Source organism: Agelaius tricolor, unplaced genomic scaffold (genome assembly GCF_023055355.1).
Source record: "Agelaius tricolor isolate 1412-34295 unplaced genomic scaffold, bAgeTri1.0.p SCAF_51, whole genome shotgun sequence".
In the NCBI taxonomy this organism is placed as follows: Eukaryota; Metazoa; Chordata; class Aves; order Passeriformes; family Icteridae; genus Agelaius; species Agelaius tricolor.
In genome coordinates, this window is record NW_027269311.1 from 1326762 (window position 1) to 1467360 (window position 140599).

At 52.2% G+C, this 140599-nt stretch overlaps 4 protein-coding genes across 4 annotated transcripts; 2 read left to right on the forward strand and 2 right to left on the reverse strand.

Annotated features, from left to right (window-relative positions):
- Nucleotides 1-9829: 9829 nt before the first annotated feature.
- On the forward strand, nt 9830-12272 carry LOC139604482 (serine/threonine-protein kinase pim-1-like; the record flags this gene model as incomplete). The annotated part of the gene is made up of 5 exons (XM_071455636.1): nt 9830-10390; nt 10511-10561; nt 10766-11132; nt 11747-11923; nt 12166-12272. Coding segments are annotated over 5 exons (1263 nt in total), but the record flags the coding sequence as incomplete, so codon positions are not given.
- Nucleotides 12273-24256: 11984 nt separating this feature from the next.
- On the forward strand, nt 24257-25189 carry LOC139604432 (olfactory receptor 14J1-like). The gene has a single exon (XM_071455582.1). It carries the CDS (start codon nt 24257-24259, stop codon nt 25187-25189), a length of 933 nt encoding a protein of 310 aa, XP_071311683.1.
- A 13383-nt stretch (nt 25190-38572) lies between these two features.
- On the reverse strand, nt 38573-60329 carry LOC139604483 (hydrocephalus-inducing protein-like). Its single transcript, XM_071455637.1, has 16 exons — nt 60309-60329; nt 58153-58272; nt 56256-56390; nt 54618-54817; nt 51460-51578; nt 49956-50160; nt 49081-49273; nt 47911-48010; nt 46882-47000; nt 45491-45714; nt 43902-43969; nt 42708-42940; nt 41153-41253; nt 39776-39911; nt 39164-39328; nt 38573-38626 (listed from the first exon to the last, which is right to left on the reverse strand). Exons 1-16 carry the CDS (start codon nt 60327-60329, stop codon nt 38573-38575), a joined length of 2193 nt encoding a protein of 730 aa, XP_071311738.1.
- A 6323-nt stretch (nt 60330-66652) lies between these two features.
- Nucleotides 66653-108235, reverse strand: LOC139604485 (hydrocephalus-inducing protein-like). Its single transcript, XM_071455638.1, has 24 exons — nt 107867-108235; nt 98789-98908; nt 96892-97026; nt 95256-95455; nt 92096-92214; nt 87524-87642; nt 86132-86355; nt 84543-84610; nt 83363-83595; nt 81809-81909; nt 81228-81363; nt 80612-80776; nt 79585-79737; nt 77509-77747; nt 76200-76458; nt 75491-75634; nt 74014-74154; nt 73209-73525; nt 72243-72405; nt 71658-71759; nt 70750-70959; nt 69525-69735; nt 68862-68943; nt 66653-67605 (listed from the first exon to the last, which is right to left on the reverse strand). Exons 1-24 carry the CDS (start codon nt 108233-108235, stop codon nt 66831-66833), a joined length of 4785 nt encoding a protein of 1594 aa, XP_071311739.1. The 3' UTR covers nt 66653-66830.
- Between the last annotated feature and the right edge of the window lie 32364 nt (nt 108236-140599).

Below are 140599 nucleotides of genomic sequence, written 5' to 3' on the forward strand. Positions count from 1 at the left end.
ATAGATGCTGCCTTCAAACTGACTCAAATTCCAGCCCAGACCTCTCACCTTCCAGACAACTCCTTCCCCAACACCCCACTGACACCAACCCCCCAAAATCCCACAGAGAAGCCCTCAACACCTCACCAGGAGCCCCAGCTGTGCCCGTCCCTCTGCAGAGCTTTCCCAGCCTCCAGCAGACGCCCTGGTTCCCTGCACGTGCCGTGGGCTGGCACTCAGGAGGATCTGCTCCAAGGCCTTCCCTGGTGGCAGCTCAGGCTGCCAGGCCTGTGGTTCCTGGATCCCCCTTCCCAGCGAGCCTTCCTGGGCACGGCTGTTCCATGGGCACCTCTGCGCTCAGCTCGGACTGCTCCACTCAGCCAGGGCTGCTGGGAAAGGATCCAGAGCAGCCTGGCCAGCTCTTTCTCCAGCTCCCTCTTCACTCTTGGGGGAGCTAGAACATCCCACAGGAAAGCAACTGGTGCCACAAGGAGTGGGCAGCATCAGGCAGCTCTGGGGAGGCGCCTCAGCACTGCTGTATCCTGAGGGAACACTGCTGGCCATGCCCTGTGTGTATCTGCAAAAGCTTCCAATCAGCTGCCTCAGCTCCCAGGGCCTCTCTTGGCCAGCATCCTGACGTGGATGCAGGGCTGCTGCCAGGCACTGCTGGGACCAGTGGGACAGGAGCGGCTGTCTCGTGTCCACGGAGCAGCCCTGACACAGCCAGGGCCATCCCGAAAGCAGACAAACGCTCCCGGGTCAGCAGAGAGGAGCAAGGAGCACTGGGCTCCTCTCAGGGGATCTCAGCTGGGCTCACTCCACCACACGCCCCCATTTTGAGGCCTGCTGATGCCCAGCATACAGAAATGACCACCTTGTTCTCTCCAAGATGCACAGGGAGAGCCAATGAGCAGGACACCTTGGGAGGCCTTTTCTGAGTGCAGGGACACACCAAGATCAGCCAAGGCTCTGCCCGCTGCCTGGCCCACACATCCCAGCTCTGTGCTGGCCCTGGGCCACAGCAGCTCCCACCAAGCCGGAGGCAAATGCATTTTGCCAAGAGTTGAAACACAGCAGACAGGAAAGATGTGAAAAGTGTGTGTGTGTAAAGGCCTTTTAATTCACAGCTCTCACAGAGAGCTTTGGGGCTCATGGCTGGACAGAGATGCTCCTGCTCACCCTCTGTCCAAAGAGGGGGAACACAGCCTGCTGCAGGTGCTTGGCTTGGTCTCTGCAGGTCCAGGCGGATGCCAAACCTGCTCTTCACAGCCTTCTCCCTTGCCCTGCTCCTCTGACAAGTGCAACGGGCCTCAAGGACTGAAAGGAGCACAGAGAGACAAAGGGGGACACTCGCGCCTGCCTCACTGGGAGCTCCCTGGGAAGCACTTTCCTTGAGAAGCAAGCCCCTTTCCTCCAAAGGCATTTCCCCAAATGTGTGGCTTTCCTGGGCAACACCAACACACTCTTAAGAAAAGCTGGCAAGGCTGAATGACTCCAGGTCCTTTCAGGACAGGCACTCCAGCTGTAGCTCGTATTCCCCCAAGTGTGTGTCCAGGTGCAGGTTCAGAGGTGCAGCCCCAGGCCCTCTACAAACACAAGCTGCCCGCTGCCTCTTCCCCTGCCTCAGCTCCTGCCTGTGCTCACGGCACCAAAACCAGGCTGTTCCCAGCCAGAGCCCAGAGCCCTGTCCCCACAGGATGCTCTTGCCAGCACCTTCCAGGACTCTCTGCTGTGCACGCAGCGCTTTTCATGCCCCCTCCCAACAGGCTTTGGAACACAGAGCACAACCTGGCTGGCTCTGCCACCAGCACAGCCCAAACACGGGCGGAGGAAGAAGCAGCAGGGGTTGATTTGCGGCCATGCCCGGGAGAGACTGGAAGGGTGCCCTCCCTCTGCTCTCCCTTGGTTGGCTTTCTGACTGGCTCTGAGCCTGGGGCTGCCATTCCTCACTTGTGGGGACCAGAACCACAGCCGGGATCCCGGCACTGCCTGACAGCGCTCCGGGCACCGGCACGGCCGCGTGTCCGAGTCTCGGGCACCGTGCTGCTGCTTCATCTGCCCTTAGGCACACCCAGAGCTCCCTGCTAAGCCCGGATGGTCTCTGGTTCTGCCCTCTTCCTCATCCTGTGCAGGGATGGAGCACTGCTGTGCTTTCAGGAAGCTGTTCTTGAAAACTTCCAGCATTCCAAGCTCATTTTCCCTCTGTGGATGCTTGCCATAGAATCCCTCTCAGCTGGGTTCAGAGCATCCTCAGGTTGGCTCTTCCAAAATCCAGGGGCTCCGAGGTGCTCAGAAAGATCTGGAACTCCACAGTGATGTACAACTGCGCCTTCAGCACAGGGACCTTTCCAGCCTGACCTGCCCTCGTTCCTCTGTGTCTGTGCACAAAACACGGCATGGGAGAGAACAGCAGGAGGGGCCTGTGTGTCCAGGGGCTCCGGATTTTCATCGCTCCAGCTCCACAGAGATGCAGGTAAAGCAAAGAAGCCAAACTGTTTATTAATGGAAGGCGAAGCAAAGGGATGAGCTGGGAGGGAAGAAAGGGGATGGGCAGGGTCTGAGGGCTGGAGGGAGGGAGCTGTCAACAGGGAGGGAGAAGGCAGGAGCCATGGGAGCTTCCCACAGGCTCAGTTGTGCCAGTCATCAGCTGTGCCTGGAACTCCAGCTGATCCCCTCTGGTCTCCTGGTGGTCTCACCTTCCAAGGGATTGGAGGTCTTAAAGAGTCACTGGTTCTTCTGAGCCAGCAGATGAAAGTTCTGCAGCTCTTCCCTCAAACATCACCTGAACAAATGTGCTTATGCAGGAGGGGCTGTTGTCTTCACTCAGGGCTCGAAGGGCTGCAAGAGAGAGGAACAGAGCCACGGTCAGAACCTGGATGTGCAGGAATCCAAGGAGACCTTCCTGCCAGAGCCATCCCACCCAGCTCTTGCCATGGCCGCAAGAGAGGAGAGGCCAAGGGGATCAGCTGCAAAGTGCTGGCCATGAATCCCCCTGCCTGCATCCCTGAAATCTCTGTGTGCTCTGCCCACGCCACCCCTGGTCCACACAGGGAGCAAAGCCCACCGCAGCCGGGGCAGGGATTGCAGCTCCTGCCCAGGCATTGCAGCTCCCCCAGCCAGCCCCCGCTGACAGCCCACTGCCCTCATCACCCTCACGGAGGGCCTGGAGCTCTTCCTTCTGCCCCATCAGGAGCACCCAGGCAATCCCTGGGAACACAGGCTAACCAAACTAAGGCTGCCCTGGCTGTTATCCAGTTTGCTTTATGGCTTAATGAGGTGAGGAATTCATGGATCTTTAACTTCCTCTGGAAGGCAGGCACATGGATTCAGAGCTATCACACACTAAGCGTATGGTTTTGGGGTTACTTTAATAATGGTCCTTACTGTGAGGAAATGACACGGGGGCAAATTTTTTCCCAGCCCTTCCCCCAGCTCTTTGGGTCTGCCCCACCACTTTTCAAAGGGTTCAGATCCACTCTAAATGCTAATGATATCATACAGTGGCTGGTGTTGCTGATAGGCCTGTTACATTTAGCATTCAGAGATAAGGGAAGATTAACCTGGATAACCACACTGACACCTACCCCAGAGACCAGGGATGCTGCTGCCCCAGAGCCTGACCCTGCCCCACAGCCCACCTCAGAAATGAACCACCCAGGCTGGATGAGGGTTCTAATGAAAGAGATGGGCCAGGTGCTGAAGGAGTACATTCCCACAGCTGGTGAAAAGCCATCCCCCTGCCTCAAAGAGGGAGAGTCTGATGGTGCAGCAGTGGAACCCACAGATGTTACAACTGTCCAGGTTCCAGCTGAACTGCAAAGGCAGTCACAGCCAGCAGCAGTGGCCCTGGTGGAAACAAGGAGATCTAAGATGAAATCAGAGCACCCAGATGAGGATACGAAAGGAGAGCCTTCCCAACGCCCAGGAGAGGCAACAGTTGAGGTCATCACCGAGTCCCTGACGTACGAAAGTCTCCATAATCTGCACAAAGACATTGTATGACAGGGACGTGAGGCTTATACAACCTGGCTACTTTGGGTCTGGGACCTTATGGGTACAGGTGTCCAGCTGGATGGTGGTGAGGCAAGGAATTTGGGACACTTGACTCAGGACTCAGGTATGAATCTGATTTTTGTAAGGGAGCCAAGGTCCCTTTCCCTCTGGGAGTGGCTTTTAATGAGTGTCAGAGAGAGGTTTGTCCACAGGGAGAGAATGCAGGACCAGCACCATAGAATGTGCTGGAAGACTCTTGAGGAAGGGATCCAAGAGCTGAGAGAAGTGGCAGTATTGGAGGTACTCTTTGGGAGGGATGAACAGCATGATAATGACCCCAACAAGGTCAGGTGCACAGGGCAAATGTTGTGGAGTCTGGGAAATCTGGGGCCAGCTCAATACACCACCTTTATTGCAATGATTAATGCCAATAACAAACGAGAGACAGTGGGTTCTGTTGCCAACAAGCTTAGAAATTATGAGAGTGTGATCAATGGCCCAATGCAGGCTCATGTCTCTGCCGTGGTCCAAGAACTCAGAGAGGAGATGAGGGAGATGAGGGAGGAGGTGAGGAGGAACAGTTCCCACATTGCACCAGTGTGAGTCACAGGCCCCAGAGTCAGAGCCCAACGTTCCCCAGCTAGAGAGAGAGGGTACAGCCCACGGGCTGACCTGTGGTTCTTTTTGCAGGACCATGGGGCAGACATGGGAAGGTTTGATGGAAAACCCACTTCTGTCCTGGCAGCATGGGTGCATCAGCTCAAGGAGGGAAACACTAATCGAGGGAACTCAGTAAAGTGAAGGTAGCCCCAACCTTCCATGACTGAGCTGCTGAGTATGATCCGTCAGATGCCCTGGAAGGTACCTCGACCATGTATGCCCAGGAAAGAATTAATAACCAGGGCTAGGGGGGGTCCTGCCTCTAACCAGGAAGAGATACGGGAAAACCGGATTTTCTGGACAGTGTGGATCCGATGGCCTGGCACATCAGAACCACAAAAATACAATGCCTTAGTTGATACTGGTGCGCAGTGTACCCTGATACCATCGGGACATGTGGGGGCAGAACCTGTTTCCATTGCTGGGGTGACGGGGGAATCACAGCAATTGACCCTGTTGGGAGCCCAGGTGAGCCTGACTGGGAAGGAGTGGCAGAAACATCCTATTGTGACTGGCCCAGAGGCCCGTGTATTCTGGGCATAGATTTCCTCCAGAATGGCTGTTACAAAGGCCAAAAGGGACTCAGATGGGCTTTTGGCATAGCTGCTGTAGAGGCTGAGAACATCAAGCAGTTGAACACTTTGCCTGGACTATCAGAAAACCCATCTGCAGTAGCTCTCCTGAAGGTGGAAGAGCAACGAGTGCTGATTGCCACCTCGACAGTGCACCGCCGGCAATATTGAACTAATTGAGATGCCGTGATCCTCATCCACAAAATGATCCGTGAGCTGGAGAGCCAAGGGGTGGTCAGCAAAACCCACTGACCCTTCAACAGCCCCATCTGGCCTGTGTGCAAGTCTGACAGAGAATGGAGATTGACTGTGGACTATCGTGGCTTGAATGAAGTGACTCCACCACTGAGCGCTGCTGTGCCGGACATGCTGGAACTCCAGTACGAGCTGCAGTCCAAGGCAGCAAAGTGGTACCCACTGTTGACATTGCTAACGTGTTTGTCTCCATTCCTCTGGCAGCAGAATGCAGGCCTCAGTTTGCTTTCACCTGGAGGGCTGTGCAGTACACCTGGAACCGACTGCCCCAGGGGTGGAAGCACAGCCCCACCATCTGCCATGGACTGATCCAGGCTGCACTGGAAAAGGGTGAGGATCCAGAGCACTTGCAGTACATTGATGACATCATTGTGTGGGGGCACACAATAATGGAAGTGTTTGAGAAAGGAGAGATGATCATCAGGATTCTGCTATCAAGAAGAGTAAAGTCAAGGGACCTGCCCTGGAGATCCTGGGTGTGAAGTGGCAAGATGGACAGAGTCAGATTCCCACTGAGGTCATCAACAAAATCACCACGATGTCTCCACCAACTAGCAAGAAGGAAACACAAGCTGTCCTAGGTGCCATAGGTTTTTGGAGGATGCACATTCCCAAATACGGTCAGATCGTGAGGCCTCTTTACCTGATCACCGGCAAGAAGAACACTTTCCACTGGGGCCCTGAGCAGCAACAAGCCTTTGCCCAGATCAAGCAGGAGATCGCTCATGCGGTTGCCCTTGGCTCAGTCAGGATGGGACCAGAGGTGAAGAACGTGCTCTATTCTGCAGCCGGGAACCATGGCTTGTCCTGGAGCCTTTGGCAGAAGGTGCCTGGGGAGACTCGAGGCCGACCACTGGGATTTTGGAGTTGAAGCTTGTCTCGGTCCCTCTGGGTTCCTCTCAGGAACCCTGGGCCAGTCCCGAGTCGGCAGACACCGGGGGCAGCCCCGACACGGCCGACAGCAGGGAGACACTCTCTGTGCCCCGAGGGTACTGAGGGCACCTGGGCTGGTCGCCTTTGCAGCACAAGAGACACCAGAGACATCAGTAGAAGATAAAGGGCCGACTCTTAGCAGGGGTTAATCCAAGGTTTTGTTCTAGGAGTCCCGAAGGAGCCCCTACACCTCAGGGTCCTCCTGCCCACAGCCCCGGGAGATGTTCCAAGGTTACATTTTAAGGGAGGTGGAAACCCAAAGTAGATAACATTTTACCAACCAAGAAGTGACCCTAAGGGATGGGTACTGGGGGATGGACATTTAGGACAGCGTATGGGGCAAGGCTTGGGGGGCTGACCCCTGGCCTCTGGCTAATCACTCGACATCCTGGACCGAAGCTTCTGGATGGAGGGATGGGATGCTGAGTGATTGACAGAGAGCCAGGGTGGGGATTTGGGGATGATCTCAGCAAGGGAAAGGGATTACACAGGTAAAGGGAGGGGGGTACCATCTGGAACAAACCATTTGGGAAAAATACAGGGATTCAAAAACAAAACTTTTACAAAATATTACAAAGTATAAAAACAACTACAACACACCACCCAGATCTGGTGTTTGCTGCACAAGTGCCCAGATCCAGAAATTTCCCAGAGCTGGCACAGCCCAAGTCCAGCAATTTGCTGGCACAGAAAGCCAAAATCTGGCAATTTCCTGACGCCAATACAGGTGCCCAGACCTGGTGTTTGCTGCCACTGCCAGTGCTCAGATCTGGATATTTCCCTGTTCTGGCAGAGCCAAGTCCAGCAATTTTCTGACAAAGAAAGCCAAAACCTGGCAATTCCCTGCTACCGTCATTGGCAATGCCAAGATCCGGTGTTTGCTGGCACCACCAGTGCCCAGATGCGGGAATTTCCCAGTGCCGGCACAGCCCGAGTCGAGTAATTTTCTGGCAAAGAAAGCCAAAACCTTGCAAATAGCTGGTGCTGGCCCCACCCAGACCTGGTGTTTGCTGGCACTGCCAGTGCTCAGATCCAGCAGTTTCCCAGTGGCAGCACAGCCCAAGTCCAGCAGTTTGCTGGCACAGAAAGACAAAACCTGGCAATTTTCTGGTGATAGCACCAGCACCACCCAGATCTGCAGTGAGCTGGCACTGCCAGTGCCCAGATCTGGCAATTTCCCTGAGCCACCACAACCCAAATGCAGCAATTGTCTGGCAAAGAAAGCCAAAACCCGGCACTGCCCAGATCTGGTGTGTTGGGGTTGGTTTAAAAGAACAGGGAGACCTCGGCTTAAGGCCATGGGAAAACCCTCTTAAGTTGGGGTCAGCAGGAGCTCCCGCCCATAATCCTCCTGTTCAGTTATGCAGATTGTTACTAGAAACTTCTGAGTTCTCTTTGCTACCATTGGTTACTTTATACTGCAAAAATTGTAACATTCTTAATCCTTCCTTCCTCTTGGATCCTTCCCTCAGATCCCACCTTAACCCCTCCCCATAAATAAATGGATAAATATCCCTGCTAGACCCTGGACCCAGGCTTTTTTCTGCTTTGCTCTGTGTACTGTGCACGCCGTCCTGTTTGTTGTGTTTGCCTTCATTAAAGTTCTGTTTCCAGAGCACCAGATGGAAGCAGTCTCTGTCTGTAAAGTGGCCAGAGCTGGTTCTCAGGGAAACCACTGGTCAACAGTCTGGACGAGGGCCAGAAGGTTTCACTGGTGTTTGCTGGAACCATCAGTGTCCAGACCTGGAAATTTCCCTATTCTGGCACATCCCAAGTGCAGCAGCAATTTACTGGCACAGAAATCCAAAACCTGGCAACTTTCTGCTACTGGCTCTGGCACTGCCCACATCTTGTGTTTGCTGCGCCAGTGCCCAGATTGGGAAATTTCCCGGTGCCAGCAGAGCCCAAATCTGGCAGATTTCTGTCGCTGGCAACGACACCACCCAGATCTGGTGTTTGCTGGCAGCGCCAGTGCCCAGATCTGAAAACTTCCTGGTGCCAGCACAGCCCAGGTCCAGTGATTTGCTGGCACAGAAAGCCAAAATTTGGACATTTACCAGGTTCTGGCTCCAGCACCATCGAGATCTGGTGTTTGCTGGGACCGCCAGCGCCCAGATTTGGAAATTTCCCGATGCCTTCACAGCCCAAGTCTAGCTAGCCTAAATTTGGTTTTAGCTAGCTTAGGTAGAGAAGTTCCTGGGACTGTGACTTTCCTTTTTCTTGGAACTGTTTAAACCTGCTCTGGACTGAAAACCCAGAAAAACACCTGCAGCTCACACCTGTGGCCCACCGAGCTCTGGGACGCTGCATTCCAGCACCAGAGGGACTTAGAAGAGACCGAGTGTGCCAACTACACCCCACAAAAAGGACTTTCTGAATTTGCCATCTCTTTAGCACTGACAGAGGTTTTATTTAATATTATTAATTTTTCATGCTTGTGAATACTTTACTTGTTAAATAAACTGAGGTTTTTTCACTTTTCTCGAGGGAAGACTTTTCCTGAACTCATAGGGGGAGGGGCCACTTGAACTTGCTTTCTAGACGGATCCCTTCTGGAGGTTTCCTCCCAAAATTTGCCCTAAGCCAGCACAAACAGTCATCATGAAAATTTCACCAGCGGCATAATTTCCTGCTGGCAAATCTTGTGACAGAAGCTTGACTTTGTTCTCCACGAGAGATTCTTGGGAAGAGCAGACAGGAGAAGATTCCTGGAAAACTGAAACAGCTTTCCAGAAGTGAAATGAAAGAAAAAATCCAAGATGTTTTCCTCTATTTATTTCTATGCTCCCCTTTTCCATGTTGCACTACTTCTCCATCCCAGTAATTCCAGATGCACCTCACCTCTAAGATCGGTGACTTAGTGATTTTTAGACACTCTAAAATACCATGAGCCACACAGAGTTTTCCTTCCCCTGTTTTTACTGGAAGGCAACACTGGAGATGTAAGTGCACAGTGCTGGGGTCAGGTAGGAATCCTACCCCAAGGGAAGGTGGCCCGACAGTGTTTGACCCTCAGCCAGGACAATGCAGAGCAGCAAGCGAGGGCATTGCTGTGCCAGTGTGCAGGAGTCAGGGCTCTGCACCTGGGCTCAAGGCTGCAAAGTTCCCGTGTTTGGACAGACTCAGGGGCTGTGCCCGGGGCGCGCGGGGCTCGAACGTGGGGCTCGTGGGGCGAGCGGGGAACGGACACGGGGACGCCCCGGTGCTTCAGTTGCAGCGGCGGCAGCGGCGGCAGCAGCAGCGGCGGCAGCAGCAGCGACAGCGGCAGCAGCAGCGACAGCAGCAAAACAGATATTTTAGATCACTCTTTCTTTCTTTCTTTCTCTTTCTCTTTCTGTTTTTCCTTCTGTTTTTCTTTTTCTCCCTTTCCCTCGGTCGGGCACCCTTCTCTCGGGGTCCCTTGCCCGGCGTCCCTCTCCTCTCCCCGTCTCCCTCTCCCCCTGCCGGGCCGGGCCATGCCCCCGGCCCGCCCCCGGCCCCGGGCGGGGCTGCCCCGTGCCCGGCCCCGCCCGTCCCGCCGCGCTCTCGCCTCCGCCCGGCTCTGGCCGTGCTGGCGGTGGCGCTGCTGGGCGGGCGTCAGTGCCTGGTGCGGGGGCGGCATCGCCGCCCTTCGGCTCCGCCTGGCCCGAGCCCGGCCCCGGACCCGACGTGGGGTCCAGTCCCGGCCCCGGCTCGTCCCGGGGCCTGCGGAGGACACAGGCGGCGCTGCCGCTCCCGCCGCCTCCGCTGCGGCTTCCCCGGCCCGAGCTCCGCCGCTCGGCAGCGCGGCCGCCGGCCCCGAGCCGCCGGGGCCCGGGGCGGGTGGGGATGCCCGGCCCGGGCCGATCGGGGAGCGCTCGGGGGCCGTTGCTGGCCCCGGGCCGAGCGCTGACAGCCGCGTCCCGCCCGCAGGGAAGGCGCAGGAGGCCCTGCAGGAGCGGTACCGAGTGGGTTCGCTGCTGGGGCGCGGCGGCTTCGGCAGCGTCTGCTCGGGGACGCGGCTCTCGGACGGCGCCCCGGTGAGCGGCGGGGCCGGCGGCGGGCGGAGGGGGAGGAGGAAGAGGAGGAGGAGAAGGGCGGAGGATGGGGCTGGGCAGGACGGGCGGCGAGCTCAGCCCGCTGCTCTCCCTCGCTCGCAGGTGGCCATCAAACGCGTGCCGCGGGATCGCATCCGGCACTGGGGCGAGCTGGTGAGTGAGCGGGGCCAGCGGCAGCAGCCGGGCCGGGCCGGGCGGCGAGGAGCCGGGGCCCGGCAGGGTGGGAGCCGCCGGGAGCCCTGCGGGGAGAGCGGGCGTGGGCTGAGCGGGGCGTGCAGAGCGTCCCGGGCTGGCTGAGGGCTCCCAGAGCCCCGGCACGGCCTCAGCCCCACTGACGGCACCGCGCTCCTCCCGCAGCCCGACGGCAGCAGCGCGCCGCTGGAGATCGTGCTGCTGGCCAAGGTGTCCCGTGGCTGTGCCGCTGTCATTCAGCTCCTGGAGTGGCTCGAGCTCCCCGACAGCTTCCTGCTGGTGCTGGAGCATCCGGAGCGGTGCCAGGAGCTCTCGGGTTTCCTGGCGGAGCGGGGGTTCCTGCCCGAGGAGGAGGCGCGGGCGCTGTTCCGCCAGGTGCTGGAGGCCGTGCGGCACTGCACCGCCTGCGGGGTCCTGCACAGGGACATCAAGCCCGAGAACATCCTGCTCGACCTGGCCAGCGGGCAGCTGAAACTCATCGACTTTGGCTGTGGCGCCTTCCTCCAAGACACAGCCTACACCCAGTTTGCAGGTGAGCCCTCCAGGGCATGCTCCTGGGCATCTCATGGCCCAGCCTGGGTGCAGCACCGGGGCTTCCCCCTATTGCAGCCGGGATGGGATTGATGCTGCAGCCGAGTTGATTTGGGTGGGGTGTGAGGGGGGCCAGCTGCCAGCCCTGCCGACAGCCTTCAGCACCCACTGTGGCCTGGGCTGGGGCTGGAGCTGGGGCAGCCAGCCCAACACAAACCCCCATGGGAGTAGCAGAGAGCGGGGTCTGACCCCGTGCCCCGGATGGTTTGGTGTGCAGGCGAGGAAGGGCTTGGACTGCTCTGCTCCCCTTGTTTGCCTTGGCTTATTAACAGTTTTGGGGGCCATACAGGTGGGGAGGAGAGTGGGTTTTCTCCACCACTGAGTGGGTTTCTCCTTTGTGTGTCATGGTTGGGCCTTCCCAGGGTTTCTGCTGCCCTCTTCCAGCACCAGTGGCTTCTTTTCCAGCCCCGAGTTTGTACACAAGCCCCAGGTGCTGGTGAGAGGTCAGCGCTCACCCCGTGTGGCTCTGGGGCAGCCCCCGCATGGCCAGGGATGCTGGGGCCGGGCTCTGGGAGCAGCAGCATCCCCCTGCTGAGCTGTGTCTGTGTTCCACAGGAACCCTGTCCTACAGCCCACCAGAGTGGATCCAGCACCAATGCTACCACGGCGAGGCAGCGACAATCTGGTCCCTGGGCCTCCTGCTGTGCCACCTGGTCATGGGCAAGCACCCGTTCAGGAGGGGCCAGGAGATCATCCGGGGGCGGATCTTGTTCCCACGATGGCTCTCTCAAGGTGGATCCTCATCTCTGGGCATGGGGGGAATCCCAGTGCTGGGAGACAGCAGCGGGCTCGTGGGCATCCCACTCTGGCAGCTGCTGAGGAGGTGGCACAGGTCCTGCTCTCCTGCTCTCCTCCAAACAGAGCATCCATGGGGAAGTTTAGGCCCAGCTCTGGGCACACCCAGCATGGCCTGGGCACGGGAACAGGGGGACAACTTCTCCAACTGACTGGTGATTTCTGGTTTCTCTCCCCAGAGTGCCAGGATATCATTAAGAGGTGTTTGTCCATGCAACCCTCAGACAGGCCGTCCTTAGAAGAGCTTTTCTGCCATCCTTGGGTGCAGGGTGTTCCTCTGCCCTAGAAGATGGGAGAGATCCACGTGCACAGTCGGATCCAGGGCCTGGCAGGTACCAGCTCCACACATCTCTTGGCAATCAGTGGCAAAGCAAACGAGGCTGGTTTTGTGCTGCGTGTAGCTCTGAGCAGGGGTCAGCAGAAGGAAACACGCAGCTCTTGGGCTGGAGCTGAGCTGGAGACCTGGGGTGGCAAGCACTGGTGGCCACCATCCCCCCGGTTGTGTTTGTCTGGTTCATGGATGGCTGGGGCCCTGGGCAGAGCCCTGACAGCCTGGTCTGGCCCCAGGGAAGGAGAAGGAGCCCCTGGAGAAGCTGTACCAGGTGGGGCTGCTGCTGGAGACACCAAGGACAAGCTCAAGGGTGACAATCTCTTCCTCGGCCTGGCCAGCTGAAGATGATGGACTTGGATTCTGGCACCTTCTTCAAAGCCAGGCTCCAGGCCTAGTTTGCAGGTGAGTCCACAGGCAGGGGGATGCTCCCAGATCTGGGCCTGGCACGGCCTGCCCGGGCACCAAAGGTTCCCCCTTTGCTGGGGCAGATGCAATGAATTCTTCAGTCGATGCCCAGCTGCTTTTTGGCTCTGGGCAGCTGCTGAGGGCTGGATGTGCAGTGCTGGCTGCAGGCTGGGCACATGTCCTGCCCTCCTGCTCTGCTGCCAAAGGCAGCAGGGATGGGCAGCTCTGGGCACAGCTCTGGGCACAGCCAGCACGGCCTGGGCACCGCAGGCCTTGGCACAAGGGCACAGGAGCCCTCAGCTGACGGGGGGTTTCTGCTTTCTCTCCTTGCAGCCGGGCTCTGCGGCTGCTGAGGCTGCTCTGGGCTCTGCCAGGGCTCTGCTGGGCTCAGCCCTGGGCCCAGCTGGGCTGGCTCTGCCCTCACATTGCTCTGACAGCTCTGCATCAGACGAGCCCGTTGCGAGCACAGCGCCTGAGCTTTCTGCTTTGGCAGGTGAGTGAGACTCTGCTGCAGGCCCAGAGATTGCAGCTGGGGACACACATCCAATTGGCAAGGACCCAAACTCTCCACAGTCCCAGCTGAATGCCTGGATCTCCCCAGGCTGTTCTGTCTGTCCCATTCTTCCTTCTTGATTGGCTGGAATTGTGCAGTTGCACTTTCTTCCTCCTCTAGAAGTGCCACGAGTGGGCCAAAGCTGGCGAGTGGGCCATGCTCCTGAGGCAGTGCAGTCTGGAGCTGATGGATGGAGAATTGCCCTTCTGCACCTCCAAACCAGAGCAAAAAGCTGTCAGTGGGACTTTGTGTCTTCAAGAAATCCCTGACAGTTTCAAAGGGAATGTGCGGCTCATTTCCAGGCTGAGAAGGAAGGGCATCTTCTAAAGGATTTGGGGTTTGACAGAGTTTCTATTCCCAGTCCTGCTTGGAGCTGGAAGGGCACAAAGCAATTTCCTCTTGCTTCGAGCACAATTTAAAATAGCAATGTTGGAAACAAAGCCCAAAACCTTTTAAAAGGCTGCTGAGGTCAGTAAGATGGATCCATGCCATCAGCAGATTTACAATGTAAATAACTGAGTTCTCTTTTTCAAAAGATCATGTACCTCTTAATGCCAAGAATGTAACTTTGCATTTATGTTTTGTTTTTTTCACTAACATTATGTTATATTTTTTCTCTAACACTTGGATTTTATTCTTATCTTCTACAATTTACCTATTTTTTTCCCTTTTCCTTTTTTTTCCTTTAAATAGAAAACATGTCCTATCAAAGGAATGTCCTTTGCTCCTGGTTCCTGTGTGGAGCAGCTCCCTTCCTGCTGGCTGAGCTGCTCAGGCAGAGCCCGGCAGCTCCTGGCCCTGCAGGGCTGAGGCTTTTCCCCGTTGCTGGGCACAGACTGATGGAGCAGCACTGCTGAACACGGGCACACAGAGGGACCAGGAGCAGCTGCCTCTGCCCACCTGAGGCTCCAAGGCCCAAACTCTGAGCAGCCAGGGCTGGAAGAGACTGGCAGGATCTGATCCCTGACTCTGGGCCAGGGCTGCACAAATGACCCCACAGCAGCAGCAGCAGCAGCAGCAGCAGCAGATGGAGCTGACTTTCAGCACAGCCCCTGCCCCTGTTCCCTCCCGTGTGCAGCGGTGTCACAGCAGCCTGAGGCACCTGGGAGCCCCCAGTGCCAGCAGGGACTTGAGATGGCAGCCCTGGGCTCCTGGAGGCTGTGCAAGGAATGGAGCTGGGCACTCCCTGTCCATGGGGAGCTTGCAGATGGAAAAGGCTGCTGTGCCCAGGCAGCTCCAAGGGCACAGAAAGGAGGCTCTGGAGCACTGGATCTGTGCCAGTGCCACAGTCCTGGGCAGCAGCCAGCCAGCCCTGGGGAACAGGGGGCACAGCACGAGGGACAGAAGCAGGCAAGGGCAGAGACTGGAGAGAGCCAGAGCCAGGAGCAGGAACAGCTGCTCCATTGCACTCTTGGAGAAAGCTCTGGGCTGGTTCAAAGCGCTGAAAGGCGTGAAGGGCAGAGAGGAGGCCACAGCAAACAATGCTCCTGTTTGCACAGCCTCCCCTCTCCGTGTCCCAGAAGGAATTGCATGGACTGTGTTCTTCTCTCCGAGTTGTCTCGTTCAGCATGAGCAGCTCAGCACCAGGAGCTGAAGGAGCTGAAGCCTCAGGCCACAGGAGCTGGGCAAGAGGGAACTTTTGGAGCAAAGGAATGCTGCTAAAATAGCCCCAGCTGAATGCAGTGGATAGAATCATGGAATCACAGAATCCTTTCTGTTGGAAAAGCCCTCTGAGCTCACCCAGTGCAGCCGCTCACCTAGCAGTGCCAAGCCCAGCACTAAACCACGTCCCTGAAGTGCCAAGGCCTGGACACCAGCCCTGAGTGAGGCCTGAACAGCAGGCCCTGAGCCCAAGGTGGCCTCTGGATGAACCTTCCAGCCAAAGGTTATCTTTGTATCTGCTCCCTGATGAAATATGCATGGTCATTAGCACTGTGATAGATGTAGCCACTCATTAGTGAAACATGTATTGACCTTTGTGTATTTAGAAGCCGGACAAGGCCATGAAATCTGACATCTGGCCTTGTTTGAGGCTGAATGGTCAAAGTCAGCTCCCTTGGTTCCTCCTGGGGCCCTGGCCAGCCTTTGGGAGGGACCCAAGAGAGGATGAAACCAGATGTTGCCACACTAGCAGTGCTGTCAGTTTGTCCATTCAGCACTGTCAGAGCTGGGCCCTCTCCCAGCGGGGTTGGAGCCTCACCTGTGGCTGGAGGCTCCTGCAGGAATTGCCAGTGCCCAGGAGTGGCTCTGCAGCCCTTGGCTGTGACAGCTTCCCCAGCTGCTGTGTGGGTCTGGGCGATGGTAAAGGCTGAGGGTAACTGGGGCTGGATCTTTCTCAATCACTGCAGGCAATCTTTGGTGGGGATGGTTGGGTGCATTGCTGAGCTGCTCCTGTTGTGATTCTTTGCTGCTTTGAGCTGCAGGAAATGACACTGATTCCTTCAGTTGGTGTCTGTGTCTTTGGTGCTGACCCTGCCCACTGGCAAAACAAAACTGGCCCAGTCTGGCCAGATCCCAACAAAATGTCACTTGTTCAGTGTCAATGTGAGGAATCAGTGCCATCAGAAATTCCCAGATGGGAAGCCCTTCCCTGGAGTTCCCTGGCTCTGGAGTGGGCTGAGATTGGAGCCTCGTGGGAGCAGTGGGGCAGTCGGGTAAAAGAGGCCGAACCCCTGGATGGCTTCAAATGCATCCAAAAATTGCACATGGAAAAGGAAAAGAACTTGTGGGTTTGGGCAGACAAAGATGAATTTGTTAAGAGTCCATTGGAAACAGCACCTTCAGAAGGAACAATTATTGTTGGAATGTTCCCACACAGAGCAAGAGCAGGTTTTAATCCTGAGCTCAGATGCATTTGTGCAAGTGAAATATCAATATAATAAAATACTATATATGTATTTATAGGATAATAAGACCTTCATATATATTTGTTATATATTTTTATATGTATGTCTAGGTCTGTCTATCTATATCAAATGTATATCTACATATAAAATTATAATAATGTGAAATAGTGCTGACAATACTAATTTGGTAGCTTTGGCTGCTCAGGGATGTAACACTAAATACCCTACAGAACAGGATTGGCCTGGACCCTGATGTCAGTGGTCAACTTTGTGAGATTGTATGCAGTGAAAAAAGGAGGAAGGGAGGAAATTGGCTGTTTTTACAGGGTTTGCTGATACTGTGATGCAGAGTGCTTTGTCTGTTCCTGTGAAAAATTCAGTGATGAAGCCTGCAGGGTTTTTCATGTACCAGACTATGCACAAGCTGAAGGATTGGTTGCACGGGTGAAGGGGTTGTTTAAAAAGCAGTTGAAAAAATGAGGAGATGGGAACCTTTGCCCATGGAGAACCCATCTCCCAGATGTGCTCCATGCCCTTAACAATGGCCCACTGGGGAAATGGGCTTTGGGAGAAGCCAATCAGGAGAATGAAACCAGATGTTCCCACACTAGCAGTGGTGTCAGCTTGTTTGTTTAACAGTGTAAAAGCTGGGCCCTCTCACAGTGAGGTTGGAGCCTCCTTGCCTGCAAAGGTGGGTGCACCTGCAGGAATTCCCAGGGTCCAGGAGTGGCTCTCCAGTCCTTGGCTATGAAAGGGTTAAAAGCACTGTGCCCAGGCATACTTGGGCAAGAATAAGAGACACTGCACCCAATATGGAAGCTTGCAAATATTCAGCCACAAGCTCAAGACACAGGATGAAAGTTGGCAAGAAACAGGGAACAAAATTGGCAGAAATCAAGGGCAGAGCCTGCTAAAACCAGTGAGGAAATTGCTGAAACAGCCAACAAGAGACTGTGCATGCCTAGACGAGAAAGGTGCAAAGGGCACGGCGATGAAGACGTCCAGCCTTCATCAGGAGACCCCCGAGGAAGACGCGGAGCCTTCCTCAGTGCCACTTCCCCAGTGCCTTCCTCAGTGCCAGCACCAGTGCGCACTGCGCCTGCGCCTGGCTCACGCTAATGATGGTAATGAGTGCTGAGAGATCGTTTGCATAACCACACCTTTTCTAAGGAAAACCATGAATGTGCATAGAGTATAACCATCCATTGTAATCTCTGTGTGCTGTCAGGAGGAGATATCCCCGCACACCCGGCGCTGAATAAAGCAAATCCCCCTCCCTGGGCTTTGTCTGGGAAGTGTCTCTGGGCCCCGTTTGGGGCCATCCACGTCCATGGGGTTCTGTCAAGTCCCAGTGGAACCTTGGTGCCACGTTGTTCCCCAGCCTCACAATGCTCTCCTGCTTCCATGAGGTCCCTCCCTCTGTGACACCCTGCAGCCCTGGCTCCATCAGGGTCTCTGGGGTTCCTTGGTGCACGCCTTTCTCACATCTGAGCCTTGCTTCCATGGGTTCCATGGACTGACAGTGGCCCTCTGCATTCCATGGGCCCAGCTAGATCACAGCAGAGCCTGGCTTTCATCAGGTTCTGATACCTGTTCTGCCAGCTGACAGGGCTGATTTAAAGAACACAGAAACCAATGGGAAGAATGGTCTTATTTTACTGTGAGTGTTAAGGCAACACAAAATTAAAATTATACATTCAATACAACTACATGCTTGGCTTTAGCAACAAGCAAAAAGAAGCAAGGTAATGCACCTAATCATTATTACAGGAGAGAAAGGATAGGGACTGAGAAAGACACATCCCCAATTGCCTAAACACTTTACCATCATCCAGAGTCCGCAGGCACTAGGGAGCCCCATTTCACAGTGAGGACCTGGAGAACTAGTCCAAGCACTTTGGAAAATCCTACATGGTGCATCCAATAGCAGGTGAGGTCTCCAAATTTGCTCCAAAAGTGGGTTCAGCATTCATAGGCCCAAATGAGCAAGTCAAAGTGACTTGATGATACTTCTAGCACATAAACTCCTGGATCTCTTGGCACTTTTGCTGAGCAGGAGGGCCCAGGACTTGGCCAGAGTCCAGTCCCTTGGCTTGGAGGGTTTCCCCTAAAATATCCTACAAGCCTCTATTCATGTCAGTTGGGAAAATTTCTTAGAGTAATACTTTTCTTGCAGGTAACTACACAAGATTATGTGAAAGTCTCCAAAGCAGCTGGTTTGGTGTTAAACAGCTGCAGAAGCACCTTGGTCATCTATTTTTAGCTAACTAAAACTGATGGTGTTAGTCACATAATGCCCAGGGTTTGTCCTGTAAGCCAGCTCTGGCTGAGGGCTGCTACTCAGGCCTGAGCACATCAGCAGCTGAAGTGACCACGACTGGGAATGGCAAAAACACCCCCTGGGACTGGCCCAGAGGCCCTGGCATGGATCACCTCAGGAGACAGGATTTCAGGGAGCCCAAAGGACTTTGGGGAGAGCTGCTGTGGACACAGAGGGAATTGCACAGCTGGATCCCTTGCCTGGGCTCTCAGAGGACCCTTCTGCTGCGGGGCTGCTGAGGGTGGAGGAACAGCAGGTACCCATGGCCACCCCAAAGCAGGGCCCCGTTGGCAACACGGCCCCGACCGGGGCTGCGGGACCCCATCCCTGGGATGAGTCAGGAGCTGCAGAGCTGGGAGTGCTCAGCCAGAGCCACTGAGCCTTCAGCAGCCCCACACGGCCAGAGCGTGAGCCCAGTGGGGAGTGGGCACTGACGGGGACTGTGGGGCCTGAACCAAGGCCCAGCCCCACTGACAGCGGCTGTGCCGGACACGCTGCAGCTCCAGGAGCAGCTGGAGCCCCAGGCAGCCAAGGGGTGCCACCATGGATGTTCCTTTCTTCCCCCTCAGAAAGGACACTGGGAAGCTGGGGAAGTGTCAATGAAAGGAGCAGGGATGGTGGGAGCTGTGGAACATCACTAACAGGAGAAACCCAAACTCTCCTGAGAAAGGAGGGCAGAAATCCCTGGTGTCCAGCATCCTGCCAGAGAAACCCATTCCCAGAATTACCAACATAAAGCCATCCTCCAATTCTCTGGATTGTGCTGCTCCCAACCCACTAACACCTTCCCCCCAGAGTGAAGATCTGAAGTGGGATTGATGGAGGAAAGCTGAGCCCTGAGCCAGGCCAGCGTCAGTGCCAGGAGCATTCCCTGGCGCTGTTTGACAGCGGCTCTGCAGGAGCTGGGGATGCAAACAGGACAAACCTGAGCATCTCCCACCATCAGATACCTCAGAGCTCACACAGCAACATGGCCGTGGCTCTCCCAAACTGGATTTAGGAATGGCACACCTACTGCAGCCATTGGATCCTGATCAGCCCAGATCCCTTTGGGACCGTTATATAAATGAGAACTTGACTAGGCCAATATTCGAGCACAAATCGGTGCCAGCAGTGAGCGGGGCCCGTTGTTTCAGGACTGGTTCCTATGGGAAACATCCCGCTTCCCATGGCAGACACCCCGCTCCAGTCAGGCCAGCACCCCTGGGTTAGAATTTGAAGGGTCTCAGTCTCAGTCCTTGGGGAGGGCTTCAAGCTCTGTCCTTGACAGCGGTTGTGAGGCATGTTATGCATAAGAAGCTTGACTAGGCCAATATTCAAGCAGCAATCAATTTATTAATTAATATGGTAAAGTATGAGCAATACAGCGCTGGGTACAGGGGGGGAAGTTTTCCCTCCAACTGCACCCCGATAATTGAGGGTTACAGGTATTTATAGGGGTACTCATCAGCTTTTTTCAGATGTTTCTATTTCCAATTTTTACTCATCAGCAATTTTTATTCCAAATGATTACATCACAATTCTATACACTATTGTGATTTGAATTTCTCAGGATGTATTTTCAAAGGAGTATCCCCAGATGCTGATGGTCCAGTTTCCAAAAGAGGAAAGACAAATCCCATCTGGTGGAGTCCAGCTCTCCAGATGTGTCCACCTTTTAATTCCAGAGACTATCAATCTAATGACAGTGATGTCCAGCTTCCCTTTGGTGGAAACCATAAATCCTTGAGGTGATGTTCATCTTCCTTTCTCAAACTGTTTTTCTCTGCTTCAATAAGGCGTAAGATAAGCATATTTCCTATATATATATTCCAAAGCTATAGTTTCAAGGATACAAGTAATGTTCTAAAATTATACTTCAAAATGTTATTATTGCAGAGCTCTTTATGGATTAAATGCAAGCAAAATGCAAGCAACATCCTTAACACCTTAATTCCAATGCTCCTAAATCAACCAGGGTTAATTGCAAACAAAAGATAGGTTCAAAGGCCTTTTTCCATGCTTTATTTTCCTCAGTTATTATTAGAATTCGCAACTATCCCATTGTCAATGTCCACACATTTCGCATTCACAAGTACACACTTCGCCTGTTTGTACCTGACATGAAACATAGCTTTGCATCTCACATTGTATATAGTTATTAGGTTAATAAAAACTGTTAAAATTATAGGCAGAGCCTTGTCTCACAGCCTGTCTCTCTCCGGGCTCCCTGGTGCTCCTTCAGCTCCTTCCCCCCTGCTGTGGCTCTGGCCCCGGGCTGAGCAGATCGAGCCCCGGGCCGGGCCCTGAGGCCGCTGCTGCTGCCGCGGCGCCTGCGGGGCAGCCCTGAGGCTCCGGGCCGGCTGTGGGAGCGGGAGCGGCGCTGCAGAGCCCGCGGCCCTCACGGGCTGCGAAGGCACGGGCAGGTGGCCGTGGGGCCCGGCTGGCACTGCCGGCGCTGCTGCTCTGGGCTGCCGCCTGCAATCCTTACAGGCAGCCCTTAGGCCGGCTCAGGAGCCGCTCGGAGCCGTGCCCGAGGGCTGGCCCGGAGCCCCGGCCCCCAAGGGCACTTGTCCCTTCATCTCTGCACTGCCACATTCCGAGCTCATTTGTCAGCTTCCTCCTGCCCTTCCTTCCTGCGGGGCAGCGTTAGGGGCTGGCCCAGCGGCTTTCCTCCCGCACGGCTGCAGCCCCTTGCCCACAGCTCCCTGGCGGGAGCCAGAGCTGCTTTGCAGCCGGGCACCCCCGCCGTGTCCCGCAGCCCGGGCCGGCTCCTGCCCGCTGCCGGCGAGGCCCCGCGGCTGGGCCCGGCCATCCCGGGCCAGAGCAGCTCCCTGCCCAGGGAACACAGGGGGACACGGGGGGATGTGAAATACAAAGCTGTGTGTCGTGTCAGGTACACACAGGCAATGAGTGTATTTGTGATTGCGACATCTGTGGAGACCGGCAATGGGACAGTTGTGAATTCTAATAATAACTGAGGAAAGTAAAGCATGGAAGAAGTCCTTTGAACCCATCTTTTGTTTGCAATTAACCTTGGTTGATTTAGGAGCATTGGCATTAAAGCATTAAGAATGTTGCTTCTTGCTTGTAGTTAATCCTTAAAGAGTTCTGCAATAATAACCTTTTGAAGTATAATTTTAGAACATTGCTTGTATCCTTGAAACTATAGCTTTGGAATATATATAAAGGAAACATGCTGATCTCATGCCTTAATAAAGCAGAGAAAAACAGCTTGAGAAAGGAAGATGAACATCACCTCAAGGATTTCTAGTTTCAGCCAAGGGAAGCTGGACATCACTGTTGTTAGATTTATAGTCTCTGCAATTAAAAGGAGGACCCACATCTGGAAAGCTGGACCTCACCAGATGGGATTCGTCTTTCTTCTTTTGGAAACTGGACCACCACCATCTGGGGATACTCCTTTCTGGGATATATCCTGAGAAAAGCTAAATCACAATAGTACATAGAATTGTGACGTAAAAATTGGGAATAGAAACTGCTGATGAGTAAGAATTGGAATAGAAACTGCTGAGAAAGCTGGTGAGTACCCCTATAAATAGCTGTAAGCCTCAACTATCGGTGTGCAGTTGGAGGGAAAACTTCCCCCACTGTTCCCAGCGCTGTATTGCTCATACTTTACCATATTAATTAATAAATTGATTGCTGCTTGAATATTGGCCTAGTCAAGCTTCTTATTTATACCATCCATAACTGTAAAAGGAAAACTTCCTGCTGAACTCAACAAGACTAGAGGGAAATCAAGGCAGAGCCATGGTTTGTCAGGACTTGCTGCATCCTAATGAGCCCTGTGGTGCATTTGGAGCTGAGCCCTTCAACCTCAGGGCCTGAGAGGAGATTGCACAAACCTTTCCAGGAGTCAAAGTCAGAGGAAAAACTCAAAGTGTCTCAAGGCATGAATGGGTCCCTCTGAGGTCCATCCTTAACAGAGGCTCTTCATGGACTCCTTGGAGGAGAGAACTGGAGGCCAGGATGGCATGAGATCCTCTCAGAGACTCAGTGTAGAAAGGAAAATCCATAAAGTACCTCAAAAACCTTGAGTATCTCAAAGTATTAATGAGCCCCACTGAGTGTTGTTCCTGACAAAGCCTCTCCAGGGACTAATTACAGCAGATAATTGGAGGCCAGGATTGCACAAACCTCTCAGAGACTCCAAGGCAAAAGCCAAAGCCAAAGTCCTTTGAAAAACCTGCAGTCCCTGCAGGGAGCACGAAGGAGCCCCCAGGGCCATTGCTGAGCAAGGCTCCCCAGGGACTCCTTGCAGCAGATCCTTGAGGCCACTGGGATGTGGGCTAGGGGGGGATGCTGAGGGCAGCACAAGGGGCTGACAGTGCCCAGCCTGGCTGGGGCTGGGCCAGGAGGCCCCAGGGCCTCAGCACAAGGTGTCTCCTCCCAGCCCTTGGTGACACAGACCCTGCTGTGGCCCAGGGCACCAAGACTTGGCTTCTCTTTGTCCCCACCTGTCATCACTGCCTGCAGTTCTCTGCTCTGCCTGGGGCCTGGGGACACTTGCTCAGTCGTGTCCCTCACTGGGACCCATTAAAAGTCCAAGAAAGTTTGGAGTTGGATTCTGCCTTGGAGTTCTGGAGAGGTTTCTTCAGCTCCCTCTCAGGGACTGATGTCCAGGGCCTGAGCACAAAGCCCCAGAGGCTGATTAAAGTCCTTGTGCTGTGTCTGTGCTGCTGAGCTGGGCTGGGCTCCTGGCCCAGAGGCAGCTCCTGGTCACCAAGAAGAGCTTCAAAAGCACATTTCTCTTGAGGAGCAGCTCTTGTGCCAGCCCAGCAGGGCTGGGGCACTGCCTGCAGCCAGCCCGGGCACAGCACAGAGGCACAGAGAGCTTCAATCAGTCAGGGCTGGGAAGGGGCTGAGAAGTGCCTGGGGCACAATCACTGCCAGCCCTTGGCACAGGAACCTCTGGCTGCAGGACAATGCAGCTGCAGCTCCTGGAGCCATCTCCTGCAGCTGGAACATGCCAATGCCTGCAGAGCCTGTGAGTACATTCTCTGCTTGTCTCTTGTGCAGAGCAGCCAGGGGTGCCCAGGGCTGTCCTGCAGAGCAGGGTCCTGCAGCCCAGGGTGCTGTGCTGGGGCAGGGACTCTGCTGCCTGCCAGGGACAGCTCTCAGCCAGCCCTGGCAGCTGCTCCCAGCACTGGGGGACAAGATCTGGGTGGCAGGAGACAGCTGGTGAGGCTTGGGAGTGTTCTCCTTGTGTGGGGAGGATGCTGCATTGTTCAGGACTGCTCCCAGCATGGCATTGAACTGCAGAACATTTCCCAATAGATTATACAGGGAGTACAGCAAGGCAGGGGATGCATAAAAGGGAAAATCCTGCTTTTTTAATCTACTGCTGCTGGTTCCTGAGATGGGAAATTGCCCATAGATATTCATCTCTCAGTTAAGACTGAGAAAAATAAAAAGAAAATTTCTCTCAGATCTGAATAAATTCCGCAGTGACAGAAATCAGCCCTTACAGGCAGCCTCAGAGCTGCTTTTCCAGCCTCCTCAGGGTTGCTCTGACGTTGCCATCAGAGCCTGCAGAGCCAGAGCTGCCCCGGGGCAGTGCCTGAGCTGGGAGGGCTCTGCAGGGCAGAGCTGAGCCCCCAGGGCTGGGCTGGGCTCTGGCAGCACTGGCAGGGCCCAGCCCTGGGCACAGGGAAGCAGCTGCTGGCAGGGACAGCTCCAGGCAGCAGAGCCCTGGGCAGGCAGTGGGGGGAAAGTGCCCCCAGGCTGTGCTGGGATATTTCAAGTCCTCTCCAAACCCAACTATTCCATGATTACTTTTCTTACAGATCCCCATGCCAAGGCATCAGAGGAAATGTCCAACAGCAGCTCCATCAGGCAGTTCCTGCTGCTGGCATTGGCAGACACGCGGCAGCTGCAGCTCCTGCACTTCTGCCTCTTGCTGGGCATCTCCCTGGCTGCCCTCCTGGGCAACGGCCTCATCATCAGCGCCGTAGCCTGCGGCCACCACCTGCACACGCCCATGTTCTTCTTCCTGCTCAACCTGGCCCTCGCTGACCTGGGCTCCATCTGCACCACTGTCCCCAAAGCCATGCACAATTCCCTCTGGGACACCAGCAACATCTCCTACACTGGATGTGCTGCACAGGTCTTTTTTTTTGGATATTTCATCGCAGCAGAATTTTCCCTCCTGACCGTGATGTGCTATGACCGCTACGTGTCCATCTGCAAACCCCTGCACTACGGGACCCTCCTGGGCAGCAGAGCTTGTGCCCACATGGCAGCAGCTGCCTGGGCCAGTGCCTTTCTCAATGCTCTCATGCACACAGCCAATACATTTTCCCTGCCCCTGTGCCATGGCAATGCCCTGGGCCAGTTCTTCTGTGAAATCCCACAGATCCTCAAGCTCTCATGCTCCAAATCCCACCTCAGGGAACTGGGACTTCTTGCTGTTAGTGTGTCTTTGGTATTTGGTTGCTTTGTGTTCATTGTTTTCTCCTATGTGCAGATCTTCAGGGCTGTGCTGAGGATCCCCTCTGAGCAGGGACGGCACAAAGCCTTTTCCACCTGCCTCCCTCACCTGGCTGTGGTCTCCCTGTTTGTCAGCACTGTCATGTTTGCCTACCTGAAGCCCCCCTTCATCACCTCTCCATCCCTGGATCTGTCAGTGTCAGTTCTGTACTCAGTGGTGCCCCCAGCCCTGAACCCCCTCATCTACAGCCTGAGGAACCAGGAGCTCAAGGCTGCAGTGAGGAGCCTGATCACTGGAAAATTTCAGAAGCATTAAACTGCTGGTCAGTGTTTCCAAATCACTTGTAATAAAAGTCATATTTGATACTTCTTGGTTTCATTTTAGAGTTTCTTTACCTTTGTTTTAATTTTTTCTTATTGTCCACAAAGAAATGTCATTGTTCGTGCCATTTCTCATTTTGTTTCTCTCCACCTTCCCTGTGGCCACACACTCTGTCAATGAGGGGCTGCACTCTCGGTGGCTTTAAGGGAACTAAAGGATCTCCCAGCAGAGTTTTCTGCAGAGATGCCCTTGTGTTGCCCTCTCTGGAGCTGCAGCAGCAATGTCTGTGTGCAGAGCTGGGGCAGATCAGTGCTGGCCCAGCAGCAGCAGCAGCAGCACTTGGTGTTGCCAATGCTGCTGCCGTGGCCCTGCCCCGCTGCCCTGGTGGCCCTGGTGTTGCTGCAGGGCCTGAGTGCTCTCGGGGCCGGGCACAGCCCTGGGGGTGGCAGTGCCGGGGCTGCAGCAGGGACAGGCCATGGGCACTGCTGGGGCAGCGCTGACGCCTCAGGCCAGGGCCTGGGCACGCTGCTGGCTCATGTCCAGCCTGCTGTCCATCAGTCCCTGCAGGTCTTTTCTGCCTGGCTGCTCTCCAGCCACTCTGTCCCCAGGCTGTAGTACAGCAGGGGTTCTTGTGGCCAAAGTGCAGGACCCGGCACTGGGACTTGTTAAACCTCACCTTGTTGGATTTGGGCCCTGGATCCAGCCTGTCCAGGGCCCTGTGCAGAGCCCTCCTACCCTCCAGCAGATGCACACTCCCAGCCAACTTGGTGTCACCAGGGTTCCATGAGGCCCCAGAGTGTCCCAAGGGTCTCCATGATTTCAGGATGCCTCCCAGTGTCACAATGTCCCTTTGGTTCCATGGGATCACTTGGTGTCACAATGTCTCATGGATCCTTTGGCCCTGCAGTGTCACAATGACCATTGCTCCCCCCAGGCCCTGCAGTGTCACAATGGATCCTTGGTTCCATGAGGTCTGGCAGTGCAGCAATGCTCTCCTTGGTGCCACAGTGTCACAATGGCCTCTTGGTCCCAAGGGCCACCACGGTATCAAATATGATTCCTTCATTCCAGGAGTCCCTGAGGAGCAGCCCTGGCGCCTTGGTTCCATGGGGCCCTGCAGTGTCACAATGGCCCCATCATGACACCAGGTCCTGCTCTGTCACAATGCTCTGCATGGTTCCACAAGGCCCTGCAGGGTCACAGTGGCCTCTGTGGTTCCATGAGGCCTCAAAGTGCCACAATGAATTCCTTGGTGCTGCAGTGTCACAATGGAGCCCTGGTGACACAAGATACTGCAGTGTCCCCAGGGACCCTTGGTTCCATGGGGCACCACAGTGTCACAATTGTTCCCTCAGTTCCCAGAGTCCTTGTAATGGAGCAATGGCCCCTTGATTCCATTGTCCCCAGGCTCTCCCAAGGCTCTCCTTGGTTCCGCAGTGGCACAATGGACCCTTGGTTCCACAAGTCCCTGCAGGGTGACAGTGGCCTCTGTGGTTCCTGCAGGACCCAGACTGTCACCATGGACTCCTTGCTTCCATTCAGCCCCACAGTGTCACCCTGGCCCCTTGGCTCTGTGCTGCCATGTCGTACACAGTGTCACCATGGTCCTCTTGGTGCCACCAGGCCTGCAGTGTCACAATGGCCCCTTGCTTCCCCAGGCCCTGCAGTGTCACAATCATCAGAGAATCAACCAGGCTGGAAATGAACTTGGAGAGTATCGAGGCCAACCTGGCACCCAACACCACCTTGTCACCCAGACCATGGCACTGAGTGCCACATCCAGTCTTTTCTTAAACACCTCCAGGGATGGTGACTCACCCACCTCCCTGGGCAGCCCATTCCAATGCCCAATCACCCTTTGTGTGGAGAATATTTCCTAATGTCCAGCCTAAACTTTACCTGGTGCAGCAAAAGGCTGTGTCCTCTTGTCCTGTCCCTGTTCCCTGGGAAAAGAGCCTGACCCCCCACCTGGCTGCACCCTCCTGTCAAGGATTTGTAGAGAGAGATGAGGTCTCCCCTGAGCCTCCTCTTCTCCAGGATAAACAACCCCAGCTCCCTCAGACACTGCTCCTCACAAGACTTTCTTCCAGTCCTCTGACCAGCCTTGTTGCCCATCTCTGGACACGCTCCAGCTCCTCCATGTCCTTCCTAAATTGGGGGCCCAGAACTGGACACAGCACTCGAGGTGCTGCCCAACCAGTGCTGAGCACAGGGGAAGAATCCCTGCCCTGCTCCTGCTGGCCACACCATTCCTGATCCATAGGAGTGCCAGGGGCTGGATGAGGGAAATGCTGGGGAGGGGGTGGGGAAAAATTCTGATTGATTGTCAGTCATGAAGGGTCTTGATTTTCATATCTGTTCAAACTGCTTTAAAAGCTGCTGGGGATCAATATCAATTGGACATTGCTGAGATCAATCTATAAACAGGAAAATAAAACTTAACCAAACAAAACTGTATTCTTTGCATTGTTTTATACTATTGTATATTCACTTTGAGTACACTTCTGTCATCTGTCTAATTAACCACATTAAGAACTGAAAACTTGAAATGTTCCCCAGGGCCTTTTCTTGTTCAGGTATTCTGAACAAATGTTTATGAGCTCTTCTCACTGAATTCCTGAACTGAAGAGCTCAAGAAAGAAGAAGTCTCCAGGGCACTAAAATCCATCAGCAGCCTGCAAGTGGTTGAGGATCCATCCCCATGAGAGCAGCAATGAACAGAAATGGGCACAGCTTTGTGGCTGCTGTCCCAGCTTTGGCATGGGCCCTGGGCCTGGAGCAGGAGCAGCTCTTGAGGGCCCCAAGGCCGGGGCTCTTGTGCTGCCCTGGGCAGATGGGATGGCAGCAGGGGCTGCAGAGCTCTCAGCACCTCAGGCCGAGGGGAGCAGGGCAGCCAGGGAGCCTCCTTTGGCCTTGGCCAAGCCCCTTCCCCCATGGCTGGGGCTGAGTCCTGTGGCAGCTGCAGCTGCTGCTGTGCCCTTGGCAGGGGCTGAGGCCGTGGGGCCAGTGCCCAGAGCAGCCTGGCCTGAGCAGAGCTGTGGGGGCAGAGCCGGCTGGGCTGGGCTGGGCTCAGAGAGCCCCTTGGTGCTGCCCAGAGCTCAGGGCAGCTGGCAGAGCTTGCAGGGAGCTGGGCTGGGCTCCGAGAGCCTGGCCCAGAAACCATCAGTGTCCATCTCAGCCTGGCTGAGCGTGCAGGGGCAGGACTCAGGCCAGGCCTTGTGGGGCAGGGCCAGCGCCTGTGCAAGGCATTGCAAATAGGCAAGTGGCCCAGAGAGGAGGCTGCTCTGTGCCCTTGGTGGCAGGGACAGAGCAGGGAGGGGGCCCAGGACATTTGTCAGTGCCAGCCTCTGTGCCCATGTGTTGGCAGCCCTGGCTGCTGAGCCCAGCTTTGGCCTGGGCTGAGTTTGGCTGTGGCCCAGCTCCATCCTCCTGCGGGGCTCAGGGCCTGTTCCCGGCCATGGCCAGCCCTGGCTGCCTCTCTGCTGGCCCAGAGGCCGGCAGAGCCCGGGGCAGGGCTGTCTGTGCAGCCCCACAGGTGCCAGGGGCTCTGCAGGAGCTGGCAGAGGCTGCCCAGCAGGGAGGCCATGGGGCACGGAGCCCCAAGGCTGCTGTGGGCACCACGGCACAGGGGCCGTTCCCAGCCGCAATGCTCCTGGCCTGGGCTGGGCCTGCACAGGGGCTGGGCCACCATGGCTGGGCCTGCACAGGGGCTGGGCCACCATGGCTGGGCCAGCACAGGGCCACAAAGGGGCCACGCAGCCGCTGCCAGGGCTGACAGCAAGGCCAGGCCCACACAAGCAATTGCTGAGCATGGCCTGCGCTGGCCAGGCCTGACTGTGCCAAAGGCAGAGCTCAGCTGCCCTTGGCGGCTGCATCAACACTCCAGAGCCCAAAGAGCCTCCATGGCTGTGCTGGTGACCAAGGCTGCAGGAGGGAAATACAGGGCTGCTGCGGGATGGGGAGGCCATTGAATTCCAGCACACACCTCAGCTCTCTGATGATCCCGGCACCATGCTGGGCCCTGTTTCAGCCTGGAGCAGAGCAGATGTTGATGGGACAAGAGCCCTGTGGGACTGTCAGGGACCTGCAGCTTGCAAGGTGCTCTGCTCTCCCCCAGGTGCTCTCGGAGAGATCCAATCCCAGCTCAGGGCACCTCAGGGCACAAGTGGCACTGCCTCGATGATGTCTGCCTCGAAATTGGCACAGGTGTTAATACCTGTTGGTTTCATAATATACAAGCAAATCTTTATTATCTGGGTCATTAGAGTACTTTCAAGAAATGGCAATAGTTTTCCACCAGTGTCCTGGTTTGAAAAGGATGTGAGTTTTTTGGGATGCTGTTGTCAAACCAATAGGTGCTCAGATTTGAATTTTGGCACCTGGTGTGGCCACTGAGGACATGGATACTCCTCTGAGAACACAGGGGGTTAAAAGCAGGGAACTCCCAGGGGGAGCTCTCTTGGGTTCTGTCTGTGAAAGAGGTCAGAGCTGCCCTGCCCGGCTGCGGGCTGGCAGGGGAGGGGAAGCCATGCAGCCGCGTGAGGTAGGCCGGGCCTTGGACAGAGAGGGGAGGTGAAGGCCCCTGCAGGATGGAAGGGTGGAGGAACATTGGAGAGTCATCGGGCAGCCAGCCCCCCAGAGAGAAAGAGAGAAAGAGAGAGAGAAAGAGAGTGAGCCTGTGCCTGTGCTTGTGCCAGCTTGAAATTCAGTATCACATGCAGGCAGCACGGCCGGCCATAAAGGAGAAGGGGGGTGCAGCGAGAAGGTGCCTGGCAGGGCAGCCATGGGAGTTCTGGACAGGCAGAGCCTGAGATTTTTAACCCTTTTCTTGGATGATGGAAACCTTACTGATCCTCCTGGAGTTGAATGAGAAGAGAGATAGAGATGAGATAAGAGGAAATGGGCCACGAGAGAAGTTGAGAAGAATCTTCGTTGAGAGGAGGTGATGGAATGGCCTTTGGCTGGACTTCTCTTGTATAGCCATGAACAGAACCATTTTTTTCCTGTGACGCAGAGACTGCATCTAGGGGGAGGCAATGGCTTGGAGCCAAGGGAGTGCAGTGATGTTATGTGAAGGAGTGCGTGAACAGAGACAACGGGTGAGGAGGGTGGTGTTGCTCTCCATCTTCAGGGAAGAAGAAGAAGATCTCTGTTCTTGACAGAGATCCCCTCGGCCCCAGGGGCTGAATTTGGGAGGGACAGGTGTCCCAAAAGTGAGAGACTGTGCTTTTTTTGGAACTGGGCAAAGCATCCTTAAAAGGGGAACCCTAGAAGCAGCTCTGGTCCATGTGCAGTGGTGAGACCACTGGGCATGAAAGGAAGATGTCACGATGGCAAATGATCTCCAGGCAGTGCCACGTGTGACATGGAAACACAAAAGGTCTCAACTGTGTTTCCAGGGGAAGCCTATGGCACAAGAGGGACTCCTCTCTTCTTGATGAACTGAGAACTGATTATCTAAAGGCTGGTGATGGACTGAGAGTTGGTGATCTGAGGGGTGGTAACTGAATTGAGAATCCAAGGTTTTGTCTTACTGTGATGTATTGGGAATTTGGTGGGGGGAGGAGGAATGTTTGGAAGGTTTTCATCCTGAGTTCTCTGTGTTTCTTTTATATATTGTAAGTTAATAAAGTTGGTTTTTTTCCCTTTTATTCCTCAGCTGGAGCCTGCTTTGCCCTATTCCTGGTCACATCTCACAGCAGACACCAGGGAGAATGTATTTTCATGGGGGCACTGGCATTGCGCCAGCGTCAAACCGTGACACCTTTGTAGCAGATGATTGGCCCGTCTGTAACTCAGAGCTCCTCCGCACCACAGGTAAGAGACCCAACCTGGCAGATACTTGGGACAGGTGGACAAAAATGCTGCCCAATGCTCTAGAGGAACCCCAAGAATTGGACCTGTTGGGGTCCTCCAAGGCCACGTACTGTGTCAAATTTTACTTTAGATGCCTGAAAAACAATTGGCCAGAAACTGACCGGACCAAAAACACATACCAAAAAGACAAATCAGCAATTAACAAAGCCTGTAACTATCCCTATGGATAACTATCAACTCTATTGAAAAGCGGTAAATGCAACGCCTTATTGCCTATCAAATTTTAACATGGTCTGATTTCTTTAACAAGAATGCTAACAAATGTGCCATATAAAATGATGCCAGATACAGTCACAAAAAGCTGTTGGGTTGTTCAGCAATATGCTAAATTGCACGTTATTATATTTATTTTCCAGTAACCCGGCACTTCAAAAAGTCTTACTGAATTTCTGTTTCCATGGAATTTGCAGTTACCATGGGTTTTTCTCATAACTGATTTACTTATAATTCTAACATGCTTGTTACAACTTGAATCCCTCCAGTGCACCATCATGCTGTTATTTCACTTATGGCTTATTCACCTTTAAGTAGTTTTTTTGTGTTAATAACCTTGGACAAAATTACATCATGCCATTATCTGTAACTTTTAAGGATGTTCATTTTAATTCTGTTAAATTAAAGCCCAATATTGTAATGCTCAGTTACATTCTGTTAAATTAAATAAGGCAAAGGGGTTTTTTGTTAAATTTTGTAGATTTAATTTCTGTTAAGAAATTAAATTTCTAGATTTGAGTTGTTTTGACTTGGCAATTTGACTCTCTAGATATGACAGTTGAACTCTTTTTAAAGGGAGCTTAGGAATTATTATCTGGAAATAATTCTCCAAGTCCCCCCTGAATCGAGGTTTGTCAGCTGTTTGCAGACTCTGGGATGATGGTACATTATTGCGGAGATTGCTATTTACCTAATTCCACCTATGTTGTTAGCTTTGTCTGCTATTTGAAATATTCCTGATTGTTGTATCCATATTATTCCTAATTGCTCTAAGTTTCTTGTCCACTGCATGTATTATTTTGCTATGATGTTTCTTCATACTCATAACAAAAGACATGCATCTCATTCTTAAAAAACAATAAAGAAAGGGAATGAATGCCGTAAGAACGTTCAAATAATGCAATATGTACATGAGAAATTTGGACGACTAATCATTTTGAATAATGCAGTATGTACATGAGAAATTTGGAAAAAAGATCATCACATCTAAATCCCAGTTGAGTGTACCACAGTGAAGCCTGATTGATTCATTAACTTCAGGAGAAGATGTGCCTGTGTTTCATCAGCAGCAGTTCAAAGCAGTCACCTGTTCATTCCATCAGATACTGATCAGCTCTGAAAAAATGAGGCCCAGTGCAAAGAGAAATAACCTCATCACCTTGCAGCCTTTGCTTAAAAGGTTTCCTTGCAGCCTTTGTGGCCAGGGCAGGAACAGGAGGAGGACTGCCCAGACATGGCTGTGTCTGGACACTGACAGAGGCAATTTGCCAACAAAAGCCTCCTGGCATCCTCACGGTACAGAGCTCCTACGAACCTTCTCCAGTTATTCCCTGTTCCAGCACCCAGGAGGACATTCAGTGATGTCAAAGATCAACATTTCCAGCTCATAGACTTTCTCATACTTCTCAACTCATTGGAAACAATGGTCATTTCTTTCCATTTCCCTAAGAGACATTGGACATTATTCTTTTGTTTTCTCATGCTGCAAAACCCTGCGTCAATGACTTGATGGAATTTGGTAAGTTTTGTTGATTGTAATTGGTCTTTTATCTATCTTATCCCACATCTAACAGATAACCAGTGATAACCTTGATGAGATAATGCCCTCACAAGAGTGAGCTGTTTCAACATCAGAACATAGGAGCCTTTTTTAAATGAACGAAAAGGGGGAGATGTCATAGACAGGTAGAATAATGATAAAAGAAAGGCCCTATGAAATCAGGCCTTGTTCTGCCATGTTAATAGCTGGCCTGTCATCACTTCGGAGTGCAGCTAAGCAGTTACAAGTTCCCATGTGAAGCTATTGTGAGAATGAGACTTTGTGAGCAATCTGTTCTGAGGGTGAAAAACAAATGCACCTGCAACAACAAGGGATTTGTCCCATGAGAATCAGTGAAGAGAACAGGTAAACAATACAATAGAGAGATCTGATGCACAAGTAAAATCTATTTTATTAACCAATAATAGAATAACTGATAAGAAATCTCTGAACTTACTAAAGTTGCACACAAGGTTTTTCAAACTGTGTAAAATGAGTTGCATGAATAAAGAAGAAAGAGTTCTCCAGCTCAGCTGGGTCCTCTGGGATTTCAGTTCCCCCCTTCTTTGAGGCTTTGGGTTCCTCCTTCTTTGGGGCTTTGGGTTCCCTCTTCTTTGAGGCTTTGGGTTCCTTCTTCTCTGAGGTTTTGGCTGCCTTCTTCTGTGGGATTTTGCTTTCCTTCCTCTCTGGGGCTTTGGTGTCCTTCCTCTCTGATGCTTTGCTTTCCTTCTTCTCTGGGATTTTGGTTTCCTTCCTCTCTGATGCTTTGGTTTCCTTCTTCTCTGGGATTTTGGTTTCCTTCCTCTCTGATGCTTTGGTTTCCTTCTTCTCTGGGGCCTTGGTTTCTTTCTTCTCTGGGATTTTGGTTTCCTTCTTCTCTGAGATTTTGGTTTCCTTCCTCTCTGATGCTTTGCCTTTCTTCCTTTCTGATGCTTTGCTTTCCTTCTTCTCTGAGATTTTGGTTTCCTTCTCTGAGATTTTGGTTTCCTTCCTCTCTGATGCTTTGGTTTCCTTCTTCTCTGGGGCCTTGGTTTCTTTCTTCTCTGGGATTTTGGTTTCCTTCTTCTCTGGGATTTTGGTTTCTTTCTTCTCTGGGATTTTGGTTTCCTTCTTCTCTGGGATTTTGGTTTTCTTCCTCTCTGGGGATTTGGTTTCCTTTTTTGGGATTTTGGTTTCCTTCTTCTCTGGAGTCTTGGCTTTCCCCTTCTCTGGTTTTGGAGGTTGCTTTCCCACAGAGACACCCTTCTTTTCCTTCTTCTGCCTCTCTTCATCCTTCCGCCTCTCTTCCTCCTCTAAGGCTTTTGCCTCCTCCTCAAGCTTTTTAGCTGACTGCTTCAGCTCCCTTCTGCAGACAAAACAGAAACCATGGCTGAGACTCCCTACCACAAACTTGGGCTCCCTAGTCCTGGCTGGCCCTGCACTTCATTCCTTGGCCCTGAGGCCATTTCTGTGAATTCTTCTCAACCCACAGAGGCTGGGAACATCCCAAGTGAGGCCATTGGTGGAAGGGGACCTCCAGGCCCAGCCAAACCTCAGCTTTGCCATCATAAGCTCTTGACTGTGCAAGCTTCCTCTGAAGGCACAGCCAGACCCCTCCAGCCCCTGCCAAAGGCTGATCCAGCAGCTCTCTGTGCTGGTGCCTGAAAACGCCCTTTGTCTCTGGGCTTCCCAGTTTAGAGCAGAGCACAGATTGCTGACATCTGCTCATCTCTCCTACAATTCTCACTCAGCTCATTCAGCCCCCTGGGCATAGCTGAAGCATGATTTTAAAGAGTTCAGATTTCAGCTGAGGCTTAGAAGCAATTCCCATTGATCAGGATGTAAGTTAGACAGGCAGACCATAGGTTAATGATTATGAGATGCTAAAGCCGGAGCTGAATGTTCTATTGTTTACCATGAGGAGCTTCTTTCTAGAAGGAGGAAGTGAACTGTTATAAGAACATCTTGAAACCAGGAGAACAATGCTTAGGACCTGGGCTTGATGTCAATCAGTCACTAAGCAGGGGACCTTGGATCGTGCCAGAGGGTCACAGAGACCTGATGAAGACATTCCTGACTTCATCCCTTAAGACCACAGACCCAATTCGAGACCCAATTCAAGCGAGGAATTGCACAGGTGTGAAGGACCAATGAGCTCATTTGAATACAGAGAGGGGATGGGAGGTGCTGGGCTTGTGCAGATGTATTGTATGTAAGATTTGGGCAATAAAGAGAGGGCAAAGAACCTTGGACAGCGCAGTCACGCCATTTAGGGACGGCTCTGGTGCCGCCCGCCGGTGTTAATAAACACACCACTGTCTAACTTTAATTAGTTAGAGAGTCTGTGTCCGTGACCTTTGGTTTTAATGACTCCTAGCCTGCTCCTTCATGAGAACAATGCTATCAGTCAGAAAGCAAAGGCTGCAGGAACTCCTCTCCTGCAAGGCAGGCTCTTGTCAGCCAGATTTCCTGCTGGAGCCCAGCTGTGACCAAGCAAACCAGTGCTGGCTGCCATGGAAACCATTGGAAGCAGCCTCGTCCCTCTCCTCCCCATGAAACCAACTTCAGCCTGGCCTGAAGAAGTCCTGATGCACAGGCTGGCTTGAAGCAGCCTCCACTCCCAGCTCCACCCTGGGCCTGTGTGTCCTGAGCTGGGCTGCCTTGCTGGAGCTGAGCTTCTCCTGTGCTTGCCCACGGCTGCAGCTGCAGGGGAGCCTAAAGGACATGAGCTTTTCTGGCTGCTGTCCCACCATAAGGAGAACCCTGGCAGATCAGCATTGCCAGGGCTTCATCTGGGGCAGGAGCAGGACCCAAACCAAGCTTTGCTCTGTGCCTCACACCTGCCCATACCACAATCCCACTGTTTTGGTGAAGAAGGGAGATGATGAAGAAGATGCCACTCAACACCATGCACTTCAAGCCACCTCTAGAGGCAGTGCCAAGGCAAGCCCAGAGCCCAGCTCCCTGCAGGCAGCAGCTAAGCCAGGAGGGCTCAGCACTCAAATAGAGAAGAAGATGTTGTGTCTAAACAGGAGAAGGTCCTTCCTCTCTTGGCAGCCAGGGAGCTCAGAGTGGCCCTCCCTGTGTTGCTGCTGGCCCTTGCTGTGCAGCACCTCTGAGCTCAGAGTCCTTGGAGCAGGGAAGCCCTGCAGGGACAATAACCCATGGCAGAGCAGGAGCCCATGGAAGGCTGACTCACCTCTCCCTCAGAGGGGCCTGAGAGCCCCAGTTGATCTCCCGGGGGCTCAGGGAGGAGCTGACACGTGAGGCCTCCCCGGGCACCAGCCCCTCGTAGCTGGGGCCTCCCTCCACGTGGCACAGCTCCGGGACACTGCAGGTGCTGCTGAGGTGGCCAGAGAAGGTGGAGGAGACCTGCTGGCTCTCTCCTGGCTGCAGCACACCTGGCACTGGCAGGATACTGAAAGCCTGGGTGGAAGACAGGAGAGATTGAGGTGCTGAGCATGGAAATGGATGCAGAAGAGCATCTTGGAGCAAAGTGCAGCTGTAGCCAGAGGGGCCTATTCCCCAAACACTGCCAGAATCACCCTCACCTCATCCTGCATCCATGCCACTGACCAGTGCAGGGACCATGGGGAAAATCTTCTCCCATCCTCACGGGTCAATGCATTAATTAGTACATTATATGAAAGTGACCTGGGATGTCTCCTGGCAGTAGAAATTCTCTCTGATGCACAACTTGCCTTTAAAAAGTTTCAAAACTTCCTGCTTTTAGAAAAGGAGGAGACTCAGAGTGAGAGCTCTTGGAGCTGAGGGAAGGAGCCCAGCCCAGCTCATCTGACTCCTGAGGCTCTTCCCCTCTCTCTCTGATTTAAATGCTGCTTTCTCATGGTGCTACAGCAAAAGCGCCTGCAAAAACTTCCTGTGGAGCACCTGAGGAGTTCCAGGGGGAGCAGTGCCCTCCACAGGTGCTGCACAGCGTCCTTGGGCAGCCCTACAACGTGTCCTGCATGGCCTCTCCAACAAGCAGCTGCTCCAGCAGCACTTTGTGATGGGCCTGCAGGGATGGGAGGCCCCTCTGTGGCCAATGCTGAGGGCCCCCAGCGGCACTGGCAGCTCCAGCCCTGCTGGCCACACTGACAATGGGCAGTGAGACAGATTCCCTCCTGCCTTCTCTGCTTCCAGGGGAGCGTGCGCCACGTCCAGGGAGCACCTGAATCCCTCCAAGGCTCGTGGCAGGTGAGGGTTTGCAGGAGTTGGTGCTGGCACCTGGAAAACAAGCCATTTTCTGTGCTGGGAGGAAGAGACAGCCACTCTGCAAAGTCTCCCTTTGTGAGACAGCTTCAGGGCCAGCAGTGCAGCAGCAGCTCTGGGTGAAAGCAGAGCCCTGCAAACAGGGAGTCTGGCTGCCTTGGGAAGAGGCTCCATGGAGATCAGGATCATCCCAGCTGGCTCTGGGAGGGAAGCTGGAGGTCTTACCATGATGATGCAGAGAAAAGCCTCATCTTACTTTGGGAAGGAAACAAGGCAAAAAAATCCCCCACTCAGCACAGGCCTGTAGGATCTGAGTCAGCTTCTCCAAGGAAAACTCTCCTATTTCTCCCTCCCACACAGCCCATGTCCAGCCACTGGCCCTGCTGCCCAGCCCACTGTCAGCACAGCACAGCAGGGCAGCAAAAAGGGAGCTCAGCATGAGCAGGACTTGGTGCTGGCAGGCTGGGGAGGCAACACAAGCACTGGATGTAGAAGAAAATCTACCTCTGCTCCTGAAGAGTGGGTAAAATCCTGCACTTCTTTCAGGGCTCTGGCTGTATCCTCCTGTCCAGTCCTGAAGTGCCTCCATTGAGAGGCCAGGGAACCCAAACTGGTTTTCTTCTCTTTTGGTGGCTGGGGTTTGAATTTATGTGGGTAGAGCTCATCTCTGGAAAATAAGATAACAACTATGAACAGGGACCTGCAGTGGGAGGGAGGGACACCTGCACGAGCAGCTCCTGGCCAGGATGCAGCCCCTGGGTGGGTGCTGGCACGTTGACCTGAGAAATGGTTTGATCCAGCCCTTCCCAATCCAGGCTGGAGCAGGTCGGTTCTAAAGGCAGCCCAGGGATGACCCTGAGGTGCTGCAGCAGCTGCAACTGCTTGCATTGAGCAACTACAGAGGACAGGCATGAACACCTGGTGGGGATGCAGAAAGCACAGTGGGAGAGGGAAAGACAGAGAAGGCAGCAAAAAGGTGAGATCTGAGGCACCGAGGGGCAGACCCAGCCAGTGCCCAGCCAGCAGAGCCCCCCCAGTGCCCAAGGCCAGAAACTCTGCAGCTCCACCAGGGATTTATCAGGAATGTTCCCCTGACACTGCTGGGGGGTTGGTTGACATTTCCCAACACTCCCAGGTGACTCAGGTCGCATTCCCCATCCATCCATCCATCCATACATACACAGGCTGTGGTGCTGGGATCCTGCCAAGCTCTGCCAGCCTTGGGCTTGGGGAGATTTCTGCCAGCTGTCCTGAGCTCCGTAGTTGTGCTCTCTGTTCCAGGAAGCAAGCAAGAAAGATTTAAAATAAAAAAAAACACAAAACAAACCACAACAGGGAAACCTAAAAAACCTTCAACAGCTCAACCTTGCTCAAGTTATTTCTTTAGGGACAGCTACCACTCTCCAGCTGAAATGCTGGGCTTTTGGGGAAAAAGAAAATTACATGTTCACCTCCAAATCAAAAAGGATTAAGGTAAGAGAACCTTTCCAACTAAAAATTATTGGCCCAAAGCTTTTACCTTTACAAGAAATCTCTAGTTAAGACAAGGCTGACAGTTAAACAACTGGTCCTTCTGGTGGGGAGAAACCCTCCTCTTTAAGGGAAGCAGCCTGATAGTTGAAAGCAACTGTTTTGTCAAACTTCAGGCTCCCTGGCGCAGCCTGCATTGCCTGTCCTTCCTGTTCACTGATTTACAGGCAGTGCCACAATGGCCCAGGTTCCGATGTCTGGTGCCATCCAGGGAATTTGGCATTGCCATTTCCATATGTTTTAATAGAAGTTTCAATCCTTGCAACCACCCTTCAAATGCCAGCTTTCCTTTCTTTTACAGGAAGCTCAAGGTTCCCAGAAGTCTTCTGACGTCCTCTTTTGTGCTCAGAGAGATGACATTTTCAAACAGATGTTTCCAAAGTTAACAGCATTTGAAAGAAGAATGAACTCAAATGCCCCTGGATTCCAGCTCAGCCGAGCTCCATTCTGTGTCAGACCCTGAGATTGCCACCTCTAAGGCAGGAGCTGTTTGTGCCCCCCATCCCTCCTGTCCTTCTCCCCAGCAGCCTGGGCCTGTTTTCCCCAGCAGAATCCCTGTCCCTGTGCACCCTGCCAGGAGCAGCTGCACACAGGCTCACATCTCCCCTTGCCCTCACCAGTGGGTTTCTCTCATCCCCGAACACGCCGATGACAACGTTGGTGCGATGAGTGCCCAGGGCCTGCACTTCCACCACAACTGGGATCTCTGCTGTGCTCTGGGGCTGCACAATCCCACAGGGCTTGGGGCTGGAGTAGAGCACAGCAGAGTCCTCCTTGCGTTTCTGGAAGGGACAGAATGAAATGCAACTTCAGAGGCACCTCTGAAGAAACTTTAGACTCCTTAACATCCACCGCAACAGCAACTTACACACACGTTTCAAACTCCCCAGCACAAAGGTAAAAGGCACACACAAGATGCAAGAATTGTAGGCTTAGCACTCCCAGGGGAACCTGCAAGGAGGCTGCCAGCACAGGCATTGGTGTCTGTGGATGCAGCAGCTTTTCACAACCCTCTAAGATCTCCCACATGAAAACACCCTGAAGACCAGAACATCAACTGTTTCCTCAGGAGCTTCAACTGCCTCCTAAAGTTTACAGTCGGGTAGGATCCTGCTCTCAGCAGATCTATAAGACTGAATAGAAACCAGCAAGTTCTTATCCAAACCCTTTTTTCCCCTAATAATCTCCTCAGTAATATTTGACAGAAGGAGGTGGATGTGATGCCAAACCTGGGGAATGAGCCCGTAGCAGCCAGGAAGGTGGCTGGGATTCCTAATGAGGATCTTCCTCTCATACGGCACCTTCAGGTGGCACTCATCGTACAGCAGGACTGGGGAGGACACTTGGAGCTCAGGAACGAGACATCTGGGCACAGAGATGACCCCAGGGCAATCAGAGATACTGAGAGAATGGAGAACATTTACCCCCAAAGATTGTGCAATGGAGCAGAACACATTGGTCACTGTCAAATGCACATTGAACAGCCCTACAGTGATAAATTGCCTTCTACCTCTTCCCACTCCAACACGTCTTGTCAAGGAGGGGCAAACCCTGAGAGGCAGCACCCAGAGGCTGCCCAGTGCCCCAGGCAGAGCACTTTGCCCCACAGCTGCCTCAGCCCCTCCTTTACCCAAGAAGGCTTGCAAGGACTCCTGGAACAGTCCCAGTGAGCCACGAGCTCTGGGGGAGCCATCCCAACAAGGATCAGGGCTCACTAAGGCTCAAGGAACACACAACCCTAGTGTCTTATAAAAATGACTCCCTTCTCTGCCATGGTGCTGTTGCCCTGCCTGAGAACTCAGCTGCTGGCCCCAGCCTTGGAGGGCACGAGACAGCAGCTGCCCCACAGAGGGGCTGATCACCCCCTCCCAGGCCCTGCAGCTCCCTGGCTCCTTCACTGCACAGCTCCAGGCCCTGCCTGGCCCCAGCTCCACCTGCTTTACAGAATGGCAGCCCAGGCACTGCCTGCATGGCTCTGCCTGGGACAGGGAACAGCGCCAGGGAGCTGCATCCCTCTGGCATCACACTGACACCCACAGCAGCACAGCAGGGTGGAATTCTGCTGCAGCAACAACGACTTTTGGGCTCAACTCTGACAACATTAAAGCTCAAAATGGGAAGCACAGGGAAGGAGAAAAACTGGAGCTGACCTGCCACATCAAGGCTGCTTTCCCCTCATAAGACCTTGCCCTCCCCACTCTTGCTGGGAGCCACTTTCCCCTGTCATGTGCCCTCATGAACAGAACCAGACCCTGACTCTCAGCAGGCTGCCTGGTGTGTCCCAAACCAATGCAGGGTGGTCACAACCAGCACAACTCCATCTCTTGCAGGAAGAAGGAGAGGAGGCCCTCGGGAAATTTGTTCCACCTCAAGCACCAAAACCCAGGCCAATCAATGATACCATTCCTGGTCCCTTTAGAAAAGGGCCAGGACTGTGCTGGGCTGTGAGCAGGGGTGCTTTTCACCACAGGCTGCTGTCCAAGCACTGCTGTTCTCATGTCCAGCTGGCACAACATGAGGCCATTAAGCAGCTCTTCTCCTTGGCAGCTGCAGCCAGCAAAGCCTGTGCAAGGCAGTGCCTGGGGGAGGCCAGGAAGGGCTGGTACCTGGCTGTGATGACCACTGATGCCACTCCCTCACCAAAACCCTCCAGGTCCACCAGCAATCTCCTGTAGAATTCCATCACGGTGTTGGAACACAGGGTCACCTGGTAGAAAAAAGAACAGTAAATTCTTCCTTACAAAAGCTCATTACCCACATGTGACATCCTCCAGTTCTTGAGGAAGGATTTGGCTTTAATTCTTCTGCTGGTCCATGTGTAGAGCACAGTCTCAGAGTAACAAAAGCCTTCTGGCAATAGCAGATTTGTTAAACACACCTTGCTATCACAGCATCGGTCAGCTTCATTAAAACATTAGACTAAAGCTCTACACACCACTGTATTCAAATTAAGGGGCCAATTTCTCATCTGACTACAATGACATAAATGCAGTGGAAATCTGACTTGAACACAATGAGTTCAGCTTTACAGCAGAAGGCTGAGGGCAAAGTGTGGCCCAGCAGGTGCTGGGCAGTTCATGGCTGCCATGGTACCCAGAGCCCGGGCTGGCTCTTAGAACTCCGGCACCACGCCAGGAGTGGGGAGCTGCCCCAGGGTGGGCATTTACCAGAGGCAGAGCCCTCAGAGCCACTTGCTGTACAGCGCAAGAGACAAGCCACCACAGGGACCAGGCAGAGGAGAAAGGAGGAGGCTCTCTGTCTTGAAGTTCCACAAGGAAGGGTTTATTCCAAATAAAGGAATCAGAGGCACAAGAGCCCTGGACACTCCTGTGCAAGGGCTTTTGTAAAAATACAAATCAGAGGGTGGATACAAACAGCAAATCAATAGGGAATCCTCAGGGGAGGAGTGAGGGGATTACATCAAGTGTCTGGGACCACTGGGGGTAGGAGGGTAAAGAGGATGGGTCACATGGCCAATGGGGTCTCCAAGAATAGGGGAATTCCAAAGGGGTATTGCAATCAGGGATTGGCCCGAGGTTAAAGTGGCAAAGAAGGTTTGGGAACAAAAGGGGCTGGGTTGCCTAGACAGGCAGGGAAAAGAGCTGGAACAAGGGGCAGGGAACGGCATGAGGGACAGCATTGAGGGAGGGTAAAACACAGGCGTGAGCCAACTCAGGGAGAACATGGGTGTACAACAGAACAAGGAATCGATAAAATCAATTTGAACCGCAACACATGGCTGCAGAGGTTCTTGTCTACACTGGAGATCCCTGCAGTGAACACAAATTTTTCTGCTCCTCAGGAGAGGGAAAATGAGACCAAGAAGAAAAGCTAACTGCTTTATACAATGACATCTCTCTGACAGCCACCTTCTGCCTTCATCCTTGCTCTGCCCACTTGCAATCAAAGAAATTGCTCTCAAAAGCAAAAGAATGGCTTCAGCACTTGACCATATGGTATTGATCTCAGTGTAGGATTTTGGAAACAAACCAGTGCTCCTTGAGGAACATCCCGGGTAAGCCAGCTAGCAGAGGCCTCCCAGCAGTGCAGATCTCTCACTGCCACGATGCTCAAAGCTGGCACCAGAGCTAAAGCCCTCCCACACTCCAGTGAAGCTTCAGCCCTGGTGCTGAAGCATCTACGGCTGGATTCTTCCCATACCTCAATGTCCTGGTGTCCCTGGGGGAGGATGGTTCCTTGGCTGGGATTCATTGTGAACTCCCTTGGCTCCACATAGAAATGAATTCCCTTCCTCCAGGATGGGTCACCTTCTTTGCGGATTTGATCAAGGCTGTCAACAGCCGGCTGCGTGCCATCGTCCGACATGCGGAGCTTGAATGTCACGGGCACCATGGAGCAGTTGGTGAGGCGACATCTCTGGGTATAGGGAAAGCCTAGGAAAGGACACAAATATCCATTCAGGCACCCATTATGGCATGATCCTGGTGGGAATATCCTGCCAGGATAAAAGTGAGATTGGAGTTTAGCTCTTTATTTTCTGAACTACAGCTCACCGAGAAGCTGCATGAGGAATTAATCATCACTGAGTTCCCTTTGACACTGATTCCAGACTGCAGCCTTGAAAATGCCCACTCCTAGCCCTGCTGAACACTGCAAGCTTCTCTCTTTGGGAGGGGAAGGAGCTCCCTCCCCTGCCCCAAACCAGCACCAGTTATCTCTCAGTGATGAGTGTGCACCCAGACCCAGCATTTACTCTGAGAATTCAAGCTGTCAAATTCCCTGGTAAGTCTGCCAACATTCCCACTGTTTTCACGATACATAAACAGTGAGTTGTCATTGAGAAGAAGCTACAGCAAAAGGAAATGAGGATGGAATCAGGAACTAGAATGTGATGCACCTTAATGCAGTTTCTCTCTGCAGGACCCTTAAAGCATCTCTTGGTTAGGCCCAAACAGACTGAGCACATGACAGCTCAGAGTCCACTCAACTGGGGGCAAACCCCAGCCTTGGTTTGAGATTAGCAATTAGGAACCATGTCCCACCTCACCCAACAAACGGGGACATCACAGCCATGCTGCTCACTGTGATTGTACCTGCAAGGGGATCCCCACTTTGGCTCTGAGATTTGCTTTCCATCCTGCAAAGCCAGAGATACCGCCACACATGGTGGGGATCTGTCTTTTAAAGCAGGACAGAGACACTAGAAAATACTGCCTTTCTATTCCTTGGTTCTATTTGATCTCACAATGGCAAAATGCCCCCTGAGGCAGCAGCAGCAGCAGCCCTGCAGTTCACAGCCTGAAGAGGCTGCTGGGGCAGACCAGGAGTGAGGGATGCTTTTCTGTTGGAAGGCACAGATCCCTGACGCTGTGTCCCAGCCCAGGCAACACTCACCAAAGGAGATGTCCCCGAAGTCGAGCTCAGGGAGGTCGAAGTGTAAATTCGGTCCAGTGACGCTGCCCCTGGAGGCCGAGGACAGAGCAGGAAAGGGCTCGGTTAAAGGCATTGCAAAGGTCCGGCTGTCGTGGCTCGGGGCACAAAACCTGGGCTCAGGGCACCCTGGGTTTCCAACCAACACAGCACCGTGTGCTCAGCACAGGGCCCTGTGCACAGGGGGCAGCTCAAGCCAAGTGGCCAGCAGCCAACAGCCACTGATGGGCAGGCAGGAGAAGCCCCTGGGATGCTGGGGGTCCCATGAAGGACCCTGAACACACACCCAGACAGGGCTCCGTGCCTCAGTTTCCCCAGCTGCAATGGGATGGACATCAAGGTGTCCCCACAAACTTCTGTAACCAGCCTTTCCAGCCACAGGTGCCCTGCTTTGCTCCTTCTTAGCTGGAACTGCTGTTCCCGTGGAGGAGCTTTCTCAGGAGAGTTTGACCCACACAATCATTACAGACACAGTTCTGAGACATGAATCCAGGGGAGCCCCAAACATCCTCTGAAAAGAGCAGCAACAGTTCTACCCAGGGGACAGGTGAATCCTAGAGGAAAGGACTGGTGAAATGTTCCCTCTTGATTTCCAAACTAAAAAAGCAGCACTTTTCCTCCAAAAACAAAGCCAGCATAATTGTTTCTCCACTATGGGCAGACCTACTCACCACTTTTCTCTTGCCAAATAATAACTTCCTTGTTCCTTTTTATCCATCTCCCTTATCTTATTGGTACAATCAAGTGCAGATTGCTTTCATTTCTTTACTGCCTTGAGCCAGTGCCCCCCAACAGCAGGAGCCCAGCTCCAAAGCTGCAGAGCAGCCAGCATCAGCTCTCCTGCTTCCACTGCATTATCCCAGCAGCACATGGCTCAGGCTGGCAGGGACAAGGCCTCACGCTGCTGTGGTGCTGAGGACTGAGCTCTGCCTCCCCTGTGATCAGCCCTTCTCCCTTTGGCTGGGCCAGGATTGTCTCCTGCCATGGCACCAGCCCATGGGATGGTACCCCAGTCCTTGGCACAGTTCCTGCTGCACAGTTCCTGACTCCCACATCAGCCCTTTGCTGGCTGTGCAAAGGAGGCACCAGAGCACTCTGTGCACAGGAGCTGGGAGCACAGCTTGTCCCCCACAGCATGGCCATGAGAGGGGAGCTGAGGCTGCTGCTGCCCATTTGGGATGGATTATTAATGGAAGTTTTTAAAAACACTGCTGCTGGGGCAGAATCCCCCAGGCTGGCCCATCTGCAAAGCCCTGGGGGCCTTGCTGGGTGTTCAGGTGGGACATCCCAGAGCAGCTGCTGCCCAGAGCTGCTCCATCCCACTGCCTGCCATGGCCCAAGGCAGAGGGAGATCCCTGCAGGGAGGAGTCATTGCAGCTCCTGGGTACCACACAGGGCAGGAGGCATCCTGACACTAAGGCAATGCCAGGATCACAGCAGAGATTAAGACCTCAGGCATCACCTTTTTTCTCTGCTCAACCCCAAAATGAGGTAGGTGGGGGATGTCCCAGAGACAGCTACAGATGTGCCCACCAAGCTCCCAGAGTCCTTACCTGATGGTCAGGATCACAGGTGTAGGAGATCCAGCCACACTGAACTGGAATTTTTCCTCAAAGCTCCCCAGCACGGTGGTATGGAAGGAGATCTGAACAGTCTGGGTCCCACCTGGTGCAATCATGCCCTGCTCAGGCTCAACCGTGAAGCAGAAGTCCACATTTGTGGTTGAAGGGATATAGGTGAAGGGAGCATCAAGAGCTCCTTTGTTAATCAGTTCCACCTGCAGAAGCAAGAAAGCAAAATAGAAATACAGGTGGAACCTTCCCTTCTTGTGAGTTATTGTCTAATGATGCAATGAACACCCAGCAAAGGCAGAAGATGCTTTGTGCTGCTGAATGGCAGAAGTCAAAAGATACAACAGGACAAGTTCTGCCTTTGGGTTTTCATGCAGAGCAGTGGCAACTCCACAGACCTGCAGTCACCCTGGGCTTATCCCATGGACACAGAGCAGTGCACCTCTGCTCAGCATCACCAAGCTCATGGGGAGCTGGCCCTGAGAGCCCTGAGTGGGGTGATTGCAGCTGTGGAGTGAATCACCCCAGAGCTGCTGCTGCCCCAGTGAGCACAGCTCCAACAGCACCATCTACTCATTCACCTTTCCCATACCATGGAAACAATTCATTGAGAATGAGGCATCAGCATCAAAATGTACAGACAGCACCATCCTTTGGTAAGAAAACTCAGCGTGTCTTTCCCTTCCCCAGCCGCACTTTTGAAAGTGTCTGGCATGATGTAGTGCCTCATTTTCTACCTCTTTCAGTTGCTCCCTCATGAATTTTTTGCAAACTTGACACTGTTGGGGGGGAGGCAAATAGGTAGAAAAATCCTTTGCTTTATTCCCAGGAACACTTTTCTCCTTCCAGAGCCAGAGATGCACCAAGGCTGAAGTGTGGTGAGGGACTGGTCAGCAAGGGAGAGAACTCCCAAGCCCTTTGCAATGGCCAGCACTGAGCCAGGAGGCTGGATGGATTTCCTGTGACTTCAGCAATAAGCAGGGACACTTGACTGGAAGCTGTTTGCAGTGGGCTGAAGCTCAAAGGCAGCCAGTTTGTTGCAGCTGCTTCTGCAGAGCCCAGTCCAAAGGTGCCTTGTGTCTGGCACTGCCACAAAAGCCTCTGAACATGCAGCTTTTTGACCCAGTGTTGGTTTCATGTGGCAAGGGGTTGTTTTGCAGGAAGCCTCCCAGCTGATCCCTAAGGAAGGCTGCCCAAAAGCAGGGACTGGGGCTTCAGGAACAACAGACACACGTTTCTGACCCCCCAGGTTTGAGCAGTACATCAAATATTCCCTGCTCACAGCTGCCCAGGTTGGCAGCAATTCCACAGCTCCACCAGGCTTGCTGCTGCCTCAGGAGCCATCAGGATCCATCCCAAGCCCTGCTGCTCACCTCATAGACATAGGGGGTGTAGACAAAAACATTCCCAAGGTTCAGCGTAGGAGAGCTGAGTTCAACCAGGGGTCCTTGGCCTTTCCCTCTGAGGCACAGGGGCAGCCTGATCTCACGGCCTGGGGAGAGATGTCCATTGCAGTACAATCATTCCCTCTGTCACACTGGATTTTCCAGGCTGCCTCAGTGCTAGTCCCTGACTCTGAGCTGGATGTACTCATGCTTGGAGCTACCTGGTCTAGGGGGAGGTGTCCCTGCCCATGGCCTTGGCACTAGATGATCTTTAAGGTCCACCCCACTCTCATCATACTGTGATTCTGTGGTTTCCTTCCCATGCACCTAGAGGAGCTTTGAAATCCATTCAGTGCAGGCACAAAAGCTCATGATGAGTTTGGCAATTACCAAACTACCTGGGCCAGGAGCACAGGCCTTTGTTGCCCAAGTGCTCCCCTTCTGACACTCAGCACTGTGTTCTGTTTCCACAGAGTGAGAGCTGCAAGGGGACAACTCCCACACAGGCAGAGAAGCAGCTGCTGGCCAAGGGTGCTCCTTCTACAAACACCCTGTGCTCAGTGGGGCTCAGCCACCTCTGCTCTGCTGCTGTCTGGGCACTGGGAGGTGATCCAGGGCCAGGGAGCACATTTCTAACTCAGCTCCTTCCACCTGATGATGGATCCATGGCAAATGGACCCATCCTGGAGGCCGGGGGCCTGCAGGGGCTTAGTGCTTGTTCACTAAAGCTGTTCTGCTCTGGAGCTCTCTGGCCTTTGAGGAAATGCTGGCAAAGCCGTGGCATGAAAACCTCTCCCTGCACTGCCTGGGCTGTTCTGGGATCAGTAAGGCAGAGCCAGCATTCTGAGCCCTGGCCTTGCACTGGAGACTCCCTGGAGGCTGCAGGGCCAGGGGGGATGTGCCAGCACTGCCCTGCTGACCAGGGACTCTTGCCAGCACTTCCATGGGAGCCCAGTGGGCTCAGGCTTGCACCATGGCTTCACTGAGGGGGACAGGAGCAGGGCAAAGGAGCTGCACCTGAGACATGGCAGTAAGCCACACTTTGATACTCCAGTGCTTCCAGGGGTTTGAAGGTCACCGTGATTTCAGCCGAACAATTCGGCCCAATTTCTCCCTCCTACAACAGAAAGAGACAGCAAAGCATTGCTCTTCAAACTCCACATTTCTTGTTTCCAACCACAGGCCTGTAAGCCTTGATTGAGCATCAATGATGAGTGAACAACACAAGCAGCCAAGGAAAGCCTCCAAACCCAGCTCAACACAGCGCTGGAAGCTCTCAATGCTCAGCTGATCAGCTGCCACTCTCCACAATATTCCTGCTGCTCTGACACAAGCTCTTGGTCCCATCATGCTGCTGTCAGCTCCATGGGATGTAAGTGCCACTGTGCACTGGTGGCTCTTGGCCTTAGATGGGCCATAGGAGTAACCAAGAAGAGACAACTACAGATATTAGTTAAGCTATTTTGAAAGAAAGCAGAGGTTGGGATTATTCTGGGCTTTACTGCAAGATGAGAAGGGATTTTGCTCCGTGCAGACACCAGGCATTCATCATCTCTCCCAATGCCAGTACTCAGAATCAGGGCTCTGGCTGATGGGAGCACATGGCAGTTTGCTTGCATCACCAGAAAAGGAAAAGGTTTTGTGTCCCTGTGTGCAGGAGAACTCCAAAGGCCCATTTCAACCTTGCACCCTTGTGTCCAGGCTCACACAAGGATGACACTGGAAGGGACACTCAGCAATAGTGCAAGGCATGGTTACAGGAGGGGATTGGCATTTCTGTCATTAACCTTGGGCTGAATTTGGCCTCCTTTTGCCAGGGAACCATTGCAAGCTTCAGGTCAGTGTGTGAGCTGGCAGTGCTCCAACAGCCTCTGCTGAGCCCCACGTGTGGGGGGAGCCCCTGCCTACAGGAACTGCTCCCTGTGACACTGCAAGGACACGCACACAGGGCCTTGAGCTCCAGCCTGGCAGCAGAGCTGGGCTGTGTCAGGCTCCCAGCCCTGCCTTGAGCCTGCAGGGCACAAATGCTTTGAGCAGGGAGCTCTGCAGCCGCTCCAGAAACTCCACGTCCTCCCTGCCAGCACATGGGGCCAGCTGAGGATCTGCCCAGTGACTGCAGCCGGGGGAAGGGTGCTTGGGAGGAGGAAGAGGAAGAGGAAGAAAATGAGGTTCTCCGGTGTCACTTACCAATGGCTCAATGAAAAAATTGTCACTGGCGAACAGCAGGGGGTCATCTTGCACCTTTGCCTTCTTCTCCTGGACCCTGCTTCTCAGGAGGGCAGTGTGATCTTCAGAAAAGCCCTGCACCTTCTCTACTTCTTTCTCCTCCGTGAAGTTTTCCAGCCACTCCTCACCCGATGGGTGCAGCAAACGACACTGCCTGCAGCCCCAGGGAGAGACAAGGCCAGCTGATCATTTAATAAGCCACAGATTTGCAGAGAGAAGTGGGAGTGCAGGAGAGCAAAGCACTTGGGGAGGAGCAGCAGCAGCTCCCCAGCAAAGGCTGAGCCAAGCCACGAGGGTCCCACAAGGATCAGAGGATAACTTGTTGTTCACTGGCACAGCAGGGAGTTTCACCCCACATTTGCAAGCTCAGGAGAGGTTTCCAAAGCCAACATCCCTCCAGAGAAACCTCCTGGCTCAAAGCCTCTGCCAAAACTGAGGGAGAATCCACCGACCACCTCAGCTGGCTTTTCCTCCCACTGAGCTGCTTGGGGGATGCACATAAAGGTCACAGAGCACCCACTGCAGCACTTCCCTGGGAAGGGGAGATGTTGCCAGGTCATGTAGGAAGAAGATTAGAGAGACAGGAGCCCAATTAGAACCTGAGGAAATCAGTCATTGCAACCAACCTTTCCTTCCCAAAATGCCATTCCTGGTTGGAGTAGAAATGGAACTGGAATGCTGAGTGCTGAGCTCCTGAAGCCCAGGGACACACACCCCAGTGCCAGGCATGGTTTACTTGGCCTAAACCATTCAAAAGCACCAACACCCCCCTGAGGCCATAGGTTAGTTTCAGTCTTGGGCCATATATCTCACTGAAATGCATCTTCCAAACCAACCTCCTCTTCTCTTTATTCTCTTCTTCCTCAGAAGGCAAAGCCTTCCACTGGAAGTGGGCTGTGATGTTACTCCTGTTTTCCAGGAACATGGTTGTCTGGTATGCCATGGTGATGAAGGTCTTGCCAGCCTCCACGGAATTTGTGCTCAACGCAACATCAACATCTACAGCTTCTCCATGGAGCTTTGTGTGGATACTCTCTTCACCTGGAACAAAGCAAAGGGGAGTCTTTGCTCAGCTCACTGGCTGATGGAAGCACAAGGAACAGAACAAATCCCAGGGCACAAAAGAAGGTGTCACAGTTTTTATCTGAATGAGCAGTTCTGTGGATCAGTCCATTTGTCACATCCTGACAGCTCTGTGTGTAGAGTGGTGAGGATGTCCTGGGCAGCTCCTTAAACCCCTTAGTTCTGAGTGTGTTTGTAGAGCTTTGGCCCCAAGGTGACAGGATGGACAGTGGGATTGGTCAGTGTGCTCTGGTGACCCACTCAGATCACTGGGATTTCTGCATCCAAGTCCTTCAGGTGACAGGGTGAGGAGCCCTGTTCAGCCCTGCCTGGCCCAGGGTCTCCCTGGGCATCCCACGAGACTCCCATCTCTCCTGATCCCTTGGGTCCCTTGTTGCTGACCAGCAAATATGCCTGGGGGCAGGTGGGCAGCAAAAGGAGGCCCAGAGGAACAAGTGAAGTGACAGCGCACAGCAGGAGGGGACACAGGTGAGGAAACACAACCAGCCTGGCTCTGCAATATGACAAACCACTCTCAAATGAACACCATGAAAATCATCATCATCATCTCCCTGTCCAAACCCACAGCCACATCACTCTTGAAATATTTTCTATTGTTCTGATCTCAAAAACCAAGCTGGCGCATTGCACATTAAATAAAAAAGGGACAATAGAAAGATTAATAAGTACAGAGCAGCTTCTACATTAAGACTGAATGGGATTCCTCAGTCTAGAAATCAAATGGGAGATAGATGTGAGAGGTTTGTAACAACATGAACAGCCTGGGAAATGGGCACAGGGAAAAATTGGTCTTGATTTGTCACCAAACAGGAACTTGAGGGCCTGAAAATGTTATTAGACAAAAACTACATCTATGTGTAAGGGCCACATAGAAAAAGGATGTGTGACAAGCCAGTGGAGAAGCAGCATATGGGACAGAGGTGTGCAAGAAATCCATTGCATTGGAGAGAGTCTGATGGAGACCTCACATCCAGCACGGCCCAGGAATCAAATAAAACTTCACCCAGGCATAGCCACATGGTAGTGGAGAATCAGGGATCCTCCTTCCTCCACTCAGCAACTCCCAGCAAAACAGGAATCAAAAATCTTCACCCTTTAGACGGGATCCACTTTCTCAAGCCCCTGAACACCAAGGAGTTTTCAGTTTTCTTTGGGCTAAAGCTGAACAGGGAGGTACCTCTGGAGGGAATGCAGGGGGAGGGACAACAGGGAGCCATGTGGAGAACTGTCCTGTGCCCTGCAAGGGCCAGCACTCACCTGTGTTGCAGCACAGGGACCCAAAATGTTCCCCGTTGGTCAGCGCATGAAATGTCACTGTCACCTGCATGGTGTCCCCAGCACCCAGAGTTCCTGCGGTCGGCACCACGGAGAAAGGACTGCAACACAAAGAGAGGGATCAGGGCTGGGGGGACACCTGGCCAGGAGATTCCTGCTGCACTGCAGCTCCCTTGGGCAAGCAGGGAGCAAACCAAGCACAGGCAGCAGAGGACAGAACAGACAGGCTCAGAAACAGCCACTGAGCCACTGCTGAGGAGATCCAGCCCTCACAAGATCCTGGGGGTAAAATGACCTCAGCTCCCCCATACTCTGCATCCAGCTCTCTGCAATGAGGCTCAAGGGTCCCACTGCCAGCAATCCCATCAGAGAATGGTTTGTGAAGAGCACAGAGAGGCTTCAGAGCTATCTGCATGCAGAACTTGACACTGACTGCCTCAGGAATTTCTCTTTTCCTGCTGCCTATAAACCTCATCTCAGCAGATGCAGATGTTAGGGCACTACCTGTCCTGGGATATTACAGCCTAGGAATCAGACAGGGAGAAGGAACTTTTCCTTGAAGACCAAGGAATAGTTACAGTTGAATTTGCAGTGTGATTCTTTGGTTTATTTTGCCTTGAAAATATCCTGATTTAGCCTAAAAAGGGCACATTTAATCAACATTTCAATGAAAGCTGCTCTAAGAAAAGGAGCAGTCAAAACTCTGAAAGAGTGCAAATGCAGATTAGAGCAATAGAGTGACATGGAAACCCAAAAGGAGGATGCTCTTTACAGTCTGAAGGAGCCCATGCCAGCTAAATGAAGCACCATGAGCAGGAGCACATCAAGGAAGCAGAACAGGAGGTTTCTGTGTGTTTATCAACAATGCAGTCTGGGACTGTGGCTTGTTATCCAGGCTGGTAACTGTTGCTTGGCCCAGCAGAGAAACTCTGTGTGAGGTGTTGGAAATGTTAATGCAAATGTGTTGGTGCACTTTGGATTTAACAGGAGCCATCAGGATTGGTCACCAGGTAAAGAGCTCTTGCCTGACAAGCACAAGACTCTGTGCTTTGATGCTCAGGGACAGCTCAGGGGAAATGTGCTTTGTGCTCTTCTCCAGCCCCACTGAGGAAACAAAAGTTCCTGGCCTGGGTGCTTTGCTGCTGGTCAATCTGTCATTTCAAAGTCTGTTCTGGGGAGTTTGGTGATGATTACATCACACACAGAAATAAAGAGAACATCTGGCAAGCTGAGCTTGATTGATGTCACTTGCTTCAGGTTCAGCTCATTCAGGACCTCTTGCTGCAATGATGGGCTGAGCTGTTCCCATTCCCACTGGTGAGACCATCACTGCCTGATGGAGAAGCCTTGGGCCAGCAATGTTTATGTGCTGGACGTGAGACTTTGGAGGGAGGGGAGGAAAGACAAGGCCTCAGCAGCCCCAGAGCCAGATCAGTGCACGTGCTCCTGCATCTGCCCCGGGGCTGATGCCAGCACTGCTGCAGGTCCCTGCTGGGGCTCGGGGGGATCAGTGCCTGCTGGGGGCAAGGCACGGGATTTTCTTCTTATTCTTTTGCCAGAAATTCCACCAGAACAGAGAAGCTGCCATTTAAGGGAATCCCTGGCCACACTTCAGCACTACCTTCCATTCCATTCCATTCCATTCCATTCCATTCCATTCCATTCCATTCCATTCCATTCCATTCCCTTCCCACTGCTGCCCCATGTTACATGTTCCTGCCCTCAGATGGCAGGATGGGAATAACACTCCTCGGGGTGACTTCAGGGGTGACTTCTTTCTCTCTTGCCTGAGAAAGAAGGTATCTTCCTCTTTTCAAATTATCAGGAGAAGAGGATCCAGCCAAGTCCAGGACTCAGTTCCAGGACTGAAAAACTCAGTGCAAATCAGCCCCTGCATCTCCTACATCCCTGGGCTGTACCCACTAGACTCCTCTGTTCCTGCTGTAGCAGTCATCTGCATTTCAGCCAACATCACTAAGCTGTTCCCTGAGCCCACAGATAGAAGAGCTGTGAAGGAGACATCCCTGACACTGTAAGAACCAAATGAAAACCACTGCCAAGAGATGGGGCTGGCAGGCTAAATTTTGGCCTTTTTTCTGTTAATTGTGAGCTGTTCCTTAAGACAGTTCTCACCCTGTTAGAGCTGCCCTTTCAATGAATCACCATTGCACCCAACAGGCAGAAAAGAGAAGCTATGGAGGGGGTTTTAATAGGTTGTTTTCTTCTGCTTTTTAACTAGGTCCATTTGTTTGTTTGTTTTCTTGTATGGCATCTAAAGACAGGTCCAGATCTCCCAATGGCACCTTGCAATCCCCAGACACTGGTCTTGCTTTGAGCAGTGTGTCTGCTCAGATGATTTCCAGCAGAAATTATTCTGTACTTTTACCTTCTAAATCAGCCCAAGTGCTTTTCACATATTCCCTAAATATCTCCTATTTCCTATACACCTGTGCATATACCTATGGGCATGTGGTACATTGAGAGGCATTAGAGGAGCTCGACCTTCATGAAAGCTCCCAGTGAAGAGTTCATGATCTTTTGGAAAACATTTAACACAAACCAAAAAGAAAAAACAGCAGAAACACAGGAACTTCAGAGTATTCAAAAAGAAATCTCAATGAAAGGGGGCACAGCCTTATTCAGAGATTTAAATCATCTGTTTGAAATCGTAAACTGGCTTTCAAAGGTTCATCATGGAACAGAAAAGGCAGCTGATGCTCTGAGGCGACAAGGGAAATCAGAGCAGCTTTAGTAACAGGAACTGCACCAGCTGCCCACAGCACAGCTCATGTTGGGCATCTGATGCAGGGACCACTGGAGAGCCACGTGCCTGGGGCCTCCCAGAGAATGGGTCTGTTTGGCTGGCAGTGGTGAGGAAGCATTTCAGAAGCTGCTTGTGCTCAGCAAGCCAGCTACCAACGTGTTCCAGCACCCTCCAGGAAATCTGGGACAGAGAAAGCTCAAAGGCTGCATCCTGCTAAGAACACTGAAAGCAAGAGCAGATGCCATCCATCCTGCTCACTTCCAGCCAGGGCTGCAGGGCAGCAGCTCTGATGCTCTGGTTCCTTTGCTGCTCTTTCCCAACTCTGCTCTCACCCAAAGGTGATATCCTTTGCACAGGGACAGATGAGCTGCCTCACCTCTGGGTGCTCAGCTGGTAATGAGCTGTCCGGTTACCGACATTGCGAACCAGCAGAGTCTTCTGGGTGCTGTGCTTGACCGGACACTCGGAGAAGTCCACCTGGGCAGGGAAGTCCAGGATGGCTCGGGCACCGATGGCCCAAATTGGCACAACGATCTTCTCCTTTGCCATGATACAGGTGAGCTCATGGGAATAATCCTGCAGGAAAAGAAACTGGCTCAGCACAGGGCATTTAGTGCCATCCCCGTGGCAGAAGAAAAACCATTTCCTGTAACTCATCCATGGCATCAATTTACTGGGCATCAATTTATCTATTCCACCCTAAAATGAACACTGAGTTTTTCTAATATGTCACATTTTAAAGGCACCAGTGCCCTTTGCAAAAGCTATCCCAGTGGCATTAAGCTCTTGTGTCACTTGGGTCATATGGAGAACTGCCCTAGGCCACCATAATTTTCACTCACAAATTTTAATGATATTAAATAATTCCTAAGCTCCTTCTAAGGAACATGGAGCTAGGGAACACAGCACATTCCTCTTTAGGTTTCTATATTCCCACTGTCTGAGAATAGGACAAAGTGTTCAACTGACTCTAAGCAGCAAGAGGAAGATGAGAAAACAGCTGCACCCAAAGAGATCCTGCACCTCTGGCCTGGTGCAGGAACATCAGTTGGCTCAGAACTCCCCTCTAACTTTGCCTCTCCAACCAAGTCAGGAGAAGAACAGTGCTAAGAGGTTGCAGGATGCTGTTGGAAAGGGCCTCTCTTTGTTTGCCTGCAAGGCTTCCTCCCTTCCATGCCATGTCCTAAACCCTTCTGGATGAACAAGTCTCCAGATGCCAGCAGTGAGATCAGACTTGCCAGGGCCTCAGCACTGCCGTTCAAACCTCCATGCAGAAGCACCTTTGGCACGGAATGGGTGCCAGCTGACAGAGCAAGCACAGTGACAGGCATGAAGACAGAGCCCCAGCAGTGCCACTGCCACAGGCTCTGGGCCCACAGCTCTGCCTGCAGCTTGTACCTGCCCTACACGAGAGCTCCTTCAGGCAGGTGTCCAAGTCCCCTGCAGCTCAGCAACCTCCTGCTGACCAAGGGCACCCAGAGCCAAGTGTGCCTGTGCCAGGCTGGGCTCACAGGCACAGCACATCCTCTGCCCTGCCCCTGCAGCTGTGCCCTGGTCACCTGTGCTCTGGGACAGCACAGCTGCAAGGCTGCAGAACAGAGGGGGTGAAAAAGCACCGTCTTTGCTCCAGCCCAGGGGCAGGCAGGGAAGCTGTTGGCAGTCAGGAAGGAGGAAAGCTCCCTGACCTCTTTGTCCCTCGAGTGTTTTCCATAATAATGAAACCCCTTCCACTGGACCTAGAGATGGCTGAACATCTGTCAACATCTCTTTGTCATTTTCATCCTGTTCCCTGTGCATCTTCCCTTGGGAATGCTCAGGGATGTGCAGGGAGGGGAAGCAGAGCCTGTCAGGCCTGGCTGCAGTGCCTGCCAGCAGTGCCAAGGTGTGACTGGCTGCTGCAGGCTGCCTGCCCAGGGCCTGGAGCCCAGCTCACAGCATGCAATGGGCTGGAGCAGAGTGCAGGGAAAACAATGGCTGTGGAGATCATTGTGTGCTTTGGCTCCTCCAGCCTCACCTTGTTCTCGTCGGGGCTGAAGCGGATGTGCACAGGGGCGGAGGCGCCTGGTGGCACGATGTGGTACACATCACTGGGGCAGGCCAGCTGGAAGTAAGGTGAGCTCTCCATGGAGACCTTCACCATCTGAGCAATCTGCAGCAAAGACATCACATGATGATTTTGCCACTTGTGGAAACGAGAGGAGACCTGTCCGTGCCCTGCTGACATCCCTCCCTGGCCCCTTTTCCAAAGCACTTTCAGCTGTGCAGGCACAGGCACATCATTCACAAGGCTGAGCTTGAATCCCTCCTGTCTGGCTCCAGCATTGTGGCCAGGGCCAGTAAGGCAGTGCCTGGTGGGAAGGAAGGGCCAAGCAGGTCAGCACCAGCAGGATGGAGACAGAGCACCTGAACCAAGTCATCTGCATATTCAACAAGGCCAAAAAACCTGCTAGCTTCTGCCTGCACACAGCCATGAAGTTGTCATGTTCCAGGGGCGAATGTGCTACCTGAAAGCAAAGCATCAAATTGTCCTGGGGGAAGGAAAAAATTCCCTTCTAGCAGATGAGGTTTGGGTAGGGACGTTGTGGAGATAGAGTCATGCAGGCAGAGCAGCAAGAGAGGAGACCAAACCACTGTGGCCTTCCTGGGAATAAAAGTAAACCTGAAAAGCAAAAGAAGGAACACAGCAAGACAATCCCTAAAACAAGCAGATGGCAAAGAGAATTTAAACGGGCAGTAAAGCAGCAAGGAGGAATCATAAAACCATGAGAGCATTCAGCTTGCCAAAAGTGATGGAAACACAGACAGGCTGTGCCTATTGACTCTGGGCTTCAAAGGCATTTTCTGCCTGGAGAAACATGACCAGCACTGAGTGACACTGTGGTTCCAGTATGCAAAGCCAATCTTGGCTCTGCAGGGCTTCTTGCTGCCTGTGCAGGCAAGCTGGGCTGCTGGGCATTCCTGCCTGCAGCCAGCAGGCCAGGTGCTGCCCTCTGGGATTCACAGACACAGCACACATGCATTTTCTAGCACACAGATATCATCAACCCCTGAGCACCAAAATGCTCTCAGAAAGTCTAAACCAGATGATTTGGACTCCCTCCTGTCTCTTCCCACCAGCCCACTCTTGGCACAAGGCTCATTTGAGAAATGTTTCCCTGACGGAAATTCCAATGGTCTCTGTTTTCCTCTTTACACTGGAACACAACTGGTGACATTTTTCAACTTTTTCCCTCTCAACTCTCTTGGGAAACTGCAAAACAATCACAAGTGAAGGTGAAAACCTCCAGGAGCGTTGGATGTGCTGTGGTTCTTCAAAGGGAAAGCAGAGCACCGTGTTGCTTTTGGAAAAGCTGAGCAGAGCTGAATGAAACTTAGCAGGAGCCTGAAGTGGCACCTAAAGGCCTCCCACTGCTTCTGCTCCATCACTCTGATTGCAGGGCTCTTTCAGAACACATTTCCTGCAGTGCCAATGCCATGAATGAGAAGTGATTCCAGCATAAAGTGGAGAAGACTCAGCCCCTGAGCTGACTGTGAGCTGCACAAAGGGAGCCAAACAGTCTGAGAGAGGCAGAGATTCCTACCAGGAGCCAAGATTAACCAAGGAAACCCAGGATGTGGTATAGCTCAAGGCAAAGCATGAGAGCAGGTAAGAACTGTACAGGCTCAACATTCCTACCAATCCAGAGCTTTCAAGAGCAGGAAACTCCTTTGGCATAGATACCATCAATGCATGGCCAAAATCAGGGGACAGTTCCCAGCACAGGAAGATTTCCACAACTTGCAGAACAAAGGTGCTGAGACATTTTCTTCTGGATGTGCTGCAGCAGAGAACTTGCTTTGCTGTACACTGGGGGAATGACAGCACTCTCCTCTTCCAGCACAGTGTTAAAGCTCCAGGTGCCAGCACTTACCTTGTCCTTATTCATGATAGACAGCACCATTTCAGAGACCTCATGAGCAACGACGTTCTGAAATACCAGCTCTCGTGGGGAAACCCCAAACACGCTCCGTTTCGGGGGAGCTGGTGACAGCTGGAGAGGCGAGAGAGCAGGGAGAGGTTCAGCTGCTGGGAGGAAAGTTCATGAAGGATCCCTTACACTGATCCCCAGTGAAGCACAGACTCTGGGTGAGCATGTGTGCCCAGGACACACTGGGCAAACTCTGGCTCACCCACCTCTGCTCTGAGCTGATCAAGAACTGCTTGATCAGCTTAGAGCAGGCTCAAGCCAAGTTGCTCTTTTGATTTCTCCAGCTTTCCTTCTCCAGAATGCCAGGCAGCACGTTCCTTAAGCACAGCCCTGTGCCCACTGGAGCACTGACTGAGCACTCATGGAGTAAGTAAGACCCACAAATTTACATCAGATTCAATTTTGGGATGTCCTTTACTCTGAGACAGGGAAACTGAGGCCCACACAACTGCAAATACCTGTTTTGAACTAGAACTTAAGCATCAGTAAGAAGAGAACAGTACTAGAGGAGGTGTGAGAGATGAGGTGGTATTTGGCTGAAGCCAAAAGGTTTTTAAGTGAAAGAATGGAATTTGTTGGTACTATGTGTTGTTTGTAGTTTGGATTTGTTCAGGTTGGTGTGTTGGGTGTTGCTGTGAGTTGGCAGCACCAACTGGCTGAAGACCTGACCAAAAGGAAGGAGGATGAGAGGAGAGGGGACAGAAAAGTTGGTGGTCAGAGAGAATGGAAGTTCTTGAGTACCCCTCCGGGGAAAAGGGGCCAGGGACTGTCCCAGCTGGGTACAAAGGGGATACAAAGATTGCTTTTTTCTTGGAGGGTGTGTTTGCTCCTTTTCGGGGGCAGGGAGACACACGCCTCTGTGTGTGGTTGCTAATAAACAGTTTTCTTTTGCTTTGATGATTTTGTCCCCTTTCATTGCATTTAAAAGTTACTGCCTTTCTAACAGAGGGAAAGGCAAAAATAAAGTCAGGAAGTCAGGTAAAGGCAAAAATGAAGTCAGGAAAAAGACAAGTGAATGAGGATAGAAGACAAGTGAATGACAATGCTGAATGAGGATAAGGTTCAATTATTTTCTCAGCGACTTGGGTAAGAGTAGAGTTGGTATCTCCTTTTTCCATTAGCTTTAAATGGGTGCTTTCTTGTCATTATTGCCACCTTATTTAATACCATTGCAGAGGCATGTCTGGAAAGACACAACAACAGCAAATGCTTCTGGACCAGAGACATTGCTTTAAGAAGGCTCTGCCCTGCTTTGTCTGCCTTCTCCAGTCACACTGTTGTTACACCCGAGACACAAGCAGGTCTTGTGTGTGACTCCATGAGGAGACACAGTCTGCTGAAGGGAGTGGCTGCAGCACACTGTGCCTTAGTTGTGCCTTTCCCTGAGGTGTTCCCAAGGCCCCTCTCCAGGGCAATCCTTAACCTGGATTGTGTTCCGTGTCGCTTGCTGCCAATTTCCTGCTCAACAGCCCACCTCGGTCACCTACCCCTTTGGACTGTGCTTTCTACTGAGCCAGTCCTGCCAGAAAAGCAGCTTTAAACACAACTCTAAGTAGGCACTGATCCAGATAAAGCCCATCCATTCCCTTCTGCCCAGGGCCAGTCCCCTGGACATCTGGCAGCCTGCAAAATCTAACAGCCCGTCAGGGTCCCAACACATTGTTCCAGCCCAAAGCAGTAATGCAATTTGTTTTGCTAAAGCTGAAGTAATTCCTGCAGGTCCTCGGCCTCAAAGGCCAACGCTGCCACTGTGGAGGGAATGCTGTGACCCCAAGCATTTGATGGTGACCACACCAAAGCAAGAGGTGGCTCCTTCAGCAGGAGAATGGCAAATGGCAATTTGGTGCCTTTGCGTCCTCAGCCTTCCCCCCCTGGTTTTAGCAATGGCAGCTACACTCCAGCACAGCCCAGCAGCTTCAGCAGAGGTCATTTGTGTTGGCTTAGTGCAGATCAGGACTCCCAGTCCACCACTCCCAGCAGTTTGCAATGACAACAGGACCTGGACACTGAGGTCTTTTGCTGGAGGTGAGCCTGTCACAAGCACTCACCCTCTTCAAACTTCATGTTAAACAGAAAGGAAAAGAGCGGGAAAAGGCTACCTTTGGACGAGTCTCACTCATGTCGACACATGGGCCAATTCTGGGCAGAAAACTCCCCCCAGTGCTGGCCTCCTGCTTTGAGTTGACAAACTTCTCCCTCTGGAACTTAGAGGGAAGCAGCTGAAATGCAAAAACAAAAAAACAACAAAAAACCAACCAAAAACAAAAAAAAACCAAACAGCAAGAATGTCAGAGATGTGCTTGCTCAGAAAGGCTTTCCTTGAACAAGTGGCACTGATGAATAATTTGTGATCACAGCCACTAGGACAGTTCTGGAAACCCTGGAAGTTGCATGCTGAAATACTTAGCACCAATAAATTAATAATACAGAGTGCAATAGACATACTCCAGCCACATGGCTCTGTCCCATGAGTCTCTCTGTGATTTGATGGGACATGTTTGGGGATTTCTGCTCTTTGGGCATTTGTTTCCTCTTCCATTTCACTGGATTGAGGCAGTGACCTTTCCAGAGAGTGGGGAGGAGCTCTCAGAACTGCCTGAACTCCACCCCTGCACAACACTCAAAACTCCCAGGCAGGAGATAGCACTGCTGGCTGAGTCCAAGGGAAGCAAGCAAGACAAGCTGTACCAAGAGTGAGGTGCACAGGAATGTGTCCAAGTTTTAGCTCTCTCTGTTACTTAGCATTGGTTTTCTCTGTCTGGGCTGACAGAGCCCTCGAGAGAAGAAAACAGAGGGATGTCCTTGGCAGAGCCTCAGCAGTGGGGCATCTTCAGTCAAGTGAGCTGCAGACAGCAAGGGACCTTTGTGGCCCTGGCTCCAGTGCTGCCTGCAGGGCTGCATCTGTGCCCACCCAGGAGCTGGGAGAGAACAGCTGCTTTGGAAGCTCTTCCAGCTGGGACCAGCCGTGGCTCTCAAGGCTTGGGGCAGAGTTTGAGCTTTCCCCCTCACATGCCCAGGTGCCCAAGGGCAGCTTGGTCAGAGCAGCACAGGTGAGTGCCCAGCCTGACAGAAGGAATTGCTGTGGCAAAGGGGAAGGAAAGAAGCCCATGCTGAGGGCTTCAGCTGTACATTGGTTTCACTTGGCTCTGCTGGCACAGCCAGGCAAGGCGCTGGGCTGTCCCTGACACATCCCACAGTGTTCCCTACTGCACCAGGACAGCCCCAGCAACAGGAGCATGGCACAGAGGGCTGGGGAGGGGCTCTGCAGCTTCAGAGCACTGCTGGACAACAGGGGCAGGGAGAGCAGGGACACCAGGGCAGTTTCCAGCCTGAACACAGCCCCAGGGGCTACTCACAGTATTAGGCTTAAGTCCTTCCCTAAGCAAAAGTCGAGGTGTTGGTGTCCTTCCTGGGAATCCAGATGCCATTGTGAAGTGATGATGTCACAGATGAGTGACAGTCCCTCAACAGAACTGGAAGGAACAACAATGGAACTCTGAAAATCCAGAACCCAGTTCATGGCAGACTCAAGGGATATACTGGTGCTAAAGATTTTCTATGAGTTGAAAGTAGCTATGTGCTTGTTTGGCATAAGCAGCTAGTATTGTTAGGCCTCTAGTTGGACTTTATTTGAACTACATGGTTACCTTGTGCAATTCAAAGATGGATCATACTGAAACCTGGAGCTAAAATGCTCAACATTAAAAATACTTAGAACAATCAAAGCTGTAGCTTAAATATTATTTAAAAACAGCTTGAGTGGACCTCCTCTTCTTTAGGCTAAATGACCCCTGCTCTCTCAGCTGCTCCTCACAGGACTTGAGAGAGACTGGAGTGTTATGGTTAATGGCTTAAATATTGCTATAAAGAACTTTTTGCCCATTGTGACAAAATTGAATAAAGAAGCTGAGACCCCCAAGCCCACCCTTCCCTGAAAATGCCTCCTGACTGGAACTTGGCACTGTGAGTTAAGCTGCCTAAGGGAACTTGAGACAAGATAAAGCTGACACTAGCATCCCATTAGCTCAGGTCTGGGGAGAAGTGAACAAGGCTGAGGGAGAAAAATACATCCCCACTAAAGCCAGACCCAGCAGCTGTGCTGAAAACCAGCTCTGTCTGCCTTCAGGCTGGGGAAGTCATAGCCACAGACTCGTCTGCTGAGGCCAGGTTTGCACTCAAACCTTCCATCAACAGAGGGGGGAGGAGGAAATTCTGGGCGTGTGGCACAACCTCTGCTAAGGGGCAGTGGACACCCATCCTCCCTCAGGCAAACTGGCTCAGCTCTAGAAGCCCCCAGCCCCAGAAGGCCACATCCAGGGGACCTTCCCATGAGGGGCAGCTGAGGGGGTGTCATAACCCATCAAAGACCTCCAAAGTGCCCCCAGAGCCATTCCTGAGGCCTTGCACCAGACGACTGCAGGGCATGCAAAGTAACACAACAGATCTGAAAAGCCACAACCCAATTCAGGGCAGACTCAAAGGATATCCTAGTGCTAAAGATTTTATATTATTTGAGAGTAGCAAGAGACAGAGCCAAACTTGCCCCACCCCAGGGAGCTACCTGGGCAGTGCCACCTTGCCCAAATCTGCATTAATCCTTTGGAGTCTTACATTTTGTGAGGCCTCACCACAGAGAAGACCAGAAGAGGATTGAATGGGATGGGATCCATGGAATGGTGATATTTTCTACTAAATCTCTCTCTGTCGCTCTCTTTCTTCCCCCCTTCCCAGCTCCCTCCCTCCCCCCCTCCTTTTGCTATTTCTTTATCCCTCTCTCTTCCTTACATTTACTGTTCCATAAAATCCAAACTGTTGACTTTGGCACATGGTCATGTTTTGCACCTTAATCCAGGGGCATCTCCTTAATAATTTTAATAACCAGATCATAACAACCCCCTGAAACTTGAACAGAACTCATTCACCTATAAGTAGTTTAAATAAATACTATAGGAAAAAATGGATAGACTAGGATATTTAGGAAATGTTGCATTTCTTCGGTGAGACAAAAAGCACCATCAGCAGACCATATATGGTTCATCCCCTCAGCTGTACATGCCACCAAACTGAAGACTGGCATTATCCCATCCTGTATTTCCCTCTGGCATTCTCTTTCAGAGCAGAGATGTGTCAAAACCAGAAAGTACAACTTGAGTCAATATTTACCTTCAAACGAAATTCAGGACTCCCTCACAATGACCAATGCTTTGCCAGTTCAGGACTCCTTCACAGAAACCAATGTTCTGTGAATTTAGGAGTCCCTCACAAAGACCAATGCTTTGTAAGTTCAGGACTCCCTCACAGAAACCAATGTTCTGTGAATTTAGGAGTCCCTAGCAGAAACCAATGTTGTGCGAGTTTCCGAGTTGCTCACAGAGACCAATTCTCCGCGAAATCGCAGGACTCGTAGAGACCAATCTCTGCGAACCATTCGCTTGGCTAATGCCGAGTGCGAATGAGCAGCAGCGCCGGCTGCGGGCGCTGAGGCCACGGCGCCGTCACAGACGCTGAGGGCCCGGGCGCGGTTACCGGGCAACCGCGGCACCGAGCCTGGGGCCGGCCCGGGCCGGGCCGCGCTGCTTTGCAGAGGACATTGGCACTTTTGCTGCTGACTTGACTTTAGTGCTTTCTGACGAGTCTTTCTGTATTTATGAAAGATTAAAATGTGGTGATAAAGGCACCTACGGCACTGCTCTTTGTATAGCACTAGGATGCTATCCTGGCTGGAGCCCCAGCAGGGGCTGAGGGAGCTGGGCAGGGGCTGGGCCTGGAGCAAAGGAGGCTCAGGGGGGCCCTTGTGGCTCTGCACAACTCCCTGCCAGGAGGGGACAGCCGGGGGGTCGGGCTGTGCTCCCAGGGACAGGGACAGGAGCAGAGGGAACGGCCTCAGGCTGGGCTCAGGCTGGGCACCAGCAGGAATTTCCCCATGGAAAGGCTGCTCAGGCCTTGGCAGGGGCTGCCCAGGGAGCTTGGCAGTGCCCATCCCTGCAGGTGTCCCAGGAAGGGCTGGAGGTGGCACTCAGGGCTCTGGGCTGGGGACAAGGTGGGCATCGGGCACAGCTGGGACTCCGTGGTCTCAGGGAGCTTTCCCAACCTTGATGATTTCATGAGTCTGTGATTCTATGAAGGGATGATTCAAACCAGATTTTAACTCCAAATATATCATACACAAATATTACAAAGGTCAAAATTCATGGGAAAGAAATTTAAGATTATTCTTTAAGATTGAAATAATCATATGTCAATGTTGCATACAACATTGTTACATACAATATTGTAAAGCCGTATAAAAGAAGAGCTTTGTTACCCTTGTAAAATTATGGCTCAGGCCTGCTGCTTCAGCTAAGTACAGCTAACAGCTAGCCTGACAAGTTCCTGTGAGAAAGGAGAAGAAAAAAGAAGAAAGACTTCTACCCACAGCTTCTATCCAGGAGACAAGAATGTAAACCTCGTTAGGGAGGAAAGGTTTTGACTAACATGTACTTTAGCAACTACCAACCAATGAAGCGAATTGCAGTAAATTACTAACCAATTAAAATGAAAGACAATGCCTTTAGAAAACCATCTAAATGTGAGCTGTGAAGAATAAAGATGGGCTGTTGTGCATGAAGATAGCGACATGTAAGGACAGCATTACATGAACTACCCTTGGGTTTAACATCTTCAGTGAAAAGTTAAACTGGACCTGTCTATTAGGAAAGGATTATTGGTTCAAATTTTCTTGTCCTTGAAGAGAATTCAAAAGTCTTTATAGATATATTACTGCTTATGTAAATACAAACACCTTCATGTTAACATGTAGAGATACATTCTGATTAACATTATTGACAGACCAATGGAAGAGGAAAACTAATCAGATTTTATAGGCTGACTTCTTCCCTCTAATACCTGGCCTTTCTGGCTGAGATGCCAGACTCATGACCATACTGCTTAATTCTTTTTCAGTTAAAGATGATGCAGAGTTGTGAGAAAAGCTGTGCCTCCAATGAGGCCTGGCCTTGTACACATCTAGTAAAAAAGATATTTCTGTGTTTGAAGTTTCTCAAAAGGCAGATCTTTGCCGTGGAAATGCAACTCTCAGTCAGTGACTGTGTTGGCAGAAGATGAAATAAAATGCAGCTTGTGCCTTTTCTGTGTTTATCTTTTTGTGCGCGGGTTTTAGAGTTTGTTTTGTGTTGCTGCCTTTGCCCTGCTCTTTTCCCCGCGGGTGTTTTGGGGGAGCAGAGGTGCAGCGGCCCCGGGGGCGCTGTGGCGGCCGAGCCAGGCGAGCCCAGAGCGGGCCGCATTCACGGCCGCAGGGCCCTGCTGGGATCCATGGATAATGAGAGGATTGGCCCGCGCAATGAAGGGATGACTATTGTGTGACTATTAAGAGAAGCTTTATTGATGTGTAGTTATGTCATTGCACTTTAAATGTCCTCTCTTCTCCCCATAGTTTCCCTTTTTGTAGGGCTTTCCCTCTGCCCTGTGGGCGGCACAGGCCCCTGCTCTGGCGCAGAGCTGCTTGATTACTTCTGTCTGATAGGAGGCAGGAGCCTTACCTACTGTGTTTGTGCGCCTTGAAAACGTGTTGCTATAGGGTTTTTTTAAGTTTATTTCGTTTTCTGACTAAATTCTGATTCTTTTATATAGTTTTACAGTTACTGGAGAGATTGAAAAGCGGTAAATGCAACGCCTTATTACCTATCAAATTTTAACATGGTCTGATATTTTTAACAAGAATGCTAACAAATTTGCCATATAAAATGACGCCAGATACAGTCACAAAAAGCTGTTGGGTTGTTCAGCAATATGCTAAATTGCACGTTATTCTATTTATTTTTCAGTAACCCTGCACTTTAAAAAGTCGTACTGAATTTCTGTTTCCATGGAATTTGCAGTTCCCATGAGTTTTTCTCATAACTGATTTACTTAGAATTCTAATATGCTTTTTACAACTTTAATCCCTCCAGTACACCATCATGCTGTTATTTCATTTATGGCTTATTCACCTTTCAGTTGTCTAACAGATAATAACCAGTGAAAACCTTCATGAGATAATACCCTCACAAGAGTGAGCTGTTTCAACATCAGAACATAGGAGCCTTTTTTAAATGAATGAAAAGGGGGAGATGTCATAGACAGGTAGAATAATGATAAAAGAAAGGCCTTATGAAATCAGGCCTTGTTCTGCAATATTAACAGCTGGCCTGTCATCTCTTCTAAGTGCAGAGAAGCAGTTACAAGTTCCCATGTGAAGCTATTTTGAGAATGAGAGTTTGTTAACAATCTGTTCTGAGGGTGAAAAACAAATGTACCTGCAACAACAAGGATTTGTCCCATGAGAATCAGTGCAGAGAACAAGTAAACAATACAATAGAGAGATTTGATGCACAAGTAAAATATATTTTATTAACCAATAGCGTAATTAGAAAGAAATCTATTAACTAATTAAAGTTGGACACGAGGTCTGAAACTGTAGAAACTGAGTTGAGTGATTAAAGAATAATCTTTCCCTGCCTGAAAAAACTGAGTCCCAAGAAGGGGTAACCTCCCCATCAGCACAGATGATACCCAGTCATTGTGGAACATCATCATCTGACTGTCCCCTCTGTAACTTTGCTTTGCATCTCCAGCTGAGATGACTAAAGATTGCTTTGGTCTCTACATTTTTGTTCAGGTTTCTTCTTCACCTTCTCCTGAGGCTTATTGGTCTTCTGACCTTGGTTTCCAGCTGCATGCTGGAACTTGTTTCCCTTCTGGATCACAGGTATCTGCACAGTACCCTGAACTCTGTTCCAGTAGGAGAAATTCTGCTGCAATGACTCATAGATCTGAAACCTCTGGATCAAGTTCTCCATCTCAGCTGCGTCCTCTGGGATTTCAGTTTCTCCCTTCTTTGGGGCTTTGGTTCTCCCCTTCTTTTGGGCTTTGGTTCCCCCCTTCTCTGGGGCTTTGGTTTCATCCTTCTTTGAGGTTTTGGGTTCCCCCTTCTCTGGGGCTTTTGCTTCTCCCTTCTTTGGAGCTTTGGTTTCCTTCTCTGGGATTTTGGTTGCCTTTCTCTCTGGGGATTTCGTTTCCTTTTCTGGAGGTTTGTTTTTCTTCTCTGGGGGTTCGGTTGCCTTCTTTAGGATTTTCGTCTCCTTCTTCTCTGGGGGTTTGGTTTCCTTCTTTTCTGGAGGTTTGTTTTTCTTCTCTGGGATCATGGTTTCCTTCCTCTCTGGAGCCTTGGTTTCCTTCTTCTCTGGGGGTTTGGTTTTCCCCTTCTCTGCTTTTGGAGGTTGCTTCCCCACAGAGACACCCTTCTTGTCCTTCTTCCGCTTCTCTTCCTCCTTCCGCCTTTCTTCCTCCTTCCGCCTCTCTTCCTCCTCTAAGGCTTTTGCCTCTTCCTCACGCTTTTGAGCCAGCTGCTTCAGCTCCCTTCAGCAAACAAAACAGAAAAAATCGCTGAGAGTCCCCACCAGAAACTTGGGCTCAGCAGTCCTGGCCGGCCCTGCACTTCATTCCTTGACCCTGAGGCCAGGCAGAACCACGAGACCATTTCCGTGAATTTTTCTCAACCCACAGAGGTTGGGAACATCCCAAGTGATGCCATTGGTGCAAGGGGACCTCCAGGACCAGCCAAACCTGAACCTTGCCATCATAAGGTCTTGGCTGTGCAAGCTCCCTCTTAAGGCACAGCCAGACACCTCCAGCCCACTGCCAAAGGCTGATCCAGCAGCTCTCTGTGCTGATGCCTGAAAATGCTCTTTGTCTCTTGATTTCCCAGTTTAAAGCAGATCACAGATTGCTGACATCTGCTTATCTCTCCTACAATTCTCACTCAGCTCATTCAGCACCCCTCAGGGCACAGCCTGCTCCTTCATGAGAATAATCCTATCAGTCAGAAAGCAAAGGCTGCAGGAACTCCTCTCCTGCAAGACAGGCTCTTGTCAGCCAGATTTCCTGCAGGAACCCAGCTGTGAGCAAGCAAACCGGTGCTCTCTGCCATGAAAGCCATCTGAAACAGCCTCATCTGTCTCCTCCCCATGAAACCAACTTCAGCCTGGGCTGAAGGAAGTGCTGATACACAGACTTGCTTTAACCAGCCTCCACTCTCAGCTCCACACTTTGCCTGTGTGTCCTGAGCTGGGCTGCCTTGCTGGAGCTGAGCTTCTCCTGGGCTGGCCTACTGCTGCAGCTGAAGGGGAGCCTAAAGGACGTGAGCTTCTGTGGGTGGTGTCCCACCAGAAGGAGAAGCCTGGCAGATCAGCATTGCAAGGACTTGCAATGCTGTGGCAGGAGCAGGACCCAAACCAAGCTTTGCTCTGTGCCCCACACCTGCCCATACCACAATCCCACTGTTTTGGTGAAGGGAGATGATCAAGAAGGTGCAACTCAACACCATGGACCTAAAGACACCTCTAGAGGCAGTGCCAAGGCAAGCCCAGAGCCCAGCTCCCTGCAGGCAGCAGCTAAGCCAGGAGGGCTCAGCACTCCAATAGAGAAGAAGATCTTCTGTCTCAACAGAAGAAGGTCCTTCCTCTCTTGGCAGCCAGGGAGCTCAGAATGGCCATCCCTGTGCTGCTTCTGGCCTTTGCTATCCAGCACCTCTGAGCTCAGAGTCCTTGGAGCAGGGAAGCCCTCCAGGGACAATAACCCATGGAACAGCAGTAACCCATGGAAGCCTTACTCACCTTTTCCTCCGTATGAGCTTCCTTTCCAGTGCTATTTTATCCACTTCTGCTTTCCTCTGCAGAGCTTTCTCTCGCTGCAGTTCTTTAGCACAAAGAGGAGAAACCATGAGTGACTGCAAGCTGACCTGGGTGCTCTGGGTCAGCTGCAAGGATTCACAGCTTTTCCTGACCCAGCCTATCATCCCAGGAGATATTGGGGAGCTTGTATCCCCCCCCAGAATTCAGACAATCCCCCAAGCTATGGCTGGGCAGTAAAGTCCCCATGCCCTTGGATCCCAGGAAAGGAGACTCGGTGAAAGCAAGATGAGATTGTTCTTTTGTTGCTAGGAAGGTGCAAATATAAAAGAGCCAGTGATATTAGACCTGGTCCTACTGGCTGAGGAACTCATCCAGCCCTAGTCTTTGTGGCTAAGGGACACAAGGAAATATCCTGATGATTTCCCCAGTCTATGGCAGGCAGATAGGAGCTTGCTTTGGCTACACTCAGGGTTGGTAGAGGATGCCACAGCGCTTCAGCCAAGAGCTCCTCCACCAAGCTGGGGAACAGGCAGCTGCTAAAAGAATGGGCTTTCCCTGGAGAGCAAGGTGACAGAGAGAGTTCAGGGTGTATGGGCTGGACCACAGGCAAAACAGACACCACCAAACCCTCACTGTTTTTCTGACCTGCTGCTGCCTTGCCCATGGCCTTGGCCTTGGACTCAGACTCAGCCCTGGCCTTGGCTTCTGCCATGGGCTTGAGCTCTGCCTGTTGAGCCTTTGGCCTCCTGTGTGCTTCGTGGTCCTGCAGCACCTCTGGAGGCAGTGTCTCACCCATGGCACGTGGAGGCATAACAAAGCTCTTTTGGTACTCAGACCCCACTGCCATCCGCAGGATCTGTATGTGGAGGGAAGAGAAACCATACGCAAGATTCCTTTTCTTGCCTTTCATCACACAGACTCAATCAACCCATTTTCTGTCTCCTCCCTTCCTCCCAATAACACCAACTATTTAGTTTAGGTCCTCCCACAGCATGTCAGCAGAGCTGGCTTTGCCCTGGGGATTGCCTCCATCTCCCTGGCACAAGCCTGGGAATGCTGGAGTGCTGTGAAGCTTGGGCAGCGTGTCCATGGGGACCAGACCTGCCTTCTCACCTTCTCCTCCTCAAGGTACTGCTCATCAAAATCCAGTGAGTGAGACTCACAGGGTACCTGCACAGCACCAGGCAGCTCTGGCAGCACACAGAGCTGTGGTAACAACCATGTGAGGGCCAGCAATAAATGAACCAGGGCACACAGGCCCTCTGCCCTCTGAGGGGTCACCAACAGCCAGGAGAAACAGAGACAGCACTGAGGCATTCCAGGAGAAAAGGCACCTGCATACAAGTATTGGCAAGCAACATAGATGCAACAAGGGAGTCACCCAGGGCAACACAGACAGGGCCAGCAGCTGGAAATATCTGTGGGCTTTTGACTGGAAAAGAGTGAAGTGGGGATTATTCTGAGACAGTCTCTCCAACGGTAGTGACTGGAAGCCCAACTTCTTCCCTTGATTATTGTGTGGATTAAGCAAGAGCTTTAGACAAGAGCATCTCCTTGGAGGTCAGGCTTTAGGTGTGGATCAGCAGAGAGATGTCTCAGGGACACACCCCTCAGAGCACCCCCACTGGGAGCCTGCCTGCCCCAGAGGCAGTGTTAGGTACCCTGAAAAAGAGGCATTCCCAGCATTGTGGAGAGGGTTGGAGATGGCCATTTTAGAGCAGCTTGGATGCCAGATGTGTCCCTCAAAGGTTGGGCTTCCAAGCCCCAGAGCCAACAAAGGGGCTGGGAAGGGAGCCCTGGAGCGAGGTGGGCAGGAACCTGCTGGCCGTGGTGCCAAGGCAAGGAGCTGTGCCAGGGATGTGTGTGGTACCTGTAAGCCACAGTTGATCTCCTGGGGCCTCACGGAGTAGCGGACACGTGAGATCTCCCCGGTCACCAGCACCTCGTAGGTGGGGCCTCCCTCCACGTGGCACAGCGCCGTGACATCGGAGATGGTGTTGAGGTGGCCAGAGAAGGTGAAGGAGACCTGCTGGCTCTCACCTGGCTGCAGCACACCTGACATTGGCAGGATACTGAAAGCCTGGATGGAAGACAGGAGAGATTGAGCTGTTGAGCATGGCAATGGATGCAGAAGAGCATCTTGGAGCAAAGTGCAGCTGTACCTGGAGGGGCCTATTCCCCAAACACTGCCAGAATCACCCTCATCTCATCCTGCATCCATGCCACTGACCAGTGCAGGGACCATGGGGAAAATCTTCTCCCACACTCACAGATCAATGCATTAATTAGTACATTACGTGAAAGTGAACTGGGATGTCTCCTGGCAGTAGAAATTCTCTCTGATGCACAACTTGCCTTTAAAAAGCATTTCTTACTGCTTTTAGAAAAGGAGGAGGCTCAGAGTGAGAGCTCTCGGAGCTGAGCGAAGGACTCCAGCCCAGCTCATCTGACTCCTGAGGCTCTTCCCCTCTCTCTGATTTAAATGCTGCTTTCTCAAGGTGCTACAGCAAAAGCTCCTGCAAAAGCTTCCTATGGACCACCTGAGGAGTTCCAGGGGGAGCAGTGCCCTCCATAGGTGCTGCAAAGTGTCCTTGGGCAGCCCTACAACGTGTCCTGCATGGCCTCTCCAACTACCAGTTGCTTCAGCAGCACTTTGTGATGGGCCTGCAGGGATGGGAGGCCCCTCTGTGGCCAATGCTGAGGCCCACCAGTGGCACTGGGAGCTCCAGCCCTGCTGGCCACACTGACAATGTGCAAGTGAGACAGATTCCCTCCTACCTTCTCTGCTTCGAGGGAAGGCTGCGGTTCGTCCACGGAGCTGCTGATTCCCTCAAACCCTACTTGGAGGCGGGGGAATTCAGGAAGTTGATCTGATTGCACCTGAAAAAGAAGCCATTTTCTATGCTGGGAGGAAGAGACAGCCACGTTGCAAAGTCTCCGTTTGTAAGACAGCTCCAGGGCCAGCAGTGCAATAGCAGCTCTGGGTGAAAGCAGAGCCCTGCAAACAGGGAGTCTGGCTGCCTTGGGAAGAGGCTCCATGGAGATCAGGACTCATCCCAGCTTGCTCTGGGAAGGAAGCTGGAGGCCTTACCATGATGATGCAGATAAAAGCCTCATCTTTCATTGTGAAGGCAAAAAATCCCACACTCAACACAGGTCTGTAGGACCTGAGTGAGCTTCTCCAAGGAAAACTCTCCTATTTCTCCCTCCCACACAGCCCATGTCCAGCCACTGGCCCTGCTGCCCAGCCCACTGTCAGGGCACAGGACAGCAGGGCAGCAAAAAGGGAGCTCAGCACGAGCATGACTTGGTGGTGGCAGGCTGGGGAGGCAACACAAGCAGCAGATATACAAGAAAATCTACCTTGTCTCTTAAAGACTGGGTAAAATCATCCACTTCTTTCAGCATTCTGGCTGCCTGCTCCTGTCTCATCTTGAAGTGTCTCCATCGAGATGCTGGGGACTCCAAACTGGTATTCTTCCCTTTTGGTGGTTGGGGTTTGAATTTAGGTGGGCAAAGCTCATCTCTGGAAAATAAGAGAACTATTGTGAAAAATGCCAATCACTTGTTTTCAAAATTTTAAAAGTTTAATAGTAATAAAACGGTTATAAAAATAGTAATACAATTAGAGTAAAAATAATTTGGACAATTTGAATTAGGACAACAAATGGGACAACAAATACAAAGAGTTACGGACGTCCGGGTACCTTTTTCTGGGCAGCACGAGCCCGAAAAAGGACCCCCACTAACAAAGGATTAACCCTTGAGAACAATAGCCCGTTGCATATTCATACACTTCATACAGGATGCATCAATTCCATTCAAACACAGGATTCTGTCTGGTCTTCATCTACTTCTTCCTTCTAATCCTAACAGTGCCTTCGAGGCGGGAAGAAGTTCATTTCTTCTGATAAGAGAGCAATAAATTCTTTTCTCTGAAAGATTTAGCTGTCCTGTGGCTGCTATCTGGTTCGAGTGCCTCATTCCTTTCTAAAAAAAAACCCCACTGACATAGTTCTTCTTGTAACTACAAAAGTTACCTTTTAATTACAAGACTACAGGGACTAGGAGCCCTTCATCAAGGTGGACATGGTCTCAGGCCACAGAGGTCTGAGACAGCAGCTTTCACCCCAGCTTTCCTTCCCAGGGGAAACCACTGTGGGGGCTGTGCAGCACCAAAGTGGTGGAAAACCTATTCCCTGAGCATCCAGCCTGAGCACAGCTGCTCAGTGCCATTTGTCAGATGCCAGGCAAACAGCTTTGCTCTTGGCCAAGTACAAACAGGACACAGCAAGAAGAGCTTCAAGGGGAGGGCAAAGGTGCACATACCTAAACCTGGTCACCTCGCTGTCGGAACGGAATGACCAGCGGTACTGGACGGGCAGTGGGCTGCAGTTGGTCATCTCCAGGGAACGCACTTTTTTAGTGCCAGCCATGATGCAGCCAAACTCCACGGAGCTGGGCTGCATTTGGAGATTTGGGAAGTGAACTTCTCCCTGAAGGGTGATATGCTCCACAAAAGGATGGCCCCTGACCATGTCTATCTTCAGAACCTTCTCTTTTTTCCAGCTCTTCAAATCCAGTTCATAAGCTGGGTCAAACACGATGTAGAGATGACAGGTCTCCCCTACATCCACTCTCACAGGCTGCAAGGAGATGAGCAGTAATTAATCACCTGTGGGATGATGTCCCAAGGTCTGACAGCATGAAACAGTCAATGCTCCAAGTGACCCCAGCACGGGCTTCTCAGTTCATGGTTCATCTCTCTCCAGCAGGGCTCTGGCTGCAGGCACCACAGTCCAGTCCAGGATCCCTCAGGCTCCCGTTTCTGTGCTCAGCCCCAGTACAAGGGGGTGGCTGCTGGAGAGCTGGCATGGCTTTCCAGGAGACACCTTCCCTGCATGGCTTGCCCAGACCCAGCTGCCTGCTCCCCTCTCCCTGTGCCTTAAAGCCAGGATGGATCTTCTCAATTCAGATAAGATTTTGATTCCTTCAGCAGCTTTGCTGATGCAGCTCAGGCCAGCCCACTGCTGATGCTACAGAATAAACTTCTTGACTCAAGGAGCTCCCAACAGAAAGGCACCACCACATCCCTCCTCTTCAGACCCCACTGGAGGAGGCCAGGGCTGCTCACCTGGCCACCTGGGAGGGGCTGCTGCTCCTTATCACAGACCAGGAATGGCTGCTCCAAGTGCAGCATGAGGTCCAGTGGCAGCAGGCAGGTGTTTTTTAAAGACAAAGGCTGGTACTGCAGTGTCAGGACATCGCTGGGTTTCTATGGAAACAGGAGACAAGGAAAAACAGCCTCAACTAGAAACAGACCTCCTTCTGCTTCTGCTGCAGCTCACATTTTTCAGCCTCACGAGTGCATACATTTCTATTTACTCTTTCTATTTGTTTCTACCCTTCCAGGAGGTATTTCTTGACAGCAGATGCTTTTCATGTTTAGAAACCACAGCATCCTCTGGAGGACAGGGAAAACTCCCAAGTACAGATGAGGGAATAGGCCCCTGAGAGGAGGTGGCTGCTTGACCCAAGATCTAAAGCAGAAAGTGAATCCAGGCCATTTGTCTCCACTTTTGTCTCTCTATTGGGCAGAACAGCACTAGAGGATCTTCACTCACATACAGTCATTTCTCACAACCTTCCTGGCTCTAGCAGCCTCAAAAAGCACTTTGTCTGCACCACGGGTCCTGCAGCCCCTGCTACAGGGACAAGGTGTCTGTGGTCTCAAAGCTCTGATCAGCCTGGGCTCTTCCTTCCTGTCTGAGCATTGTGCTGGGCTTCCTGCATGGTTTAGAGAAACCAGAGACTTTGGGAAACGACTTCTGCATGTACTGATACCAAACAGGTGCTGTGCCATAGTATGCAATAAATCAGTTTGGGTGTGTGGCATCGAGCAGAACCCAGGCAGAATCAGGGAGAGCTGAAAAGCTTCTCAATTACATCTGAACTGCCTGTTCCAGGGATTCTGTACTTCACTGGAAGCCTGGGAACCAGAGGAGAGGCCTGAAACTACAGAAACCAAATCATTAACCATCTTCTCTTTTTCAGACAACTTGCAGGAGGCAGAAAGATGATGCTGGAGTTGGGATCCAGAGACTAAAGGGCACCTGCTCTGCCGCAGTGTTATCATCACTGCAGTTGCAGGATGCCTGGGGGTCCTTTGAAGCAGAGGAGGCTTAGGGAAATGCACAGAGCTGATCCATATAGCTGTACCATCAAGCATCCATGCCAACAGCACAGAAGGCAAAGAGACACAGGAGATGTTGGGTTTTTCCTTGTCAGCCTGAGGAATTCACAGGAATCTCCAGTTTTCCCAGCTTCCCTGCAGCATCAGTGTAGAGACATCACCGTGTCTTGGAGGGTCCTCAAAAGCCTCCCTTTACAGTGAGCACAGAAACTGGCATTTCTCTGGGGTGGCCACCATCTCCGTGGCACTGCAGCTGGAACTGCACTTTTACTTTGGGGAAGTCAAATACCAGTCTCATCTCTAAAAGCATCTTCACTCATTTACAAAGTGCCTCAGGAAGGGTAAAGAGGGGCTTTAACACAAGCACACCCCCCCCTCAGCCATGCTGTTAAAATGCCAGCATGCAATCCAGACTTACCTTCTCCACATAGAAAGAGAATTGTCTGGCTGATACTTCTATAGAGGGGTGAATGAACTGACAGGTAATGATTGTTTCTATTATCCTCTCCATCTTGGGGGATGTCCCAATGATGGCTTCACAGAACACATAATCCTGCACCTCCTGCAAGCAAGAGTCACTTGTCACCAGTGCGTAGTGGCAGGGCACCCTGCAAATGCCCTGCATTGGCTCTGCACCCACCACGGGCCCTATTCCTGCCACAGTTACAGTCCCTGCCCCCTTTTCTTCCTGTGCTCAATTGTCTGTAACACTGCACCCCAAAAGCACAAAAGGCACTTGTGAGAAACCCCCTCCCTTGACATGGCTTTTGTTTTACTCCGTGCTCACCCCAGATAAACCACTCGGCACTTGTTTAGTTCACTTTCTTTCTGGACTCCTAGTCTAAGTGTAACTTATTTCTCTGCCCTTCTTTGCTGACTCAGCATGCAACACTGCTTGCCCCAAAAGAGCAATATTTCCATCCACCCCTGCTTTGGGATCAGCACTGGGTTTTGCTAGCTGTGGAATCACAATAAAGTCTCAGCTGCTCTGATGGTGGCCAGCAAGGAAAGCAACTGGTGCTGCCACAGAAACGAGTAGCCTTAAATCAGTTTTGTGAAGGCCCCTGCTCATTTCCCCAGGCAAATGTCAAGGGCCTGTGGAACAAGCCCAGAGGAGGGGATCTCACCTGTGGCATGCGGGAGAAGCCTCGCAGCACCATGTCCTCAGACTGGCCTGGCTGCAGGTCCATTGACAGTGGCTCCAGCCCAAAGACGGGGCTGGCACGTTTGGGGCGCTGGGAATCATCCTTGGCCCTGGGGCTACTGAGGGTTGAGACACTCTGGCCCCCCTCCTCAGGTGGGCTGTAGCATTCCGCACTCCAGAAGAGCTGATGGTAACGGCGGCCCTTGTTTGTTACTTTGAACTGATGGATACAGGGCACGAGGCTGGAATAGAAGGCAGGATGGAAAAGAGTATGAGAGTAGCTATTTCCCTGGTCATCAGATTGCTCCCAGTGAGCAACCTGAGGTGTTAATTGCTTAGAGACTGTCTTCATTTCCAGCTCTTAATGTGGACCAGAAGTGGTGTCTGATAAGGTGCCCTTTGGATGTCATTATTGCAAAGAGAAATATGTTTCTAATGGTAATGTAACATTTTCCAGGTGAGGCTAACAGGACGTGGTGTTTTCCCCCAAAAGGTTTGTTCTGGGGTGATTCATACTGTTGCTGTATTTTGTATTCATCTGTGCCCAAAGCTGAAACTGAATCTTTGAGATGCTGCCCTTGGGGACCTTGTGTGTGGGGGTAGGATTGCAGGCATTCCTAAAAGCCGGCTCAGAGGCAGTTTCTGGATGATCCCAGCAAGCTGGTAAAAATCATCTGCCTGCTCCAGGAGAGGAAACCAGGGGAGCAGAGCCTCTCTCGTTCGTATCAGCCTTGGCTCTGCACTGGTAGCCATTTGAAATTTCATTTTGCAATTAGAAACTGTTTGGAAGTGAACTTTGCAAACTCTGCTGGCAACTCTGCCTCTGGAACTGCTCTGTGGGCTCCTGCCTTCCTGGTGGGGGTTGTCACCCTCCTGTCTCTTTGTTCCCAGGGCCCCTGCTTGCCTGGCAGGTGCCATTGGGAAAGGGCAAGGGCAAGAGAAAGGATCTTCCCTTGGTGCCTCAGCCACATGGAGGGACTGCCTCATCTGGGCACCATTTCAGGAACCTTTAGTTCTGGGGCAGCCTGTGAGATCATTACTCCATCAAGTGAGGACATCAATGTATTAGAATTAGAGACAGTTTGTGGCAATTTAGCAACTGGTTTCCCTTTCAGTGGCTTTTGAAGGTGTCTAACAACTCTCAAGTGCCCATCACATGTTTGTAAAGGAATCTCTGCCTTTAGGGCAGGAGTCAGGGCTTTGAACTCTGAAGAAGATCTTGCCTGAAGGACTACAGAAAAACTGCTCCTTGTTGAGACAGGAGGAGAGGTGGGAGTGGAGAGATCTCCTACCTGAATTGGTATCCCAAGTTGAGCTCTGGGGCAAATGGTTTGTCTGTGACAATTGTGGTGCCAATGCCAAAAGCCTGGAGAAAGACACTGCTCCAAAGGCTGTTCCCAATGAACAGCTGGACAGTGTCATCAAAACCCACAGTGTCATCCAGGGTTGCTGTGACAGTCACAGGAACCTCACCCCTAGCAGGGATCGCTCCTTCACTGGGTTCAATAACATAGCAGTTGGATTTGGAAGCCTGTAAGACAAGCATAATATGCATTTAGGATGGAAACCACACACCCTGGTGTCTTGTGGGATATAAGAAAAGGAAAGACTAAAGAGGGGAGGATAAAAATCCTGAAGGCCTAATCTCCCTAAAGTTAAGCTACAGTACTGGGCAACAGCAGAGCTCATACAACCTGTATTTTCCCCTCCTTTAAGGGACTCACCCAATTAACCCCGTTTTGCCCAACCCAAGGGATGCTTATCCTCAGGAGAGTGTTCCTTCCCCAGTCTTTCTCTGCACTGTGGGCCAAGGAAAGCTGCTTTCTCTCTCCTGGCCTCTCACGAAGGCTCAAGGCCAGAGGAAGGCAGGACTGCTCAAATCCCACTGCAGAAATCACATGGCTGGAGGACACTGCTGAGAGCCTGAAGAATGTCTCTGCAAAACCAGGTAAGCAAAACCCCAATACCAAACTAATCTTTCCCAAGGGGCCATCAGTGCTTCTCAACATCCCCTAAAGGACTGAAGCCCTCACTCCCCACCAATCATCAGCTGTAGAGAGGTGCCCCAGTGCCCTCTGCCTAAAGAAAAGTCACCTCCAAATGCTTATAGCAGAGCAGGAAAGCAGGAAGCAGAAAGAAAACTGGACAACATGTGCTCTGTGGGCATGGCCCACTCTTCCCAAGAACTCTTGTCATCTGCTTTCTCATGGACTTCACAGATTGGCCAAGAGAGCTGGAGGCTGCCCAAAGGAGGGAGGAAAGGCCTTGCACCAGCACAGCTGTGCAGACACTGCTCTGCAGGTCTGGCCCTGGCAGGAGCACATGAAACCCAACCTTTACACACCATGAGCACCCAGCCAAGGGGCATTGCTCCCTGCAGAGGCTGAAAGCAGAACTCCATTGTGGAGTCAGGGAAAGCTGCCCTGGAAAAAACCCCTCGCTTTAGAATAACATTTATCTCCCAAACAGCTGGAAAAGCAGCAAGAGGAAAAGTCACACCCCTCCTCCTTGGCCCAGGAGGCTGTGGCTGGACTCTCCCACATGGCCTGATGCTTTATCCACAGACACAGCCAAGTCCATGGTATCAGGTTTTAACCAGCTCCACAAGTTCAACACAGCCAGCGTGAAGTAGAAGAAACCTCAAGCCCCTCACAGATCTCCCCCTCCAGCAGACATCCCAGCCAGCCCCAGGCCCAGCCTACAAGCCCTTCCTGGCTGCACCAGCCCTGCTCCCCCTGCCAGGGGAGCAGCCCCAGCTCCTTCTGCCCTATGCAGCCCCCACATATTAAACAGCCTTTCTCTGCAGCTGCTCCCCAAAGATGCTCTTCAATAGCACAGAGATCACAGGCTGGGGGGTGCACAACCCCCACCCTTGTCTTTGTGTGCACTGCCCAGCTGGCTTGACCCCCAGGAGGTGTGAAAATTGCCTCCCCACCAGCAGTCTGAGGACACACCTCATACCCTGCTCTCTACTATTAACAGCAGTTTGGCACAAAGCAAATGTAGATGGGACAGGGAAACCACAGTGAAATCCATGCTCTGGGGAGCAAAGGACCACAGGTTTCTCTTGATCTCGGAGCTCCAAAATGGGACACACACAGCTAAAGACAAAAGATAAAATTAAGGGAGAACTTGTCAACGCAACCCAGATTAATTGCTGCTCCAACATCTCTGCACCTGACCTCACTGAGGGGTGCCCCAGCTAAAACCACTCCAGAGCCAGGTTCCTCTTGCCTCGCTCAGAGGGAATACTGGAGTATCTTGCCTCCTCTCACACAGGGCAATATGGAAATCTTGCTTTTAAAAGCCAAGTCATGGCTGCTACTGACCAGTCCATTTCCCTGGAAAACAGCCCCACAGATACTTACCATTTCCATGCTGAAGTCTACAGGGACAAGACCTTTGTTGAAGAGGGTAAAGCTTTGTGAAGCAGGCTGTAGAGCTGGGATGCTGCCAAACTCTAACACACTTGGACTTGGGTAGATTGCTGCCAGCCGTCCAGAGCTCCGTAATTCTACTCCCTGTTCCAGGAAGCAGGCAGGAAAGATTAAAAACCACTCAAAACAAACCACAACAGGGAAACCTAAAAAAGCTTCAACAGCTCAACCCTGCTCAAGTTATTGCTTTAGGGACAGCTACCACACTCCAGCTGAAATGCTGGGCTTTTGGGAAAAAAGGAAAAGAAAATTACATGTTCACCTCCAAATTTAAAAGGATTAAGGTAAGAGAACCTTTCCAACTACAAATTATTGGCCCAAAGGTAAAAGCTTTGCAAGAAATCTCTAGTTAAGACCAGGCTGACAGTTAAACAACTGGTTATTCTGGCAGGGAGAAACCCTCCTTTTTAAGGGAAGCAGCCTGATAGTTGAAAGCAACTGTTTGGTCAAACTTCAAGCTCCCTGGCACAGCCTGCATTGCCTGTCCTTGCTGTTCACTGATTTACATGCAGTGCCACAATGGCCCAGGTTCAGATGTTTGATGCCATCCAGGGAATTTGGCATCATCATTTCATTATGTTTTAATCTAAGTTTAAATCCTTGCAACCAGTCTTCAAATGCCAGCTTTCCTTTCTTTTACACAAAGCTCAAGGTTCCCAGAAGTCTTCTGACATCTTCTTTTGTGCTCAGAGGGATGACATTTGAAACCAGATGTTTCCAAAGTTAACAGCATTTTAAAGCTTAATTAACTAAAACTACCCTCAATTCCAGCTTAGATGAACTCCCTTCTGCGTCAGACACTGAGATCACCACCTATGAGGCATGGGCTGCTTGTGCCACCCATCCCTGCTGTCCTTCTCCCCAGCAGCCTGGGCCTGTTTTCCCTGGAAGAATCCCTGTCCCTGTGCACCCTGCCAGGAGCAGTTGCACACAGGCTCACATCTCCCCTTGCACTCACCCGTGGGTTTCTCTCATCCCCGAACACGCCGACGAGAGCCTTGGTGCGATGCTCGCCCAGCGTCTGCACTTCGATGATAACTGGGATCTCTGCAGTGCCGTAAGGCTGCACAATCCCACAGGGCTTGGGGCTGGAGTAGAGCACGGGAGAGTCGTCCTTGCGTTGCTGGAAGGGACAGAATGAAATGCAACTTCAGAGGGACCTCTGGAGAAACTTTAGACTCCTTAACATCCACCGCAACAGCAACTTACACACACGTTTAAAACTCCCCAGGACAAAGGTAAAGGCACAAACAAGCTGCAAGAATTGTAGGCTTAGCACTCCCAGGGGATCCTGCAAGGAGGCTGCCAGCACAGGCACTGGTGTCTGTGGATGCAGCAGCTTTTCACAACCCTCTAAGACCTCCCACAAGAAAACACCCTGAAGACTAGACTAGAACATAAACTGTTTCCTCAGGAGGTTAAACTGCATCCTAAGGTTTACATTCAGGTAGGATCCTTTTCTCAGCAGATCTTTAAGACTGAATAGAAACCAGCAAGGTCTTATCCAAACCCTTTTTTCCACTAATAGTCTCCCCAATAATATTGGACAGGAGGAGGTGGACGTGATGCCAAACCTGGGGAATAAGCCCATAGCAGCCAGGAAGGTTGCTGAGGTTCCTGATGACGAGCTTCCTCTCGTACGGCACTTTCAGGTGGCACTCGTGGTACAGAAGGATTTGGGGGTACACATGCAGCTTTGGAACAAGACATCTGGGCAAAGAGATGACCCCAAGGGAATCAGAGATACTGAGAGAATGGAGAACATTTACCCCCAAAGATTGTGAAATGGAGCAGAACACGTTGGTCACTGTCAAATGGGCATTGAACAGCCCTAACCAATGCAGGGTGGTCACAACCAGCACAACTCCATCTCTTGCAGGAAGAAGGAGAGGAGGCCCTTGGGAAATTTGTTCCACCTCAAGCACCAAAACCCAGGCCAATCAATGATACCATTCCTGGTCCCTTTAGAAAAGGGCCAGGACTGTGCTGGGCTGTGAGCAGGGGTGCTTTTCACCACAGGCTGCTGTCCAAGCACTGCTGTTCTCATGTCCAGCTGGCACAACATGAGGCCATTAAGCAGCTCTTCTCCTTGGCAGCTGCAGGCAGCAAAGCCTGTGCAAGGCAGTGCCTGGGGGAGGCCAGGAAGGGCTGGTACCTGGCTGTGATGACCACTGATGCCACTCCCTCACCAAAACCCTCCAGGTCCACCAGCAATCTCCTGTAGAATTCCATCACGGTGTTGGAACACAGGGTCACCTGGTAGAAAAAAGAACAGTAAATTCTTCCTTACAAAAGCTCATTACCCACATGTGACATCCTCCAGTTCTTGAGGAAGGATTTGGCTTTAATTCTTCTGCTGGTCCATGTGTAGAGCACAGTCTCAGAGTAACAAAAGCCTTCTGGCAATAGCAGATTTGTTAAACACACCTTGCTATCACAGCATCGGTCAGCTTCATTAAAACATTAGACTAAAGCTCTACACACCACTGTATTCAAATTAAGGGGCCAATTTCTCATCTGACTACAATGACATAAATGCAGTGGAAATCTGACTTGAACACAATGAGTTCAGCTTTACAGCAGAAGGCTGAGGGCAAAGTGTGGCCCAGCAGGTGCTGGGCAGTTCATGGCTGCCATGGTACCCAGAGCCCAGGCTGGCTCTTAGAACTCCAGCACCACGCCAGGAGTGGGGAGCTGCCCCAGGGTGGGCATTTACCAGAGGCAGAGCCCTCAGAGCCACTTGCTGTACAGCGCAAGAGACAAGCCACCACAGGGACCAGGCAGAGGAGAAAGGAGGAGGCTCTCTGTCTTGAAGTTCCACAAGGAAGGGTTTATTCCAAATAAAGGAATCAGAGGCACAAGAGCCCTGGACACTCCTGTGCAAGGGCTTTTGTAAAAATACAAATCAGAGGGTGGATACAAACAGCAAATCAATAGGGAATCCTCAGGGGAGGAGTGAGGGGATTACATCAAGTGTCTGGGACCACTGGGGGTAGGAGGGTAAAGAGGATGGGTCACATGGCCAATGGGGTCTCCAAGAATAGGGGAATTCCAAAGGGGTATTGCAATCAGGGATTGGCCCGAGGTTCAAGTGGCAAAGAAGGTTTGGGAACAAAAGGGGCTGGGTTGCCTAGACAGGCAGGGAAAAGAGCTGGAACAAGGGGCAGGGAACGGCATGAGGGACAGCATTGAGGGAGGGTAAAACACAGGCGTGAGCCAACTCAGGGAGAACATGGGTGTACAACAGAACAAGGAATCGATAAAATCAATTTGAACCGCAACACATGGCTGCAGAGGTTTTTGTCTCCACTGGAGATCCCTGCAGTGAACACAAATTTTTCTGCTCCTCAGGAGAGGGAAAATGAGACCAAGAAGAAAAGCTAACTGCTTTATACAATGACATCTCTCTAACAACCACCTTCTGCCTCATCCTTGCTCTGCCCACTTGCAATCAAAGAAATCGCTCTCAAAAGCAAAAGAATGGCTTCAGGACTTGACCATATGGTATTGATCTCAGTGTAGGATTTTGGAAACAAACCAGTGCTCCTTGAGGAACATCCCGGGTAAGCCAGCTAGCAGAGGCCTCCCAGCAGTGCAGATCTCTCACTCCCACGATGCTCAAAGCTGGCACCAGAGCTAAAGCCCTCCCACACTCCAGTGAAGCTTCAGCCCTGGTGCTGAAGCATCTACGGCTGGATTCTTCCCATACCTCAATGTCCTGGTGTCCCTGGGGGAGGATGGTTCCTTGGCTGGGATTCATTGTGAACTCCCTTGGCTCCACATAGAAATGAATTCCCTTCCTCCAGGATGGGTCACCTTCTTTGCGGATTTGATCAAGGCTGTCAACAGCCGGCTGCGTGCCATCGTCCGACATGCGGAGCTTGAATGTCACGGGCACCATGGAGCAGTTGGTGAGGCGACATCTCTGGGTATAGGGAAAGCCTAGGAAAGGACACAAATATCCATTCAGGCACCCATTATGGCATGATCCTGGTGGGAATATCCTGCCAGGATAAAAGTGAGATTGGAGTTTAGCTCTTTATTTTCTGAACTACAGCTCACCGAGAAGCTGCATGAGGAATTAATCATCACTGAGTTCCCTTTGACACTGATTCCAGACTGCAGCCTTGAAAATGCCCACTCCTAGCCCTGCTGAACACTGCAAGCTGCTCTCTTTGGGAGGGGAAGGAGCTCCCTCCCCTGCCCCAAACCAGCACCAGTTATCTCGCAGTGATGAGTGTGCACCCAGACCCAGCATTTACTCTGAGAATTCAAGCTGTCAAATTCCCTGGTAAGTCTGCCAACATTCCCACTGTTTTCACGATACATAAACAGTGAGTTGTCATTGAGAAGAAGCTACAGCAAAAGGAAATGAGGATGGAATCAGGAACTAGAATGTGATGCACCTTAATGCAGTTTCTCTCTGCAGGACCCTTAAAGCATCTCTTGGTTTGGGCCAAACAGACTGAGCACATGACAGCTCAGAGTCCACTCAACTGGGGGCAAACCCCAGCCTTGGTTTGAGATTAGCAATTAGGAACCATGTCCCACCTCACCCAACAAACAGGGACACCACAGCCATGCTGCTCACTGTGATTGTGCCTGCAAGGGGATCCCCACTTTGGCTCTGAGATTTGCTTTCCATCCTGCAAAGCCAGAGATACCGCCACACATGGTGGGGATCTGTCTTTTAAAGCAGGACAGAGACACTAGAAAATACTGCCTTTCTATTCCTTGGTTCTATTTGATCTCACAATGGCAAAATGCCCCCTGAGGCAGCAGCAGTTCAGAGCCTGAAGAGGCTGCTGGGGCAGACCAGGAGTGAGGGATGCTTTTCTGTTGGAAGGCACAGATCCCTGACGCTGTGTCCCAGCCCAGGCAACACTCACCAAAGGAGATGTCCCCGAAGTCGAGCTCAGGGAGGTCGAAGTGTAAATTCGGTGCAGTGACGCTGCCCCTGGAGGCCGAGGACAGAGCAGGAAAGGGCTCGGTTAAAGGCATTGCAAAGGTCCGGCTGTCGTGGCTCGGGGCACAAAACCTGGGCTCAGGGCACCCTGGGTTTCCAACCAACACAGCACCGTGTGCTCAGCACAGGGCCCTGTGCACAGGAGGCAGCTCAAGCCAAGTGGCCAGCAGCCAACAGCCACTGATGGGCAGGCAGGAGAAGCCCCTGGGATGCTGGGGGTCCCATGAAGGACCCTGAACACACACCCAGACAGGGCTCCGTGCCTCAGTTTCCCCAGCTGCAATGGGATGGACATCAAGGTGTCCCCACAAACTTCTGTAACCAGCCTTTCCAGCCACAGGTGCCCTGCTTTGCTCCTTCTTAGCTGGAACTGCTGTTCCCGTGGAGGAGCTTTCTCAGGAGAGTTTGACCCACACAATCATTACAGACACAGTTCTGAGACATGAATCCAGGGGAGCCCCAAACATCCTCTGAAAAGAGCAGCAACAGTTCTACCCAGGGGACAGGTGAATCCTAGAGGAAAGGACTGGTGAAATGTTCCCTCTTGATTTCCAAACTAAAAAAGCAGCACTTTTCCTCCAAAAACAAAGCCAGCATAATTGTTTCTCCACTATGGGCAGACCTACTCACCACTTTTCTCTTGCCAAATAATAACTTCCTTGTTCCTTTTTATCCATCTCCCTTATCTTATTGGTACAATCAAGTGCAGATTGCTTTCATTTCTTTACTGCCTTGAGCCAGTGCCCCCCAACAGCAGGAGCCCAGCTCCAAAGCTGCAGAGCAGCCAGCATCAGCTCTCCTGCTCACACTGCATTATCCCAGCAGCACATAGCTCAGGCTGGCAGGGACAAGGCCTCACACTGCTGTGGTGCTGAGGACTGAGCTCTGCCTCCCCTGTGATCAGCCCTTCTCCCTTTGGCTGGGCCAGGATTGTCTCCTGCCATGGCACCAGCCCATGGGATGGTACCCCAGTCCTTGGCACAGTTCCTGCTGCACAGTTCCTGACTCCCACATCAGCCCTTTGCTGGCTGTGCAAAGGAGGCACCAGAGCACTCTGTGCACAGGAGCTGGGAGCACAGCTTGTCCCCCACAGCATGGCCATGAGAGGGGAGCTGAGGCTGCTGCTGCCCATTTGGGATGGATTATTAATGGAAGTTTTTAAAAACACTGCTGCTGGGGCAGAATCCCCCAGGCTGGCCCATCTGCAAAGCCCTGGGGGCCTTGCTGGGTGTTCAGGTGGGACATCCCAGAGCAGCTGCTGCCCAGAGCTGCTCCATCCCACTGCCTGCCATGGCCCAAGGCAGAGGGAGATCCCTGCAGGGAGGAGTCATTGCAGCTCCTGGGTACCACACAGGGCAGGAGGCATCCTGACACTAAGGCAATGCCAGGATCACAGCAGAGATTAAGACCTCAGGCATCACCTTTTTTCTCTGCTCAACCCCAAAATGAGGTAGGTGGGGGATGTCCCAGAGACAGCTACAGATGTGCCCACCAAGCTCCCAGAGTCCTTACCTGATGGTCAGGATCACAGGTGTAGGAGATCCAGCCACACTGAACTGGAATTTTTCCTCAAAGCTCCCCAGCACGGTGGTATGGAAGGAGATCTGAACAGTCTGGGTCCCACCTGGTGCAATCATGCCCCGCTCGGGCTCAACCGTGAAGCAGAAGTCCACATTTGTGGTTGAAGGGATATAGGTGAAGGGAGCATCAAGAGCTCCTTGGTTAATCAGTTCCACCTGCAGAAGCAAGAAAGCAAAATGGAAATACAGGTGGAACCTTCCCTTCTTGTGAGTTATTGTCTAATGATGCAATGAACACCCAGCAAAGGCAGAAGATGCTTTGTGCTGCTGAATGGCAGAAGTCAAAAGATACAACAGGACAAGTTCTGCCTTTGGGTTTTCATGCAGAGCAGTGGCAACTCCACAGACCTGCAGTCACCCTGGGCTTATCCCATGGACACAGAGCAGTGCACCTCTGCTCAGCATCACCAAGCTCATGGGGAGCTGGCCCTGAGAGCCCTGAGTGGGGTGATTGCAGCTGCGGAGTGAATCACCCCAGAGCTGCTGCTGCCCCAGTGAGCACAGCTCCAACAGCACCATCTACTCATTCACCTTTTCCCATACCATGGAAACAATTCATTGAGAATGAGGCATCAGCATCAAAATGTACAGACAGCACCATCCTTTGGTAAGAAAACTCAGCGTGTCTTTCCCTTCCCCAGCTGCGCTTTTGAAAGTGTCTGGCATGATGTAGTGCCTCATTTTCTACCTCTTTCAGTTGCTCTCTCATGAATTTTTTGCAAACTTGACACTATTGGGGGGGAGGCAAATAGGTAGAAAAATCCTTTGCTTTATTCCCAGGAACACTTTTCTCCTTCCAGAGCCAGAGATGCACCAAGGCTGAAGTGTGGTGAGGGACTGGTCAGCAAGGGAGAGAACTCCCAAGCCCTTTGCAATGGCCAGCACTGAGCCAGGAGGCTGGATGGATTTCCTGTGACTTCAGCAATAAGCAGGGACACTTGACTGGAAGCTGTTTGCAGTGGGCTGAAGCTCAAAGGCAGCCAGTTTGTTGCAGCTGCTTCTGCAGAGCCCAGTCCAAAGGTGCCTTGTGTCTGGCACTGCCACAAAAGCCTCTGAACATGCAGCTTTTTGACCCAGTGTTGGTTTCATGTGGCAAGGGGTTGTTTTGCAGGAAGCCTCCCAGCTGATCCCTAAGGAAGGCTGCCCAAAAGCAGGGACTGGGGCTTCAGGAACAACAGACACACGTTTCTGACCCCCCAGGTTTGAGCAGTACATCAAATATTCCCTGCTCACAGCTGCCCAGGTTGGCAGCAATTCCACAGCTCCACCAGGCTTGCTGCTGCCTCAGGAGCCATCAGGATCCATCCCAAGCCCTGCTGCTCACCTCATAGACATAGGGGGTGTAGACAAAAACCTTCCCAAGGTTCAGCGTAGGAGAGCTGAGTTCAACCAGGGGTCCTTGGCCTTCCCCTCTGAGGCACAGGGGCAGCCTGATCTCACGGCCTGGGGAGAGATGTCCATTGCAGTACAATCATTCCCTCTGTCACACTGGATTTTCCAGGCTGCCTCAGTGCTAGTCCCTGACTCTGAGCTGGATGTACTCATGCTTGGAGCTACCTGGTCTAGGGGGAGGTGTCCCTGCCCATGGCCTTGGCACTAGATGATCTTTAAGGTCCACCCCACCCTCATCATACTGTGATTCTGTGGTTTCCTTCCCGTGCACCTAGAGGAGCTTTGAAATCCATTCAGTGCAGGCACAAAAGCTCATGATGAGTTTGGCAATTACCAAACTACCCGGGCCAGGAGCACAGGCCTTTGTTGCCCAAGTGCTCCCCTTCTGACACTCAGCACTGTGTTCTGTTTCCACAGAGTGAGAGCTGCAAGGGGACAACTCCCACACAGGCAGAGAAGCAGCTGCTGGCCAAGGGTGCTCCTTCTACAAACACCCTGTGCTCAGTGGGGCTCAGCCACCTCTGCTCTGCTGCTGTCTGGGCACTGGGAGGTGATCCAGGGCCAGGGAGCACATTTCTAACTCAGCTCCTTCCACCTGATGATGGATCCATGGCAAATGGACCCATCCTGGAGGCCAGGGGCCTGCAGGGGCTTAGTGCTTGTTCACTAAAGCTGTTCTGCTCTGGAGCTCTCTGGCCTTTGAGGAAATGCTGGCAAAGCCGTGGCATGAAAACCTCTCCCTGCACTGCCTGGGCTGTTCTGGGATCAGTAAGGCAGAGCCAGCATTCTGAGCCCTGGCCTTGCACAGGAGACTCCCTGGAGGCTGCAGGGCCAGGGGGGATGTGCCAGCACTGCCCTGCTGACCAGGGACTCTTCCCAGCACTTCCATGGGAGCCCAGTGGGCTCAGGCTTGCACCATGGCTTCACTGAGGGGGACAGGAGCAGGGCAAAGGAGCTGCACCTGAGACATGGCAGTAAGCCACACTTTGATACTCCAGTGCTTCCAGGGCTTTGAAGGTCACCGTGATTTCAGCCGAACAATTCGGCCCAATTTCTCCCTCCTACAACAGAAAGAGACAGCAAAGCATTGCTCTTCAAACTCCACATTTCTTGTTTCCAACCACAGGCCTGTAAGCCTTGATTGAGCATCAATGATGAGTGAACAACACAAGCAGCCAAGAAAAGCCTCCAAACCCAGCTCAACACAGCGCTGGAAGCTCTCAATGCTCAGCTGATCAGCTGCCACTCTCCACAATATTCCTGCTGCTCTGACACAAGCTCTTGGTCCCATCATGCTGCTGTCAGCTCCATGGGATGTAAGTGCCACTGTGCACTGGTGGCTCTTGGCCTTAGATGGGCCATAGGAGTAACCAAGAAGAGGCAACTACAGATATTAGTTAAGCTATTTTGAAAGAAAGCAGAGGTTGGGATTATTCTGGGCTTTACTGCAAGATGAGAAGGGATTTTGCTCCGTGCAGACACCAGGCATTCATCATCTCTCCCAATGCCAGTACTCAGAATCAGGGCTCTGGCTGATGGGAGCACGTGGCAGTTTGCTTGCATCACCAGAAAAGGAAAAGGTTTTGTGTCCCTGTGTGCAGGAGAACTCCAAAGGCCCATTTCAGCCTTGCACCCTTGTGTCCAGGCTCACACAAGGATGACACTGGAAGGGACACTCAGCAATAGTGCAAGGCCTGGTTACAGGAGGGGATTGGCATTTCTGTCATTAACCTTGGGCTGAATTTGGCCTCCTTTTGCCAGGGAACCATTGCAAGCTTCAGGTCAGTGTGTGAGCTGGCAGTGCTCCAACAGCCTCTGCTGAGCCCCACGTGTGGGGGGAGCCCCTGCCTACAGGAACTGCTCCCTGTGACACTGCAAGGACACGCACACAGGGCCTTGAGCTCCAGCCTGGCAGCAGAGCTGGGCTGTGTCAGGCTCCCAGCCCTGCCTTGAGCCTGCAGGGCACAAATGCTTTGAGCAGGGAGCTCTGCAGCCGCTCCAGAAACTCCACGTCCTCCCTGCCAGCACATGGGGCCAGCTGAGGATCTGCCCAGTGACTGCAGCCAGGGGAAGGGTGCTTGGGAGGAGGAAGAGGAAGAGGAAGAAAATGAGGTTCTCGGGTGTCACTTACCAATGGCTCAATGAAAAAATTGTCACTGGCGAACAGCAGGGGGTCATCTTGCACCTTTGCCTTCTTCTCCTGGACCCTGCTTCTCAGGAGGGCAGTGTGATCTTCAGAAAAGCCCTGCACCTTCTCTACTTCTTTCTCCTCCGTGAAGTTTTCCAGCCACTCCTCACCCGATGGGTGCAGCAAACGACACTGCCTGCAGCCCCAGGGAGAGACAAGGCCAGCTGATCATTTAATAAGCCACAGATTTGCAGAGAGAAGTGGGAGTGCAGGAGAGCAAAGCACTTGGGGAGGAGCAGCAGCAGCTCCCCAGCAAAGGCTGAGCCAAGCCACGAGGGTCCCACAAGGATCAGAGGATAACTTGTTGTTCACTGGCACAGCAGGGAGTTTCACCCCACACTTGCAAGCTCAGGAGAGGTTTCCAAAGCCAACATCCCTCCTGAGAAACCTCCTGGCTCAAAGCCTCTGCCAAAACTGAGGGAGAATCCACCGACCACCTCAGCTGGCTTTTCCTCCCACTGAGCTGCTTGGGGGATGCACATAAAGGTCACAGAGCATCCCACCTTCCCTGGGAAGGGGAGATGTTGCCAGGTCATGTAGGAAGAAGATTAGAGAGACAGGAGCCCAATTAGAACCTGAGGAAATCAGTCATTGCAACCAACCTTTCCTTCCCAAAATGCCATTCCTGGTTGGAGTAGAAATGGAACTGGAATGCTGAGTGCTGAGCTCCTGAAGCCCAGGGACACACACCCCAGTGCCAGGCATGGTTTACTTGGCCTAAACCATTCAAAAGCACCAACACCCCCCTGAGGCCATAGGTTAGTTTCAGTCTTGGGCCATATATCTCACTGAAATGCATCTTCCAAACCAACCTCCTCTTCTCTTCATAGTCATCTTCCTCAGAAGGCAAAGCCTTCCACTGGAAGTGGGCTGTGATGTTACTCCTGTTTTCCAGGAACACGGTTGTCTGGTATGCCATGGTGATGAAGGTCTTGCCAGCCTCGACAGAATTTGTGCTCAACACAACATCAACATCTACAGCATCTCCATGGAGCTTTGTGTGGATACTTTGCTCATCTGGAACAAAGCAAAGGGGAGTCTTTGCTCAGCTCACTGGCTGATGGAAGCACAAGGAACAGAACAAATCCCAGGGCACAAAAGAAGGTGTCACAGTTCTTATCTGAATGAGCAGTTCTGTGGATCAGTCCATTTGTCACATCCTGACAGCTCTGTGTGTAGAGTGGTGAGGATGTCCTGGGCAGCTCCTTAAACCCCTTGTTTCTGAGTGTGTTTGTAGAGCTTTGGCCCCAAGGTGACAGGATGGACAGTGGGATTGGTCAGTGTGCTCTGGTGACCCACTCAGATCACTGGGATTTCTGCATCCAAGTCCTTCAGGTGACAGGGTGAGGAGCCCTGTTCAGCCCTGCCTGGCCCAGGGTCTCCCTGGGCATCCCACGAGACTCCCATCTCTCCTGATCCCTTGGATCCCTTGTTGCTGACCAGCAAATATGCCTGGGGGCAGGTGGGCAGCAAAAGGAGGCCCAGAGGAACAAGTGAAGTGACAGCGCACAGCAGGAGGGGACACAGGTGAGGAAACACAACCAGCCTGGCTCTGCAATATGACAAACCACTCTCAAATGAACACCATGAAAATCATCATCATCATCTCCCTGTCCAAACCCACAGCCACATCAGTCTTGAAATATTTTCTATTGTTCTGATCTCAAAAACCAAGCTGGCGCATTGCACATTAAATAAAAAAGGGACAATAGAAAGATTAAGAAGTACAGAGCAGCTTCTACATTAAGACTGAATGGGATTCCTCAGTCTAGAAATCAAATGGGAGATAGATGTGAGAGGTTTGTACCAACATGAACAGCCTGGGAAATGGGCACAGGGAAAAATTGGTCTTGATTTGTCACCAAACAGGAACTTGAGGGCCTGAAAATGTTATTAGACAGAAACTATATATATGTGTAAGGGCCACATAGAAAAAGGATGTGTGACAAGCCAGTGGAGAAGCAGCATATGGGACAGAGGTGTGCAAGAAATCCATTGCATTGGAGAGAGTCTGATGGAGACCTCACATCCAGCACGGCCCAGGAATCAAATAAAACTTCACCCAGGCATAGCCACATGGTAGTGGAGAATCAGGGATCCTCCTTCCTCCACTCAGCAACTCCCAGCAAAACAGGAATCAAAAATCTTCACCCTTTAGACGGGATCCACTTTCTCAAGCCCCTGAACACCAAGGAGTTTTCAGTTTTCTTTGGGCTAAAGCTGAACAGGGAGGTACCTCTGGAGGGAATGCAGGGGGAGGGACAACAGGGAGCCATGTGGAGAACTGTCCTGTGCCCTGCAAGGGCCAGCACTCACCTGTGTTGCAGCACAGGGACCCAAAATGTTCCCCGTTGGTCAGCGCATGAAATGTCACTGTCACCTGCATGGTGTCCCCAGCACCCAGAGTTCCTGCGGTCGGCACCACGGAGAAAGGACTGCAACACAAAGAGAGGGATCAGGGCTGGGGGGACACCTGGCCAGGAGATTCCTGCTGCACTGCAGCTCCCTTGGGCAAGCAGGGAGCAAACCAAGCACAGGCAGCAGAGGACAGAACAGACAGGCTCAGAAACAGCCACTGAGCCACTGCTGAGGAGATCCAGCCCTCACAAGATCCTGGGGGTAAAATGACCTCAGCTCCCCCATACTCTGCATCCAGCTCTCTGCAATGAGGCTCAAGGGTCCCACTGCCAGCAATCCCATCAGAGAATGGTTTGTGAAGAGCACAGAGAGGCTTCAGAGCTATCTGCATGCAGAACTTGACACTGACTGCCTCAGGAATTTCTCTTTTCCTGCTGCCTATAAACCTCATCTCAGGAGATGCAGATGTTAGGGCACTACCTGTCCTGGGATATTACAGCCTAGGAATCAGACAGGGAGAAGGAACTTTTCCTTGAAGACCAAGGAATAGTTACAGTTGAATTTGCAGTGTGATTCTTTGGTTTATTTTGCCTTGAAAATATCCTGATTTAGCCTAAAAAGGGCACATTTAATCAACATTTCAATGAAAGCTGCTCTAAGAAAAGGAGCAGTCAAAACTCTGAAAGAGTGCAAATGCAGATTAGAGCAATAGAGTGACATGGAAACCCAAAAGGAGGATGCTATTTACAGTCTGAAGGAGCCCATGCCCATGCTAAATGAAGCACCATGAGCAGGAGCACATCAAGGAAGCAGAACAGGAGGTTTCTGTGTGTTTATCAACAATGCAGTCTGGGACTGTGGCTTGTTATCCAGGCTGGTAACTGTTGCTTGGCCCAGCAGAGAAACTCTGTGTGAGGTGTTGGAAATGTTAATGCAAATGTGTTGGTGCACTTTGGATTTAACAGGAGCCATCAGGATTGGTCACCAGGTAAAGAGCTCTTGCCTGACAAGCACAAGACTCTGTGCTTTGATGCTCAGGGACAGCTCAGGGGAAATGTGCTTTGTGCTCTTCTCCAGCCCCACTGAGGAAACAAAAGTTCCTGGCCTGGGTGCTTTGCTGCTGGTCAATCTGTCATTTCAAAGTCTGTTCTGGGGAGTTTGGTGATGATTACATCACACACAGAAATAAAGAGAACATCTGGCAAGCTGAGCTTGATTGATGTCACTTGCTTCAGGTTCAGCTCATTCAGGACCTCTTGCTGCAATGATGGGCTGAGCTGTTCCCATTCCCACTGGTGAGACCATCACTGCCTGATGGAGAAGCCTTGGGCCAGCAATGTTTATGTGCTGGACGTGAGACTTTGGAGGGAGGGGAGGAAAGACAAGGCCTCAGCAGCCCCAGAGCCAGATCAGTGCACGTGCTCCTGCATCTGCCCCGGGGCTGATGCCAGCACTGCTGCAGGTCCCTGCTGGGGCTCGGGGGGATCAGTGCCTGCTGGGGGCAAGGCACGGGATTTTCTTCTTATTCTTTTGCCAGAAATTCCACCAGAACAGAGAAGCTGCCATTTAAGGGAATCCCTGGCCACACTTCAGCACTACCTTCCATTCCATTCCATTCCATTCCATTCCATTCCATTCCATTCCATTCCATTCCATTCCATTCCCTTCCCACTGCTGCCCCATGTTACATGTTCCTGCCCTCAGATGGCAGGATGGGAATAACACTCCTCGGGGTGACTTCAGGGGTGACTTCTTTCTCTCTTGCCTGAGAAAGAAGGTATCTTCCTCTTTTCAAATTATCAGGAGAAGAGGATCCAGCCAAGTCCAGGACTCAGTTCCAGGACTGAAAAACTCAGTGCAAATCAGCCCCTGCATCTCCTACATCCCTGGGCTGTACCCACTAGACTCCTCTGTTCCTGCTGTAGCAGTCATCTGCATTTCAGCCAACATCACTAAGCTGTTCCCTGAGCCCACAGATAGAAGAGCTGTGAAGGAGACATCCCTGACACTGTAAGAACCAAATGAAAACCACTGCCAAGAGATGGGGCTGGCAGGCTAAATTTTGGCCTTTTTTCTGTTAATTGTGAGCTGTTCCTTAAGACAGTTCTCACCCTGTTAGAGCTGCCCTTTCAATGAATCACCATTGCACCCAACAGGCAGAAAAGAGAAGCTATGGAGGGGGTTTTAATAGGTTGTTTTCTTCTGCTTTTTAACTAGGTCCATTTGTTTGTTTGTTTTCTTGTATGGCATCTAAAGACAGGTCCAGATCTCCCAATGGCACCTTGCAATCCCCAGACACTGGTCTTGCTTTGAGCAGTGTGTCTGCTCAGATGATTTCCAGCAGAAATTATTCTGTACTTTTACCTTCTAAATCAGCCCAAGTGCTTTTCACATCTTCCCTAAATATCTCCTATTTCCTATACACCTGTGCATCTACCTATGGGCATGTGGTACATTGAGAGGCATTAGAGGAGCTCGACCTTCATGAAAGCTCCCAGTGAAGAGTTCATGATCTTTTGGAAAACATTTAACACAAACCAAAAAGAAAAAACAGCAGAAACACAGGAACTTCAGAGTATTCCAAAAGAAATCTCAATGAAAGGGGGCACAGCCTTATTCAGAGATTTAAATCATCTGTTTGAAATCTTAAACTGGCTTTCAAAGGTTCATCATGGAACAGAAAAGGCAGCTGATGCTCTGAGGTGACAAGGGAAATCAGAGCAGCTTTAGTAACAGGAACTGCACCAGCTGCCCACAGCACAGCTCATGTTGGGCATCTGATGCAGGGACCACTGGAGAGCCACGTGCCTGGGGCCTCCCAGAGAATGGGTCTGTTTGGCTGGCAGTGGTGAGGAAGCATTTCAGAAGCTGCTTGTGCTCAGCAAGCCAGCTACCAACGTGTTCCAGCACCCTCCAGGAAATCTGGGACAGAGAAAGCTCAAAGGCTGCATCCTGCTAAGAACACTGAAAGCAAGAGCAGATGCCATCCATCCTGCTCACTTCCAGCCAGGGCTGCAGGGCAGCAGCTCTGATGCTCTGGTTCCTTTGCTGCTCTTTCCCAACTCTGCTCTCACCCAAAGGTGATATCCTTTGCACAGGGACAGATGAGCTGCCTCACCTCTGGGTGCTCAGCTGGTAATGAGCTGTCCGGTTACCGACATTGCGAACCAGCAGAGTCTTCTGGGTGCTGTGCTTGACCGGACACTCGGAGAAGTCCACCTGGGCAGGGAAGTCCAGGATGGCTCGGGCACCGATGGCCCGAATTGGCACAACGATCTTCTCCTTTGCCATGATACAGGTGAGCTCATGGGAATAATCCTGCAGGAAAAGAAACTGGCTCAGCACAGGGCATTTAGTGCCATCCCCGTGGCAGAAGAAAAACCATTTCCTGTAACTCATCCATGGCATCAATTTACTGGGCATCAATTTATCTATTCCACCCTAAAATGAACACTGAGTTTTTCTAATATGTCACATTTTAAAGGCACCAGTGCCCTTTGCAAAAGCTATCCCAGTGGCATTAAGCTCTTGTGTCACTTGGGTCATACGGAGAACTGCCCTAGGCCACCATCATTTTCACTCACAAATTTTAATGATATTAAATAATTCCTAAGCTCCTTCTAAGGAACATGGAGCTAGGGAACACAGCACATTCCTCTTTAGGTTTCTATATTCCCACTGTCTGAGAATAGGACAAAGTGTTCAACTGACTCTAAGCAGCAAGAGGAAGATGAGAAAACAGCTGCACCCAAAGAGATCCTGCACCTCTGGCCTGGTGCAGAAACATCAGTTGGCTCAGAACTCCCCTCTAACTTTGCCTCTCCAACCAAGTCAGGAGAAGAACAGTGCTAAGAGGTTGCAGGATGCTGTTGGAAAGGGCCTCTCTTTGTTTGCCTGCAAGGCTTCCTCCCTTCCATGCCATGTCCTAAACCCTTCTGTATGAACAAGTCTCCAGATGCCAGCAGTGAGATCAGACTTGCCAGGGCCTCAGCACTGCCGTTCAAACCTCCATGCAGAAGCACCTTTGGCACGGAATGGGTGCCAGCTGACAGAGCAAGCACAGTGACAGGCATGAAGACAGAGCCCCAGCAGTGCCACTGCCACAGGCTCTGGGCCCACAGCTCTGCCTGCAGCTTGTACCTGCCCTACACGAGCTCCTTCAGGCAGGTGTCCAAGTCCCCTGCAGCTCAGCAACCTCCTGCTGACCAAGGGCACCCAGAGCCCAGTGTGCCTGTGCCAGGCTGGGCTCACGGGCACAGCACATCCTCTGCCCTGCCCCTGCAGCTGTGCCCTGGTCACCTGTGCTCTGGGACAGCACAGCTGCAAGGCTGCAGAACAGAGGGGGTGAAAAAGCACCGTCTTTGCTCCAGCCCAGGGGCAGGCAGGGAAGCTGTTGGCAGTCAGGAAGGAGGAAAGCTCTCTGACCTCTTTGTCCCTCGAGTGTTTTCCATAATAATGAAACCCCTTCCACTGGACCTAGAGATGGCTGAACATCTGTCAACATCTCTTTGTCATTTTCATCCTGTTCCCTGTGCATCTTCCCTTGGGAATGCTCAGGGATGTGCAGGGAGGGGAAGCAGAGCCTGTCAGGCCTGGCTGCAGTGCCTGCCAGCAGTGCCAAGGTGTGACTGGCTGCTGCAGGCTGCCTGCCCAGGGCCTGGAGCCCAGCTCACAGCATGCAATGGGCTGGAGCAGAGTGCAGGGAAAACAATGGCTGTGGAGATCATTGTGTGCTTTGGCTCCTCCAGCCTCACCTTGTTCTCGTCGGGGCTGAAGCGGATGCGCACAGGGGCAGAGGCGCCTGGTGGCACGATGTGGTACACATCACTGGGGCAGGCCAGCTGGAAGTAAGGTGAGCTCTCCATGCAGACCTTCACCATCTGAGCAATCTGCAGCAAAGACATCACATGATGATTTTGCCACTTGTGGAAACGAGAGGAGACCTGTCCGTGCCCTGCTGACATCCCTCCCTGGCCCCTTTCCCAAAGCACTTTCAGCTGTGCAGGCACAGGCACATCATTCACAAGGCTGAGCTTGAATCCCTCCTGTCTGGCTCCAGCATTGTGGCCAGGGCCAGTAAGGCAGTGCCTGGTGGGAAGGAAGGGCCAAGCAGGTCAGCACCAGCAGGATGGAGACAGAGCACCTGAACCAAGTCATCTGCATATTCAACAAGGCCAAAAAACCTGCTGGCTTCTGCCTGCACACAGCCATGAAGTTGTCATGTTCCAGGGGCGAATGTGCTACCTGAAAGCAAAGCATCAAATTGTCCTGGGGGAAGGAAAAAATTCCCTTCTAGCAGATGAGGTTTGGGTAGGGACATTCTGGGGATAGAGTCATGCAGGCAGAGCAGCAAGAGAGGAGACCAAACCACTGTGGCCTTCCTGGGAATAAAAGTAAACCTGAAAAGCAAAAGAAGGAACACAGCAAGACAATCCCTAAAACAAGGAGATGGCAAAGAGAATTTAAACGGGCAGTAAAGCAGCAAGGAGGAATCATAAAACCATGAGAGCATTCAGCTTGCCAAAAGTGATGGAAACACAGACAGGCTGTGCCTATTGACTCTGGGCTTCAAAGGCATTTTCTGCCTGGAGAAACATGACCAGCACTGAGTGACAGTGTGGTTCCAGTATGCAAAGCCAATCTTGGCTCTCCAGGGCTTCTTGCTGCCTGTGCAGGCAAGCTGGGCTGCTGGGCATTCCTGCCTGCAGCCAGCAGGCCAGGTGCTGCCCTCTGGGATTCACAGACACAGCACACATGCATTTTCTAGCACACAGATATCATCAACCCCTGAGCACCAAAATGCTCTCAGAAAGTCTAAACCAGATGATTTGGACTCCCTCCCGTCTCTTCCCACCAGCCCACTCTTGGCACAAGGCTCATTTGAGAAATGTTTCCCTGACAGAAATTCCAATGGTCTCTGTTTTCCTCTTTACACTGGAACACAACTGGTGACATTTTTCAACTTTTTCCCTCTCAACTCTCTTGGGAAACTGCAAAACAATCACAAGTGAAGGTGAAAACCTCCAGGAGCGTTGGATGTGCTGTGGTTCTTCAAAGGGAAAGCAGAGCACCGTGTTGCTTTTGGAAAAGCTGAGCAGAGCTGAATGAAACTTAGCAGGAGCCTGAAGTGGCACCTAAAGGCCTCCCACTGCTTCTGCTCCATCACTCTGATTGCAGGGCTCTTTCAGAACACATTTCCTGCAGTGCCAATGCCATGAATGAGAAGTGATTCCAGCATAAAGTGGAGAAGACTCAGCCCCTGAGCTGACTGTGAGCTGCACAAAGGGAGCCAAACTGGCTGAGAGAGGCAGAGATTCCTACCAGGAGCCAAGATTAACCAAGGAAACCCAGGATGTGGTCTAGCTCAAGGCAAAGCATGAGAGCAGGTAAGAACTGTACAGGCTCAACATTCCTACCAATCCAGAGCTTTCAAGAGCAGGAAACTCCTTTGGCATAGATACCATCAATGCATGGCCAAAATCAGGGGACAGTTCCCAGCACAGGAAGATTTCCACAACTTGCAGAACAAAGGTGCTGAGACATTTTCTTCTGGATGTGCTGCAGCAGATAACTTGCTTTGCTGTACACTGGGGGAATGACAGCACTCTCCTCTTCCAGCACAGTGTTAAAGCTCCAGGTGCCAGCACTTACCTTGTCCTTATTCATGATAGACAGCACCATTTCAGAGACCTCATGAGCAACGACGTTCTGAAATACCAGCTCTCGTGGGGAAACCCCAAACACGCTCCGTTTCGGGGGAGCTGGTGACAGCTGGAGAGGCGAGAGAGCAGGGAGAGGTTCAGCTGCTGGGAGGAAAGTTCATGAAGGATCCCTTACACTGATCCCCAGTGAAGCACAGACTCTGGGTGAGCATGTGTGCCCAGGACACACTGGGCAAACTCTGGCTCACCCACCTCTGCTCTGAGCTGATCAAGAACTACTTGATCAGCTTAGAGCAGGCTCAAGCCAAGTTGCTCTTTTGATTTCTCCAGCTTTCCTTCTCCAGAATGCCAGGCAGCACGTTCCTTAAGCACAGCCCTGTGCCCACTGGAGCACTGACTGAGCACTCATGGAGTAAGTAAGACCCACAAATTTACATCCGATTCAATTTTGGGATGTCCTTTACTCTGAGACAGGGAAACTGAGGCCCACACAACTGCAAATACCTGTTTTGAACTAGAACTTAAGCATCAGTAAGAAGAGAACAGTACTAGAGGAGGTGTGAGAGATGAGGTGGTATTTGGCTGAAGCCAAAAGGTTTTTAAGTGAAAGAATGGAATTTGTTGGTACTATGTGTTGTTTGTAGTTTGGATTTGTTCAGCTTGGTGTGTTGGGTGTTGCTGTGAGTTGGCAGCACCAACTGGCTGAAGACCTGACCAAAAGGAAGGAGGATGAGAGGAGAGGGGACAGAAAAGTTGGTGGTCAGAGAGAATGGAAGTTCTTGAGTACCCCTCCGGGGGAAAGGGGCCAGGGACTGTCCCAGCTGGGTACAAAGGGCATACAAAGATTGCTTTTTTCTTGGAGGGTGTGTTTGCTCCTTTTCGGGGGCAGGGAGACACACGCCCCTGTGTGTGGTTGCTAATAAACAGTTTTCTTTTGCTTGGATGATTTTGTCCCCTTTCATTGCATTTAAAAGTTACTGCCTTTCTAACAGAGGTAAAGGCAAAAATAAAGTCAGGAAGTCAGGTAAAGGCAAAAATGAAGTCAGGAAAAAGACAAGTGAATGAGGATAGAAGACAAGTGAATGACAATGCTGAATGAGGATAAGGTTCAATTATTTTCTCAGCGACTTGGGTAAGAGTAGAGTTGGTATCTCCTTTTTCCATTAGCTTTAAATGGGTGCTTTCTTGTCATTATTGCCATCTTATTTAATACCATTGCAGAGGCATGTCTGGAAAGACACAACAACAGCAAATGCTTCTGGAGCAGAGACATTGCTTTAAGAAGGCTCTGCCCTGCTTTGTCTGCCTTCTCCAGTCACACTGTTGTTACACCAGAGACACAAGCAGGTCTTGTGTGTGACTCCATGAGGAGACACAGTCTGCTGAAGGGAGTGGCTGCAGCACACTGTGCCTTAGTTGTGCCTTTCCCTGAGGTGTTCCCAAGGCCCCTCTCCAGGGCAATCCTTAACCTGGATTGTGTTCCGTGTCGCTTGCTGCCAATTTCCTGCTCAACAGCCCACCTCGGTCACCTACCCCTTTGGACTGTGCTTTCTACTGAGCCAGTCCTGCCAGAAAAGCAGCTTTAAACACAACTCTAAGTAGGCACTGATCCAGATAAAGCACATCCATTCCCTTCTGCCCAGGGCCAGTCCCCTGTACATCTGGCAGCCTGCAAAATCTAACACCCCGTCAGGTACTTTGGATGTTCCTTTCCACTCTGAATCTCTGAGAGGTGTTTTGTCCAATTTCTGCCTCCAATTCTCTCCTCCAAGGACTCCATGAGGAGCCTGTGTTGGAGATGGACCTCAGTGGGACCCATTCATGCCTTGAGACACTTTGGGGTTTTCTTTTGACTTGGACTCCTGGAAAGTTTTTTTGCAATCTCCTCTCAGGCCCTGAGGTTCCAGACTCAGCTTCAAATTCACCACGGGGCTCATTAGGATCAAGCAAGTCCTGACAAACCATGGCTCTGCCTTGATTTCCTCTGGCCTGGAGCAGTTCAGCAGGAAGATTTCCTTTTACTGTTATAGAGAAATATTTCAAAGAGCTTCTAAGTAATATGTATTCCTATCTCAAAGGGTGTCTTTTATTGCTCTTCCTATTATACAAAAGGTGATTGCAGCATTCTGTGATTGATATTGATCCAGAGTCTCTCCTAAGGAGGTCTGGCCAGGTCAGTGAAGTTGTACCTTGGAGCTGACCCCGTGTGGACAACCTTGCCCTACATTCCCCATGTGAGAAAAGGTTTTCACTTTCAAAAATATTGTAATGCCTTATTAAGACCATATCAAAATACAGCAGAAGACTGAATCAAGAAAAGGATACAGCACCAGGAGTAAAGAATTCAGTCACCATGTGCTCATCTACAAAATGGATGTTCTGTCTTTTACACCTCCAGCCCCTCCCAAAGTCTTGTCAATCGACTCCTTCTTCTCTGTCCAGTGGTGGAGATCACTGTCTCACCCCTTGATTGGAGGTCAGGTGCTGCCATAGGAACAAGCCAACCCTCCCAAATGCCCCAGCTACTGAGGCCATCCTGTGATAGCAATGCAAGGGGGAAGGGAAGCCTTCTGATCATGGAGTCAACATTCTCGTCTCTTCTTCATCCTGAAAACCCTTGTGACCACAGTCACACACATCATGCTCAGGGTATGAAGGGGGGGAACAAGGAGGAAGGGGGAATTTTGGAGGGAGGCTTTCTGCCTTCCCAGGTAACACTTAGGCAAGAGGGGGCCCTGTTTCTCCAGTGGGCAGGGTCACTACCAAAGACACAGACATCAACTTAAGGAATTGTGTCATTTATATCATGCAAGGCTGCAAAGAATTACAAAAGGATAAGCTCAGCAAAGCACATCATCATTAGCAAAGAATTACAAAAGAAGCTCAGCAATCCATCAGAACTCATCATTACATTTTGATGACTAACCCCTTGGTGAAACACTAGAGGTGTTTGTGGCAGACAAAGATTCTGGCTGACTATCAAGGTACAACCTACAGACACCTGTAGTACTTTTGTGACACCGTTCTTCATCCATTTTTCTCAATCTCATTCAAGTTAGGAACAAGAATTCCGTTGTCCATGGAGCTGGCACCATGATAATTCCAGAATAATGCCCCCAGGCCCTTTGCTGTTCAGCTTTACCATGCTGTCTGTGGCTAACACAGCCTGGGGGGGCCCTTTCCCCTCGGGCTGGAAGGGGCCGGGTCCCAGTCCCTGAGGGGCACTCGGGCTCCTGGATGCAATTCCTGTGCAAGTCCCTCAGTGTCACAGCAGCCTTCACATGGAGCCCCGTGGATCAGAGCATTTCCCAAAGGGGCCCTTGGGGCAAACAGGGAGATTTGGTCTGGCAGCATGTGTAAAACAATATCCTGTCAGATCTACTTGTTCTCACACAGAACACTTGGCTGCAGGGACACATTCCCATTGTTCCTGCCCAGGTTTCAGGACTCAGAGTTGTCTTTCCCAGGAGCTGCTCCTTCAGCTGCCTCGGAAGGGCCATTTGGCCTCTGGACCCACACTCTGGCTCCATTATTAGGGCTGCTGGATCCAAACCCTTTCTCTCCACAAACGGTGGTGATTGCAGGTGGATCTCCTTTCTTCACAATCCTTCTTAAAATTGCAATATTGATAATTGTGCTACCCTGTCATGGGGTTGACTAATCCAATCCTGGTCACTATCTTTTAAAAGAATTACTGCAATTTCTCCTGGATATTCTGCATCAATTCCTCCTGCCATGACAGGAACACTTTGTAAGGCCAAGCTCCAAGGGAGCAGTTACCAAACCAAAGTGCCCTGGAGGAATCTGAATTCCTGTTTCAGTATTGATAGCTCTCATTTGCTTTGAATTGCTCCTCATTAATTCCAATGCATGAAGGCCCAGCCCTGCAGCCTCTGGGCTGGCCCTGCCAGGGGCCATCACAGCCAGAACAATTTCCCAGGCAGCCCAAGTCTCACTGCCCATGGTTGGATTTGCAAACTGGGGGCAGCCGTGCACAGCCAGGGGGTTTCCATTTCCCCAGTGGGCCATTGTTAAGGGCATGGAGCACATCTGGGAGATGGGTTCTCCATGGGCAAAGGTTCCCATCTCCTCATTTTTTCAACTGCTTTTTTAACAACCCCTTCACCCATTCAACAAATCCTGCAGCTTGTGGATTTTCTGGGATATGAAAAGCCCTGCAGGCTTAATCACTGAATTTTTCACAGGAACAGACAAAGCACTCTGCATCACAGTATCAGCAAATCTGATAAAAATAGCCAAATTTATCACTTTTTCCCTTATTGTCTGTATAAAATTCACAAAGTTTACCACTGACATTAGAGTCCTGGCCAATCCTGTTCTGTAGGGTATTTAGTGTCACAGTGAGCAGCCAAAGCTGACATATTACTACTGTCACCCTCATTTCACATTATCAATTTTTAATTATATATATAAATGTTTATTATTGTGGTTTACTATTATTATTATTATTACTATTATTATTATTATAATTATCACTTGCACAAGTAAACCTGAGCTCAAGATTAAAACCTTCTTCTGTCACCCCATGTGGGAGTGTTCCAACAACAGTTTTTCTTTCTGTTGGTGCTGTTTCCAATGTGTCATTAACAAAATTCACCCCCGTCTTCCAAAGCCCACAAGTTCTTTTCCTTTTCCATGTGCAATTTTTGGATGCATTTGAAGCCATCCAGGGGTTCAGCCTCTTTTACCCGACTGCCCCACTGCTCCCACGGGGCTCCAACCTCAGCCCACTCCAGAGCCAGGGAACTCCAGGGAAGGGCTTCCCATCTGGGAATTTCTGATGGCACTGATTCCTCACATTGACACTGAACAAGTGACATTTTGTTGGGATCTGGCCAGACTGGGCCAGTTTTGTTTTGCCAGTGGGCAGGGTCAGCACCAAAGACACAGACACCAACTGAAGGAATCAGTGTCATTTCCTGCAGCTCAGAGCAGCAAAGAATCACAACAGGAGCAGCTCAGCAATGCACCCAACCATCCCCACCAAAGATTGCCTGCAGTGATTGAGAAAGATCCAGCCCCAGTTACCCTCAGCCTTTACCATCGCCCAGACCCACACAGCAGCTGGGGAAGCTGTCACAGCCAAGGGCTGCAGAGCCACTCCTGGGCACTGGCAATTCCTGCAGGTGCCTCCAGCCCCAGGTGAGGCTCCAACCCCGCTGGGAGAGGGCCCAGCTCTGACAGTGCTGAATGGACAAACTGACAGCACTGCTAGTGTGGCAACATCTGCTTTCATCCTCCTCTTGGGTCCCTCCCAAAGGCTGGCCAGGGCCCCAGGAGGAACCAAGGGAGGTGACTTTGACCATTCAGCCCCAAACAAGGCCAGATGTCAGATTTCATGGCCTTGTCCGGCTTCTAAATACACAAAGGTCAATACATGTTTCACTAATGAGTGGCTACATCTATCACAGTGCTAATGACCATGCATATTTCATTAGGGAGCAGATACAAAGATAACCTTTGGCTGGAAGGTTCATCCAGAGGCCACCTTGGGCTCAGGGCCTGCTGTTCAGGCCTCACTCAGGGCTGGTGTCCAGGCCTTGGCACTTCAGGGACGTGGTTTAGTGCTGGGCTTGGCACTGCTGGGTGAGCGGCTGCCCTGGGTGAGCTCAGAGGGCTTTTCCAACAGAAAGGATTCTGTGATTCCATGATTCTATCCACTGCATTCAGCTGGGGCTATTTTAGCAGCATTCCTTTGCTCCAAAAGTTCCCTCTTGCCCAGCTCCTGTGGCCTGAGGCTTCAGCTCCTTCAGCTCCTGGTGCTGAGCTGCTCATGCTGAACGAGACGACTCGGAGAGAAGAACACAGTCCATGCAATTCCTTCTGGGACACGGAGAGGGGAGGCTGTGCAAACAAGAGCATTGTTTGCTGTGGCCTCCTCTCTGCCCTTCACGCCTTTCAGCGCTTGGAACCAGCCCAGAACTTTCTCCAAGAGTGCAATGGAGCAGCTGTTCCTGCTCCTGGCTCTGGCTCTCTCCAGTCTCTGCCCTTGCCTGCTTCTGTCCCTCGTGCTGTGCCCTCTGTTCCCCAGGGCTGGCTGGCTGCTGCCCAGGACTGTGGCACTGGCACAGACCCAGTGCTCCAGAGCCTCCTTTCTGTGCCCTTGGAGCTGCCTGGGCACAGCAGCCTTTTCCATCTGCAAGCTCCCCATGGACAGGGAGTGCCCAGCTCCGTTCCCTGCACAGCCTCCAGGAGCCCAGGGCTGCCATCTCAAGTCTCTGCTGGCACTGGGGGCTCCCAGGTGCCTCAGGCTGCTGTGACACCGCTGCACACAGGAGGGAACAGGGGCAGGGGCTGTGCTGAAAGTCAGCTCCATCTGCTGCTGCTGCTGCTGCTGCTGCTGCTGCTGTGGGGTCATTTGTGCAGGCCTGGCCCAGAGTCAGGGATCAGATCCTGCCAGTCTCTTCCAGCCCTGGCTGCTCAGAGTTTGGGCCTTGGAGCCTCAGGTGGGCAGAGGCAGCTGCTCCTGGTCCCTCTGTTTGCCCGTGTTCAGCAGTGCTGCTCCATTAGTCTGTGCCCAGCAACAGGGAAAAGCCTCAGCCCTGCAGGGCCAGGAGCTGCCAGGCTCTGCCTGAGCAGCTCAGCCAGCAGGAAGGGAGCTGCTCCACACGGGAACCAGGAGCAAAGGACATTCCTTTTATAGGACATGTTTTCTATTTAAAGGAAAAAAAAGGAAAAATGGAAAAAATAGGTAAATTGTAGAAGATAAGAATAAAATCCAAGTGTTAGAGAAAAAATATAATGTTAGTGAAAAAAACAAAACATAAATGCAAAGTTACATTCTTTGCATTAAGAGGTAAATGATCTTTTGAAAAAGAGAACTCAGTTATTTACATTGTAAATGTGCTGATAGCATGGATCCATCTTACTGACGTCAGCAGCCTTTTAAAAGGTTTTGGGCTTTGTTTCCAACATTGCTATTTTAAATTGTGCTCGAAGCAAGAGGAAATTGCTTTGTGCCCTTCCAGCTCCAAGCAGGACTGGGAATGGAAACTCTGTCAAAGCCCAAATCCTTTAGAAGATGCCCTTCCTTCTCAGCCTGGTGTTGCCTTCTTGTGAAGGCCGCGATGACCTGGTTTCAGAGTTCAGCACTTCGATCTCCTTCGTGGGATCCCTTGTGGCCAATAACGGACGCTGACACCAATGTGGTGGACGGTTAAAGGCCTTTATTGAGGGGTCTTAAGGGTATTTATGGACTAAGGGGTCTCTCTACGTCAGACAGGGGTTTGGCTATACTTTCTAGGGTTAGTGTGGAGTGGAAAGTTACTGGCATGCATAGGTTAGGGGGGCTACACGTCTGGCTACATTCCAAGGGTGATCCTTATCTATGGGGAGGGGGGTAGAAGGATTCCTGTAATTTTCCGTTACAGCCCGAAATCTTCCGAACGCCTGTCCCTGGCCTACCACACTTCCCCCCCCTCTTTCACAAATGAACGAGGTAGTCTTATACATAGGCACTAAAATGAGGTAGGAAGTTGAGATCTGACTAGGGAAAAGGGTCTTGGGAAACCTGAGTAAGTTTCTGCCAGGCAAGTCTCTCGTGACTGGCAGGTCCCCTGTTGAATTCACAGGAATTGTGGCTGTCCCATGAACAGGATGTTAGCCCGTTCTAGGCGGGCCTGAACGAATGAGACTAGCTTGTTCAGCAGGCATGGCCCGAAGGTAATAGCTAAAAGCAGCATTGCCAATGGACCTATTAGGGTAGAAATTAGGGTAGTTAGACATGGTGATTGGTTGAACCAGGATTCGAACCAGTTCTGTTGGGCTTCCCTGTCTTTCTGTCTCTGAGCCAGTCTGTTTCGGAGTTCTGCCATGGAGTCTCTAACGACTCCTGTATGGTCAGCGTAGAAACAGCATTCCTCTTTCAAGGCAGCACACAGGCCCCCTTGCTGCATGAACAGGAGATCCAGTCCTCGCCTGTTCTGCAGGACCACTTCTGAGAGTGAAGAAACTGACTTTTCTAGAAAGGAAATGGATTTCTCGATCCTCTGCAGGTCCTCATCGATGGTCATCTGCAGCTGGGACAGTCCTTGGTGTTGAGTTGCTAGGGCTGAGACACCTGTTGCCGTTCCAGCCGCTCCTAGGCCGAGCAGCATTGCGATAGTTATACCTGTTAATATTTCTCTCTTGTGGAGCCGGTTGTTGTTTTCGAGAAGGTGATACACCTCTTCGTCTGAGTGGTACAGGATCCTAGGGATGATCAGAACTTGAACACAAAAATCGTTAGAGTTATCGAATTTGGCAAGAGACACGCAGGGACTTACTCCAGATCTCTGGCAAACCCACATCCCAGATGTGGATGGGACTACCCACTTATTATTTTTCCTGTCGGGCTCAACTACTTCGGTGCAGATGTCGCCTTTCCGCTTAGCTAGGGTTGCATTGCCGAAGCATCTGCCTTGACCTGTGACTTGACTCAGGGTAATTCCTTTGCGGGTTGTGTCCCATCTGCACTGGCGAGGGGCATCGGCTGTGGAATAGCTGAAGGGGGTATCTAAAGCGACTCCTTCGTAAAAGGGGGGTTTAACATCGTAGCAAAGCCAGCAGGACTCGGTTAGGTTAGGGTTAGATTCGTTCAGGGATAAAAAGGTAGCTTCTAACATGCGAAGGATTGGGTTCGAGCCTGACCTGGCTGATTGGCCTATCTGGAAGGCTTCCTCATCGCCAGTCGGGACGTCAGTGACCCTTGTGGGTAAGGGTTTGGGGTAGGTCATGTTTCTCCCTTTCTGTGTGCTTTTGCCTGTGGGAGCATAGGGTATGAAGATCCCCTGCCCCACTATGGATTGGCATAGATGGGCCGTCTCGCATCCATAGCGGGAGGGGGCTGAATCCCGCACGTCCCCTCCCTCTCAAAAAGCATACGGCTTATTTGCACTATATGAAAAGGGAGTAAATCATCATTGCTAAAAAGACCATCCACGAGAGTGGAAACCATCCCTGAGTTAATTCCTTTTTCTGAGATAGCTTTTACTATTGTCTGAACGTCTTTGGAATTAACGGGAGTATACGTTCTTTGCTGGTTCCCCTGGGGTCCTGTAATTCTCACCGGGAAGGCATGCACCGATGCTGCGGGTGCCCATTCCGCGCATTCGATTTTGATTTTACCCCAGTCGGTGAGTTCGTATTGGGGCTGGTTCCCGATTGTGTTAAAAGTCTTATTTGGTTTCGTCCGAAACTGCATTAATTCTGTTTTCTCTGCTTCCGAGTCGCTGCTGGACTCGGTGGGCTCCGCAGAGCGATCCGGGGAGCTGTGGCTCCCTTCAGAGTCGGAAGTCGACTGCCAATATACTTCCGGTCTCTGCTGCCGTTTTGTCCGGCTACGGCCCCGCTCCTCCCCTCGGGGGCGGTGCTGATGCCGCTGCCGGTGCCGCCCCCTGGGCTCGCCCTGCCTCCCGCAGGGAGGGATCTCTCCCATATATGGTGGCAGCAGTGGGCGCGGCTCCCGGGTGAGTGCCTGCCCTCTGTTGCACCCCCACGCATGCGCGTCTGCTGGGACCTGCGGCTCTCGGCCGGGCATGGGCTCAGCGCTGGTTTCCCGTGCATGCGTGTTCGCGGCTGGCCGCGGTTCTGGGTTCTTCCCGCCGCGGGCTGGCGGGCTCCACCCCTCTCCCCGGCCACCCGCGCCATATTCAAACGGGTAAGGCGGCGGATCCCCTCCGCCGCTCGCCCACGCGCCAGCCCTCTCGATATTTCGGGCTTCTGCCGCCAACCCCTCCCAAAAGGACCGTGCGAGTCCCTCCGCTTCTTGCGCTAAGTCGGCTATTGGCGGGGAAGGGTTAGGGTTAGGGGTCTGCGGGCACTCCAGGGGGCTCCGGAGGTGGTGTGGGCCCCGGCGGGTCCCCCGAAAGGGTCAGGGGGTCCCCCGGGGGCTCCGAGGGCTCCGGGGGCTTTGGGCTGGAGGAGGGATGGGATGTGCCCAGCCCCCCCGTCTCCCCGTTTTCAATCGGGTCGCCACCAGGGGGGTTTCATATTATCGCCCCCTCCCCCAGCTGTGGCGTGATTAACAAACAGGAGCGCGCAGCATTCCACGTCTCCTGTTCTTCTAATGCTTTGCGTAGGGCAGCTTCTGCCTTCCCCCACGCTTTCAGGCTTTTGCTGCTGCCTGTGGCTTTTGTGTCCTCTGCTAGCGCAACAGTGCATTTCTGCCACACCTCAGAGTGCAATATATCTATGGGTCTAGTAATGACCCCAAGGTCTAGGAGTCTCGTCAATGCGAGATTAAAATTCCTGAGCTCACATTTGATTCCCCATTGCATATGTATCAAACTTACGACCTTCGCTATCGCTTCTATACGAATCGCGGGTCCTGGGGCGTCCCCCTTCTTCGCTATGGCCGTTCCAGCGTTGAGTGCTGTCCCCTGGCCAGGAGTACTCCTGTCGCCCAGACTCGTTGCTCCCGGGTTTTGGCACCACTATGTTGCCTTCTTGTGAAGGCCGCGATGACCTGGTTTCAGAGTTCAGCACTTCGATCTCCTTCGTGGGATCCCTTGTGGCCAATAACAGACGCTGACACCAATGTGGTGGACGGTTAAAGGCCTTTATTGAGGGGTCTTAAGGGTATTTATGGACTAAGGGGTCTCTCTACGTCAGACAGGGGTTTGGCTATACTTTCTAGGGTTAGTGTGGAGTGGAAAGTTACTGGCATGCATAGGTTAGGGGGGCTACACGTCTGGCTACATTCTAAGGGTGATCCTTATCTATGGGGAGGGGGGTAGAAGGATTCCTGTAATTTTCCGTTACAGCCCGAAATCTTCCGAATGCCTGTCCCTGGCCTACCACAGCCTGGAAATGAGCTGCACATTCCCGTTGAAACTGTCAGGGATTTCTTGAAGACACAAAGTCCCACTGACAGCTTTTTGCTCTGGTTTGGAGGTGCAGAAGGGCAATTCTCCATCCATCACCTCCAGACTGCACTGCCTCAGGAGCACGGCCCACTCGCCAGCTTTGGCCCACTCGTGGCACTTCTAGAGGAGGAAGAAAGTGCAACTGCACCATTCCAGCCAATCAAGAAGGTAGAATGGGACAGACAAACACCCTGTGGAGATGCAGGCGTTCAGCTGGGACTGTGGAGAGTTTGGGTCCTTGCCAATTGGATGTGTGTCCCCAGCTGCAATCTCTGGGCCTGCAGCAGAGTCTCACTCACCTGCCAAAGCAGAAAGCTCAGGCGCTGTGCTCACAACGGGCTCGTCTGATGCAGAGCTGTCAGAGCAATGTGAGGGCAGAGCCAGCCCAGCTGGGCCCAGGGCTGAGCCCAGCAGAGCCCTGGCAGAGCCCAGAGCAGCCTCAGCAGCCGCAGAGCCCGGCTGCAAGGAGAGAAAGCAGAAACCGCCCGTCAGCTGAGGGCTCCTGTGCCCTTGTGCCAAGGTCTGCGGTGCCCAGGCCATGCTGGCTGTGCCCAGAGCTGTGCCCAGAGCTGCCCATAACTGCTGCCTTTGGCAGCAGAGCAGGAGGGCAGGACATGTGCCCAGCCTGCAGCCAGCCACGGCACATCCAGCCCTCAGCAGCTGCCCAGAGCAGGATGCTCCTGTGCTCGCTGCCATCTCCCAAAAGCTCTGATCCCACCCTGCCAAGCACACAGGGACCCACCTCACGCCACCCACGGCTGCAAGAAAAGCTGCTCCCAAACCATGGCCTCAGCCTTCTCCAAGGGCACGGCCCATCCATGCCACAGCTGCTCCCAAGCACTTCCCCATCCACACTGGACCACCTCGAACGCTTCCTCTGGAAAAAAACCAACACATTCTTGAAAAGAGATTAGATGCAAAAAGGGAAAGCAAGAAAAACGGTAAAAACTCTTATCTCTGTCAGGGCCTTGAGGAAGGCCCAACTCCTACATGGTAGGGAAAAACCCAGCCATGGCTGAGGGAAGCCCACACTTTCTCTCTTCCCCCCTGCACTGCCCCCAAAATCACCGTGATCCCAAAGCAAACAAGGGCAGCTGAGCAGCCCAAGCCCTTCCTTGCCTGCACAGCAAAGCAGCCCCTGCACAGGTTCTGGAGTCCCACCTCTGCTCCCACCATGGGGTTTTGTTTGTGTCAGGCTGGCTGCCCCAGCCCCAGCCCCAGCCCGGGGCACGGTGGGTGCTGGGGGCTGTTGGCAGGGCCAGGAGCCCACTCCCATTTCGTACCCAGCCCAGCCCATCCCCACAGCCCTGCCAAAAAGCAGCTGGGCAGCGACTGAAGGATGAGTTGCATCTGCCCCAGCAAAGGGGGAACCTTTGCTTCCCTGCCAGGCTGGGCCATGCCCAAATCTGGGAGAATTTCCCCAGGTGGGGACTCATCTGCAAATTCCCTGTGGAGTTTGCCTTTGAAGAAGGTGCCAGAATCAAAGTCCATCACCTTCAGCCTCCAGTGGCCAGGCTGAGGAAGAGCTTGTCATCCTTGATGTCATCCTGGCTGTCTCCAGCAGCAGCAGCAGCAGCAGCAGCAGCAGCAGCAGCAGCAGCAGCAGCAGCAGCAGCAGCATCCCCACCCGGTACAGCTTCTCCAGGGGCTCCTGCTCCTTCCCTGGGGGGAGACCAGGCTCTCAGGGCTCTGCCCAGGGCCCCAGCTGTCAGGGAACCAGGACAAGCAAAACCAGCTTGGATGGCGGCCACCAGTGCTGGGCAGAGCAGCTCAGCTCCAGCACAAGGGCTGCGTGTGCCCATCCCATGGCCCCGGTGCAGTGACACAGGCAGCACAAAAAGGTCTGGGTTCCTCTGCTTCTCATTGCCAAGGCATGTTTGGAGCTGCAACTTACCAGGGCCCTGGATACTCCAGGGACCTGGAGAACCATTCCCAGCAATTGGGAAAATCCTAGGTGCTCCATCCACCCATAGATGAGGTCTCCAAATTTCCTCCGAAAGCGGGTCCAGCTTTTATAGGCCAAAATGAGCAAGTCCAAGTGACTTGATGGTATTTTTAGCCCAGAAAGCCCTGCAGCTGATGGCACACTTCACAATCAGCAGGGGACACAGCTAGGCCAAAGCCCAGACCTCTGCTGGGAGCCTTTCCCCTCAAACACCCTTCAAACAAACCTCCATGCAAGTCACTTGGGAAAGTTTCTTCAAAGGAGACCTTGCTGGCACACAACTACACAGGGTTATGGGAAAGATTCTGAAGCAGCCACTCTGGAGTCAAAGAGCCAGCCCTAAAAGTCCTTGTCATGTGTTTGTAGGTAAATCCCAGTTTGGGCGAGTTGAAGGAGTTTGGAATGAACTAGAGAGAAGACCTCTGAATTTTTTAGATGATGCCATTGCTTTTTCTTCTCTTCTACATAGACAGGAAGGGTGAGTTTGGCTCCCATCTCCACCGCATGGCTCACAGGGCCGCAAGACTTGTAGTTCCAAGAGCTTTGAAGGATTTCTTGGCCAAGAAGACACGGCCAACAAGGATATTTATGTTTTGGAGCCAATCCTTCAATATTTCCTCTTAGGGACTCATGCTCTCGGGGTCTCTAGCTGCTCAGAGGGACCCCGAGATAAGTTAGAAAGTCTCTTTTCCCAGCCCGGTGGTCGAAGAAGGAGTAAGAGCTCTTCATTTCTCGGTCTCAAGGTTGTTTCTTGTATCTTATCTAGAAAATTCTTTCTCCTGTCCTGCCGAGGTCTGCTCAGCAAGACAGTCTAAGGCACTCTGCCTCCCCCAGGGCGGTGTTATCTTTTTCTACTAAAAACAACTACCTGTACAATAGTTACAATTACTTTCCCATACCTATCATCTCCGTTAGACAGTGAGCGTCTACTCTAAACCAATCGAAAAGTGCCAACATCACAGCAGAAGATGGAGGCCAAGAAGAAGAAGGAGAAAGGCTGGACATGCCCAGATTCCTCCATCTTGCCCCCTGAAGCCCCATTCTAAAAAGCCCCAAAATCTATTTTTCCACTCTGTGATAAATTCCCTTTCATTTTGTGGCTTGTCATTCTTCATACAAGGTTGGGAATTGTTTTTTCCAAGGGCTAAATCAAAGGCACAGGGGTCTTGGGCTCTGTGCCAAGGTCTCTGAGCCCTCTGACAGGGTCTCGAGTCCTGCAGGGCAGCCCGAGGAATTTCCTGGCTTCCCACATCATGCTACAGTGGAAGCTTCCTTAGCCAATCATGCCATGACGCAACAAACCTACAGCACTGCATCCTAAACTTCTTGTTTACTGTTGTAACTACTTGGATTTTTTCAAAATCTGGAACTCTAAAACTCTAAACATTCCTCCACTTCAACTTTCTTCCCCGTGTCTCTGCTAGATACTAGAAATCCGCGTTCTGGCTTCTAGCACCTGAGTTCGGAAGCCCTTTCCAAGGTCTCAGATCAAATGCTGTGTTTAATTCTGAGCTTTGCTGACAAGACCAAGGGTCTGACATTTCTCTGGATTTGGCTTTCCAACAACACTGAGATGCAGTTGTTAGTTGCAGAGTGTTAGTTGCAGAGTGCCTGGGATCTGTCTTGCAAGTCAACTCTGGCAGGAAGAAGGCGGCTGCCAGGGGGCTGCTTGTGGCCTCTGACAGCCCCATTGCTCAGGGCTTGCCAGCGCCCCAGCCCCTCAGGCCCTGCCCCAGCCCGGCCAAGCTGCCCGGCAGCAGCGCCGCAGCCCCACAGCAGCTCCAGAGCAGCCCCAGCCAGAGGCACCTGGGAGCCCTCAGCAAGGCAGGCAGCAGCAGACGGGCAGGAGGGCACGGATGGCGCTTCCTGCCTGGCACAGGGCTTGTGGCCATCTCCAGGCACCGCTCTGGCAGGGATCCCCGCAGCTCCGGGCCCTGCCCAGCCGCTCTGTGGGCAGCACAAAGGCTTCAGCAGAGCCACCACAGGCCAAGGGGCTTCTGGCCATTTTCCCTGCAGCACTGCATGCATGGGCAGCATGCTAAGTAGAAGCAGGCTTTTCTCCACTTTCCCTATGCCCTACAAACCCTGGGCAGCAAAGAAAATCTCCTGAGAGTGTGTATATTATAACAGGGTATATATTTACATCGGGTAAAAGATAGAATGGAAGAAAAGAAAAATCTTAAAGAAAAGTAAAAATCCCCACTGGCTCAGGCTGCCCCAGCAAAGAGAGCCTTCCGGATCAGCTGTCCTCAGAGCTCCAGCAGTGCAGCCAGCCCAGCCGTGACAGACGAGGCCGAGTGATCCATGCCCTGTGCAGCTGGTCCTGCAGCCTCTGGAAGATGGAATATCGCCCACTGGCTGTTGCTTGGAGGACATGCAGTGTTTCAAGTGCCAGCTCTGACACGGCACTGCTCATGTCCTCCGTCAGGCGTTCCAGGGCTGCAAGAGAGAGGAACAGAGCCATGGTCAGATGCCGGATCTGCGGGGAGCCGAGGAGAGCCCCCTGCCAGGGCCATCGCAGCCGGCTCTTGCTATGGCCAGGAGGGAGCAGGGAGCAAGGGGATCAGGCCGAAGCTGCTGGCCACCAATGGCCCACGTGGCCCTGAAATCTCAGTGTGCTCTACCCCCAGGAGCAGAGCCCTCCGCAGCCGGGGCAGGGCTTGCAGCTCTTCCCCCGGCAGGCCCCGCTGCCAGCCCGCTGGCCTCACTCACCAGTGCAGATCAGCTGCAGCTCTTGCTGCTGCCCCCTCAGGTGCCGCCCGGCCATGCCTGTGAACACAGAGCCTGTCACGGCGCCAGCGGCACAGCTCCCTGCCAGCGGCGCTGCCGGCGCTGCGGCCACACGGGCTGCTGGCCCGGCAGGGCTCAGCCCGGCCCTTGGCGCACGCTGCCGCCCCAGGGCACGGCTGCCAGAGGGCGGCAGCAGCAATGCCCAGCCCAGGCGGGGCTCCACGGTGCCCGGCCCGGCTGGCGCTGCCGGGGCAGCAGGCGGGGCCGGGGCCGAGCTGCGGCGGGACGGGGAGGGAGCCCGGGCTCGTGGCTCACCCATGAACCTGATGGCCGCCTCTCGCAGGGGCTCCTGTGGGCTCTGCAGGTAACGCAGGGCCCGGCGCAGGTGCTCGGCCGCTCGGCTCCTGTCCTCGGACAGCTGCAGAGAGCGGCAGGAGGGAAGGGTTGGCGCGGGCTCAGCCCCTGGGCCGGGCGCTGCCTGCGCCCAGCCCCGGCCTCCCCTGCCCGCACAGCCCTGAGGCGCGGCCACAGCAGCCGCTGGCCAAGGGCTCCCGAGGGCAGGGGGCAGAGGGCCGGCTGCTGCCCGGGGAGCCGCGGTGCCGGCCCGCAGCCCCGCCGGGCCGGGGCTCCATGGGCACCCGGCTCGGGCCCACGGGAGCCTGGAGAAAGCCCCCGCGGCCTCTGGCTGCAGCAGCGTGCAGGGGCACAGCTGCCCGGCCCTGCACACTGAGCACCGCCCTCAGGGGCCTTCTCCAGGCGAGCCTGGGCGTTCTCGGCTTCTCTTACCAAGCACTCGCCAAACCTCCATGTCTGATCCACCTGGAGCATTTGTTCGAGATTCCTCCTCTTCAGGAATCCGGCTGCAGAATGCAGCGTTTCCCGGGAGGCCTGGAGAGCAGCAGAGACGCGGTGTTGGCCCCACAGGCCAGGGCACAGGAGCATCCCAGTGCCACAGCCTGGAGGAGGCTGCAGCCCGCAAGGTGCCAGGGCAGGAGGCAGCCCAGTCCCCTGCCAGGGGCACAGCAGGTGGCCACAGGTCCTCACCTCAGCAACAATCTGATTCTCATCATGGCAGTGGACGTAGAGTGGGACCAGGCTCTGGCGAATGTGGGACTTCAGGGCCTTTCTTCCATCTTCTCTTAAAAAGTCCAGCATCTCTTGAAAGACACACATGGAGCTCAGCTGCACCCGGATATCATCCTGTAGGAGAGGAAGGGCAAAAGACCTCAGCATCAGCTGCTTCAGGCCCCCCAGGGCACAGGCCTGCATCTGCACAGGGCACCAAGTGTGCGGGCAGCAGCCGGCGGCCGTGGCTGTGGGCACAGAGCCTTACGTGGTCAAAGAGTGGCAGGAGCGCCTCAGCCAGCTGCAGGGCAATGGGGGTGGCTATTGGGGCACCCCCAATATCCAGGAGCAAATATCGGAGTAGAAGAATGGTCATCCTGATCATGTGGCTATCATTTTCCTGCAGGAGCTCCACAAGACTTTGGGTCAGGCTCCCCATTTTTTCAACCTGTGCAGAACACAAGTTTGTGAAAGGCCAGTCTGCTGCCGCAGGGCCCAGAGGCCAAAGGCCTGTCCCAAAGTACTGGGGCAGCTGAAGCAGGAGGCAGGAGAGCTGGGAGCAGCTGCCCCAGCGCCCCAAGCCCAGGCAAGGCCAAGCGACTGCCTTGCCCGGCCCCATGCTGCCTGCACGGCTTCAGCCACTGCCCCCTTCTCACCATCAAGGGATTCTTGCCCAGCACTACCAGGCCTCTGAGTGCCAAGTAACGCCTGGCCCTGTGCTGGCTCTGCAGGTTCTGTGCCATGATCTGCAGAACACTGTCACTGCATTCCCTCAAGTCCAGGCACTCGAGGACCTGAAAGGCACAGGGCAGTGACAGGGAGACGGCCGGCAGGAGCCTGGAACCGCACAGGGCTGGGCCCAGGCAGCAGCACAGGGCACGGGCACCGTCCTGGCAGCTGTGCCTACGAGAGGGCAGAGAGCTGGGAGGCAGCGCTGGCCTTGAGGCTCACCTCCACAAGGAATGCCAGGGCAGGGAAATCCCAGTATGGCATCTCTTGGCCGAGCATGGCGAGCAGGTAGAATGCAATCCCGGAACAAAAGTGTAGGGCTGAATGGGAAATTTCTCTAAAAAGAGGAAAAAGGAAACAAGACCCTGAGCCAGTGGGGCAAATCTCTCCCAGGAGTGACTCACAGAGTTCTCATCTTTCCCCACCACCCTTCCAGCAAGGGGACCTGGGCCACTCGGGAGTTGCTTTCTCATGGGCACCCTCCTCTCCCAGCCTTTTCCAGTCTGCTTGGCCATCCCGCAGTGACAAGGCCCTCTGGCCCATGACCATGTTTTGCAGGACACCCCAGGCACAGAGCACAAATGTCAGAGGCCATAGGGAGAAGGGGCTCTCACCTGGCCAGCAGAGCCACGGCAAAGTGGTGGGTGTCAAGAGAGAGCAGCGTGTCCCAGCCACACCTGCGTTCCATTGCCACCACCACATCCTCACAGCGGAGAAGGCAGAGCAGGGACTTCAGGGTGCGCACTGCAAACCTGTGTGCACAGCAAAGGCCAGGTGACGCTGGCAGCACTGGCTCCTTGGCAGGCCACGTGGCAGGGACAGGAGGAGTGGGATGGAGCACCTGTTGGGGCTGGTGGCAAGGCCGTGCTCTTGCTGGCATCGCTTCCAGAAGGCATCGACCTCCTCTGGCATCTCCAAGGTGCTGGAGAACACTTGGAAGAGCAGATGCACAAATAGGCGGGGGAAATACACCTTCAATATCCGTGGCAGACAGGGCACCTGCAGGATCTTCCACATCACCACGGTTGCCTGCAAGGGACAAAGGCCCCCCCCCGAGACAGCGCTCAGTGCCCAGGCGTCCGTGTGGCAGGGCCCGAGCGTGGCAGGGAGAGGCCCGCAGAGACCTTGGCAGGGGGAGCACGGGGCCTGCTGGGCCTGAAGCTGCCCCTGGGCCAGGTTTCAGGCCAGCGCCTGAGGCAGGCAGATGCAGTGGGGGAAGGAGGATGGAGAGCTGCTGGAGAGGCGGCCTTGGGGCCAGCAAAGGCCACTTGCAGAAACTCACAGCCAGGTTAAAGACACCCGTTTGGTCCCCATCGGAGGTGCACATGCTGTGCACTGGCCAGCTCCCCAGCACATCCAGGAGGATCAGCTGTGCCAGCTCGGCAGTCCTGGCTGAGCCCATGATGGTCTTCCACATGGCCATGGCAGCTCTGGGGAGTCAGAGCTCTGTCTCAGGGGGGTCTCAGCCACAGCAGCGTGGGGAGCTGAGCTGGCTGCCAGCTCTGCCTCTGCCCACTGGCCCTGGCCAGCAGCAGCCAGGCAGCCCAGGCCTGTGGGGACAGAGCCCTGAGGGGCAGGGAGGGAGCATGGCAGCAGGCTCAGGGGCTGACATGCCAGGGCTGGGAAAGGCAGCAGCCAGAGGGCCCTGGAAGTCTCTGTTGCTCAGACACCTGCGGCAGGCTGTACAGGCTGATGGGCTGGGGAGGCCTGAGCCCTCTGGGCAGGTGGGCCCCATACCTGTCACAGGACGGGGCCACACGCAGCAGCGTCAGGACTGCGTCATCTGGCTGTGCTTCTGTCAGATCCAGCAGGGCCTCGTCCAGCCTGGCTTCAGCACAATCATTGGCCACGAGCCACTGGTGGATGAACCTCACCATGGCGGGCACCTGGAGAAGGCACAGGGAGACTTGGGAAGCTGCCAGGGGGAGCAATGTTCCCAGCTTGCCCAGAGAAGTGCTTCCCTTCCCAGCGCACTGCCACGTGGCCTCAAAGGCTCACAGCAACCAGCATGCGTGGCTTGGGAGGCCAAGCAATTCCTGGGAGGATCAAACCCTGCCCACAGACTGCTTACTTGGTTTGGATAGTAAAATCCTTCCTCTACAAGCATACACAGGAGGGCAGCGCTGGGCTTGGTTTTGAAGATGGGCGAGTATGGTCTGAGCCCAGTGCCCATGGTGATGGTCTCCTCCTCCTGCATTCTCTTGATGAATTTGCAGATGAACTGTAGGAGAAGGGCAGGAAGCCGGGGATGTTGCATGGAGTGCTGCACACACGGTGCTGGGCTGAGCAGGGACAGCAGGCCCAGCCAGGTGGGGGTGGCTGCAGGTACCTGCGCTGTGCTGCGGAAGTGGCCACGGCTGGATTCCTGCTCTTGTGTGCACTCCAGGGCTGCATCTGGCAAAGAGCGAGAGCAGCCAGAGCTGAGGAACTGCGGGAGAGGCCGGAGAACACAGCCCAGCCCTGCGCTGCCCAGGCAGGGAGAGCCCCAGGATGGCCCAGGGGATGGAGCGTGGCCACTGCAGGGTGTCTGCCCAGGCCCTCTTCCGTCCTGTCCATGGGCATTTCCCCAGGGGATAGGATGGCATGGCATGGCATGGCATGGGGTCAAGCTGGCTGCAGACACCAACCCCTTTTTCCCAGCTCTGCCACTCACCCTCCTGCGGTGGCTGGAACGGCACCACCTCCTCGGTCTCCTGTGCTGGGGCCGCTGCAGGGCCTTCTTCCTCCTCCTCCACCCAGGCCAGCTTGGGCACTCTCGGGGGTCTCTGCTCCATATCTCTGACTGGATTTGTGGCTATTTGCAGGTGAGATGCCTTGCAAAAGCTCCAAGTCACCAAGTGCTGCCTTGAAGGCACCTCCAAGACAGAAGCCTCAGGAAGGCTGCGGGACGGCAAGTCCTGCGCTCGGGCTCAAGGGCTCCTGCCACAAGGACAGGAGACTCCTGTCAAGGATTGGGGTCTGGCCTCAAAGGCTCCTGCAGAAGAGAAGCCTCAGGGAGACCACGGGTCAGCAAGTCCTGTGGTCTGGCCTCGAGGTCACCTGCAGGAATAACGCCTGGGAAAGGTTTCGGGTGGGACAGGAACGAGGGCGCTGTGCGGGGGCTCCTCACGGCACCGCTCTGTCCCGTTCTGCCCCGTTGCCTGTTCCCAGCAGCCGGGCAAGCTTCTATTTCCCACGTGTCACAAAGGGCCCTTGGACACCCGTTCTATGCCACAGTGACCGTGCTGCACCGTGTCACAAAGGGCCCCTGCACACACTGCCCCCTGCCCTGGGGATGTCCCCAGCCCAACCAAAGTGGCCCAGGCTGGAAGGAATGCCTGGCCCCAGGTGCCTAAGGCAGCCCCACAGGATCTTTAGGAAGGGCTCAGAGCATCAGCAAACGCTGCCCTGCTCTGCGGGCTCAGGGCAGCAGAAGGAGCCCCAGGGCTGCCGACGCAGCCGCGCTGGGAAGGGCACGGGGCCTTCCAGGGAAGCTGGCACGGCCTCCTTGGGACACCTCCCGGCCGGTGGCCATCCCAAACCCACGGGTGTGACACAGACAAGGAATGTGTGGGCCAGGGCACGAATGCTGCTCTGAGCCCTGGGGCCCGGGCAGCGCTGACAGCAGCAGCTGTGGCAGAGTCCCTGCCCAAGCAGAGCTGCCACCCCCGAGCCCTGGCAGCGCTGGTGCCCGTCTCCTGCCCCAGAGACCTGTGCCCCCGGGGGGCTGCTGTGCCACAGGGAGCCAAAGCCCACGTGCATTGGGGGCTGATGGCAGCAGCACCTGCAGCAACTGCTGGCAACACTTGGTCTCTGTCAGAAGCTCTTACTCTGTGCTGGAATTATTTTCTCATTGAACTCATTTCCTGCACCACAAAAATATCTTGGCCATGAAGAAACAGAAGAATCTGGCATTAAGGAATCCTCACTTCAGGAAAGTTGCACTTCCCATTGCTCAGCTCAAGTCGTTCCAAAATTTGCAAACTTCCCAAATTTATTGGGATGGCCTGAGAATGTGACTGGTCTACAAGTTTGTGTCCCATCCTGAAGCAGCAACTCATTTGCCTTATAATCCATTGAATGTCACTTTACAAAACATAACACTACACAGAGCCAAAAAGAAGACCATTCTTTGATTTGCAAATGGATTTTGATGAAGGGATGATAATCTCCTAATTTTCTTAAGGAATAAAAACTCTCAAGGAATGAAAGACCACTCAGTGTTACAAGAGTAATCCAAACAAATGAGTAGATGGCAAAAGGGCTGATCCTCCCCCAGTACAGATATCTAAGTGGCCAATAAAGTACAGCTCTCCCCTCTTGTTCCCTGCAGGGGAAACAGGACCATGAATAGAAATAGTCACAGATATTCTTTCTGCCCTCCATAACCAAAGCTGTGCCAAAGCATAGATGCTGCCTTCAAACTGACTCAAATTCCAGCCCAGACCTCTCACCTTCCAGACAACTCCTTCCCCAACACCCCACCAACACCTACCCCCCAAAATCCCCCACAGAAGCCCTCAACACCTCACCAGGAGCCCCAGCTGTGCCCGTCCCTCTGCAGAGCTTTCCCAGCCTCCAGCAGATCCCCTGGTTCCCTGCACGTGCCGTGGGCTGGCACTCAGGAGGATCTGCTCCAAGGCCTTCCCCGGTGGCAGCTCAGGCTGCCAGGCCTGTGGTTCCTGGATCCCCCTTCCCAGCGAGCCTTCCTGGGCACGGCTGTTCCATGGGCACCTCTGCGCTCAGCTCGGACTGCTCCACTCAGCCAGGGCTGCTGGGAAAGGATCCAGAGCAGCCTGGCCAGCTCTTTCTCCAGCTCCCTCTTCACTCTTGGGGGAGCTAGAACATCCCACAGGAAAGCAACTGGTGCCACAAGGAGTGGGCAGCATCAGGCAGCTCTGGGGAGGCGCCTCAGCACTGCTGTATCCTGAGGGAACACTGCTGGCCATGCCCTGTGTGTATCTGCAAAAGCTTCCAATCAGCTGCCTCAGCTCCCAGGGCCTCTCTTGGCCAGCATCCTGACGTGGATGCAGGGCTGCTGCCAGGCACTGCTGGCACCCAGCGGGACAGGAGCGGCTGTCTCGGGTCCACGGAGCAGCCCTGACACAGCCAGGGCCATCCCGAAAGCAGACAAACGCTCCCGGCTCAGCAGAGAGGAGCAAGGAGCACTGGGCTCCTCTCAGGGGATCTCAGCTGGGCTCACTCCACCACACGCCCCCATTTTGAGGCCTGCTGATGCCCAGCTGCCAGAAATGCCCACCTTGTTCTCTCCAAGATGCACAGGGAGAGCCAATGAGCAGGACACCTTGGGAGGCCTTTTCTGAGTGCAGGGACACACCAAGATCAGCCAAGGCTCTCCTTGCTGCCTGGCCCACACATCCCAGCTCTGTGCTGGCCCTGGGCCACAGCAGCTCCCACCAAGCAGGAGGCAAATGCATTTTGCCAAGAGTTGAAACACAGCAGACAGGAAAGATGTGAAAAGTGTGTGTGCAAAGGCCTTTTAATTCACAGCTCTCACAGAGAGCTTTGGGGCTTGTGGCTGGACAGAGATGCTCCTGCTCACCCTCTGTCCAAAGAGGGGGAACACACCCTGCTGCAGGTGCTTGGCTTGGTCTCTGCAGGTCCAGGTGGATGCCAAACCTGCTCTTCACAGCCTTCTCCCTTGCCCTGCTCCTCTGCCAAGTGCAAGGGGCCTCAAGGACTGAAAGGAGCAGAGAGAGCCAAAGGGGGACACTCACACCTGCCTCACTGGGAGCTCCCTGGGAAGCACTTTCCTTGAGAAGCAAGCCCCTTTCCTCCAAAGGCATTTCCCCAAATGTGTGGCTTTCCTGGGCAACACCAACACACTCTTAAGAAAAGCTGGCAAGGCTGAATGACTCCAGGTCCTTTCAGGACGGGCACTCCAGCTGTAGCTTGTATTCCCCCAAGTGTGTGTCCAGGTGCAGGTTCAGAGGTGCAGCCCCAGGCCCTCTACAAACACAAGCTGCCCGCTGCCTCTTCCCCTGCCTCAACTCCTGCCTGTGCTCACAGCACCAAAACCAGGCTGTTCCCAGCCAGAGCCCAGAGCCCTGTCCCCACAGGATGCTCTTGCAATCATCTTCCAGGACTCTCTGCTGTGCACACGTGCTTTTCATGCCCGCTCCCAACAGGCTTTGGAACACAGAGCACAACCTGGCTGGCTCTGCCACCAGCACAGCCCAAACACAGGCGGAGGAAGAAGCAGCAGGGGTTGATTTGCGGCCATGCCCAAGAGAGACTGGAAGGGTGCCCTCCCTCTGCTCTCCCTTGGTTGGCTTTCTGACTGGCTCTGAGCCTGGGGCTGCCATTCCTCACTTGTGGGGACCAGAACCACAGCCGGGATCCCGGCACTGCCTGGCAGCGCTCCGGGCACCGGCACGGCCGCGTGTCCGAGTCTCGGGCACCGTGCTGCTGCTTCATCTGCCCTTAGGCACACCCAGAGCTCCCTGCTAAGCCCGGATGGTCTCTGCTTCTGCCCTCTTCCTCATCCTGTGCAGGGATGGAGCACTGCTGTGCTTTCAGGAAGCTATTCTTGAAAACTTCCAGCATTCCAAGCTCCTTTGCCCTCCATGGATGCTTGCCATGGAATCCCTCTCTGCTGTGTTTAGAGCATATTCAGGTTTGCTCTTCAAAAGTCCAGGGGCTCCAGGGTGCTCAGCAAGATCTGGAACTCCACAGTGCTGTACAACTGCACCTTCAGCACAGGAACCTTTCCATCCTGACCTGCCCTCGTTCCTCTGTGTCTGTGCACAAAACACGGCGTGGGAGAGAACAGCAGCAGGGGCCTGTGTGTCCCAGGGCCATGGATTTTCATCGCTCCAGCTCCACAGAGATGCAGGTAAAGCAAAGAAGCCAAACTGTTTATTAATGGAAGGCGAAGCAAAGGGATGAGCTGGGAGGGAAGAAAGGGGATGGGCAGGGTCTGAGGGCTGGAGGGAGGGAGCTGTCAACAGGGAGGGAGAAGGCAGGAGCCATGGGAGCTTCCCACAGGCTCAGTTGTGCCAGTCATCAGCTGTGCCTGGAACTCCAGCTGATCCCCTCTGGTCTCCAGGTGGTCTCACCTTCCAAGGGATCTGGAAGTCTTAAAGAGACACTGGTTCTTCTGAGCCAGCAGATGAAAGTTCTGCAGTTCTTCCCTCAAACATCACCTGAACAAATGTGCTTATGCAGGAGGGGCTGTTATCTTCACTCAGGGCTCGAAGGGCTGGAAGAGAGAGGAACAGAGCCACGGTCAGAACGTGGATGTGCAGGAATCCAAGGAGACCTTCCTGCCAGAGCCATCCCACCCAGCTCTTGCCATGGCCGCAAGAGAGGAGAGGCCAAGGGGATCAGCTGCAAAGTGCTGGCCATGAATCCCCCTGCCCGCATCCCTGAAATCTCTGTGTGCTCTGCCCACGCCACCCCTGGTCCACACAGGGAGCAAAGCCCACCACAGCCGGGGCAGGGATTGCAGCTCCCTTCCCAGGCATTGCAGCTCCCCCAGCCAGCCCCCGCTGACAGCCCACTGCCCTCATCACCCTCACGGAGGGCCTGGAGCTCTTCCTTCTGCCCCATCAGGAGCACCCAGGCAATCCCTGGGAACACAGGCTAACCAAACTAAGGCTGCCCTGGCTGTTATCCAGTTTGCTTTATGGCTTAATGAGGTGAGGAATTCATGGATCTTTAACTTCCTCTGGAAGGCAGGCACATGGATTCAGAGCTATCACACACTAAGTGTATGGTTTTGGGGGTTACTTTAATAATGGTCCTTACTGTGAGGAAATGACACGGGGGCAAATTTTTTCCCAGCCCTTCACCCAGCTCTTTGGGTCTGCCCCACCAGTTTTCAAAGGGTTCAGATCCACTCTAAATGCTAATGATATCATACAGTGGCTTGTGTTGCTGATAGGCCTGTTACATTTAGCATTCAGAGATAAGGGAAGATTAACCTGGATAACCACACTGACACCTACCCCAGAGACCAGGGATGCTGCTGCCCCAGAGCCTGACCCTGCCCCACAGCCCACCTCAGAAATGAACCACCCAGGCTGGATGAGGGTTCTAATGAAAGAGATGGGCCAGGTGCTGAAGGAGTACATTTCCACAGCTGGTGAAAAGCCATCCCCCTGCCTCAAAGAGGGAGAGTCTGATGGTGCAGCAGTGGAACCCACAGATGTTACAACTGTCCAGGTTCCAGCTGAACTGCAAAGGCAGTCACAGCCAGCAGCAGTGGCCCTGGTGGAAACAAGGAGATCTAAGATGAAATCAGAGCACCCAGATGAGGATATGAAAGGAGAGCCTTCCCAACGCCCAGGAGAGGCAACAGTTGAGGTCATCACCGAGTCCCTGACGTACGAAAGTCTCCGTAATCTGCACAAAGACATTGTATGACAGGGACGTGAGGCTTATACAACCTGGCTACTTTGGGTCTGGGACCTTATGGGTACAGGTGTCCAGCTGGATGGTGGTGAGGCAAGGAATTTGGGACACTTGACTCAGGACTCAGGTATGAATCTGATTTTTGTAAGGGAGCCAAGGTCCCTTTCCCTCTGGGAACAGCTTTTAATGAGTGTCAGAGAGAGGTTTGTCCACAGGGAGAGAATGCAGGACCAGCACCATAGAATGTGCTCTGGAAGATTCTTGAGGAAGGGATCCAAGAGCTGAGAGAAGTGGCAGTATTGGAGGTACTCTTTGGGAGGGATGGACAGCATGATAATGACCCCAAGAAGGTCAGGTGCACAGGGCAAATGTTGTGGAGTCTGGCAAATCTGGGGCCAGCTCAATACACCACCTTTATTGCAATGATTAATGCCAATAAGAAACGAGAGACAGTGGGTTCTGTTGCCAACAAGCTTAGAAATTATGAGAGTGTGATCAATGGCCCAATGCAGGCTCATGTCTCTGCCGTGGTCCAAGAACTCAGAGAGGAGATGAGGGAGATGAGGGAGGAGGTGAGGAGGAACAGTTCCCACATTGCACCAGTGTGAGTCACAGGCCCCAGAGTCAGAGCCCAACGTTCCCCAGCTAGAGAGAGAGGGTACAGCCCATGGGCTGACCTGTGGTTCTTTCTGCAGGACCATGGGGCAGACATGGGAAGGTGGGATGGGAAACCCACTTCTGTCCTGGCAGCATGGATGCATCAGCTCAAGGAGGGAAACACTAATCGAGGGAACTCAGTAAAGTGAAGGTAGCCCCAACCTCCCATGACTGAGCTGCTGGGTATGATCCGTCAGATCCCCTGGAAGGTACCTCTACCATGTATGCCCAGGAAAGAAATAATAACCAGGGCTAGGGGGGGTCCTGCCTCTAACCAGGAAGAGATACGGGAAAACCGGATTTTCTGGACAGTGTGGATCCGATGGCCTGGCACATCAGAGCCACAAAAATACGATGCCTTAGTTGATACTGGTGCGCAGTGTACCCTGATACCATTGGGACATGTGGAGGTAGAACCTGTTTCCATTGCCAGGGTGACGGGGGGATCCCAGCAATTGACCCTGTTGGGAGCCCAGGTGAGCCTGACTGGGAAGGAGTGGCAGAAACATCCTATTGTGACTGGCCCAGAGGCCCCGTGTATTCTGGGCATAGATTTCCTCCAGAATGGCTGTTACAAAGACTCAAAGGGACTCAGATGGGCTTTTGGCATAGCTGCTGTAGAGGCTGAGAACATCAAGCAGTTGAACACTTTGCCTGGACTATCAGAAAACCCATCTGCAGTAGCTCTCCTGAAGGTGGAAGAGCAACGAGTGCCGATTGCTACCTTGACAGTGCACCGCCGGCAATATTGAACAAATTGAGATGCCGTGATCCTCATCCACAAAATGATCCGTGAGCTGGAGAGCCAAGGGGTGGTCAGCAAAACCCACTCACCCTTCAACAGCCCCATTTGGCCTGTGCACAAGTCTGACAGAGAATGGAGATTGACTGTGGACTATCGTGGCTTGAATGAAGTGACTCCACCACTGAGCGCTGCTGTGCTGGACATGCTGGAACTCCAGTATGAGCTGGAGTCCAAGGCAGCAAAGTGCTTTACCACTATAGACATTGCTAACATGTTTGTCTCCATTCCTCTGGCAGCAGAATGCAGGCCTCAGTTTGCTTTCACCTGGAGGGCTGTGCAGTACACCTGGAACTGACTGCCCCAGGGGTGGAAGCACAGCCCCACCATCTGCCATGGACTGATCCAGGCTGCACTGGAAAAGGGTGAGGCTCCAGAACATCTGCAATATATTGATGACATCATTGTGTGGGGGAACACGGCAACAGAAGTATTTGAGAAAGGGGAGTGTCATGGTTTGACACTGGCACAATGCTAGTGCTTCTATGAAGATATTTTCTCTCTGGTTTCTGCTGTGAGATGTGACCAGGAATAAGCAAAGCAGGCTCCTACTTAGGAAAGAAAAGAAAACAGAACTTTATTAACTACTCTACAACTATAGATAAAAGGAACACACACAGGGAAAATGAAAACTTTACAAATGCATTTCTTCCCCCATTCACCAAATTTCCAATACAATGCATCTACTCTCTAAATCACCAGCTCTTAGTCTAGAACTACCTTTCAAACAATCAATCCTCAGTTCATCAAGAGGAGACGAGTCCTTCTTGTACCATGGGCTTCTCTTGGAAACACAGCTGAAGCTTTGTGTGTTTCTGTGTCCCTCGTGGCACCGCCTGGAGTACATCTGCCGTCGTGACCTCTTCCTTTCATGTCCAGTGCTCTCACCACTGAACATGGACCAGAGCTGCTTCTAGGGTTGTCTTTTTTAAGGATGCTCTGTCCCGATCCAAAAAAGGCACAATCTCTCCTTTGGGACACCTGTCCCCCCCATATTTTTTCACCCCCTGGGGCCAAGGGGCACCAACACTGAACCCTCTTGGTTCTGAGGCATTGCCTCCCCCTAGAATGCAGTCTCTGTGTCACAAGGAACATGGTTCTGTCCATGGCTGTACAAAAAGAGTCCAGCAAAAGCTACTCCATCATCTCTTCCCACTAGGATTCTTCTCTATTCTTCCACTATCTCTCACTCACCCAGACCTCTCTCACACTTGCACATTTCCTTCCTCATCTTCCACTCTATCTTCTAGGAAAGGTCAATGATCTGTAAAGTTTTCATTGTCTGAAAAGGGGTTAAAAGCTCCTACAAGAGGCCGGCTGAACCCCCCCTTCTTCTCCATCCCAGCCGTGCTGCCGGCACAGGCCCATGTTTATCCAGTCTCAAGGTTAGAGTCCCTGGCACCGTCTCTCTCTTTTTCTCTCTTTCTTTCTTCCACCCTTCCACCCCCGGGCTCAGGCCCACCTCTCCCGGCCTCATGGCTTTTCCCCGAACTCTTTCCCGCTGGAAACCCAAAAGGACCCTCCCAGGGGGAGAGCTCTGCTTTTAACCCCATGCTCTCAGAGGTTGATCCAATGTCCCAATGGCCAGGTTAAATGCCAATATTAAAGCCTAAACATCCATTGGCCCAAAACACAGCATCCCAAAAAAACACATTTCCTGTCAAACCACCACACAGAGAAAGGCCAGGGAGCCGAGAAGGAGTGGCTGTGGAGAGCAGCACCCGAGGGGCAGCGTTTGTGTCAGCTGGAGCATCCGGCAGGAGCCGGCAGCACCGCGCCCTCTGCTGCTGATAGTCCCTTTCAAGCTCCAGTGAAGGCCTCTATCCTACCTTTTAGTTACCTGAGTTAATTAGCTGCTTATTAGATTGATAAGTAATTGATAATTCTCAATTAATTGTTAATAAACACAATTGTTAATAAGTTGTTGATTGTCAGCTTGTCTTGGTTTGAGAGACAGAGATCTGCAGGACCTCTCTAGAATGGAGAATGTGACCCCCCTTCCCTCCAAATTATTATAATTTTGAAATTGAGGGGCTTTCAGGCAAAGATATGGGAAGAGGAGTAACAGTTCTTTACCAATATGTACAGCAAGGCAAACAAACAACACCACCAGCAGCAACAAACAGAAACAGAAACCCAAGGGCAGCTTTCCCTTGGCTGCAGGCACTTTCCTTTTGGTGTAGTTCTGGTCACAGCCAGGCAGGGAAGGGAGGCAAATAAATAATGAATAAAGCAATTGCTTGAGAAATTTTAATTATTATTGAAGGCCCCAGAAAGTGACACAGCACTCGAGATGTGTCTTCATCAGTGGCCAGCACAGGACAATCACTGCCCTGATCCTGATGGCTGCACTATTGCTGATACAGGCCTGTGCTATTGGCCTTTTTCCCCACCTGGGCACACCTGGGCTCAGGTCCAGGTGTTGTCAATCGGCTTCACAGCCACTCTTTCCACAGCTGGGAGCTGCAGAGGGTTCGTGTGGCCAAACCCAGCACTTGGTCCTGTTTAACCTCGTGCCAGTGGTCTCAGCCCATGGATCCAGCCTGTCCAGGGCCCTCTGCAGCCTCCCTGTCCTCCAGCAGATCCACCCTCTGCCCCATCCTGGCATCATCCAAGGAAGGAGGACATTGAGGATCTGGACCAAATCCAGAGCAGAGAAAGGAGGTTGATTAAGGGTCTAGAGAGTAAGTCTGATGAGAAATGGCTGAGAGAACTGAGGGAGCTCAGGGGGGCTCAGTCTTGAGCAAAGGAGGCCCAGGGGGAGCATTGTCACTCTCTACACCATCCTGACAGGAGATTGTGGTAAAATGGGGATTGGGCTCTCCTCACAGACAAGCAGTGGCAGGACAAGAAGACACAACAGTTGGACATCAGAGGAATTTCTTCATTGAAAGGTTTCTTAAGCATTGGAAGGCCCTACCCAGGGCCTTGGTGTTTGGGCCAAAGCCTGAGGCGATGATCTCTTACAACCTCATTGATTCTGGGACTCTTTGAAGTTAACACATGGTAAAGAACAGACAATCCTTTCAAGTTAAGTATGTGTGCTGGTTCAGGGTGAATTTGGGAGAGAATCCCCTAAGGGGTTCCTCTAGGAAGCAGATTCAATCAGCCAGTCGGGGAAAAAATCCCTCCTTGGAGAAAAGCGGAAAAAACTGTTTATTAAACAGGAAAACCCAAACAAGATCAATCAATAAAACCTCTTGCTGCTGGAAAAGAGATGACAAACTCAGAAAGTCCCTCCCCAGGCTGCAGCTCAGCTCACTCAGGCTCTGATCAGCCCCTCTGGTGCTGGAAATGCCCCAGGCCTGGCCTGGTGGGCCACAGGTGCAGCTCCTGGTGCTCTTCTGGTGTCCAGAGCAGTTCTAAACAGGTCCAAAGAAAAGTAAAAAAACCTCAAAGCCCAGGGAACTTTTTTGCCTCGGCTAGCTAAAACTAACTAAAACAAAGGAGAGCTCTGTCCTGCTGTCTGTCCATCTGCAGGAATGTGGAGGGGTGAGTGCAGTGTCTGAAAACAAAACTCTGTACTTCTTCTCTCTGCCCACTTTGCTCTTGGAACAAGTGTTAAAGGTGCAAAACTTATTATTCAGCATGAACAGAACAGATTATTGGGGATAAAAGCATCATATAGTCAGCCTAGGACAGTATGATAAAGGTTTTGTAAAAGGATTTTACAGGAGCTCACGTGTTACCCTGACCAATCAATATGATAGACATAAATCCCTAGAATTGTTAACTGTTCCCTGGCCTAGTTACTCACAAAGCACACAGTATTCTACAGGTTTAGAGCCATAATGAATCTTTAAAATCATATTAAGGTGGAATTAAATAATAATTTAATTGCCAGTAGCAAGAATCCTGTTAAATTGTTTGAGCAGGAAGAGCAAACCCACCTGCCTTTGAAAATCTGTAATAAAGTTAATGGTATAAGTTCTTCAGCAGCAATTGTTTGAGTTGTCTCTGGATGTAACACATGGGTAATTTAACCATGATTTTCTTGAATGGTTCCTAAATTGCACCTCAATTGTGTTTTCTTTATCATTGTGCACGTTTTTCTTAATTTTCTAGCTTGTGTGGGCCAAGGACAAAATACACAAGATACAAATTCACGAAGAATTCAGGAGGTTCTGGATTGTTCATGCATAATCTGTGACCAAAGCCTCATGTCAGCCATACAGTGCAGTCTCGAGCTCAGCACAAAGATTTTCAGCTTAGAAAAAGCATAATTTTTATGATAAAATATTACCTTTTTTTATATAGCAGCTATTTCTATGATGCCTGCCTTTGGCTTGCTCTTGCATGGTTTAAATCTAAGACACCCCAAACACCAAAATGCCAAAAGAACTCTGTCAGGGGGCTCCAGCCTGAAGCAGGTAACGCCAGGGCTCTGGCCAGGATCTGCTTATCAGCTTTCATCTAATGAAACATTTTCCATCTGGAACGGAGGAGACCACAATTCTAATCTTTTATGAAAGCCTTACAAATTAACTCGGGAAGAATAAATAAAATATCTTTTCGTGTATGTAATTGGAAGAGAATTTTGTGTTCTAGCAGCTTCTCGGTGGGAAATTTATTGAGATGACAACGAGAGGAGCGAGGAATCTGCCTGCCTATATGTTTCCTCTTGTTGCCTAACAGTAGCTGCATCACTGGAAAATGTGTTGTAATGAGAATATTTATTTTTTCAGTAGGAGAGTAAACTGTTTTCTGGATTGAGCCAAATGACTTTTAAAGCCCAGAAATTAAATTTTGAAGCGTGGCAACTTAGATTCTAGCTTTGTTTTCAGCTGCTGCTGATGCAGGTTTTCTCTTTTGGTGTCCAACTGAGATACTGTATGAATAATTAATAAATAAGTTGCACATAGGGTGGTGGGAAAGTATTGCCATACTTTCTTTGACTTAATCACAGCCTGTGCAGTACTTCCAAGGATCTGTAGGGAATAAAGTTATCCCTATAGGTCTGTCTTTAAAAAGCTTTTACCCTAGAGAGTTGCCAGAATGTGATTTGTATCTGTTATTGAGTGTGAAAAATGTGTATTATGTGATTGGCTCTTCACCAGTATTAAAATGAATGCTATATATGTTATGTTGGAAAGTTTTGTTGTATCAATTTTTTTGTAGTTAAATTTTTTTCTTAAAATAAAAATTTTTTTATTAAAATAAAAATTATGTGATGTAAGATACTTTTTGTAAGCAGCACAAAGAATGGATAAGATAACCAAGAAACTCTTCACATAAAGAAAACAGCAACAAGACACCAAAAGAAGAATTATTGCCCCCTTATCGGGACAATCCAGACTTCTTCCAGACTTCTAGGAGCCAGGAAATTGATGTACAAGATGAGGGGGGGCAGCAAAAATTAAGCAGAAGACACCATTTGTGTGAAAGGAATGTTTGAATTGTGTATGAGATACATGAATATGCGACAGGCTATTTCTCTTAAGGGTTCCTTCCTTTGTTAGCCAAGTGTGTTTTTGTGGCAGAGCAAAGCACCTGGACATCCCTAATTCTTTGCTTTTATTGTCTTTTATTGCCCTAACTTTGATGGTCCAAATTCTTATTGTTCTAATTTTTTATTACTGTTTTATTACTGTTAAGCTTCTACAATTTTAGCACGCGCTTGGCATTTTTGACACTGCCACTGGGTGAGTTCCTGCCTCAGGGAATGGCAGGAGGTGATGATCCCACCCATGGCTGCTGCTGGGTCTGGGATAAAGCTGAGCCAGAGCTTCAGCATCTCTCCCAACATCACAGAATCACAGAATGAGATTAATTAAGATGGTTTGAAAGAGACCTTCAAGTTCATTTCATTCCACCCTCCGCCCTGGGCAGGGACACCTTCCACTATCCCAGGCTGCTCCAAGCCCCGTCCAGCCTGGCTTGGACCCTGCCAGGGATCCAGGGGCAGCCACAGCTGCTCTGGGCAAGCTCTGATCTCTGCCCAAGGAGCTCCAGAGGCCTTTGGACACCGCTCCCAGGGCTGTGATTGTTGGGGGATCTGTGCAGGGCCGGGGGCTGGACTGGCTGATCCCAATGGGCGCTGCCAGCTCAGCCCCTCCTGCAATTCTCACTGTGAAAATCAAAGCTGTGTTTGGTGTCAGGTACGAACAGGCCAAGTGTGTATTTGTGAATGAGAAATGTGTGAACATTGACAATGGAATAGTTGCAAATTCTAATAATAACTGAGGAAAATAAAGCATGGAAAAAGGCCTTTGAACCCATCTTTTGTTTGCAATTAGCCCTGGTTGATTTAGGAGCATTGGCATTAAAGCATTAAGGATGTTGCTTCTTGCTTGCATTTAATCCATAAAGAGCTCTGCAATAATAACCATTTCAAGTATAATTTTAGAATATTACTTCTATCCTTGAAACTATAGCTTTGGAATATATATATAGGAAATATGCTTATCTCACACCTTACTGAAGCAGAGAAAAACAGCTTGAGAAAGGAAGATGAACATCACCTAAAGGATTTATGGTTTCCACCAAAGGGAAGCTGGACATCACTGTTATGAGATTTATAGTCTCTGCAATTAAAAGGTGGAGCCACATCTGGGGAGCTGGACTCCACCAGATGGGATTCGTCTTTCCTCTTTTGGAAACTGGACCACCACCATCTGGGGATACTCCTTTGAAAATACATCCCGAGAAATTAAAATCACAATAGTGTGTAGAATTGTGATGTAATGATTTGGAATAAAAATTGCTGATGAGTAAAAAAATTGGGAATAGAAACTGCTGAAAAAAGCTGATGAGTACCCCTATAAATACCTGTAACCCTCAATTATCGGTGAGCAGTTGGAGGGAAAACTTCCCCCACTGTACCCAGCGCTGTATTGCTCATACTTTACCATATTAAATAATAAATTGATTGCTGCTTGAATATTGGCCTAGTCAAGTTTCTTATTAATAACAAAACTCTGTTCCTTTAGCCTGGCTGCAGAGAGCCCCAGGGCGTTTTCTGCACCCAGTCCCAGCCCCCAGCGCTTGCTGAAGGCGCTCCCTGCAAATGTCCTGGAGCTGCCAGGGCCCTGTCCTTGCTGTCACCTGCTGGGGCTGGCCATGGACAGAGCTCCTGGACTTGCATTTCCAGCTGCTCTGCAGCCAAAGCCGAGGGATCTGCAGCTGCCTGAATGCAACAACTGCAATAGGATCCCCTCTCCAGGGGGAAATCTCCCCTCCTGTGCCAGCCCGTGGCAATGCTGACTATTCCTCCATTTTTTAGATCTTTTTAAATATTTACCTCAAATAGAAGAAGAAAGGTCTTAGCCAGGCCTGGTGCCTTCTCCCAGCGAGTCATTTCAAACCATGAATACATAAGAGAGGAATATTGACCTCATTTTCTCTACTGTTGGATATGCTGATATTTTTATTTAGCCTTACAAGATAAAAATTTATTAAGTTCTTCCTGTGGAGAAACTGAGGCACAGGAGAAGGCTGGGATTCATCTGCATAATTTGGGGTGTCTGTAATTTATTCATCTTGATTTTATTATCATCAATTAAAGACAATCTAATCAACAAACTGAATAGAGTTTAGAGTGTGAATCGCTTGACGAAGTGCACGTCTGGTTTAGGGTGAAACTGCCTTGGCACTGAATTTATTGAAGTTTTAGTCAACCAATCTATGCATTTACATATTGCTGGTCAACAGGACAGGAAGCCAAGAGGAGCCCCATTCTCTCCTACAGCCCATTGGACACTTTGGGACACCTAAAATAGCTCCAGGAACCAAAGACCAGGCCAACGAGGTGACTCCACACATCACTTCTGCAGCCGGGGCGGAGGGACCTGGGAGATCACCCAAATCATGGAATTGCAGAATGGCAAAGGTTGGAAAAGGGCTCCAAGTTCATCCAGTCCAACTGTCAACACCATTAAATCCTGTCCTCATCCACACCCCCTCTGAACACTTCCAGGGATGGTGACTCCACCACTACTCTGGGAAGCCTGTTCCAATGCCTGATAATGTAAACTAAAATTCACAGATTTCAGTGCCTGGAATAATTTCCCCAAGGTTAATTCTGATACCTAAAGATACTGAAATCACATCATCCAGCACTGGGGGTCACGAGCTGTTCACTGTGCCCTGGGATACTTGATGGGGCTCTGGAAAGAGAGGAAAACAGCTGGAAAAGAATTGTCCAGCCCTTGGTCACTCATTACAGTAATGGCTTGAGGAAGACCTTAAAAAGGAGAAAATGAGGCTCAGGAGAGACCTTATTGCTCTCTACAACCACTGAAAAGAGGTTGAGTGAGGTGAGGGTTGGTTTCTTCTCCCAGGAAAGAATAGCACATGGAGAAAGGGCCTCAAGCTGTGACACAGCAGGTCCAGGTTGGATATTATGAAAAATTTCTTCACTGAAAGGATGGTTAAGCATTGGAATGGACTGCCCAGGGAAATGGTGGAGATATCATCCCTCAAGTGCTCAAAAATGAGTAGGCATTGCACTTGGTTTGGTGGATGTGGTGGGATTAATTCAAAAACTGGACCCGATGATCTTGAAGGTTTTTTCCAACCTGAAGGGTTCCATGAAAGCAGAACTGCTGCAAAGCCTCCAGCTCCCTGGCAGGCTGTGGCTCTGTGTGTGGCTGTCTGGGCTGCGAGCACGAGGTGTTGGATGTCTGTTTATTTGTATTATTTATTAAGCAAATTATTTCTGTGCCCAGCATCTGGAAACATGCCATAAATAAAACACAGCAGAGTCTTAAACTTTGCTGCTATTCACAGGCAAATGTCCCTCGGCCCTCCCTGCACTGCCACAATAAACCTCTGTAAATAACGTGCCCAGCTTGCTGTCAGTGCCAAAAGACATTGCAGAGCAAATCCAGCCTCCTGCCATCTTCTGGAGGAGAATTGGCAGGAGCCACGGACACCAAAAATGCAGCTCTGCACCTCCAGGAGAAACTGCCTAATGAGGAGAGTGGAGCACAGGAAGAGCAGATCCTCTTACATTTGGGGCTTGCCACATGACCTCTAAAGACAATTCTATCTCCAGCTGTCTTCCAAATGGCTTTGAGCAAGGCTCCAAGAGGGAATATTTTAGGTAGGGGAGTTTCCCTAAGGAACTAAAATCTGTCATGACATGCAGTACAAAATATAAATCCACACACACTAGATCAGACTTCATTCCAGGTTCAGCCTAAAGTCCACAGCCTTTCACTCTGCACCAGCATTGAATATGTGCTTATGGAGAGATGGCTCTGATTGAATTAAGGTGCCAAGGAGATCATCTACCAAAGTCAGCAACAGGGATTTTATTTAACAATAAATATGGGATAGAAAAATTGAAGCAGATTGGAAACAGGAGAGTGAGAAGGAAAGAGGGAAAAGTGAGGGTGGGGTGGATTGGGGAAGAGATCAAACAGTGGACAGTACAAGACTCTTTGTCTCCAGCAGTGTCCCATCGGTCCCTCCTCGCCCTGTGCTTCTCTGCACTGGGGTCCCGGTGGTTCTTGTGGAGGTGAGGACCCCAGGCCATCCATCCAGGGTTTACACCTTTCTCCACTCTATTTTACGGGTACCCTGGGAGGCACTTTCCTAGTTGCCCTGTGAAAGGAGAATGGGTTTGCCTTCATTCACCTGCAATGCTGAGGCCCAAGGAGCATTTCTCAGCTCCCAAACCCCCTCCCTGGGGCAGGGTGGGGATGCACCCCCACAATGCAGCCCGGGCCTAAAGTCAGCTTCTGTGGAGTGCACGAGGCAGCGCTGTCACCCTTCCTCAGCCGGCTCTGCCTGACCAGGCTGCCTTGCTGTTGGCTTGGGGCTGAGGGGCTGGGGCCGGCAGCAGGACCTACCTTTGGCAAGGGTTTGCCTTGGCCGCCACCCACCCATCCATGGCTGTGTGCCCGGGGTTGGTCCGTCCCTGCTGCCGGCGGCTCTGGGACCGGCCGCTGCCCCCGGGAGCTGGGCGTGCTCAGGGGGAGCCGGCGTCTCTGGGCATGGTCCTGGTGCGGGCCCCGGGCTCAGTGCTCTGGCTGCCCCCTGAGGCAGCTGAAGGAGAAAAGGCGGCGCAGGGCCCGCCGGGCCGTCCTGGCCATGGAGCGCCGTGGCCGCGGGGCCGGGGGCTGCGGGGCGGCTGCGCTGCCAGCGGGGCGGGCAGGAACGCTGCGTGCCAGGGGCTGGGCAGGCTCCGGGCAAGCTCCTGCCGGCGGCTCCTGCCCGCAGGGCTTTGCCTGGGCAGGGGCGGCCTGGGCACGGCCGGCCTCCATGCCTGCTTCTTCTGCCTCCTCCGCAGGGTCAGCAGGCAGGGCATAACCCACAGACACATTCGGGTCTTTGAGCAAAGCCCTGCGGAGAGGCTCGCTGTGCCCCTGGGCGCTGAGGTCACTGTCTGGAGGCGTAGGCACTGGCTCTAACTCTTCATTTTGTGGCAGGAGTGACAATGGGCTCTCTACCTCTCTGTCCCTCTCTCTTGCCACTTCTTGCTCCCCCTTCTCCAGGAGCTCTTTCAGCAGAGTTTCCAGGCACAGTGAGTCCTCAGAGTCAGATCCCAAGTCTGCAAACAGCTCAGGAGACACAAGCTCTGAGCAGTTTTGTGTCTTTGCTGTGGCCTCTTTGGTCACACAGCAAGAGCTGAGTGGCACCAAGGGGTCTGCAGCTGGTTCCAGGGTGGAGCCTGATGGATCCCTGAGGTTGTAGCTGGATGTCATGGGGCTTTCTTCATTGCTCATGGAGGAGGAGATGTCTCCAAAGAGCTCTGCATGCATTTTCTCTTCCTCCAGCTTCTCCAGCTCCTCTCTCTTTTTGCTCCTAAGTTGTAGCAAATCCTCAGGCCCCATGCACAGCTGCTTGTGAAGTGCAGCATGCTTGGCTGGCCGACCAGTTGCCCTTTGCTCACAGGGGCCTCCAGAGAAAGGAGAAGCTGAGAAGCGTGAGCTTTCCTCAGGCTCTGATGTGAGGAGGAGCTTGCTGTGGCCCTTGTCCCAGGGATCTCCAGCCAGGGCAGAAGCTTCTGCCTCTACCTCATTCTCCTTCAAGAACAGGGCAAGCCACAAACTCTGCAGGTCGCTGTCCCACTGTGCTGCAGCCTGTGCTTCTGGGAGCTCTTCCTCCTCTCGCTTTTCCCCCAGCCCCTTGACAGGAGTGTCCCAGGGCTGTGAGTTTCCAGAGACAGAGCTCTGCTCTGCCAGCTGGGCAGGAGAAGGGAGCTCAGAGCACTTTGCTGCCTCTTCTGTGGAGCCTTTGGTTGAGCTGGAAGCACTGGGCAGCTCCTGGGGCTCTGCATCCACCTCTTGGTGGGCGCTTGACTGTTTGTGAGTGCAGGTGGACATGATGGACCTGTCTTCTGACAGGTGTGGGCTGAGGCCTCCAAAAAGGTCTTTGTGGATGTGGCCACCGTGCCCTTCCTGCACCTCAATGCCCCCCTCTTTCCCAGAGCGCCCCAGGTGCTTCCAGGCCGGCCGGGCCCCAGTGCGGAGCGGCGCGCCACGTGCAGGTGTCACGGGGGGCAGGCGGTGGCCCTGCCTTGCCGCTGACCCCTGCCAGAGCCCATCCGTTCTGCTCCCCAGGGAAGGCGTTCCCTGGGCTCTGCCTGCAGCCAGAGTGCCCCATGGAGAAGGTGGCACACGCTCTGGCTGGCCCCGGGCCATGGGGCCCACAGCACGGGCTGTGCCTCTGGGAGAGGATCCAGAGGCTGCTGCTGCAGGTGCTGCTGGCAGAGGGGGCAGCTTGGCACTGCCAGTGGACACCCTGGACATTTGACCACTGAGCTGGCCTGGAGGTGCCAGGGTCACCTTAGGGCCATGGAGAGGCGGCAAGTCCGACACGGACAATCTCTGTGGCCCTGTGACACAGCTGTGGGGCACTGAGTGCCCGCCCTCCTGGCTGCCCCTGCGTGTGCAGGACCAGGTGGGGCTCCGTGACCGGATGGGTTTTGGGAACAGAGTGGGCCTGTCCCCAGGGATGGGCGTGATGGTCGTCCAGGTGACCTGAGGTGCCGCCTGTGGCTGCCTGTGGGTCACCTGTGGGAAGCAGGAGGAGGCACAGGATGGAGCTGGCTGTGTGGGCACAGTGTCCCTCATCAAGCCCAGGCCTGGCCCCAAGGCAGGTGAGGGCCACAGCAGCCAGGCCGGGCCGGGTTCCCAGCTGGGCTCGCTGCCTCTGGGCATTGCTGTGCCTGGGCCATCCCAGCGCTGTCCCCTCCGCAGAGCATGGCCTGGTGCCAGGCCTGGCTGTCTCTGCCCCAGGGCTTCCCCCAGGTCCCACTGCAGGCTGTCCCTCCATCCCTGTCCCTCACCTGTTGCCGCCGGTACAGCAGTGGCTGCCCCTCACGGGGCTGGCCGTGGGCATTCACCTCCTCCTTCTTCCACATTGTGGTGAGCACTGGCCACAACCACCCAGGGGAGCTGCTGCCTCCAGAGAAGCTGCTGCCTCCTCAGAGAGCTGCTCTCCTGGGAGTGGCCGCTGCAGGGATTGGCAGCCCCAAGGCCCATGACATGCACCCGGGTCACAATGGCCTCTGGGCCCGATGTCACCGCAGGTCACAAAGGCCTGGTGGGCATGGCCGCCCTTTCTCCCAGAGGCCTGGCGGTTTCCATGCTGATGCTCCTGGGCGCAAAGGCCTTTTTAATGCCTTTGCCCCTTAACTTTGCCTGCTCTTGTTCCTCTCTCAATGTTCTGCAGCTCTCTCTTGTTTCACCTTGTGTTCCTCCCCTAAACATCCCCAAGGAAGCCCTGAGCCAAAGTACCAAAGGGCTTTTCCCACCCAGCCCACCCTGGGTCCCAGCCCTCAGGCCTGACCTCCCATAGAAAGATCATCAAAAGCTCCATTTGAACTCAATCTGATGGCTACTGTGAAAGGCTATAGAAAGTGTGTTTTTAAAACAAATATTAATAACAAAGGAGGACCAAGGAAAATGTCCATTCATTATTTCATAGGGTGGGTGGGGAAGGGTGGAATTATGGTCAGGCATATGCCAGGGGCATCCTGGTGTTCTGTGTCAGCCATAGTGTGGCCAGCAGGACCAGGAGTGATTGTCCCTTTGTGCTGGGCAGTGGTGAGGTCACGCCTCATATCCTGTGCCCAGCTTTGAGTCTCTTTACCCTGTGCCTACATTTAATAAACATTACCATCTCCTTGAGTGGTAAGAAACTCTTGTGTCTTTGTCATAACTATGTGGCATATTGCAGATTAGAGGTAAGGGTACAATTAATTGATAGGTTTTCTCATTTATGGGTCAGAAATAGTGAAATTATGTAACATTACATGTGCTGAGTTCATTGTAGGTGGTTTACATGTTTGATAGATATAATTTGGTTTATCCTCTGACAGGGTATACAGGATGATTATAAGCAATGAACACAATAAAGCCAAACCTAACAAAACTATAGATGGATGCAACATTAAATTCAAAATTCCAGTTGCTCTGGGTGGCCATCCAAAAATAGTTTCCCGCCAGCAATGTTCTCTAACTTTCTTCCCTCTTTCCAGGACATGGTGCATCTTCTCTGCCTGACGATGGGTGGTAATGCGGGTTCTTGGACTCAGATCATCATATTGCAACAGTTTCTTGCCAATGCCAGATTCACTCCAGGCAATGAAACTTGACACAGTGTGCAGTTGGATTGTAGCAATTGCTGAGTTGTGAGGGAGCTGAATTGTTCAAGCTGCATCCCATCATTTTGTTAAAACTACAGATATCACTATTAGAGCAATCAGATGTCTCTCAGGTGGTGTTTTCTGTAAACATAGAATCACACCAAGTTCTCATACAGATACATCCATTTCCAGCATGTGCAAGTACAGTCACTGGGGTTTCAACAGGATATTGATGTTTTCTTAAAAGTCAAGGCAAATCTCTTAGTTGTTAATAGTATTATTTTCAGAAAGAAATCCTTGCTGCTCCTGTCCATCAGGCATCAACATCCACAGTTGGCCATTTGCTCCCATTTGGGGCTCACACTTGTATGTTCTAACAGATAGAGGACAGTTCCATTGGGATTTAATCAGCACTATAATTGGGTGTAAGGCATAGAGTATTGTTAAAAGAAAAGCTGTGACTTTACCATCAATGGGATAATAAGTGTCATTAACAAGATGTCACCAAGATTGGAAACACTTTCAAAGAGAGTGTGATAATCCCAAATTACCTTTTGTTTATCAGTGGTCAAGGTGCCCTCATTGCCTTTCCTTTTAATTGCTATTACAGCAGATTGCAACCACATCTGAGGAAGACATGTGGTGCATGGTGTAGAATTTAACTAAAGTTCTATTTATTATGATTTATGCTTATCAGTTGGCATAAATAGAGGCTTTTCAGCATGTGATTCAAGCTGTGGTCGATGTGTATTTTGGGTTCTCCTTTGAGAACGATGAGCAATCCAGGAAATCCTGTAAAAAGTCAACAACAAGGAATTTATTGAACAATAAATGGGCAGTAGACAGATAGAAAGGGATAGGAAATAGGAGAGTGAGAAGGAAAAAGGGGAAGATGAAGGATGGGGTGGGGAAGGAAAGAGTAGGGGTGCACGGGTGTGGGGAAGATCAGGACTGGGGTGGGGAAGAGATCAAACAGAGTACAAGACTCTTGGCTCCAGCAGTGTCCCATCTGTCCTTGGTGACCCTGCGCTTCTCTGCAATGGGGTCCCGGTGGTTCTTGTGGAGGTGGGGAAACAAGGTCATTCACCTGGGGTTAACATCTTTCTCTGGTCCAT

Excerpts from the sequence above, each read along its gene's own strand:
- LOC139604485 (XM_071455638.1), bottom strand. The coding sequence starts at position 108,235 with ATGGGAGAGATCCCTCCCTGCGGGAGGCAGGGCGAGCCCAGGGGGCGG. Across the intron at positions 92,215-95,255 it reads TACCAGCTGAGCACCCAGAG|TCCTTTCTCCGTGGTGCCGA; the intron begins GTGAGGCAGCTC and ends TTTGTGTTGCAG. Across the intron at positions 86,356-87,523 it reads ACACCCCCTATGTCTATGAG|GTGGAACTGATTAACCAAGG; the intron begins GTGAGCAGCAGG and ends TTGCTTCTGCAG.
- LOC139604432 (XM_071455582.1), top strand. The coding sequence starts at position 24,257 with ATGTCCAACAGCAGCTCCATCAGGCAGTTCCTGCTGCTGGCATTGGCA.
- LOC139604483 (XM_071455637.1), bottom strand. The coding sequence starts at position 60,329 with ATGAGTGAGACTCGTCCAAAG. Across the intron at positions 47,001-47,910 it reads GGCTTACTGCCATGTCTCAG|GCCGTGAGATCAGGCTGCCC; the intron begins GTGCAGCTCCTT and ends ATCTCTCCCCAG. Across the intron at positions 43,970-45,490 it reads CCTGTGATCCTGACCATCAG|GGGCAGCGTCACTGGACCGA; the intron begins GTAAGGACTCTG and ends CTCGGCCTCCAG.